The sequence below is a fragment of the Rhynchophorus ferrugineus genome, unplaced genomic scaffold (genome assembly GCF_030347505.1).
Source record: "Rhynchophorus ferrugineus isolate W39M unplaced genomic scaffold, kcgeb_rfMv2 rfM6, whole genome shotgun sequence".
Classification (NCBI taxonomy): domain Eukaryota; kingdom Metazoa; phylum Arthropoda; class Insecta; order Coleoptera; family Curculionidae; genus Rhynchophorus; species Rhynchophorus ferrugineus.
Genome location: NW_027472585.1, coordinates 28,103,444 through 28,222,704, shown reverse-complemented (window position 1 = coordinate 28,222,704; position 119,261 = coordinate 28,103,444). Strand labels below are relative to the sequence as shown.

Genomic DNA, 119,261 nt, shown 5'->3' with positions numbered 1-119,261 from the left:
TTTCACAGATTCCTAATCATAACCTATTTAATAGAAAAATAGGGCCATAAACTTAATATTTAGTTATACACATTTGAATTATTCGAAAGCAATTAGAAGTACTAAATGATGTGTCACTTTTTATCTACACAAACTCAGAGATTAATATCAAGCAGGCTGCTTCAAGTCAGCTTTCCCTGGGTATGTAAAATATCTACTATACCTTTTTGTTTTCGTCAAATATTAGATTGATATGAACTTTTTATGATAAAAAATGAAACGATTAAAAAAATGGAAGCAAAACGTTTTAAAATTGTAACTGGTATTACAAATTATGTGAAAATAATTGTATATTATCATTAGTTTTACTATATTATTTTTTTTGTTTTTTTTGGTTTGAAACATATTCATTTATATATGTTGCCATACAGCATTAAAAAACCAGCAGTTAGAAAGAAAAATAATTCAAATAAATGAAACAAACAAATTAATAACTAAACCTGAAGTTTAATTTTAGGTCTGAACAGAAAACAAAGCTATAATAATATGTATAACAAAGCATATAATATGTATTTTAATCGACAATATATATTGGTGAAAATACTAAATAAAACCAAAGCAACCCAAGTATTAATGTAAACAAGTGTTAAACAACCTAACCTAACTATTAAATTCAATGGTTTTGACATTTCTGTTATAAGTCACGTATGATTCGGAATGGGACGGAATTATTAACATCACTTATGGCCTTGGAACAAAAGAGAAACTTTATTTTGATCCCTGGTAATTTATACCCACTCGATACAAGTCACAGCGCCCTCTACTAACTTTTCTTCCTGCTTTCTATACTGGCTTTTGTATCGAGACAAGTCATATATTTAACATATATGTTGACATACAGCATTAAAAAACCAGCAATTAGAAAGAAAAATAATTCAAATAAATGAAACAAACAAATTAATAACTAAACCTGAAATTTAATTTTAGGTCTGAACAGAAAACAAAGCTACAATCAGAAGTATCCATATAATATGTATTTTAATCGACTATAAATATTGGAGAAAATACTAAATAAAACCAAATCAACCCAAGTATTAATGTAAACAACTGTTAAACAACTAACCTAACTATTAAATTCAATGGTTTTGCCATTTCTGTTACGAGTCACTTATGATTCGGAAAGGGATGGAATTATTAACAGCACTTATGGCTTTGGAACAAACAAGAAACTTTATTTACATCGCCGCTCTTTTATACATTTTTGAACAGCATCGATATAAATTACAGCGTTACTAGTTTTTTTTTTCTACATTGGCTCTTGTATCGACATAAATCATATATTTAACACCCCCTCTCAATTTAAATACAAGACACAAATTCGGTCTCACCTTATTTCTAAAATTAAAGTATATTCAGTATGTAATTATATTAACAATTATAAGACGGCGCGTCAAGAAACTGTAAGAACTAAAAAACCACCTCCCAAGAAACCTGACGTAGGTGCAGGTACCAACGCCAGGCCAATCAACTCGACGGTTATAGTTACCTTGGTTACGGCAATATAACAATACAAACGCCAAGAGTTCTTTTGTGACTGTAACAGAATTTTTCAGCTAAAATAGTGTGATGAATACTGATCATATGTTATTCTTAAATAATATTTGTTTCTACTAATCTGCAAATATGAGAACTGTGCCGAAATGGATCGACAAAATACAAGACAATGATAAAATTGGTCAAAGGTATGTGAATGGAATATTAGTATATGTTTTTTGATTCTTCTTTGTTGCTATTCGTACATGATTTAAATAAAATTCGGTGCAAAAAAATACATTTTTCTTCTGTACATTACAAGAAACCTGACATAATATATTTTTGGTACAATTAAAATGTTCCTTACAAATAATTAAGTTGATTATTTATTTTTTAGATTATGTATCGATATTATATTATAATCTTCAATGATTTGTTGCCTACTATGTTGTTTTGATATTAGAGTACATATTTGTCATTAGAATAAATAAAAAAATAAATACAAAATTAACAATATGTAATAATTTAGGAATTATGTAGTATAAAATCGATTCGACAAATGCATAACACTTGAGAATTGTTGATTAACTACTGTTTTGTAAGATTTTAACACGTTTATTTACATATATTTCTTATTTCTGTATTTATAAGAGTAATAAAAAACATGATTAATGCTGAAATGATTGCTGGGAAAAATTATATTCATCATAATTTTTCCGTCGGTATTATTTACATTTACTTTTCCAATCTTTCTGATATTAATTAATTGAATATGGAAAAATTATGTCTTTTAAGGTTATCAATAATTATAAATATTTTCAGTACTTTGAAAATATTTTATTTTAATTATACTATTGGGCACCCTGATAAGAATAAACTCATAATTCAAAACACTTTTCGATATAACAAAAACAAAATGTGACATCAAATTATACATATTTCTAAAAGATAGTTTTTAGGGATTATCATACTTACGATAAAATAATCATAAGAAGGTAGTATTTTTTAATAAGCAATGAAATATCTGTGATAACTTGACTTATCATTATTGTTAGTTAGTATATTTAAGCTATATATTAAAAAAACTCTTATAATAATTAAAACAAAATTTAAAAAATTAATGAAAAACTATTTTATATATTTCCATCGGGTTCCTCGACCTTTTCATTTCTCCCTTACTACTTACTTCTTTCATCGTATGTCGTGTTGTGTAATCTTCTCAAGAAGTTGAACTCTCGTCTTGACAGTCAGTACCCATTAAATTATCAATTCAAGTTATCATCAGCTTTGACAGTACGATACAAAATTTTCTTTCTATTGTTATATGAGCCGTAGATTACAATTAAAAAACCCTTGTATATCCTTAAGTTTTTCAAGCTGTAAGAGAACAAATTATATTCCTTTTTTGTCATTCCCCAAATGTTTTTAAGTATTTGCTATTGATATGTCAAGCTCTAGGATTTATATAAATCTTGATATATTTAATACGAATTTTTATTGAGCATATACTCTCATTCCCACGTTGTCGTCTATTTCAAGATTACCATTTCTTAAGACCCGTTTTCGGAGTGTTTATTCTGTATATTCGGTATGTAAGTAAATGTTAAAAAATCTCCAAGAAATTATTTCATAACGAATTATACATTATTACAATAATTTACTCTTCAGTCGCATAAAACCAATAACCAGCGAAGGAAATTAAATATTAGTTATTGAATTGAATTATTAAAATAAACATTAAAGACAATTTTAATATAGAATCTAAAAAAATCAATTTCGTCTTGATTGAATATTGATTATTAACTTATAAAATATTGTCCCAGTAAGGATTCATTTGCAACATTCATGTCGTTGGTCGTCTAGTTAGAATAGTTAAATATTTTGTATAGGATGGGCAGTAATAAACTTTTCTTTCACTTTTTGAAATATTATAAATATTTTAAATCCAAAGCTCCAAGGGTTTCATGAATATATAATTCAGTCGATTGCTTTGAACAGAATGAGGCTACCTACCATACATTTAACTCCAGCATGAAGATCGTACCTCCAATATCTAGGATAGAAAACCGACTTCGAAATCGAATGATGTTGTCCCCATCTGATTTCAGTTGATGAAAATATCTGAAAACTTAAGTCTGCAATACTAATCCAAATATGCTAGTCAAATTATAACAAAATATTTGACAATGGCGACAAATTCGACGATTTTCATTATAACTTACTTAGCATATGCTTATGACATTGGCTAATATTTCTCTACAATCAGTATCCCTTCCTACAAATGAAAATCTTCATCTTCATCAGTTTTAAATTATAATTATAACTAGTAAAAAATATTATATTATCATTACATTCGAAGCACATGACAGTAACAAATTTTCAGTCTGGGGTACCAAATCAGGAATCATACCACCAAATCCGGCAATTTTACCATCACTAAGCATCATCGTGTACAGATGCCTTCGGTGAAAGAATTTTTTCTACTTTAAGCCAAACGTCTTCTACTGAATTTTGGCATCGAACTGGTCAAGAAGAGTGGAGTAATATTCCCCTGTAATTGTTCTGCAACTACTTGAGAGAAAAAGTTGAAAGTTGCTATACGAACATATCACACCTGTACCCAGACAAGACACAAACATTGTTGCTGATTAGAATATCCTCTATGTATCAGTCCGGAGACGTTTCAGTATACCTTCCTTACTACCTAACCATTTTACCTTGCTTCCGGTGGTGTGGGGAACACCATAGTGCTGACTGCTTACCATGTACTAAAATTATGAATCCTAATCAAAAGATTATTAAGAATGGATGTTTTGATTTATGAAGTTACCTGTTCCATAAAACTTTGTTGATTTATAAATGTGTTGAATTAATACAATATTTCAATAATATTTTTTATTTCAGTATCTATGACCTGTGTTTTAACCCTGATGGAACACAGCTGATTGTTGCTGGTGGTAATCACGTCCTAGTATACGACACAGTTGACGGTTCCTTGATTCAACATCTCAAAGGTCACAAGGATAAAGTTCATACCGTATCGTACGCCAAGAATGGAGAAAAATTTTCTAGTGGAAGTGCGGACAAGACCGTCATCATTTGGTCGAATAAACTAGAAGGACTTCTCAAATACAGCCATAACGATTCTGTGCAATGTGTTAGTTTCAATCCTCTATCCCACCAATTGGCTTCCTGTGCTCTTACCGATTTCGCTTTTTGGAGTGCAGATCAGAAAGCTGTCCAAAAACACAAAATCAACGCAAGGATAAACTCGTGCTCGTGGACAAACGATGGACAATATCTCGCATTAGCTCTAAACAGTGGAGTCATTTCGATCAGAAACAAATTGGGGGAGGAGAAGGGAAAGATCGAACGACCCAATGGACCAGCTATATGGGCAATATGTTGGAGTACCTCCAAAGAAGACACGGATACTTTATGTGTGACCGATTGGAATAAAACGTTATCGTTTTACAGTTTGGGTGGAAAATTAGTTGGGAAGGAGAGAAATCTCGGTTTCAACGCTTTGAAGGTTCGATATTTTCCTTTGGGTGATTATATACTGATTGGAGGCCTGAACAAAGCATGTAGATTATATACGAAAGAAGGTATTATGTTGGGAACAATCGGCGAACCTCAGAACAGTTGGGTTTGGTGCTGTGACGCTGACCCTAGAGGAAATTTTGTGGTAAATATTCTTTATGCATTATATTACGTGTATAATTTATTCATGATTTATTATAGTAATCTAGTAAATTAACACTAATAAGCTATTTGTTTTTATTGTAATTTTGTATGTCAATATTTTTAATGTGAACTGAATTTTACCTATAACTTCACTAAATTAGATCGAATGGTTTTTCTTTCTTTAATCTCTTGACAATGCCATTATCCAAGAGCTGGAGAACCTCGAAATTTTTAATGTGAACTGAATTTTACCTATAACTTCACTAAATTAGATCGAATGGTTTTTCTTTCTTTAATCTCTTGACAATGCCATTATCCAAGAGCTGGAGAACCTCAATATTGATGTGCTAATGGAGCGTCGATCTTTGGGCATAGTCCTTTATAACTTTATTGACAGTTTCTACCTTCAAGTCATTCTAAAGATTGTCATTACAAATGTACCATGGAGCATAAACAGTACCTCGCAGTACCTTGTTTTGAAATCTTTGTATGGTATGTCTATTGCTTTGGCTAGTAAAACCCCGGAGTTGAACACCAGAAGCCCGTACTGGTTTCAAGACTTGTTGATAAAGGAAAAGCTTATTATAACTGATATTTTCTCTTAACACGTGACTTACATATGAGTTTAACATCTAGGGCCATTCCAAAATATTTGGCTGTATTTCCATGCGGGACTACTTGCTGATTTATATATATTGTACTTGATTCTTTTGTTAGCGAAATCTATATACACTGATTCATTTTGATTCGTTTTACTGTACCATTTTTCTATTCAGCATTGTATTTTGGCAATAGCTGTTTGTGATTTTTCGGTTTTTTCGGTTTAGTTTTCCCCAATGACTAGAATTCCAATGTCGTCTGCAAATGTAGCAACAACATTTCCATTGAATGTAGTCAAGCAATTCAATGCAAATCCCAAGTGTATAGCGGATAAGGGACTTCTACAATACACTTCCCAGTAGCACACTTGCTTTTATTTTCCTCTGATTAAAATAGGCATCTTCTTGTTTGGCTCTGAAGCATCGTCTATATATTAGCCATGATACATGATATGATATAGTATTACGTATAAAATGACAATTTATTTTACTTTCAGGCAGTAGGATGTGATGATGGCACTATAGCTGTGTACCAATTGATGTTCAATATGGTCCACGGACTCTACAAGGAGAGATATGCATATAGAGAAAATATGACCGATATAATAATACAGCATCTAATTACTGAACAAAAGGTCAGAATCAAATGTCGAGATTTGATCAAGAAAATTGCAATATACACGGATAGATTGGCGGTGAGTAATGCAATATCTACCAACGTGATCAAAATATAGCAAAGCGTAAAAATCATGATGTTACTGTGAAACTGTAAGTTTGTTGCCCACGGCAATTGCCTCAGTAGAGTACTATTTCAATCTCTACATTATTATTTTCTTCAAAAAATATGAAACGATTTATATCAAGGGTTCGACAGACTTTTCACACAGCAATGCTTATTCGCTACTATTTTTAAAAATTTCGACTCATCCACAATTCGTAAAATTGTTACACAACCACTTTAAACACAAAAACAGCCATTTTGAACAAGAAGTCTTAAATATATTGAGGAGATAAAAATATAATTGAAGGGAGCTTTCAATAGCTAGAAATGCTTGAAATATTTTGGTATAATTGCATTTCACTGAAGAATTATATTTATATGGAGGAAATTAATTTAAAATAATAATTATATTGTGCTTGCATGTATTTTGTTCAGCGATATATATTGGTGAAAATATGAAAACATTTGTTAAGCAACCCAACCTAACAGTTAAATTAGATGGCTTTGACGTTTCTCTACATAAAGTAATATTTTTATATTTAGTATCATTAAATGATCCGGCATATACACACGCTAATCATGCCCATCGTGATTACATGAACACTTCTAGAAACTCCGTCATATCCTAGTTATCGGTTTTGGTTTTCAACCATTTAAAGCTGGTGGTTTTGACGTCATTGATAAAGAATGGCACGAAGGACTAAACTGTATGAAAAAGACAGTGAATTGTAGAAATTATTGGTAGAAACCTCAGCTCAAACTCTCAAAGAACTATTAGGCCATTTAGCAGTTTTAATCAATTGTTTCCAGGCTTGTTTATATACGATAGAAAAGATCCAAAAAGATTGAAAATGGCTACCACACGACGTAAAATACCATTTCCAGGAAAGTTTTCTGTTATGTATGCCTGGCGATGAAAATTAGATCTACTAGGATAATTCCAAACATATAAAGTCGTGAGTTACTGCAGGGGAGCCATACACATCGACACTAGAGCTGATTATTCATGGTGATAAAGTCTTAATATGCATACGATGGGATGGATCAACAAGATTCAACAAGTATTACGAGCTACAAGTATCACTTTTCTACTATATGTACTATATTATTCAACATGTTAACAGAAATGCAGCCGAAAGGGAAACTAGATTTATACTGATAAATAACTGATGACATAACTTTGTATAGCTTATTCTGACTAATTTATCATCCAATTTATGAATCAGATTAATGCTTAATAGCTTAATAATTAATGAAAAGCCTAATCAAATATTCTGATTTGCTATTGCATCTTTGTTTTATGAAAATAGTATTTGCACAAAACAAAGTATGTTGCGAGATGAATCAGAACTTAAAGGAAATTTGGTGATGGTTTTTGAGTTATACAAGCAGGTGCATTATATATATGGAAAATTATACGTTTCTTCTGTGCATTTCTACACAACTTATTTTTTAAAAGTAACCAAAACATTTGGAATGTGGAACATTTGGAATGATAACAATCCAAATTTATTATTTTACAAGCAACGTCAACCAACGGTCATGTTCGGTTCACCATATATTGCCTGTGGTTATGAGTCACAGGCAATGAGTTGTTGTGTTGAGTTGTGAATCAGGATTATTCAAGTCTCACCTATATTGATTTATGATGAAATATTTTAAGTAACACGTAAAATAACATTTGCTTATGTTTGCCTTCCACTGATAGAAAATGAAAACTTTTTTTATATTTTTTTATTACTCTTTGTGAGTCTACAATCTGCCCTATTGGCAATACCTATTTCTTATGTCTATATTATATATACATGGCATGTAGAAAATCACTTCATTAAGCAATCTTCTGTATAAAATATTATCTTAATTAATTAGTCTTATTCTAAAGCTTATTCTAAAGTATATATATATATATATATATATATATATATATATATATATATATATATATATATATATATCTAGTAATCAGATCAGATGGTGTTAAACGTTTTAGTTTACGCACTTCACTATCACGTCGCATATTTAGCTGATTAGCGAGTACATTGGGATGCACTGACACTCTTTCGAAGTACTTCACACAAACACGTTGGATTACACTCGTTATAGGTTCTAGAGGAATATCGCGTTGTATCACTTTATTTCAAATATAGTACGGAGCATCAACAATAGCACGCAACACCTTATTTTGGAACCGTTGAATGATAGATCTATTAGATTTGCTAACGGTACCCCATAGTTGGATTCCATATGCCCAAATGGGCTTGAGTATAGACTTATACAACAATACCCTGTTATCTAATGATAACTTGGATTTGCGCCCGATGAGCCAATACATTTGGTATAATTTTAGTCCCAGTTGTTACGTTTAGAGAGTATATGCTTCTTCCAGGTTAGGCGTCGATCTAAGTACATACCAAGATATTTAATATGTTCTGGTTGGGGGAGTTGACGATGATTGATATTCACCGGTGGACATGTTATTCTATGCAGGGTAAACGTTATATGCGTGGATTTTGTTTCATTAGCTTTAATGCGCCATGTCTTCAACCCTAATTGTATTTGCTCCAGGTGGGTTTGTAGGTTTATTGATGCTGTGACTGGATCTTCATGGGATGCTAAGATTTCTGTATCGTTTGCATATGTTGTCACAGTAGTTATTTTTATGGTGGGCAGATCAGCCGTATACAGAAGATACAGTACTGGACCCAGTACACTACCTTGCGGAACTCCTGAATATATGGGATTTAATTCGGTATGTTCCATCGCCTTGATTTACAATAAAATGTGTATCAGTGAGATACGATTTTAGTAGCTGATAGTCCGGATGAGGGAGAAGTTTCTTTAGTTTAACCTGCAAGCCCGTATGCCATACTTTGTCAAAAACCTGAGATATGTCTAGAAAAGCAGTCGAACAATATCTTTTGGCATTTAGGTCAGTGTTTATTTTGTTTATAAGTCTATGCACTTGTTCTATAATCCCATGCTTATTGCGAAAGCCAAACTGATGTTCTGGAATAATTTTTCTTTTCTCTATTATATAGTTTAGCTTTTTTATGTATAATTTCTCAAAAACTTTCGAGATTATCGGTAATAAACTTATAAGTCTGTAGGAGGTCATATCATCTCGTATTTTTCCTGGTTTAAGAATCGTTAATATTTTAGCTACTTTCCAGATACTAGGGAAGTAATTAATTCGTAGCATAGCATTAAATATAAATGTTAATAGTTATATATCCTTTTCTGATAGTTCTTTTAAAATTTTGCCAGTAATTAAGTAATAACCAGGAGCTCTTTTAATATTAATCACTCTCATTATTGTTTGTTTAACTTTTTTGACCGTTAATTTCTCGTGCGGTAAAACCATTTGAAATGGCGAATCTAGAAGTCTAGTAATTTTATTTTGCTCATCTTTATGTAGCTGAGACTGGAAAGGTTTAAAAACATTTTTTAAGTGTTTTGAGAAAATGTCGGCCTTCTCTTTATTGCTTCTCGCCCAATTATTTTCGTTTGTTTTAATGGGTGGGTTATGCTGCTGGGATCTTCTAAGCTTTTTTGTTGCTTTCCACAACGAATAGTCTGTAGCCTCAGTTGATGTCAAGTTTTCTAGGTATTCTTGAATGCCTTGGTTTTGTTCAATTTGGATTAGTTCTTTCAGCTCTTCTATTGCCCTATTAAATTTTCTTTTATTCTCTTCAGTCCTTTGCTGTTGCCAATTTCGTCGTAACATTCTTTTTTCTGCTATTTGCTTATATTTTTCTGTATTGTACATGATACATGTGTTTTGTTCTTGGAAATGTTTCACTGTTAGGAGTCGCGGAATATGCTGCCTCCTGTATATTTTTTGTAAAATTTATTGCTGCTATTTCTATATCCAATTCAGTTTGTAACGGTAAGTTTAGAGAGATGTTTTGGTCTAAGTTTTCTCAAAACGAGGGCCAGCTAGTTCTATTATTGCATAGAGAAGGGGGTTTATCTTTGATGGTACTTTTTGAAGAAATTGTTACTGTTATTGATGAATGATCAGAAGACAGGTCGAAACATGATTCTGCGTGACATTTTTTGGATCAATATTTTTTGTAATACAGAAATCTATTGTATCTGGATTTTTATTTCTGTCTGAAGGCTAATATGTACAGTACTGTCACTAGTAGAGATATGTTGTAAGTTATCTGTCTTTATTGCTTTTAGCAGTTCTCTACCTTTTGAGCGGAGATTATTATTGAACCCCACATTAAATGTTTTGCATTATAATCTCCTCCGGCTATAAATCTATGCATAGCGTACTGAAGAATTCTTGAAATTGTTCTGCTTTGTTGTTGTGTTTGGGTGGGCAATAAATCGCAGAAATTGTTAATGGTCCATGGACTTCCTCTATGGTTATATTGGTGACTAGCCCTCTTCTTTATAACGTAGTTTTGTTTGATGAAAAATTATAATGTAGATTTTTAACAAGGACATTCACAAAAATTTACGACCTGTCATAATTCTATAATGAATAGATATATTTTATGTAAATAAACAGATAATTTAATAAAATCTGAATTTAAAAGTTGCATTTAACGTTATGGAGCTAATGTCAACTAAACCAAATTTTTTTGACAATATCTAAAATAAAGCCAAACAATTTTTTGTTGTGCAATTTTTTTGATTAATCATTCATGTATCAAAAATAAATATTTCACAGTCACATACAAATAAGTTTAATTAAAGTGGACTCTAATTTCTTAAACAAATAGTCAGGTAAACAACTTGAAGTGCTGTAATTTTCTGGAAAAAACCTTTAAGTCAAATAATTACGTATATCTTTTTAAAAAATTACACATTTCCAAAATAGTTTAAGTATGTTCTACTTTAACCAAAAGCATTGTGCAAACATCCGAGATAAGTTATTTTCGTAGAAATTGTCATTTCCTATCAGTATCGGTAAATATTGAAATATTTGTCATTTCGGATACTGCTATATTTTTATTTTATTTTTATACAGTATAGTGAATTTTTTTTAAAGAGTGCTTTCTGTTTTAGCACTGAAACATTACTTAAAATTTCGATTAACAAGTAGCTCATTTGTAGTAATTATTTAATACTAAGTGATGGTCAAAATTGATTATTTTATTGTTACTCTTTACTCTGGAGTAACACAACAGACATCATCTATCACTAAAAATAAACATATACACTATTTAGTACACTTTGTAATATTTATTTCCTTATTTTCTTCATTTATTTCTAATTCTCATTATTACTTAATCTGGATTGTTTTGATACTGTACACTTTTTCGCGCATAATATACTACTGTGACGATATTTTCGGAACAAGCCACAAGCATTTAAGCTGATGCTTTTTCCGGTCTTTGATAGAATAACTAAATTTGATTCTTGGGATAACGAGGAATCTTTGAATTAGAATTTAACGTTTAGGATTATAACCAAAAGTCTTACAAATCTAAATTAGACAAACACGGTAGTTACAAAATGATTAGGTACTTAAATGTTTAGGGTAAAATGATGTGGCTCGGTGAATGGAGGTAAAACGAAATGAAACAGTGGTGTTTACATAATGTGACCGTTATTTATTGGCAATATAAAAAAAATGTGAAAATACAAATAATAAAACGGATGGCAGCGGAGTTACCTGAAGACGAGGCTTGGGCAGTCGATGGTGGCACGTCTAAACCAAACGAGGGTTGAGCACTGAATGACCGAAATACCCTTCAATAACATCCCAGATAAACGTCTCGGGGTTGCCGCCAGCTATTCGTTGTCGGGTTCCAGTTGGCACCCCGCCCGTGTTCAACATCTGGGATTATATTTCTGGGTATTTTGTAGACCGTTATTCCACGATGTAAAATTCGACATGCCTCAAGTCGCTACAAATGTATTTTGCTCAGCGTTAAATTCGATAATTTGATATTTTTCTACAGAAATAAAGGGCATTATATTGATTGTTTTGCAGTATTGATTATTATGGACTATTAAGTTATTATTGACGTTAATAAAGAAACTCTTAAAATTTCATTTTCGGATATCATTAATTTTGTTAATTATTTAAAGAAATATGTTGCATCACTATAGCAATTGTCAGTTCTGGTTTCGACAATCTAAAAGTGATTATTGTCATGACGTGATGATTATCAATGACAAATAACGGCCTAGAGAGCCACAATGTCGAAGACAAATGAATTATAATATAATGGCAGAAAATCCAGGTCAATCTATCAAAGAACTTTCCGACAGCTTAAAAGTTGATGACTCAACTGCTACCATATACGATACGAAATTATTTCCAAAAGGATGAAGAATGGCTACTACACGAACGGGTTGAAAATGTCATTTGAACCGTTCCAACATCAGGCCTTCGTTGCCAAGGAAAATAAGACAACATTTCTGGAGTTTATTGTGACTAATAATGGAAAGTGGGTCTAGCACGACGATATCAAGTAAAAGGTCATGAGTTAGCCCAGGAGACACATCTATAGTCTATCCAAAGTTGGTGTGAACATACGTCATCTAAATGTATGACGTCAAACGTCGCAATGTTGGCGTATCATATCTGAGTTTTAATTCAGTTTGCCTTTGATATATAACAAAATTCTAATTTAAATAAAATAATGAAACAAAAATGTTATCAAATATATATAGTTTATGTTAACATTATAGTACATCCAATGCATATAATATGGAATACTTTAAACTATTAATTATACAGCCACTAGAATTGTATTATTATATTTACATTTAACTCTTTTCCACACCACCCAAGAGGTAAAGTTCCAGGTACGTTTTTTTATGCAGTAGTATCTATCTGGAAGACTAATCTACGTAATTAACAATTGCGTCGTAATCCCATATTTAGAAAATTTCCCTCAAGTAAATAATTAAGCTATTCATTTACAATCTATGAAACGTTTGTTCACGATTCCATCTTTTCTCAGTTTTTTCTCTCTTAATGATAATGATATTAAGTGCTATTCCTGTTTTCAGTATGAAGCACAATATATCTGAAATAAATTATTAATAAATATTGCGACTAATAAAACATAATTAATTGTTATCCCAACGTTTACCATTTTCTATCATCTTTAGTTATCTTAGCACTATTTTTATTGTCATTTTGCGATGAGATCGTTGGGTATATCTCGTCTAAATAAACAAATTGAAATAATAAGTTTTTTGATTTTATTATATGATTTTAAAAATTGTATTATTTTGCCTGGAAGTTCCATTAGAACTCCCCGATACTTTTCAGACTAACAGTTTCCTCTGAAATCATTATATTTAACTATATTTATATTGAGAAAAACGACCTGTTTTTATACATTTCATATATTTGATCTCTAATAGTGCTAACATCAAGCTGATCTTTATTGGTCACCCGCTTCGTGTGAGAACGGTTTCTTTTCGGTGAATTCAAGATAATATTTTTAATTTTTTGAGATATTTCACTAACCGTGTCCATACAAGTATTCAGCGCAGCTGCAACACGGTAAAACGTTTTCAATAAAAACTGCAGAATTAAAAAAATTAATATGTAACAGTAAAAATGCTTACCTCTCTCAGGAATTTTATGGCAAAAAGGGGTCTGTCTCCATTACCTCGTTCCCGTTCGAAGTAACTGATTAGAGAGGCAATCTGTTCTGTCTGGCTCCTGTATCTTCAATCAGAGTAGTAATAAGTAGCGATTTCGAATTTATGAAAACAAGCAAAGCGTTAAAACAATATATGCCAATTTATAACCTCTTATGACTATTGTTTTGAAGAATTTTGCATACGTTTGACAACCGGGCGACTTTGACAAGCTGGATCGGTTACATGATCGAACTTATCAGACAGCCTTGTGTCCATTTTTAGCTGGAAAAAATAAGAAAAAGAATATTGTTTGATTCTAAAACGAATTTACAAAATGCGGCAGGCAATACATTAAACATATTGACACGTATCTTTACATTAACTTTATATAGACTAGACATCTACACTGAAGGGAAATATTCATGGTCATATCATCATTCATGCGTATCGTTTATTCAACAAAGTGCAGTATTACAGTTTGCTAAAAATTAATAAAAGTATTACTGCAGATGTCCACCGACGACAAGTGAACAAATTAAACGATGTATTATTGCAAAAAATAATCAGCGCACGAAAAGTCAATCTCTTGCATGGCGATGTTCGACCACACGTCGTCAAAACTCGCGAAAGCTGCAGCTTGAATTTTACACTCTGCAACCAGCGCAGTACTTCAAACCAACATCGTTCTTTCGACATAATATCTCCAAGAAAGATGGGAAAAAATGAACGGTTAAAGTTTTTAAAATGAAAAAAAATCAGAATATACGCAAGTGTTCGTGCATGTGCATATCAATAAGTATTCTTCACAAGCAATTTTTTAAATACTGGCCAAAAATAAAAACAGTTTTTATTTACACTTTTTAAAATATGTAGAAAAAATATATAATTTTTTAGTAGTTTTTAGTAGTTTTTGTAGTATAATTTTAATAAATATCGATATTTTTTTCGTTGACCAACATCCTTAGCATGAAGCATCTGGTGGTAGGAGCAAGCTTGCAATTTTCCTTTTCCATCGGCACAACAACAACCAGTGGATTCACCGCTGCATTTTGATACTTCACAACATTAAAAAACAAATTCCCGAATTGTAACTGATTTGTTAATACCATAATCAATTTCCGGATCGTCGTACAATGTCGCTAGGATTCGGTATTTTGTAAACCCTGTGCGTTCGGGTACAATCGGAATTAGCATTCGGAATTGATCGTGTACTCCCACCGATTCATTATTTATCTTAGACGCTGCATCCGAGTGAGATAGATCGCTGAGAGTATATTTTTAATAATAAAAGCCATAACAATTGGTTTTAATAATTGAAGTCCAAAAGTAAGTACTCTTTCATTTTGGTATTGATTTTATTTAAATTATTTTGAATAAATTTATTGAAATAAATATTACATTTATAGAGAGAATATAGTATTTCAATTCTACCAGAAAAGATATTCGTCGATATAATCTATTATTAACAGTTAGAACTATATTTTAGTCCTTACATGTTTTAGTAATAATACAAGCAACTTTTGTTATTGTGAAAAAACGGATAAAAAGGAATTTCGCGTGTTGATAAAATGTTGCTTTTTGAAGAGAAAAAATAGAGTTGAAGCAAAAGCTTGGACACTGCCCCAGAAAAATCAACCATCAAGGATCGGTTTGCTAAGTTTAGACGTGGTGAAACGAGCACCGAAGACGGTGAACGCAGTGGACGCCCAAAAAAGGTTTTTACTGACGAAAATATTTAAAAAATCCACAAAATGATTTTCCATGACCGTAAATTGAATGAAATAGCAGACACTCTAAAGATATCAACAGAACGTGTACATCATATCATTCACGAATATTTGGTATGAGAAAGTTCTGTGCAAAGTGGGTGCCGTGCGAGCTCACTTTTGACCAAAAACACATGACAATAGATGAAATATGGCTCCACCATTTCACTCCGAAGTCCAATCGACAGTCATCCGAGTGGACTGCATACGATGAACCCGCTCCAAAGCGTGGGAAAACGCAACAGTCGACAGCGACTATTACATAGCGTTATTGGACCGTTTGAAGGACGAAATCGCCGAAAAACGGCCGCATTTCAAGAAAAAGAAAGTTCTGCTTCACCAAGACAATGCACCGTGTCACAAGTCAGTGAAAACGATGACAAAAATCCATGAATTGGGCTTCGAATTGCTTCCTCATGTACCGTATTCTCCAGATCTGACCCCCAGCGACTACTTCCTGTTCTCAGTACTTTCTTTGCTTCTTCAAACATGATTAACATTCAATCACTAATCTGATACCCACTAGTAAACACGCAACATACAATAATGAACATAGAAAAAATAATAAAACAGCAGATATCTTTTATTATTAGATATATAACATCAGCGATCTACCCCTGTCAATCCTCTCTCTACAATTTTGATACTTAATAATACTGGTTTATTAATTTTATCAATATATATTGCAAAAAATATCGATATATTTTTTCTCCAATATATCTATATTTTTTGGCCGACCATGTGGCAAAAAAATGAATCGGCGAGAAATGCACAATTATGCTCGAATGGTAATTCCGATTATACCCGAGTGCATAGGGTTTGCAGAATAACGATTGCTAATGTCGCTCGTTCCTGAGCCACTAGAGGACTGCGTCTGCTGAATAGCGCAGTTACACTCTTGTTGTTTTTGATGGCATAAACACGTTGCATTCTAAGCCTATTCACTTCATTTCCAATAATTCTTGGACTCAATTGTGACGTATCAACCCAAGTCAGGTTGTTTTCTTTTTGGCGTTGTTAATAATAAAAGTGAAGAAAATTCTCGCGCACTAAATTTGAGACTAAATAATAAATGCGAACATTTCTACTAGCAATGGCTGCAATTATAATACGACTCGAAATTACCGTTAATACATAGTTATACCATATTTAACATATACGTTATTAGTTTTTACTTGATTTTCACATTATCGAATTGGTGCACATCAACAACCTACATTTAGATGAAGTATAAATCGTGGTAGAGTATTAAACGTTCAGTACCGAGGAATTAGATTCAACGTTTAATATATTATACATTCTAATCGAATTTTAATAATATTGACAAGTAGTTTTAGTCAGTATTCAATATTTTTGAAAATGTAATCATAAATATTTGACAACCAACATAAATGTCGACCCTTAGTGACAATGAAACTATTGCTAATAGTGGCACTAACGCTTAGTTGTTTTTTGCAATTATCCCATATTTCTCACCATAGAAACTTTCTTTTCAAAATCAGAATTAGCTAAATAGGACCAGAGTTTTAGCGAGACTAGCGAACAGTAATTAATTTTAATATTCATAGATATAGTAAATAATGGCATTTTCATTTTAGGTCCAGCTTCCAGAAAGGGTCGTCATATATGAGCTTTATTCCAAAGACGCAAACGACATGCATTATAGAGCCAAGGAGAAAATCGCGCAGAAACTCGACTGCAGCCTGTTGGTCGTCTGTAGCAACCACATAGTTATCTGTCAAGAAAAAACTCTACAGAGCATGTTTTTTTCCGGCGAGAAGGAAAAGGAATGGACATTCGATAGTCCGATAAGATACATTAAAAATGTCGGAGGCCCACCGAATAGAGAAGGTCTCCTTTTAGGTCTAAAAAATGGCCAAGTATGGGAAGTCCATCTAGATAACGTACATCCTCTGTTACGGGTATCGGTAAACGATGGAGTAAGATGCTTGGATGTCAGCCAGAGGAAGGACAGATTGGCAGTAGTGGACGAGACTGGGCTATGTCAAGTCTTTAAAATGAAAAACGGGGACCTATGTTTTCAAGAGAATAACGCCAACAGTGTGGCCTTCAACAACTGTTACGAAGAAATGCTGGCATTGAGTGGAAACAACACGCTTTCCATCAAAGTTATGGATTTTCCAGCACACGTTCAAAAAATGCCTGGTTTTGTCGTTGGTCTCTCTGGTTCGAAAGTGTTCTGTTTGAACGGCCCGTCGATGACCAGCCTCGATCTACCCCTCAGTGCTCCGATGTACCAGTTTATCGAGAAGAAGATGTACCAAGACGCTTATAAAATAGCTTGTTTGGGAGTTACTGATGGCGATTGGGAGGAACTAGCCCATTCCGCTTTGGAACAGATGGAATTTGATGTAGCTCGTTTGGCGTTCGTTAAATTGCAGGATTTTAACTACTTGGAGCTAATCCAGGATATTCAAGACCAACAGCAGAAGAGCAACTACCCGAGGGAGGTCATATTGGGGGATATTTACGCTATGAAGGGTAAATTGAAGGAAGCTGCAAGGTTTTACCAAAAATCGGGACATGAGAGTAAAGCTCTAACCATGTACACTGACTTAAGGATGTTCGACGAAGCGCAGGAATATTTGGGAACGAAGGATAATGACGATCTGATTAGGCAAAAGGCCGATTGGGCGAGGAACATCAACGAACACAAAGCAGCTGCCGACATGTACGTTTCTATCGGTGATATCGACACAGCGGTGGAGATCTACGCGGAGAAACAGTGGACCGATCAACTGATAGAGCTAGGAAGGCGACTGGATAAATCGGATCGAGCATCTCTGAATAACATCGCGCAACATTTGAAAAATCTGAACCAACCCACAGCCGCGGCGGAGATATATCGTCGCCTTGGCGACTCAGCCAGCGTTCTTCAACTACATGTAGAGGCAAACGAGTGGGCTCAAGCGTTTGCTTTAGTTCAAAACCAGCCTCAATATAATGCCATCGTTTATGTTCCTTACGCTCAATGGTTGGCCGAGAACGATAAATTCGTGCAAGCTCAGAAAGCGTTCCACAAAGCCGGGAAATCCGATGAGGCTTTCAAGGTATTCCAACAGCTAACTAATAATGCTGTCAACGAGAGTCGATTTGACGACGCCTCCTTCTACTACTGGATTATCTCCAGACAGTATCTGGATCTGGCGAAGGAGCAATCAAACAAACGCGAGTGGTATTTGGAGAAGTTCGCGGAAAACGAAAAGCTCGCCCAGATTTACTATGCTTACAATACCGTGTACAAATATCTCGAAGAACCCTTCACTTCTTACATGCCGGAAGCTTTGTTCAACATATCTCGTTTCCTGTTGCTGGAAACTTTCAAAAGAAAACCTCAAGGGGTGTCGCTGTTCGCCGTTTATTTCACTCTAGCAAAGCAAGCCAGGAAACTTGGAGCCAACAAACTGGCAAAGCAGACGTTCGATAAAATAATGTCGTTTCGAGTGCCCCAAAAATTTCAAGAACAAGTTGAAATTGCCACTATCGCCTCCAGAGCTCGACCTTTTAATGATCCGGAAGAACTGTTACCTATGTGTTACAGGTGTTCTACGTACAACCCCCTGTCGTCAACATCCAATTATTGCGTTAATTGCGGACAACATTTTATTTATTCCTTCGTCAGCTTCGAACTGTTACCTTTAGTAGAGTTCCACTTGGAGGATGACATCTCCGATGAAGAAGCAATGAGGTTAATTGAAACGCCATGTGAGAATAAGGACGACACGTTCGAAGAAAACATCGACGAACACCAGCAGACTTTACAATTAAAAAATGATAACGAACTTGAAAAGAGTTCTGATCCCTTCGTGTTTAAGTTTACAAATCGCGACGACAGTGTTGAATTTCAACCAGTAATATTAAATAGAAAACATCTGTTGAATCTGGAAACAGAAAGTGTACTCGTTTGCAAATGGGGTCATCCGATGCGATATCAGTTCTTCAAAAATTTGTTGCCCGAACTGCATGTCACCGTGTGTAATTCCTGCTTCAAGGCTTTTCACGTAGATGATTTCGAATTACAGGTGCTTCAACATGGTCATTGCCCATTTTGTAGAGTTGCTCCTGATAGCATAGACCTTGATAATAATACAACTGATGATTTAGCTGTTAATTAAGTGAATGTATTGTATTGATCAATTGTATATTTTGTAAATAAATATATTTTAGTAATGCTTTTGTTATTTCAAAAATAGAATAAGCTAGATGATTGTAATAAAGAATCAAGAAAAATATTGATTTATAATAATAATACTCTATAGAAAGATTATTAAAAATACAATTATTTTAAAATTAAAAGTGTGATTACTAAGATTTTGCCAGAATTAAAAATATAAAATTTCAAAATTCGCCCTGTTAAATCTAACACTATTGAGAAGCCCTTCGAAACATTGACGTCACTTAACGTTTCCTAACCATCATTTCCGCATTCCGACTTCTATATTTTTTTAGCGTGCTTCAATTTTATTTAATTATTTATCTTATATTTTACAGTTAAAAAATCGGCTTCGTGCTACCAACGAGAGGAAAATATTTATCTTAACTTATTTATCTCTTATTAATTCAAGATGTATAACGGCAAATAACCCAAATTGGGCCAGAATCGAATCATCGATATTGACTGTAAATTAGGGGTGTTGGCCACCAAGAAAAATATCGATAATTCGATATAACTTTATCAAGTAGTAGGAGGCATCGTCAAATCGACTCTCATAGAGAGCATTAGTGGTTGGTTGTTGGAACCACAAAATATACAAACTATTTCTATGTTTTGTGGTTGAAACACTTTGAAAGCCTCATCGGATTTTCCGATTTTGTGTAACGCTTTCTGGGTTCTACCTAATTTGCCGTTCACAGCTAACCATTGGGCGTAAGGAACATAAACGATGGCATTATATTGGGGCTGGTTTTGAATTAAAGCGTTTAAGGTGTAGTTGTATAATTCGGGCTGAGTCGCCAAGGGACGATATATATCCACGGCGTCTGTGGGTTGGTTCAGATTTTTCAAATGTAGCGCGATGTTATTCAGAGATACTCGATCTGATTTATCCAAGTCGCCTCCCCAGCTCATCAGTTGATCAATTGAGTAAATCAGTTGAGCTCATCAATTTTCCTAACCAGATCATCGTCCTTCATTTCAAAATATTCCTCCGCTTCATCGAACATCCTTAAGTCAGTGTACATGGCTAGGGCTTTACTACCGTGTCCCGATGTTTGGTAAAACCTTGCAGCTTCCTTCAATTTACCCTTCATAGCGTAAAAATCCCCCAATATGACATCCCTCGGGTAGTTGCTCTTCTGCTGTTGGTCCTAAATATCCTGGAGTAGTTCTAAATAGTTAAAATCCTCCAATTTAACGAACGCCAAACGAGCTACATCACATTTCATCTGTTCCAAAACGGAATTGGCTAGTTCCTCCCAATGGCCGTCGGTAACTCCCAAACAAGCGAATTTATAAGCGTCTTGGTACATTTTCTTTTCTATAAAGAGGTAAATCGAATAATTGATAGGTAGATCGAGGCTGGTCATCGACGGGCCGTTCAAGCAGAATACCTTCGAATACCAATGGTAACCCCTATTTTGGAGTTACGGATAGCAGTGTATATGTATCACATTTGTTCCATTGCGCTTGAGTAACTATCGTAATTGAGGAGTACTCAAAGCCCATACCTCATCAGCTAGACGGCAAAATTTTAAGTTAAATTGATGGCTAAAGTCATTCATTGTTTGGCATGTTCAAATACTGGTTAGTTGGAAGATACTCTCAACTTAACCTAAAATCAAAGAGGTTGATTTATCAGACAATCATAAAGACATTTTGGACTTATGGAGTTGCACTAAGACATCAAACCAACTAGTAATCCAACGCACCCAAAACAAAATCTTACGATTAATTACCAATACTGATCGCTACATAACCAACGAAGAGCTGTTCTGTGACCTCGAAATTAAATGGGTATATGAAGTGATTCAAGCTTTCGGCTTAAGACATGAAATAAAGTTGCTAAATCACAGCAACGTGGAAACAATACTGCTACTGGACAACACATAGGAAATAAGAAGATTGAAGCGAACCAAACCACACGAACTTGTTTAGTGTATAAGCATATTTGTAACTTTAGCTTAAATAGTTTAGATTTATTTTAATTTGGGAAATACATATTGATGTATTAATTCCGTAATCGCCTTGCATGTATAGTAATACAAGTACAACAGAATAATGGTAATAAATTAATTTGTAAATTAAGATTGTACTAAGCATATCTAATGTAACAGGCAACTAACTCAAAAAAATGCATAGTCATAGTGTAAATTGAAGTTTTGGTTCAATATCGTGCGAATCCACAGCGAGCAGCCAGTAATAAGCATAAAAACATGTGAGGCTCGGATAGCCGCACAATACTTGCGATGAAAGCAAAAATACGAAAACATCAAACAGGTAATGTCATAGTGATAGTTTCAGACGTATCATTGTCAGTTCAATTTCGATCATAAAAAATTATGTCTTAACATCAAATCGCTAGTTTAGAACATGATATCAGATGATTTGTCAACCCTTTTGCTACCTATACACAAACTGTAGTCGGCCTAGCAGTAGATCCACAAGTCCTTGTTCAGGGAACAGTAGCCGCGCATCGAGTTGTTGTAGACCATCTTGCACGCCATGTGTGCCCTGTACGCCGTGCACGCCTTGTAGACCTTGTACTCCCTGCACCCCCCGGACACCAGTATGCAGCTCAAGCAGACAAAATCGACGACAGAAAATATCGGATTTTGCTGTGGGCGGTTGCGACTTGGGAAGCGATTCTAAGGACACAAGTAAATTAGATAAAAAGAAAGGGAAAAGCAAGGGCAAAGCGGAAGGAAAAGGGAAAAAAATAAAAACCAAAGATAGGGACGACGAAAATACAGAATCTAAAAAGGGTAAAAGTAGTAAAAAAGAAAAAGATAGCAAAGATAAAGAGAGTAAAGCTAAGGAAGGCAAAGAACTGGGTAAGAAAACAAAGAAGGATAAAGGAGCAAATGATGATGATAGTGCTAGTATAAAAAAGGACAAGAAAGAGAAAGGCAAGAAAGACATAGATGATAAGAAAGATAAGGATGGAATGAAAGAAATAGATGATAAGAAAAAAGATACAGACGAATTGGACGAAAAAGACTCCAAAGATGAAGAGAAAAAAACTGATGGAATACAGGCAGGAGAAGATGGTCAGGATAAAACAAAACAGGGTTTATGTACACCAAGGCTTCAAACATGTTTGAACCCACTATGTCCCTCGAATTTACGTAAACAACAGAGCTTCCAAATGTTACAACCAAGAGGAAGGATATGTTATAGCAATCAAAGGTCGGCAGTATTCAGAAGAGAAAAACCAGAACGTTGTAATAAATGCGGGAAGAAGAAGAGGCCGAAAAAACAGGTACAAGGAGTTGACAAACAACAAGATGTTTCTTTCCACAATCAAAGCATGATTAATGACAATAATTTTTCTTCGATGAGTTATCCTGTAATGGAACAGGCCCATATCCAATCTAAAATGAGCAACTCTCCATTATATTGCTGTTCTTCTCATTGCAGTCATATTATTACCATGGTTACTAAAAATAATCAGATGATACATTATCACATGTCTGATTTTAAATTATAAAATATATCAAACTGGCCAATAAATTCTAAAAATAAAACACATTTTTATAATTTTCATTCAATACAAACTTTTCTTAATTATTTCCAAAAATGTCTTATGACAACTAAACACAAAAACATAAATATTTCATAGGTCCCTAAAATTATTGAAGATTGAAAATACTTGAAAATTATGAATTTCAAATAGTTCTTAATAAAATATTTGCCAGCATTATTTAAAATAATGTTAACTATGACTTGAATAAAATGAAATATATTAGTTTTAAAACAATATATCACTTGCAAATTCAAAATGTAACATTACATACAATGCACTCGCAATGTAAAATCAAGGAACAAGTTGGGAAATAGTTAAAGGTTTTTAATTCACAAACATAAATACATCTGCAAAATATTTACTATCGAAAACTCAATTTAACATCTTTAAAAAATTATTTTAATTCTTTATTATTAAATGTTTTTTTTTTTTTCATTAAACAACTTTAAATAAGAATATATAATTAATTCACTAAGTAATGCTTCAAGCTCTAGTTGCACATTTTCAAATAGATACAAAACTACACAAATGATACCATAGATAACTTCAATTTAGTTAGCAAGGCAACTTTTACTTGTATGATATTATTATACTGACCTATTAGATTTATATTTTCACGCCATCAGGCAGCATTATTTTTAGTTTAGTTTAGCTTCTCTGAAGTAATCTCACAAGTTTCAAGCAGTATAGCAATGATAATAATAGTCATGAATTTATATTCTTAATTACCCCTCATTTTATCTTTTACTAGCAACCCTCCCCGGCTTCGCACGGGTGCAATGCTGATACTAAATTAAATACACTACAGAAAAAATATGAACGTTGTATATAAAAACATAGCGGCCCGCTCCGACTTTGCACGGGCATAAAATATATATGCCTATGTCACTCAATGAAAACATGATTAAAATCGATCCAGTATTTTTGGTTCATTCATTACTGCCCTTGGCCTGCACGCATTAAATTTGGAGTAAAACAATTCCTCTTCCCCTATACTTACTATGAAGATTTCCTGCTATCTTTGGAATATCTAAATTCATACAATTTTTATTACATTACACATTTTTAAACGCAAATTTTAAATTTGTAATATCTCCGAAAATATTTGTTTAATTTACATGCTGTAAGGAACCATAATGTTCTATATTAATTGCACACATTATTTAAGGTACTTAATTCGATAAGGATTAATGCCGTATTGCTTAAAATAGCTTCGTAAATAAGCCATTTTCTCACGTAAAAAGTAAACAATAAAAATGGTTAATGTGGGTTATCCCTAAAAGATAAACATATACCATCGCGGACTTTTTTGTAGACCTTTTTATGGTGTACAATACTGTAGTACATTAATTTGATCTAACTCGTAGGGTTAGGCAGCGTTTTTGCTAATTGCTAAATAAGCCTAAAAAATAGGTTAATTTACAACATCACGTTAGAAACCTCTAAAATTAGCAATGTTGCCTTAGTATATTATGCATGTATTATACATATAAACCTTCCTCTTGAATCACTCTATCTATTGAAAAAACCCGCATCAAAATCCGTTGCGTAGTTTTAAAGATTTAAGCGCACATAGGGATATAGGGACAGAAAAGGCGACTTTGTTTTATACTATGTAGTGATTACTATTAAACCATGATATATTAGTATATGTCCATCAATGTTAGTACGAAGAAAATATCTGTAATATAACCAGAAATCATAGAAAATACGTAGTTAGAATAACCAAAACAAGTATATTCGCAAAATATTAAGAAGTGAATAGAATTCATTCATAAACATAAAGTATTTACTCTATATAAATGAATGAATATAAACCAATAGAAAAAGTATAACCTAAATTACAACATTAGTGTAGAGATATATAGATAGTCTTTGTGGACGATATTTTTCGATATTTATTCAATAAATATTAAAGATTTTTCAATAGATATTCTTAATTTTAAATTTTAACAGTTTGGTTATATTTATTTTTAAAGATTTATTGTAAATACCAGTACTTTGCCGGATATATTAATATTGTTTTTTTTTTTCAAAAAAATATCAATTTTTCAATTGTGAAATGTAAATATATCTCTTGTATAATATCGATATTTTTCCTGTTGCACTTCCTGGTTCCTGTAAAAACGTTTTGTAAATTATTATATATTTTTTCTCTGATATAAGGGCATTTTCTAAAAATATCGAGATTGTTATTTCTTAATTTATCGATATAATATAATAAAGATATTATTCTCCACGACCGACATCTAAAATAATCGAATCGATATAATAGCGATTGTTTATATCGATATTTTCTATTTCTAAAATATATCGATTATGCCCATTACTAAAATATCAAAATTATGTTTTACGCATGCGCACACCTCAGCCAATCAAGCGACGAAGTATTTATTTAATTGCCACCGTTCTTTGAGGGTAGTTTTAAAATAGAAATTCAAAAAATTTGATATTTATTTCAAACAGTGTTTTTGAACTGCTTTACAAGTGGGTTAGTTTGATACTACACAGTTGTAAACAGGATATTTTAAGTTTATATATACAAGTTTTTAATCTTAACTTTTACATTTTAAAAGTTAATATTCCGTTTAAATTAAAAATAACCTTGTTATTTTTACTACTATAACATGTTGAAGTCAAATATAAATTTGAAGTAAGTATTTATTATATAGTATGTGTACAAGTATATTACACTAGTCAAATTTTTGTAGAGAATTAATTACCACTGGTACTACTTTTGAGGTAGATCCTTTTGGAGATGATATTCAAAGTGATGACGAAGTATCCAAGGAAGAATATAATAAAAATGTGCTAGAACATGTAAATATGAACTGTGTTGGACAATTTGAAGATGAGGACATTTATGATAGCACTGAACCTTTTACTACTATTGCTAGTAAAATGACGAACTTAATTGATAATGGAGGTGTAAAGAAGAGAATCTTAAGGGAGGGTTATGGTAATAAGCCTGAAAGCAAATCTATTGTGAGGGTGCATTACAATGCGTATGGAGAATTTAACGAAGAGCCATTTGATTGTACATATGCTCGCAAAAAACCACATCAATTTGTGTTGGGACAAGGAGAAGTTATTCTGGGATTAGATATTGCTGTTGCTTCGATGAAACTTTGTGAAAAATCTCAATTTATGATTAAACCACAGTATGCATATGGCGAAGCTGGTTGTTTAGAAAGGATACCACCTAATTCAACTGTATTATTTGAAATTGAATTGATTGAAGTCATAGATAGTCAAGCAGCCCAATTATTTGAAAATTTATCTTTAGAAGAAAAGGCACAGTTTTCAGTGGTTTACAAATATTGCTTAGCACAGTGTGCTAAAGGTAAGATTGCATTTTTGGATAACTATTGCATGGTATAATTATTTAAAGCATAAATTGTCTTAATATTTTTTAGGTAAAGACCTATTTAATCGTCATACAAAAGCAGCTATTAAGGAATATAATTTGGCAGTATCTGCTTTAGAAAATGCAGTCTTAGAACATTATGATGACCAAGTAAAACAGCAAGAATTGCTTTATAAGTTATACTCCAATTTGTTAGTTTGTTATACCAAAATTAAAGAGCCTAAAAAGGGTTGTATTAATTTTAACAAAATTAACCAAATGTGCAAAGGGACCACTTTTAACATAACAGCTAAAGCATTTTATAGCAATGCTAAATGTTTGACAATGTTAGGAGATTACAAAATGGCCAAAATGAGGTTACAGTGTGCTTATAAATTAGAACCAAGAAATCAAGATATACTAAATCAATTTAAGATTATTGATGAAGAACAAAGAAAATATAAAGAGAAGGAAAAAAAGCTAGCTGGTGCTTTATTTGGAAAAAAGTGAAAGAATTTTTATTTTGTTAAGAAATATATTTTTTTTAATTAAGAACTTGTTAAGAATATTTTTTTATTTAATATAGTATCGTTATAAAGTTATAAGAATATATTTTATTTGTTTCTACATTGAGTTGCATCAATCCAAATGTAAAAGGATGTTTGGAATTACAAATGTTCAAATGCGAATAATTGATATGTGGAAAATCTAAATATATAAAGTATATTAATAGTGATTTTCGAAATATCAGTGGATTCTTTTATATGGAAATTAGGTAGAGTCTTCGGCGATTAATTCGACCTTCAGAGGTATTTGAGGATATATAAATTTTCAGTGGTTTTTCTTTAATATTTCAGACGTTTCTTTTAACAATCTACGCCATAATTTCTAGAAAATCATTTCACGTTAAAGTTTAACACAATGACTATATAGATAAATGGGTACTGCACCAATTACCTTGAGGAAACAACGCATCTTACAATTACATAAAACATTTTTTTAAAAAGGATTTATAATATTTATTAAAATGTGTGATATTTGACTTGTGTATTGATATTTAATTGTGTGATATTGATTTGATTTAACATATTGATTGTTGCAACAATTGTTTTATACATCTCTCTATATTATTATAATTTGATAAAGCGTATAATAATCCGTTCTTTACTTATAACGGTTATAGTTTTATTACCATAAAACTCAATTGCTATTAGAATTCTGGAAGTAAGCTATTATTTTCTAGAACAACCGTTACTTTTAAGACTTACCATTTTTTGTCTATAAAGATTAACAATATGGATTATTTGTTTACCTATATACGAAATTTATTTATCCCATTCATAGGGTATTTGCAGGTTGTTGGATTATAAAACTTATTTTTACAAGGATCTCTATTTCGTGGAAAACTAAATTTTTATTCACAAATATTGTATTATAATATTGTCAGGTAAAAATTACTAATACATCTTAGAATTTGCACTTAATAGAAATATTGCAAATTTAATATAATCAATTAAAAATGTTGCTTACATATAAATTCCAATTTATTTCTCAATAAAGTAATATTTTTTATGTAGAAAGGTCTATTTTTCAATAAACCTTATTAGAGTGTTTGTGTCTGAAAAAGGTCATGTACCATAATGTCAATTATATAAAATCAGTGGTAGGCTGAAATCTTAATATTTTGATTTATTTTTCATATCGCAAACCGAACCAAGACATATTCCCTCATCAGGTGCATCGTATGAAAAACACGTATGAACAGTGTGTTCTGCAAATATTTCAGAGTAACTGGTGAATATTAATGATATTTTAAGAATAAAACTAATAAAACTTTATATGTATATATTAATATTAAAGCATATATATGAGGTATAAATCTTTCAAACTTAACAAATAATGTTAGTAAAGATCTGTATATCAGAAGCATATTATTAAATATATATGTAAATATTAACAAATTAACAACAATAATATCAAATAATTTAATAAGTCTTAATATATAAAAATTGTACACATGTTCCTAAATCGTGGAAAAGGTAAGTCTTCTTGTGGTGGAAGTATGCATATTATGTATATAGGGTATATTCCAACCATTCTTGGAGAGAAAATGTGGCACTGTTAGATCCTGATTTATCGTTTTTATTGAATATATCTAAAACAAGGACAAAAAATCAGTAATAATGAAAACGTATATATATCATCTATTAACCTACCTATCATGGTTTTTAACTTAATAGCGCACATAAGGAAATCGTCAAAAGTTATTTCCCCATCTTTTCCATAGCGATGCATCAACGCATTCAAAAGTTTGTTATTTACATGATATCCGGCAGCTTCAATAGCCTCTCCAAATTCAAAACCGCAAAATGTGCCAGATTTATCTTTGTCGAACAACATCCAAGCGTTCTAATCAAGATATAATATAATGGAACAATTTAATTGAACGGGAGTTAGCTTTACCTTCCAATTGCGAAGAGAGCACCACAGTTGTTTAAACTCTGGATAGCATAATTTTCCTGATCTATCTGTATCAAGCATGGCGATCATGCTACGGCAAATATCTTTAGAAAATCCAGATTTGGTAAATTCTGTAGAATAATAATGGAATTAATATGGAAAAGTATATAGAAAAATATATATATATAGTACTTTTCTGGAATCCAATAATTCAAAGCAAAATATACTTAGAATAAAAACTTGACATATTAGGTCCAAAAATTAATTATTTGCCAGTGCCATTTACTGTCAGTAATTATAATGTTATAGGGCTTAACAATATTTTGACATTTGTATGTCATAAGTGTTATCACCATGTCTGTAACTTAATCACCATTATTGTTTTTCAATTTTTGGTTGTACTCGATTAAAATTACACTTCTATTTTGATTAATTCAACTTTTGAGTTTGACGGATTTTGATCCTAATCCACTTGTTTATAATGATCATCAAATACTTGTTGAAAATTATAGCGTTAAAATAAAAATATAGAAGTGACATTTCTGCTGATATACTGGTAATATTTCTTTATTTTTCTACTTATCAGATAAAAAAGAAGTTAAAAAAATGTGATAAGAAAGTCCGAAGCAAAATTAAAGGATTACGAGTCATGTAGATATCTTCTACATTTGGTGAAAACAATAATCAACACGACCTACCACAAAGTTACGAAAGCTACATTATTGTAATTTGATTAGATTTGGTGCTCTTTGAATCTCATTTGTTCAAATCAATAGGACCATAGTTCAATCAATCAAATGTAATGTGTTACCAGCACGCTACCTATATTTCGATAAATGAGCAAAAATTTGTATCAATTTTTCTAGATAATCTTCAAACAAAAAACAGAATTAATTGATGGGCCTAATATTTAATTGAACAAAATAAAATAAAATCGAAACATTAATCTAAACAAGAGTACATGCGGGTTATATATAATACAGTTTTCATGCAATTATCACAACTATCCATGCATTATATTTAAATACCAGAAAATGTTGTCATAACGGGGGTTTGTTGTGTTGGTTTTGGCACAATTTCGGCCAATGGAGAATTTTTACAGAAATGTCCACAAAGCAGGCCCAATAACTGTGTAACAAAATTGTCTTCGCTTTGGGTCTGCCCTGTTTGAGGAGCGGCTTCGATCTTTTCGGCACCTTTTTTATAGTAGACATGGCCGTTTTGGGTTAATGCTGCCAATTTTATAAAATTACACGGTAAAATTTTAATAGAAAATTAATTACTGACTTTATTGTCCCTAAATTTTTTATATTAATTACTTACCGCTTCCTACTGATTCATCCAAGATACTTTGTAATTCTCGCCAATCAATTTCTCCGTCTTCACCAGCTATTTTAACGAAAGCTTCATACAATTTATCTTTTTCTTCTTTTTCATCAGCGGATGGTTCTGCTTTGGCTACCTAGATTAGTTTTTTATTATAGATATTTTTTAACATATAGACATTCCTTGTTATTTTGATCAAGAGGATATGGGGATTACTTTCAATAAGGTACAGACAATAAACAAATAAAAATATGGCGAATGAAAAACATTAGAAAAAAAAACAAAACGGAAAATCGATAAACTTACTTTCTCATCCATTTCTCCATAGCCAATCGGTTTGTCATTTTCCCTATAAGTAAAATGAATGTTAATAATAAAAAGATATGGATATGAAAAAGGAAAGTTAAAAGGCCTGACTTTCAGGTTAAAATAATACTGCAATGAGTATCAAGTTGTTTTATTTTATAATAAATATATATTCAGAAAAAAATACGAACATTCTTTAGGTTTGTCATCCATCTAACTTATGTTAAAGAATGAAAATTAAAAATAATGTTAAAAAAACATGCTAAATGATAATTACTCTAATTATTTAGGTGGCAATAAAAATAACAAACACAATAAATATTTAGCTAAATAAAATACACACATTATTTTACCACAAAAAGCTAAGTGGACAAATGCAAAATTAACATATTAACAAGAAAACAAAAAAAATCAAAATCACAAAGTTTTTTAAATTCACTATAAGTGAGATACAAAAAAAAACAATTTTCATAATTTAAAAAAGCACTTAAATTCGTGATATATTACAATTAAGTACAGTAATAATTTTAAACCACCACCAATCTTAAATTAGTAACCCAAAAATAAAAGCTAATTAAAATGTGTCAACGCTTAGAGAAGTATGAGATTGTAGGATGCCTATAATGTTTTTTGCAACCCAATTGAGTTTAATTGTTTTATTTAATACTTTAATGTCATGTATTTAGTTTATAAGCTGAGCTCTCTATCTAACACTGGAACAATATTGACGGATTGTACTTTATTGATGAAAAGTGATAGACTATTTAAATAATTTTGAAAAAAAATTGATTATAGGGTCTCCTTTATCTCTTCTTCGTTGCGAATCAGGTTGAGGTTGTGCTGGGTACGCCGGATATCCTGGATATTGCGGATGAGAATAACCTGGTTGTGGATAACCGCCTGGATATCCTCCAGGTTGTGGATAACCACCTGGTTGGGGATAACCACCAGGCTGAGGATAACCACTCGGTTGTGGATATTGAAATCCACCGGGCTGCGGATAACCAGGATATCCTGGTTGAGGATAAGGATATCCTGGACTGCCGGGATAACTGGGAGTACTCGGCCCGCTAGGATATCCGGGAGTGGGAGCTGATGGTGTATTATCGCTTTCCGGCGGAGGAGGTGGACGATAACCTGGAGCTTCGTCTTCGTTATCCTCATCATCGACCTCCTCTGCGTGTCGCGAAGAAATTGAATCTGAAGCAAAACCATCATACTCCATGATATTCTGGTGCTCCGAAAACACACGTAGCAAGAATTCTCCTTCCTCGTTAGGATCAAACGTAGAGGGAACGATGCAATAAGTTCCTGGAGGAAGCTTAAACCGACAGGACACCTCGCGCAGATTAATGAACGATGGCGATCTGGCAACTGAGGCGTTGTATTTGAAGAATTGAAGGTCCAATGGTTTTGGGACTCTGTCGGGGTATGGGAGCTACAAAAACAAATTTAATATAAAATTATCGAACTTCAGGTTGTAACTTACGTGGTAAATTGCGAAACCAACGGTTAACAAATCCGCGCCAGTGTTACGTATCTGCCTGCGATTTTTTTGCATCAACGCAACTATTAAAGTGCAATTACCATCTTCGTCATCATCATCCACCTCCGTCAGAGTTATTCTATACTGAGGATTGCGCCAGAATGATTCTATGATTATAAAACTCAATATTAAGATATAGTTTAAATATGAAATAAAATTATTTTACCTAAGAAATTTCTACAACCTCCAGCTGTAGTACCTCTTACCCATTCACCTTCAAAAACAGACATTTCCCATTTCTTTTTATTCCCTTCTAGAAGTTCCTCTTCAGACAATGAGTCAGGATTTAAGTTGCAGATCTCTAGACGACTGAAATATTTGGCAAAGTCCTTGTAAGACATCCAAAATTCACCGTCAATATCAAAAGTTAATCCAAGTTCCTCTTTTTCAGAATCTGAGATGAATTTCCACTCAGGGGCTCTGAAAATTAAATTAACCGTAATCAACGTATTTATATAACTGTATGGTGAATAATACCCATCACTCCAAGCGCCATTCCATTCGGATTCGTTACCCCAAGGATTCCTGAGTCTTAACAGTGGTATTTTACCAGACACATTTGGCGTTTGAATATCGACATATTGTACTCTGGTGATGCTGTAGGCGTGACCCCTTACTAACCCTTGAGGTGTTTGGGCCTCCAACACATTAGGATCAGGCTGCGATATTTCACTTATAAGATAAGGATTCCTATTAATGAATTATCTTATGTTTACCTCAATGGAACATCCCATTAGTGAAGCCCTTTCGTAGGCTTTTGCCATGATTTGGAAAAGATTTGGTGGACTTGCTTCCATTTCGTACATTTCGGTAACACCGCCGGTAAAATCTTCCATCGCTTCACATGTAGAACCTCCTTTAAGAGCCTCATATGAACCATGTAATCTGGATATCATTAAATGTGGCAAATTATTATAATCCTCCGTAGATTTTAATTGAATAATACACTGCTGGGCAAAAATATTACAAATTTGACATAGGTTGATAAATGCTGAGCATATACGAAGTGTTTTTTAATGAACCAACTACTTATCTACTTATCATTACTGTTTACAACTCTGATATCTCATAGTGTGTTTTGGAAATCAACAGCTTTTTTTGACAAACTGAAAGAAATCCTTTGTAAGGTCTTATGTGAGCAGGAAAGGGTGTGTTCATTGTATCACAGACTAGAGGATTGTAGACCCAGGTGTGGAGAGTATTGCTTAATAAAAATGCAATTCCTAACTGCTATTTAAATACTAAGCCTTTAATTATGGTCTCAACAAAACATGACATCAAACCCCATATCGAAACAAACAAGAAATTTTTTCTACACTAAAATATTCAAATAGAATTACGTAAGTAAGAATATAACATTTTTGAAACGTGAAGTAAATTGTGAGTTTTTATATATCATAGATTATTTGGTAATACATGAATCTGCATCTTCAACTTGGGACAGACAAGGAGCATGTGATAAACCACCAAAGTGGTCAAGAGGTTAGTTCATTTTTAATCAAGAAATTGAGGTTTTAATTGAAATTAAATATTTATTGTTATTTGTGTCATCAGCAAATGGTGACATTTTTTGAATACAATCTATTTCAACAAATATATAGGAAAGAGAATAGTATCTACCATATTATAGTATATTATAGTATTGTATATTGTAGGTTTAACACGTCAATTGAAAAGTCCTCGGCCTGACACATAGATGGCGCTACTAGAATTAAATCCATATGTTTTTTAGTTAGTCCTAACCCTCAAAAGATGCGTGTATAAATCTGAAAACTGTCGGGTCACTAGTTTGTGAATTATAGAATTTTGAGTGAAGCAACATTTGTATTTTTGGATGCGCATGGAATAATTTTCATTGACTACCTTGAAAAAGGAAGGACTATCAACAGCGACTATTAAATAGCGTTATTGATCCGCTTGAAGGGCGAAATTGCCGAAAACGGCCGCATTTCAAGAAAAAGAAAGTGTTGTTTCAACAAGACAATGCACCGTGTCACAAGTTAGTGAAAAGGGTGGCAAAAATCCACCCATCCACCGTATTCTCCAGATCTGGCCTCCAGCGACTATTTCCTGTTCTCAGATCTCAAAAGAATGCTCGCTGGGAAGAAATTTTCGTCGAATGAAGAGGTGATCGAAAAGTTGGAGGGTCGCTATAATCACAGTATCACTCTTGAAGGGAATTATGTTGAATTAAAAAAAAATTGCCAAAAAAATGTGTTTTATTATGGTAGGCCGGGGACTTTTCAATTGATCTGTTATGCTAATAGACATTGTGGCGAAATGAGCAATCAAATCAGTATAAAAAATCACTAATGCGACATTTTTCTAACTATTTTGAAAGCTAGATCTTGATAGAATAAGAACTATGTGATATTCCTAATGTTTACTTAACACTTATAATAACTCCAGCAGTGTACCATAATTTTACTATACTTACTTAGCATAAGCTTTCTCCAATAAGGCACTCCAAAATTCATTTTCTTCAGCAGAATGTAAAAATATTAACTGTCCTCTATAAGTAGGTAATCTATCATCTATTACAACGTCTACCCATTTGCCATACTGCCAAAATCTGAGAAATTATGTTAGAATTATTGTATATATTATTTATAACAGGTTTGGTGGTTCTTCTGTCATTTTTAAATGTCTTGCGAATATGATAAGCCAGTAAAAATTTGAGCTAAATGAGGAACATTTGCAGCAAATATTGCTTTTCATGTTAAATTAAAAGAAAAAACGCCATCGTATATCTGTTACGTTCATTTCAATGAACAAATAGTTGGTTGGAGCCATGATATTTGAACTATGGACAAGTGTTTGGAATTTGGTTCTTTTTGCCTATCATTTGTTTTCCTAGAGTTTTTAATTAAACTACTTAACACAATTACTAATATTTAAAAAAATAGATCGAGGACTTGATCTTTTTGATGATGGCAAATATATATAGCTAACATTTTTTTTTCAGAAAAAAAAAGAGTTTTATTGCCACACTAGTTATTGTTATTATATATAATTAAATGCAAATTAATTCAAAATTATTTTAACTCAAATTATCTGAACTTTACCTAAAATGAAAAATGCCGGCGTAATTTTCTTCAAAGTCTTGATCATCTGGTACGATTTGTAGGAACAGTCTTTGATAGAGGGTTAAATTGGCAGCAGCAGCTAGCAGCCAACAGTCGCCTAATTCACCTTGTTGGACGTCGAAACGGGAATATCCCTCAACGAAGAATTGGGGGTTATCACAAATTTCCTATAAAACATATTTTTAGAATTATTTCTATTGCATAAAATATTAAACACCAAATATTTTCATGTGATTCTTAAATTAAGTAATTCTATTATAAACTAAATTTCTATTTAAGTTCCATCAATTAGTACAATCTCGATTTATAAATTAATTTATTAGGACTTTTCTATTATATCAATTCATAAGCAACATAAGCGCGTATGGCTTTCTTCTACTATTCAGTACAATTTTGAATCTGATTTCTAATTTATTCTATCATCGAAATGGTGCCGACATATTCGGTATTTATAGAATATGCTAGAAAACTAACCTGGAAGAAAAATTGTCATTTGCAATAGTGTAATTTTTTAATGTGAGCACTGTAGGATTTTTAAGGGTATGGGTTTTATTTATACATTATTTTAACAATTTTATGTTGTAATAAGACATTATAATGTCTGAGGGTCGCTATTGTAATTGTACATTGGTAAAAACAATTTTCAAATTTTTGTTCCAAGGTAGAAAAATGTAGTTAAATCTTACAAGGCGCGAACCAGCCGGCATTCCTTAAAATTACTCTCAGTACTTTCACAATCTGCCCAGAGGGCAATAAGAATTTGTTATGGTTATATTATATATACCGTGGCATGTAGAAAATCACGTCATTATTTTCTATATATGTCCAATAATCAGATCAGACGGTGTTAGACGTTTCAGTTTACGCACTTCACTCTCACTTCACATATTTAGCTGATTATCGAGTACATTGAGATGTACTGACACTCTCTCGAAGTACTTCACACAAACACGTTGAATTACACTTGTCATTGGTTCTAGAGGAATATTGTGTTGTACCACTTCATTTGAAACATATTACGGTACATATTACATACATTTGTTGTATGAAGAATATATTAAACTTGTTAACGGTTCCCCATAGTTGGATTTCATATGAGCAAATAGAATTGAGTATAGATTTATACAATAATATCTTGTTATCTAATGATAACTTGGATTTGCGCCCGATAAGCAAATACATTTGATAGAGTTTAAGTCCAAGTTGTTTCTGTTTGGCGAGTATGTGCTTCTTCCAAGTTAGGCGTCGGTCTAGATGCATACCAAGATATTTAGCATCCTCTGCTTGAGGGAGTTGACAATTATTGATATAGACCGGTTGACTTGTTCTTCTACGCAGCGTAAAAGTTATATGACTGGATTTTGATTATAACAAATTTATTAGAATTACAACATAGCTTGGCATTATGTGGATTTAACAATCCTGTAACCTTGTTGGTAAATTTTTTTAGAACATAAATTTAAAAGCTTGCTTTACAAGATTGCCGTATTTGTTCAGCTGCTGTCAACAGTGAATCTTTTTTATAAATTAAATGATAAAAATATGTTATAAATACGTTACAAAATTAAGGAGGTGGTACTAATATAGAGTAACACATACTACTGCGTATGTGTGTAAATATAAATATATTCTTATATTAGAATATCAATATTAATTTACAGTACTTATACTTACAGCGTTATTTTAAAATCATATACCGTAGTATATTAAGAGAAAAATATATTAAACCGGCTTAATCAGTTCAAAGCTACAATAGTTTAAAGATAAATAAGATATACGAGAGAAAACAGCTATGATTAAACTCCAAATAATGATCGAAATTCTAAAACTGAAATTTGCGTAGGTTGTAGGATAAATAGGATAAATAACTAATGATGACATCGGAAATTGATTAATTATTAATAGTTTATAGTAATGCAGGTGATTTTGAGGAGTATAAAACATCTCAGAAGGCACACCGTTCGTCTGGATTGTTTCTAATTCATCAGCAATGAACTGTAATTTAGCAGATATTAATTGTCACTGTAGCTATCAGGTATCAGCTTAATAGGGAGATATATTGTTTGATCGTCTGAATAGAATGTATTTTTTAATTAGTATTGGGAATTATGGACTGAAAACAGTCGAAACAGTCGATAGTCGCATAACAGTCGATAGTCAAAAAACTAACGACTGAAAATAGTAATTACTATTTTCAGTCAAATGCACGGTTCGACACTTTTTATCTATCAATTCGTGATGTCAGACGAAGATGTACGAACCCTCTCCTGTAGAAATTGTGAGAGAGGAAAGGACGGAGATAATTGATGGAGCAGTTAATTTTATATGTGTTAATATTTTCCAATGGTAGTATAAAAGGGACGGAGATGTACATATTGCTTCACGTCCTAACTTTAAAATAGAAAAAAAGTAGTTACTGAATACTACTAAGTGGCAATTAATAATTTCATTTAAAACGAAGTAGAATTACTTTTATATTTGAATGTTCTGTGGATCTGTAAAAAGGAATGGAATTTTTCTATCTAAATTCTATCTAACTAATTTCTTTCTAAATGGAATAATACCCTACAAATGTTTTATCATATTTTAATACATTAATTGCTATTTTTAAATAATATACTATAATAAATATAGATCATAAAATAGAACTAAACAAAACCTAAAAACTAAAGATGTACAATAACCATAAATACTAAATAAAAATTAAACATATACCTAATTATAGAAAAAAAAAACTAATTCATGACATAATTAAAAATGATCGCACAATAACTACTAGAGTTTTTTAAAATAAAGTAAATGCTTTATTTATTATCGAACGGAAATATTTTTTAACAAAAATCGAGAGAGTAATCGAAATATTACCTATTACTGCCATAAAAGCAGTCAAAAGTATTTTACTATTTATCATTCACAATTTTAATCTTTTTACCCTATTTTACCCTACAATCTTGAAAAATATCGTCCCAAAATGCTGCTCTGTTAATATACAATATATTGTTACTTACAAGCAAACTACCAAAAAAATCATACTATATATGAACTACTATATATATCATACTGAACTATATATATTATATATAAATCTATGTAAGCATACAATGGATACATTTTCGTCAAGGTCGAGGCTAGAACGACGGAGCCAGAACGTTCTGTCGTTCAATGTCAGTCATCAGTCGAATGAAACTAGTAGAACCAAAAATAGTAACTAAAAGTACACGACTAAAACAGTTGATAGTAAAATAGCGACATAAAACAGTCACTGGTAAAAAGTAGTAAAATCAATCGAACCAAAAATAGCGACTGAAACAGGCGATAGTAAAAAGTAGTCAATTACTAAACAGTTGATAGTTCCCAACACTATTTTTAATAATTTCATCATACGCGGGTTGCATATATATTTTGAGTATAATAATGAAGACAGTAATTTATTACAAAAATGGCTTTATCGTTTTTTGTATATTTTAAAGCAAATGTTGGATGTTGACAAGGATGATCTAATCTTAATGTATATTAGTGAGTTTGGTGTATTTGATATTTGTGCTGATAAATATAAACTGATAATTATAAACTGATAAACAGTATTCTAAAGAGATCTAGACCGCAAATTTATATCTAGAAAAATTATCACTTTATTTTGAAAATTTAAATATTACGGTACATTTACAATATAAGGAAAAGACAGCATAGCGAAATGATATAGCTTTACGAAACTGGATAGCATCAAGAGAATCAAAATTTGTCTAGTTCCATCTCTGATTCATCTCGTGCTTCCCTATGGCACGGACATTTGGACGATTTCCAAAACCGATCTCGCTATGCTGCCGTAGTTTACTAATGACTGTTGAATGAATGAACTTCGAATTCCAAAGGGACCAGACGTTAAAAATATCCTTCGATTAATTGGTAAATCCAAAAACCAGTTCCAAGGAAAACACAGATGAAGCAAGTCAAAAAATGTATGAAAAAATGATTCATCCACCTGAGTGTTTATTAGAAAGAAGCTATTGGGGCTCGCGAGTATAAATTTAGAATTCAATTAAATTTATGTACTAACAAGTTTAGACGAATTTTCGAGGATTTCGCACTCTTTACGCATGCTTGAATATTTCCAAATTCTGATCTGTATTCTAAGTGACGTGTGAAATTTCAATACCACTTTTGTAGAACGAATTATCTTCTGCTTCAAAATAAGCCTTAGTTTCAACGATAACCTTTTCATTTTAGTGAAATTTCTTACTGGTGAGCATTTTTTGAGGTTTGCGAACAACCAGTAGTCTAGGGGCTGAGAGCCAAATCTGGGGAATACGGTCGATGTGGGGTCAATTCAAAGTTTAATTCATGTAGTTTTGCTATTGTTTTGATTGACTTTTTGTTTGATGTTCTGTTTTTTTTCTTTGCCATATGCAGTCGTTTCTTTGCAATTTCGGCTTTCAATAACTCTATATACGCTCCAATAACTCTATATAACATTCACTGTTGATGGTATTTTCCTTCTCAAGATAGTCGATGAATGTTAAACCACGCACATCCCAAAATACCGAGGCCATAACTTTTCCAGACGTATTATTATTAATTTAATCATCTTAATTAAATTAGAATTAAATTTTAGTTTATGAAAAATTAAAACTTTGGTATAGCACAAAGTACACACCTTTTTTATTCTTAGTGAATTAAATAAATCACAGTTTAATGTATATTTAATTGAAGAAGTGCACTCAAACATTTATTGATGTTTCGATAAACCCTCTTGAAAGTGAATATGTAAAAAACATGTAAGAGTTGACTATTACTTCATCATTAACAGCTTATTTACGAGCAAAACTAAAAGTTCTGGAAGTGTTTTATAGGCATTGTTTAAAGCTCATTTTTCTCTGCCTTCATCGGACCAAAGTAATGAATATTATCGCCTAGATAAAGTGTCTTTTTGTGCGAATGTGCTATTTCAGTCAAACCAATTACCAAATGCTCTTATATTAGTGGCATCTCATAGAGGACACAAGAATGGATACTTTCCAAGATATATTTGAGAGTATGGTTATCTCTTGCAGGGATACGCGAATTGACCACTACTCTTTTATTGTGAGGTACATATATTAGTACATAAGCCGCAATAGGCATGATGATTAATGTTGAAAAACCATTTTATGACTGTTCTAGTGATGAGCTGAGGATTCCTTAATGTAATTAGTTGTCGGTAAAAAGGCTAAACAAGTTGTAGCCTTGTTCTTTATTTCCGTTGCTAACTAATATGGATAACTTTATTTAAAATAATGTGATGGGTTTAGTAGTACAAGTGTTCATGGAGTCAATATATGTTCCTACAAGATTTGAATGCCAACCACAAGGAAAAAAATGGGCTTCTAACTTAACTCACTCAATATTCACTGCTGTGTACTACACTACTGAACAACCATATATTCTTAAAATACAAAGACAAATATTAATTAAATTCAAGCTTTCAACAAGTGTCCATAAAGTCCCATCATGATTAGATTCCAAAAAAGTTTGATGAGCTATACCTAACCAGATTAATGGTAACTAACACATACATCCTAGTATATGTGTCTTCATAAACCCTAATTAAATTTTTTTCGTTTATCTTTTCTTCCCATTGGTAACATAACACAAAAACAATTTTTAACTGTGAAATATAAGAAAAATCATCCAAATAAAATCGACACGCGTTAAAAAGTTCAAACGATGGTTTACGGAAATGATGGTTATGGAAACGTTAAGTGACGTCAATATTTCGTAATGCTTCTGATTTGGTGTTTGCCTTAACATGGCCAATTTTTTAATTTTCTGATTTTATTAAAATCTTAGTAATCAAACTTTTCAGTTAAAATAAATCTTTTGTTATATTTTATTTTAGAATAGGTTTATCATATACCAGCGACCCGCCCCGGCTTCGCACGGGTGCAATGCTCATACTAAATTAAATACACTACAGAAAAAATATGAACGTTGTATATAAAAACATAGCGGCCCGCTCAGACTTTGCACGGGCATAAAATATATATGCCTATGTCAATCAATGAAAACATGATTAAAATCGATCCAGTATTTTTGGTTCATTCATTACTGCCCTTGGCCTGCACGCATTAAATTTGGAGTAAAACAATTCCTCTTCCCCTATACTTACTATGAAGATTTCCTGCTATCTTTGGAATATCTAAATTAATACAATTTTTATTACATTACACATTTTTAAACGCAAATTTTAAATTTGTAATATCTCCGAAAATATTTGTTTAATTTACATGCTGTAAGGAACCATATTGATCTATATTAATTGCACACTGTATTTAAGGTACTTAATTCGATAAGGATTAATGCCGTATTGCTTAAAATAGCTTCGTAAATAAGCCATTTTCTCACGTAAAAAGTAAACAATAAAAATGGTTAATGTGGGTTATCCCTAAAAGATAAACATATACCATCGCGGACTTTTTTGTAGACCTTTTTATGGTGTACAATACTGTAGTACATTAATTTGATCTAACTCGTAGGGTTAGGCAGCGTTTTTGCTAATTGCTAAATAAGCCTAAAAATAGATTAATTTACGACATCACGTTAGAAACCTCTAAAATTAGCAATGTTGCCTTAGTATATTATGCATGTATTATACATATAAACCTTCCTCTTGAATCACTCTATCTATTGAAAAAAACCGCATCAAAATCCGTTGCGTAGTTTTAAAGATTTAAGCGCACATAGGGATATAGGGACAGAAAAGGCGACTTTGTTTTATACTATGTAGTGATTATATATAGAATATTTTTGCTGGCCAATCGATATCAACATAACCAAGGTCGGCGCTCAAATTCAGCGAGATATATGTAACACAATCATTGAAAATTTGATTGATAATCCAAATCTATATCAGTACGCAAATGTCATACCAAATAAAATGAGCCTCTTAAATAAAAATTAACATCTCATACATTGAATATTTCATTCCATTTCATTCAACATCAATCCCATCTTATTGAAAAACCTTAGAATCTAAATAAATAACTCAATTTACGTAAAACAGAATAAGGCATTACGAATGGGTCTATCAAGTTAATTTATGAAAAAACGCCACAAAATGAAGACAAGATAGATTATGCCGATTAGATTATGTTGATTAAATGGTGAAATAAAAAGGAGAATGAATCACAATAATCATTTTGTAGCTTAGTCAAACTAGTGATTCAATTATCTCTGGGAAAATATATAATTAATCAGTATTCAAATCATATACGTCCTTATAGGCATCTAGCAAATAAGGTAATTTCTGCTTTTAGCAATATCATTAATTTTATCAGAAATATATTAATTTAAATAGAACTAATGACTGACTAATAATTTAAAATAAATTAAATGAATTTGAATTGCTCCTGGTTGCTTATATTCACAGTATTTATTTTAAAGGATTAAAGGATTGAATAGTACTTAAGTATGCCACTTAGTCGAAGCGTAAAAGAAAAAAATGTGAATGCGTTGAAAATGTCAGATCTTGTACTGAGTATATAGCGTTTGTCGAAAGTCACTTTATACTTTATTTAGAAAAAAAAAGACGGCTAAATGTCATCAAATACTGCATGAAGTTTATGGCAACGATGCTCCATCGATTTCTATATGTGATTATTGGGTTGGACGTTTTAAAAGTGGTGATGTTGAGACTGAAGGCGAGGATTTGAAGGCATTACTCGACGAAGCCATCAATGGGGATCGCTATCGACTACATATAACAATGTCGTTCTTCAACATGGCCTTCAGACAGAAATAAAAAACCAGATACAATAGATTTCTGTATTACAAAAAATAATGATCCAAAAAAAGTGTCAGGCAGAATCATGTTTCGACCTGTCTTCTGATCATTCACCAATAATAGTAACAATTTCTTCAAAAATTACCATCAAAGATAAACCCCCTTCTCTGTGCAATAATAGAACTAACTGGCCCTCATTTAGAGAAAACTTAGACCAAAATATCTCCCTAAACTTACCGTTACAAACTGAAATGGATATAGAAATAGCAACAATAAATCTTACAAAAAATATACAGGAGGCAGCATATTCCGCGACTCCCAACAGTGAAACACTTCCAAGAAAAAATACACATATATCATGTACAATACAGAAAAAGATAGCAGGAAAAAGAAAGTTACGACGAAATTGGCAACAGCAAAGGACTGAAGAGAATAAAAGAAAATTTAATAGGGCCATAAAAGAGCTGAGAGATCTAATCCAAATTGAACAAAACCAAGGCATTCAAGAATACCTAGAAAACTTGACATCAACTGAGGCTACAGACTATTCGTTGTGGAAAGCAACAAAAAAGCTTAGGAGATCCCAGCAGCATAACCCACCTATTAAAACAAACGAAAATAATTGGGCGAGAAGCAATAAAGAGAAGGCCGACATTTTCTCAAAACACTTAAAAAATGTTTTTAAACCTTTCCAGTCTCAGCTACATAAAGATGACGAAAATAAAATTACTAGCTTTCTAGATTCGCCATTTCAAATGGATTTACCGCACGAGAAATTAACGGTCAAAAAAGTCAAACATACAATAATGAGAGAGATTAATATTAAAAAAGCTCCTGGTTATGACTTAATTACTGGCAAAATTTTAAAAGAACTATCAGAAAATGCTATAAAACTATTAACATATATATTTAATGCTATGCTACGAATTAATTACTTCCCTAGTATCTGGAAAGTAGCTAAAATATTAATGATACTTAAACCAGGAAAAATACCAGAAGATGTGACCTCCTACCGACCTATAAGTTTATTACCAATAATCCCGAAAGTTTTCGAGAAATTATACATAAAAAAACTAAACTATATAATAGAAAAAAGAAAAATTATTCCAGAACATCAGTTTGGCTTTCGCAATAAGCATGGGACTATAGAACAAGTGCATAGACTTGTAAACCAAATAAACGCTGACCTAAATGCCAAAAGATATTGTTCGGCTGCTTTCCTAGACATATCTCAGGCTTTTGACAAAGTATGGCATACGGGCTTGCAGGTTAAACTAAAGAAACTTTTCCCTCATCCGGACTATCAGCTACTAAAATCGTATCTCACTGACAGACATTTTATTGTAAATCAAGGCGATGAACATACCGAATTAAATCCCATATATTCAGGAGTTCCGCAAGGTAGTGTACTGGGTCCAGTACTGTATCTTCTGTATACGGCTGATCTGCCCACCACAAAAATAACTACTGTGGCAACATATGCAGACGATATAGCAATCTTAGCATCCCATGAAGATCCAGTCATAGCATCAATAAACCTACAAACCCACCTGGAGCAAATACAATTATGGTTGAAGACATGGCGCATTAAAGCCAATGAATCAAAATCCACGCATATAACGTTTACCCTGCGTAGAAGAACATGCCCACCAGTAAATATCAATCATCGTCAACTCCCCCAAGCAGAGCATGTTAAATATCTTGGTATGCATTTAGATCGACGCCTAACCTGGAAGAAGCACATACTCTCTAAACGGAAACAACTAGGACTAAAATTATATCAAATGTATTGGCTCATTGGGCGCAAATCCAAGTTATCATTAGATAACAAGGTATTGCTGTATGAGTCTATACTCAAGCCCATTTGGACATATGGAATTCAACTATGGGGTACCGCTAGCAAATCTAATATATCCATCATTCAACGGTTCCAAAATAAGGTGTTGCGTGCCATTGTTGATGCTCCGTACTATATTTCAAATAAAGTGATACAACGCGATATTCCTCTAGAACCTATAACGAGTGTAATCCAACGTGTCTGTGTGAAGTACTTCGAAAGAGTGTCAGTGCATCCCAATGTACTCGCTAACCAGCTAAATATGCGACGTGATAGTGAAGTGCGTAGACTAAAACGTTTAACACCACCTGATCTGATTACTGGACATATGTAGAGTTTAGAATAAGCATTAGAATAAGACTAATTAATTAAGATAATATTTTATACAGAAGATTGCTTAATGAAGTGATTTTCTACATGCCATGTATATATAATATAAACAGAAGAAATACTTTTTGCCAATAGGGCAGATTGTGGACTCACGAAGAGTAATAAAAAAAAATTCTTCAACATGACAACGCTTGACCACATGTTGCAAAACCGATGAAAATATACTTGGAAACACTAAAATGAGTTAAAAAGTGCTAGACTACCCGCCGTATTCTGCAGACCTTGCTCCTTCTGATTAATACTAGTTTCTAGTTCCGATATATGAATTGCGACCTGTCTGAGCAGCGCTTCACTTGTTATGAAGTTACCAAAAAATGTATCGATTCGTAGAAAGCCTTAAAAGATCGTTCTTTCGAGATGGAATCCGAAAATTGCCTAAAAGATGAAAAAAAAAGCAGTGTCTATACTATATATATATATATATATATATATATATATATATATATATATATATATAGTGTATATATATATATATACACTGTACCGTTTTTTTCACAATATAGCTTTAAATTAAGAAAACCCTTTTAATGTATAGGCTTAAGGCCTTATAATTTGATTATTTCATTTTGAATTTTATCTCCAAGATAAGGTGACATGCTTTTTTGAGATGCTATTAATATGCTTAATTCGAAAGGTATAGGTATCATTAGAATGTCTTCACCGGTCTGACCAGTCAGTATTGGTATTGATAAATAATCTTTGATTTTATGTAAATTTGTTGTAATAAGGTCCTTGCTCATATGGCTCCTGCTTCTTGTAAGCTCTCGTTTTTATTAGAATATAAAAAATCAGTTTTTAACTCGGTTGATTCAACAGTCATTAATTATTTGTCTTAAAATAAAAAATAAAATCTTCTATATATATATAAACTAATAAAACTAATACTAACTAATAAAACTTCTTTTATAAGGAGACTCGTAGTTCCGCATATAACTCATCATCATGATAAAGTCTAAATATAAAAATTGAGGCATCAAAATACACATTCTAAAATAGTATCTCAATTCGTAAAATGCGAAACAATGTAATTAAGCATGTTTGACATTAAACGAAAATATATCGACTATTAATGAGAGTGACTGATATGAATAACAAATCGATTGATTTTAATTTTATTGTAGGTTATTATTGTTTATTATTATAGTGTTAATATATGTGCAAATTTTTTCTTCAAGCTTAGTTTTCTAAATAAATCAATATATTAAAACGCTAAGACAAAACTTCGCTCCCTTTTTTAAGGATGTTGCGTACGTGAGGAAGTGTGGAAGTGCTACAAATATATAAAATTGAATAAAATAATAAGCATACACAGACAGGTAACATCCTGAAATAGGTTAACAGAATTCGAAAATAAGAAGAATCATCTGCCTTGTCTGTATTTTGTACAGGTTTCCAAGAATTCCCTAAGCATTTTCTTAAATTCTTCTTAGGTTTCCTACGCAAATATATCACTAAGCAAATGTTGAAGGCAAGAAATATATTTATGTGATTTTGTACATTAAGAGAGGACGTACGAATTTTTTTTTGTCAAAAATGTTGATATGTTATTTTTTTTGTATTTTAGATGGAAAATATGGACTAAAAGATGGACATTTCTTAGGTTACGTGAATAAAATAATGGTGAAAAATTCAAGAACTTAATCATATAATTTGAATTGATGGAAGAACGAGGAAGAAAATAAATAATTTGATAATTATTTTATATTGATGGTTTAAGGTGTTTATCAATTAATGCAACAACATATAGATTTATTCAATCATGGAGATTTATTTATCAATCAATTATAAAGCCAATTTTAACCAAATTAAGCCAATTTTGCCAATTAAAGCAAATATGGGGTTGCACTAAATAATCAAACCAACTAGTAATATAATGCTGCCAAAACAAAGTTCTACGATAAATTACGAATGCTTATCGCTACGTAACTAACGAAGAAATACACAACGCCCTCAAAATCAAATGGATTTACGAAGTTATTCAAGATTTCGTCTTAAAATATGAAATAACATTACTGAATCACATTAATACAAACAATACAGCTACTGGACAACTGCAGGAAATCAGATTGAAGCGAAGCAAACCACATGAACTTGTATAGTGTTTAAGTGTTTAATCTTTAGCTTTAGCATTTTAACTTTATGCTACACTTGTCCTGCTTCTATATAGATGTAAGTACAACACAACAATAGTAATAAATGAAGTTAAAAATTAAATTGTACTAAGCACAATCGAATCTGAGCAAAGAACCATTTGTCAATGCGATATATTTTAGTGGAACAAATAGTGGGTACAATATAAAAGAAATGATGAAGAATATTTGTCATACGACGAATATATTACCTAGTATAATGTTATTAATTAAATTGGACTTACATGAGGTCTTTTCCATTCGTAGTTTCTGTCAGGGCGATGGCTGAAGAATAAGGACGAATCCGTGGCAGGAAATTCGGGATCCTCGAAGAGGCTCCCGCTTTGTACATGTTCATCTCTTAATTTGTAGAAATCTTGAGGTTCACCCCTAGTTCGGTAGCCTGATCCTTTTTCCCCATACTGAAAATTATCAATTATTTAGTCCATTTTATAACTAATATTTACTAATAATAAGATAAAATGAGATAAAATCAATGATCTTAAAATGTTTTACTCAAACTGAAAGGGAGTTTTAATTTAATTTCACTATAAAAATTTTAAATGATTTGTTACCTCCCCAGTATTGGTTAGTCGTTATTATTATTTATATTCATTATTGACTCATTAAACATTTGGATCACACTTATGATAAAGCAGCATCGTCATATTCCAAATTGTCGGTTTTGGTTCCTACACTTTTAAAGCAGTAATTTTGATTTAAATGATAAAGTACGCCTTGGAAAACCAAAAATGTTTAAAAACCATGTATGAATCGAGTGCTAAAATAAGAATTCACTGCAAATATTATTTGGAACTGTTTTGATATCTTGTTTGCCTAACTAAAGATTTTTAGTGGCGTATTGTGATTGAGGCTGCAAAGTGTATCAACTACTATAACTGCATAATTCCAAACAGTAGTTCGGCAGTCACTCACATCGACATCGAAGTGGAATGAATATTCATGGCCATAAAACCTTGATGTCAAAACAACTTTTTTGATACGGTATTGTTGTTATTAGAAACAAGAGAAAAATTCGTAGAAAATGATCAATATATATTGTACCATTTTTTCTCAAATAACTTTTTGAAGTTTAAAAATGATTGATGAGAATACATACTATGTTTAAAACCATTATTTAAGATAAGTAGCAGCTAAAATATTTCATTTGGAAATAATCAATATGGGATATTAAGTGCATGCGATGACATATTTTCAAGAAGGAGTTTCGCGCTTATCGCCTCCAAATCGATAAAGTCCCTATCCCTTGGCTCCAGAAAGTCTCATACCTCGGTCTCCAGTTCGACCGCAGATTTCAATGGTCTGCCCAAATCCAGCACGCCATTTGCAAAGGAAATGGCGTGTACAGCCTATTATTTCCTCTACTCTACAGAAAAAGCAAACTCCCAATCCCACAGAAAGCGACTCTATATAAAATGCTAGTCCGTCTAATCTGCCTCAATGGAGCACACGTGTGGTACAGGCATGTCTCGGAGAGACAACTTGAACTGCTCCAAGTGTTCCAATCCAAAAAAGTCCGTGCGTTACTCAGAGCCCCATGGTTTATGAGGAACGTCAACACACACCTCGAATCAGGCATCCCGTTTGTGAAAAATTTCATAAACATGCTCAGTGTGAGGTTCTCCATAGGAATCTTAGCACACGATAACACCTTAATAAAATCCGTACCTGTCCACAGCGCTACCGTACTTCCTTTACCTAACCTAATATCCTGTCAATTCTCCCGTCGACCACATGTATCATTCAATGTTAAAATAAACAAGTTTTATTCAACCAGTGTTTTTAGTTCTCGTGCAAATTCCTTCCAAAAATAGTAGTGAGTGTTCGGACAAATAATCGCATCGACAGCCACACATTTCGACCACCCGACTGACCTGACGAACATTCCTACAAATGCATAGAAACGGTTAGAAGGATGAGTGGCTTGTAGTATACGAAAACATTGGTTTTGAAACCGACGACTATGTAACATCCATGGTTTTATATAAATACGTTTAATTTAAATGTAAATATTGGTATGTTTTATCAGTATTTCATTCATCCTAGTTTATCACCCAATTCTGTCAATGTTATATCTGGGAAAATAACAGGATTGGCGAGCAATAATAAGAAAAAAGGAAAATGTTTATCCTATCCTATAGAAATTAAAAAATAACAATAAAATATTGTAATTATATTAATAATATTTCAACTTTTAAACTAACAATTTTTTACCCTTTCCCGTTTATATTTTTAAATAATTAGGCTTTGTTCTTGGACTTCGGCTACCCAAATTCAATATGCGATGGAAAAAAATAATAAGCTTTGTGTGATCTTCTTAGGCCTAACAAAAGCTTTCGATAAAGTTTGGCTTTTTCGTTAGTGCCGTTCAGTAGTTACTACTCAGAGAAAATTACGGATTCAACTAAATGCCACGGTCAAGTGGTTAAAATTCATGAGGTAGCAAATCGACCTCCAGAAAACCCAAGCCGTCATCTTTCATCATCATAGAGATATTCACGCTGACCACTTGAGTGCGGAAAGTCTCAATAGTATAGATACAAAAATGCACTTATATAGGTCTCAATTTCGACCGTAGATTCACGACTCACCCAGATAAAAAAGGCAATTAACAAAGGATACGGAGACGCCTCCATCCTATACCCTTTCATTTGCAGAAATTGCCAATTATCCCCAATTATCAAGGTTTTGCTCTATAGGCTGTTTATCAGATCGGTATTATTATAAGAATCAAATACCTGGTTCGAATTCATCAATGCGTAACAGATGGAGAAAACCAGGTAAAAAAAAAACTAATCGGTAAAATTACGACTGAACGACGATTTTTACCATCACAACACCATCACCAGACGATTGCGGTCCAACCACCAACATGGTAAAGAGACCATCACGGCCAGACTCAGTTCGTGATGGAACAACACAAGTATGTAGTGAAACAAACAAGTTCTTGGTGGGAGAAACCAATTTCGCACTGAAATAAACCTGTTGACAGTGATTCCATCAGTCTTCCTTCAGAGAGGACCTTCCTCCTATCAGTTAGTAAGCCGTTGAAACTAAGAGTCAGGCACACAAAAACCTAGTCAAACCAAGCCGATTACAAACCAGTATTCGGTGATCAAGCGAAGCCTACCAGTACCCTATAAAGAAATAATTTAGTCACAAATCCTGCATGAAGTCGGTTTGTATTAAAAAGAAACTTACAGCGTACAGTTTGCAACAACATACTCTCTTGGAACAATAGTTTCTCATCTAAAATTACAGGTCATATGCTGGTCTATCCAAGAAGTCATTCACCAATTCTACACCAACTTATGTACATATTTATATCTCATCAATAATTATAATCAATATATTCGTTTATAGTTTAGGTTAAGTTTATCTGTAATTTAATTTAGATTATTAGAATTAATACTTTTTAACTAAAAGAAGAAAGAAATTTACCTGTATTATTTCGATGCAATGTGTGTTTATCTATTATAGTCTATTCAAAATAACAGTGAACTCACGTCATCAAGATTTCTAATATATTGCCTGCCGCAATTTCTAAGTTCGTTTTAGAATCAGACAATATTTTCACATTTTATTCTAGTTAACAAGAGACACAATGCTGTCTGATAAGTTTGAACATGTAACCGAACAAACCTGCAAAAGTCGTCCGGTTGTCAAACGTCTTCAAAACATTAATTATAACAACATGTTATTAGTTATAAACCGGCTATAAGTTCTTTTGATAAATTGTCTCTAATCAGTTACTTTGAACAGAAACACGTTAATGGAAACCCCCTCTTATTAGTAAAATTCGTTAGAGAGGTAAGCGCCTTTACTGTTAAATATTAATTTGCTGGTTTTATCGCAAACATTTTTAGCGTTTTGCAGTGGCACTGAATATTAGTATAGAAACGGTGCCTGAAATATCTCAAAAAATGAAAAATATAATCTTGGATTCACAATCAAGATCACCTTAATGTTAGCTCTATTAGATATCTAAAATATGAAATATATGAAAATAGTGAGTAGTTCAATATAATTCAATAAAAATATTTCAGAGGAAACTGTTAGTCTGAAAATTATCGAAGAAGTCTAATGGAACTTCCAGACATTGCTTTTAAAAGAACACAATTTTTAAAAGCATATAATAAAATCAAGGAAGACTTATTATTTTAATTTGTGTATTTAGATGAGACATGGATATCTCATAATGGAACCAATAGACCCAATGGTCACTCATGGCAAGATGATAATAAAATAGTGTTATGATCACAAAATTGATGGAGAAGGGTAAACGTTGGAATAACAATTGATTAGGTTTTATTAGTAATAATATTTATTAATAATTCATTGCAGATATATTGTTCTTCATGCTGGAAATAGGAATGGTTAATAACAATCAGACATATTGAAGAAGAAATTGACAAATGATGGAATCGTGAACAAATGTTAGATAGAATGAAAATTAACAGCTTAGTTATTCACTTGAATGAAACTTTCTGAATGTTGAATTATGATTTAATGCTGATAATTTCCAAGACCGGGTGATGAAAGTAGAAACAACTAAAGATAAGTATATAATTTATATACGATAACTGCAGGATGCAATATGCTCTCTAATGAAAGTAAAACATATTTTTTGGATACGCAATTGTTAATTAGGTGGAGAAGACCCCCAGGGATACTACTACACAAAAAACGTGCGTAGAGCTCTAACTCTTGGTGGTATGGAAAAGTTCAACGTAAATATAATAAAACACAACCCTAACCTATAAATTATTACAACTATATAATTAAATGTAGTTTTAAGTCCTTTGATAATATATGCAATAGGTGTATTAAATTAAATTATATTTGATAATACTATTTTTGTTTAATTATTTAATTTAGATAATAATTTTATTGTTTGTTAAAGCCAAAATGAACTAAAACTCAAAGTTGATGTGGAAACATTGCAACGTTTTGACGTCATGAATTCAGATGACGTGAGTTCACTATTTTATTAAACGGACTATATGTATTTATGTTGAAACATAGATGTCAGCAATATAAATGCAACAGAACAATAGTAACATATTCAGATGTATACTAAGATTGTGCCAAGCAGATCTAATATAAGATGTAATAATAAAAAATGAATGTACAGTTCTAATCGATAACCTTTTGCAATTTTTTTGGTAAAACCATAATTTTGTCACCGCAGGATTTGTGATATTTCTGGGCGAAAAAAGCTAACTGCATTATATTCACAAGCCTCTTTTGAAGCCAGATATACACTATTAGGGAAATTTTGTAGATAATAAACTGCGAGCGCAAACGGAGCAAAGTATGTGATGTACGGCGGATACGTCAAAACTTCCCAACCAATCTGCCTCAATTTTTGTCGAGGTTTGTTGTGAATTAATGTGCGATTTTTTGGTTGTAGTATTTGTAAACAAACTAAATTTTTAGTCATATTAATTGTTCTTTTTTTTGGGAAAAAGGTTGCTAGGTACTGTTGACATTCTTTCTTTTATAAATAATGGAAAGAAGATGCCAAATATTGCTTTCAGAGAATCTGCTATGGGTAGTTTGCAACACAAACAAGAGTTTGCGAGTCGTATAAGAGTGTTCAAAATGACCGTGATGACAAGGGTACGGGTTTGGGCAAAGAATTGGCTATGGAAGACCATAGAATCCCAATTCTAATACTCATCGATGATGGAATATCAATTAATTACTTTTGCACTGCGATAATATTTACATGTTTTCCATATTCGGTAGATATTGCAAGTGTTTCGGTGATCAAAAGGGGTGCCGCTTCACTAAAATAGCTATATTTCCGAAAATATTTTTTTTTGAAAAATCCTCTTAAGTGACTGGACTAGAACACGAGAATAATGTAGATGAATAAGTGAAATTCCCTTAATAACAAGTATTCACACCAGTGCAGTCCGTAAGGTCAGTATGGAAAATTGAATAAACCTTATTCAAAGAGGTGGGTTTAAAGTACTAAGAATAGTCGTATAATTAACACTAATTCGTCACTTCTTTCTTTTAAAATAAAGGTATCCGAAGCCAGAATAGTGCCGAGATACGGTGATATTTCAAGTCGTGCGACAGCAGCATATTGGTTAATGTTGACCCAATTATTGCCTAATTTGATAATTGACTTATCGCGTCCAATGTTAGTACTAACGTTCAAAAGAAAATCTAGTAAAATTTTATTATCTACTCATAATTTTGCGAGTTATTGTGCTAAGAGTGACAATAGTTTTGTTATTTTCAAAATAATGGATAAACAACTATTTCTAGTTTTAATTTTACACTGCTTCTTGATGGGAAAAAATAAGCAGAGCAATGACTTGAAAAGTGTTGTAAGGACTCCGCTCTATCAGAAACAACAATAAAATGTTGGTTTGCTGACTTCATATGTGATCGTAGAGATACCGATGATGCAGAACTCATTGGACGTCCAAATGAAGTGGTAACACCAGAAAACATGAAAAAAAACTCACAAAATCGTTTTGAATAATCGAAACGTAAAGTTGCGTGATTTAGCATCGTAAAGATATCAAAAGAACGTGTTGGTTTTATGTTGCATGAGCATTTAATTATGAGAAAGTTCTGTTCAAAGTGGGTGCCGCGTTTGCTCACTGTTGATTAAAAACAACGTGTTTAAACGTAACACACCGAAACATTTGTTCCGATATGGGACAATGGATGAAACATGGATCCATAATTTTACTCCGGATTCAAAACGATCATCATCTGAGTGAACAGCAACTGGTTGAGGCAATAGATAAATCATTTTACAAAAGTGGTATTGAAATATTAGAGCGGCGCTGGAATACTTGTAGGCTCTTGATGGAGATTACGTTGATGAATAAAACCAATTTTGAACAAAAAAATCCGTTTTCTTTGTTACGCCCGTGGCTTTTCAGTTCGTGTGTTAATTTTCTTATAAGACCGATGGGGTCCTGTTTTTTCTTTCAAATTGCGGCGGAGACTTATTTGTATACTATTTATATGTGTTTATTTTGCTGTTTAAATTCAAATAGTAAAAATGCATATTCATCATTTAACTGAAAAAACCTTAATAAAACCATAAAGACCGATGTTTAAGTTTTTTACTTTGAACTTGTCACTATACACTATAGTCTAAAAATAGTTCATATGTTCCTCAGTTATGTTTTTAATTTGATTAAACGCGATGCTATCTCGATATGTTAATACATATGATGGAAATATGTATAATAATACATGCCCTATTAAATAAGTCGCACGCGACAAATTATTAATAACCATCAGTAGACAAGCATAAATAATGGAATAAAAAATCCAAATTTAACTTCAGTTATTTCAGTTGCTGCCATACACATTGATCAGCGATATCTATTGGTGATTCTTCATTCACTGTTGGACACCACCTGAACAAGACACTAATTCAAAAGGATCAAACCGCTTAATGTTGTGTAGCGCAGTGAAGTTTATTTAATAGAAAAAAACAGCGGCAGTGTTAATTAATATATGAACATTACTATTGTCGAGACCAAGTAAGGAACGACATGTAGCTAGTTTTAAATTCTTGTAAAAAATTGTGGGTTAGTCAGCAACGATTAGTAACAATGTATTAATAATTAATAATAAATTTAATGATATATTGAATGGTACAAATAAATTCTTAATAAATACAGGACAGTGATTTAAAAGTTATACAAGGGGTGGACAAAATCATCTGAATACCTGATATAAACATAATATTTATTTATGGGGTTGAGCCATCATTTGCTTTTAAAACAGCTGCAATTCTTCGCTGAATAGATTCGTAAAACATCTCAATAATTTCCAATGAAATACTGTCCCATTCTAGTACCAAAACCGCCAATTTCTCCAATGATATTGGAGATAGATATCTACTCTTTGCTCTAAAATTCCCCATAACGGTTGAATTATATTAAAATCTGAAACTTGTCAAACCAAGACTGTGTCTACTGTGCGACTGTGTGTATGGGTGAATTATCATCCTGAAATAAAGCAGTATTGCGATCAATGACCAGCTGAATACCACGATATTACCGGCGAAACTATAACGGAACCTCTCCAATGTTTGACAGGCTTCCACTTTTAAGGTTCTCCATACATAAAATCGGCCATTTGTAGTAAACTATGTAAACGACGATTCATAAGACATTTCATTCATATAAGACATTATTTCAATCACAACGTGTCTAGATTTTATAATCGTTGTATCACTTTTTGGCAGCTTAGCCCGTTGGTTTCCGTCATAAAGGGCTTCGCAATGGCCACCATCCATGAATCTTACCATCCGCCGTAGTGTTTGTAACAGTATTAATTAAGTGACTGCTGAGTTCTGATTGCACTTTTGCGCGGTAGTTTTATTTTGTCTGATAACAATTCTGGACGAATGTTCATCGCGACGGTTGGTCGGAATGTGTGGCAGTCGATGCGAATGTTCGTCCGAACACTTACTACTATTTTTGTGGAAGGAATTCGCACGGGAACAGAAAACACCGGCTGAATAAACACTTGTTTATTTATCTGATCTCAAATACTACATGCGGTCGACGCGATGATGGACAGGATATTAGGTTAGGTTAAGGAAGAAAGGAAGCGCTATGGAAGTGCCATTATTACGTAGAAAAAAAGAGAGAGAGAGAGAGTCGTTTTTTTCTTATTCCATGATGACCAGCTACAACCATGCTCTTTTGCTGATGTCGCTTCGGGTTCGGGATAGTGAGATTTTTGCGGGATACAGAGATCCTGGATTACGACTGGGATTGTAGTAGTTGGTTTACCACCGATGTTTGTGGATGGGTAGGGATTTAATCAAGATGTTGTCGTGTTCTAAGGCGCCTATGGAGAATCTTGAGGAACACTGAGCATGTTTGTGAAATTCATCACAAACGGGATGCCTGATTTGAGGTGAGTGTTGACATTCCTCATAAACCATGGGGCATTGAATAACGCGCGGACTTTTTTGGATTGGAACACTTGACGTAGTTCAAGTTGTCTCTCAGAAACATACCTGTACCACACCTGTGCACCCTAGGGGCAGACTGGACGGACTAGCATTTTGTACAGAGTCGCTTTCTGGGGGATTGGGACTTTACTTTTTCTGCAGACGAGTGGAAATAGTCCCTGGAGCCAAGGGATAGGGACTTCATCAATTTGGAGGCGCGGAACTCCTTGTTGCGGTGGAACAGAATAACCTGAGTTTTGCTCGGGTTTATCTGAAGCTGCCGGAGTTTATACCACGCAATCGCCTGGTTCAGCTGGACTTGAAGTCTGTCGCGAATAGCGTCGTTACTATAACCGGTTGTAAAAAAAACGATATCATCTGCATATAATGCTGTGTGGGAGTGTTTGTGGAATGGAAAATCAGTCGTATAGAGGTTGAATAGGGCTGGGGCTGGTGGAGCACCTTGCGGGACTCCTGTGGAAATATGTTTACGAGAGGAGACTGCATCACCGGTCCTCACTTGAAAGTTCAACTATGAATCTATCAGGGAGATTAGGTCATTCGATAGACCAAGCTGTTTCGCTTTGAATATTAGACCGTGGTGCCATACTTGATCGAAAGCTTTGGAAACATCTAAAAAGATGACTCCAGTTCTTCGATATTTTCTTAGTGCCTAGTGGATTATTGCTGCGACGCGGGTAGCTTGATGAAGGCTTGAATGTTTGGCGTGGAAACCGAATTGTTCGTTTAGGATGATGTGGTGTGCGTCTGTGAAGTTGTTTAAAGCGTGTAATATCGCTTTTTCGGTAAGTTTGGAGAGAGAGAGAGAGAGAGACGTCGTCGTGGTGGTCTTTTACAGCCGGAAATCGCACAGTACCAATCCACCAGCGTTGCCAACCTTTGAATTTAATGTAGATACAATAGTAATGGCCTAAAGGGTTGTAGCGGTCGCTACAATTATTTTTAACGTTCGTCGGTCCTTGTCAGTTAACTTTGGGTTTTGACCACAATTCCATTTTGCCGATGATGCTTTATTATATTTTGTGGATGTTGTCATTACCGTGGATATTGTCGCACGTTTTCATCACAGGTGCCGAGCACTAACGATTTGCTCTCTTTCAAAGTCTGAATCGCGAATCAAAGCGTATATTACAGTGAAATGTAACCTACAAGATTTGACATGTAAACTGAGCAGTATATACGTGTTGCATTATGTACACGAAAACAATATTTCCAACAGGCAATGAGATGTACTATACTGCATGGTGTTCATATTATTTTGTCTATATTATATATATACATTATATTGTATAAATTTGGATCTATGAATAAATTGCGTGGACATCGGTTAAATTTTCGTCTACAAAAGAAGTCGTTGATATACTGACACAAGGATACGTTTATCATAAAAGAGTATATTATGAAAGACATTAAACTAATTTTCGATGAAACATTATTATTGGAATAATTATTTATGACAAAACCCTTGTCATTAGGCTTTAGTTATTATTATTCGTCATTTCGTGCAAACATATTGTAAATTTTTATTACACTATAAACTTTGCAAAACATTAAAAGATAAGAAACGATGTATCATTGAATGTTGATAGTATAATTGTTACTAAATATAGAACAGGGAATTACTTAAAAAGCAAGGAAATTGGGTTCCATGTGGCTTAAAGCTGACAGATCCTTAACTAACATTGAAAGAAAATCGCAATCAGTCGTAACATAAGCATACAAAAGAGTGTTGTATTCCATGATGTGGAGATTAAAAAAAAGGGTACGCATTATTTTCCAAAGTATTCTGCTCTACCCCAAAATTGGTTTTTAATAGTAAATTATGATAAACTTAAGGGAATCTCTTATGAGTTACTACATAAGTACAGGAAGGTTTGCTCTTTGCACTAGCTAATTATTTCAGACTAGCTAATTACACTATGGGACACAATTTTTCTAACATAAATAAGATTACGTGCTTTGAATTCCTTATTCCTTTATTAAAATCATTGTCTATTGATATGGTTATCTAACACGTCACGATCTTTAGTAATAGTGTGAATACTATTTATGCTCAAAAGCTGTATTACTTCATAATAGCAGCTTGTTGCTATATTGCTTGGACTACAGGGAGGTTTTACGTAATGTTGTTGTTTTCTCTGTTTGTGAAACAATAGAGTCACCAGAAAAAATCACTATGAAGTTAGTTGTGGCTATATGACTTTATTTGTGGTAAATCAAATGTTAATATGATTCTCATATTCCACAAGAAAATGTGATTCTTCCACCCTTACATATATAACTTGGTTTAATGAAACATTTTGTCAAAGCCATGGATAAAAATGGGATTAATTATAAAATTATTAATAAAGGATTTTTATATTTGAAAACTGTTTTCTCTAAATTAAGTGATGCTAAATTAAAAGACATTTTTGTCAACCCACAAACAGTTATTAGCTTGATTATTTCTAAAGAAAGTAATTTTAGGATTTTTAGGCAATCTTAAAGCTGAAAATTCCGAATTTTTAGTGAATGACTTGTTACAAAAACTTAAACGATGGGGTGCAGAATGTTTTGAAAAATACATTTCTTGTATTCCCATTTCGATCCCCCCCCCAATCTTGGAATGGTGAGTGATGAACAAGGTGAACGCTTTCACCAGGATATACAATAGATAGAAAAGCGTTATCAAGGAATTTGGAATGTTAAAATGTTACCAGATTACTACTGTTTTTTTGTAATGAAAGAGGATTCTGTTGTTCACAAGAGGAAAAGTTAATATCTCATAATTTTCCTTTAGAATAATTTTTTCGTTTAGAAAGTTTAAAAATGTTGAAAAACCCGACCTATTTTGATTCATTGCCTATTTGTATTATTATGTAATTAAATTTAAATAAATAAATATCATTTTTATTATTTAAAAAATTAATAATAAATAAATATTATTTAAGATTTTTCATACTGTCTTTTTTTATTTATAGCGCTTTAATTTATCACAACTTTAAAATGGTACGTATTACAAAAAATCTGTTTTATTTAATGTTATAGAACAAAAACAAGATATCACTGATATCATCAGTTTTATAGATCCAAACGTTAATCACTCCAAATTTTCATTGATTAACCATAATACTATTTCGTAATTAGACCTTAAATCATGATGAATTATTTAAATGAATTAGTTGTTCAGTCAAAATTAGAACCTAATAGAGTCAAAAAGAATTAGAAGTGAAAATATTTTCAAACGAAACAAAATGTGAGATGTTTAAATTGCAAATTATAGCATGTGTCACTCTCTCAACACATTCCTTTAAAACAGACGAATCTGTGCATTCAACTTTAGGCAGATAGGAACCAGACAGTGTAATACCAAAAATATCAAGAAAAAAGTGTAGATGGGGCAATAATAATTAAGTGTTGTTTGTTTCAATGGACGAGAAAAGTCACTAGAATTTCAGTCACTAGTTTCAAGGGTTAATTTCACATGTATTTTCAAATTAAATGTTTGATTTACAAATGTTCATGTACATTAGATTATATTTGGAACAATGTTAGTAGTCAGTTAATAGTTAGAAAACCGCTGGTTGTAATTGTAATAAACAAATTATAAGAAACTAAATACACAATGATAAGTTTACCGTGTTAAACTAGTAGGTGTATTTAAAGAAAAATACGGAGGATCTTAAACTCGTATTTATTACAAACCTTAGTTTACCATAAAATTTTTATTTAGGATACTTGGCTTACCTTGAATATTTTATTTTTGCTTGAATTTGAATTAGAAACTTTTGAATCTACTAAACTGTCTTGAAATCTATTTAGTGTCTTTTTAGTCGGAGTAACAGCATCAATAAAATGTATAACACCGTCCTGTCTATTTAAATTTAAGTAAGCCGCCACATCAGAGCAATTGTCTTCCCGACTTTTCTGACTATGGAACGTTATTCTTTTCGCGATGTGTTGGCGATGCACTTTTTCGACAGGCGACACAGATGATTTTAAATGCGTTGGCAGCAAATAAAACGAATTATCCCGTTTGGCGACAACTTTTTTCGTGAAATGTTCCTCGACGACTTCCATGATGGGACGTCGAACTGATATAAAACGCGACGGAACTTCAACTGAGGTTTATCACCACCGACACACTCTGATTATGTCGGTCGATTATGTGAAACGAAATTAATTTATTAGACTAGCTGTTGGGCGTGAATGTTTTTGGCGAGACTTTGACTTTATCGGGTATTGCTCAATTTTATTACGTACAAAAATGTTTCATTAATTTTTGTATATATAAAATGTGTAAAACATAAATACTTAATAAAGATTACCAAGTTTCCGCACAAGAAATAATCTTATTATTGATTGTAATAAGCTTGAAAATATCTTCGAAAGGCAAAATCAGTGTAAAGAGAAGCAATAACTCCAGCTCAATTAGAACTGCGAAACTGCTTAAGAACCTAACGGACGATCGAGACTCAAAATATGAAAATTCGCCGATACGGAAAGATAATGGAGAATGGGTAAAGCATAGATAGATGGCAAGATGGAAATTATTTGCTGGTGCTGATTTGCTGTTGACGGATGTGGTACCTTACCTAATCTGAATAAAAATGAAAATATAGTTCTAAACCCAATAACTTCCAAAGGAAATCGCCAACAAAATTCAGAAAAATTTTTAAATCAAAAACGCTCGAGCATATGATTTAATGCCCAAGTACTTAAACAACTGTCAAGAAAGGGTATAATAAAACTAGTATATATTTTCACCGCTAAATCAGGTCAATTGTCTTATGGTAAAATATCATAACAAGTCAAATGAAAAGTCCCCTGCCTACTATAGTAAAACACATTTTTTTGGCAATATTACTTTCTTTTATTCAACATAATTCCCTTCAAGGATGATACACTGATTATAGCGACCCTCCAACTTTTCGATACCATTTTGGTAGTACGATTTGTCAAATTTATACACGCATCTTTTGAGATTTAGGGCTAACTAAAAAACATATATGTGCCAGGCCGGAGACTTTTCAATTGACCTGTTATATAGTCTATCCAAAGTAGTAGTGAACAAACGTCATTAAGATATTTATTGTATTGCCTGCCGCATTTTGTAAATTCCTTTTAGAATGAGACACTATTTTCCTTCTCATTTTATTCCAGTTAAAAATAGTATAGTGCTGTCTGATAAGTTCGAACAAGTAAACGAATGAGCTTGCAAAAGTGGTTCGAGTGTCAATTCTTCAAGATATTAGTTATAACAACTACATGTTATAAACCGAAAAACGTTGTTTTAACGCTTTGCTTGTTTTGATAAATTTCAAAACGCTGCTGATTATTATTCTGATTGAAAATGGCGAAGCCAGAGAGAACATCAGCTTCTAATCAGTTACTTCGGACGGGAACGAGATAATGGAGGCCCCCTCTTGCCACTAAAATTTGTTAGAGAGGTAAACTTTTTACTCTTAAATATTAAGTTGTAACGGTTTTATTGAAAGCATTTTTTAGCGTTTTGCAGCTTTACTGAATATTAGTATGGACACGGTCACTAAAAATCTCAAATAACATCTCAAAAAATGAAAAACATCTTGGATTCACCCAATAAAAAACCGTCCTCGTACAAAGCGGGTGACGAATCAAGATCAGTTTGATGTTAGCACTATCAGAGATTAAATATGTGAAATGTATAAAAACAGTGAGTAGTTTTTTCAATATTAACATAATTTAGTACAATTATATCAGAGGACACTGTCTGAAAAGTATCCATACATAGTTTAGAGCTATGCGATATGGTGTTTGAAGCATGTAGAACATCCCTTCATACACTGTTAGGTAATATAGATAATATAGAATTTAAATGGTGTAAAGATAATCTACGAAGAGGTCTAATGGAACTTCCAGACATTCCTTTTAAAATAATATAATGTTTAAAAGCATATAATAAAATCAAGGAAGACTTAAACTCAGGATATTTCAGAATGGGATATCATGGAAACATGATAATAAAAAGTGTTAAAACAATAAAAGTTGATGAAAAAAGGTAAAAGATGGAATAACAACTGATTAGGTATTATTAGTCATAACATTTATTACTAATTAATTGCAGAAATATTGTTACTGTTCTTCTTAGAGTAGTATTCGTAGTTATTCACCTGAACATTCTGAATGCGGAATTATGATTTCATGCTGATTATTTCCAAGTGATGAGAGTGAAAACGACTAAAGGTGAGTATTATAATTAATATACGATAACTGTAGGAAGTTGTATAGTAAAGTGTGAACGATTTATGTGCATAGATATGTGTGTAATTGTTCAGAATTATACATGAGCACTAGGTTGTATGAATGTTGTATTGAATGTACGAGGAGAGGATGAAAACTAACTGTTTTGTAGATATGGTAAATGTATTAGGGAGAATTTAAAATTTAATTTTATCAAAAATGGTGTACACAGGTGGTAACGAATATAGAAGAAACAAAAAAATACAGTGATATCAAAATGACTTGACCAGGAAACACATCATCAAAGGAAACAAGAACTAAATGTACAAATGTAAATATGCTCTTTAATAAGAGTAAAATATATTACTTGGATATACAATTGTTAATTAGGTGGAGTAAGCCTCCAGAGAATACCACTACATAAAAAAACGCACCTAGAAATTTACCTCTTGGGTGGTGTGGAAAAGAGTTCAATGCAAATATAATAAAACAACCTTAGGCTATAAAATATCGTGGCTGTATAATTAATTGTAGTTAAAATTATTTGATAATATACGCATTAGATATATCTATAATATTAAAATAAATGCTATTTGCTATTTGATAACATGTTTGTTTCATTATTTTATTTAGACTAAAATTGCGAGTTGATGCGGCAACATTGCGACGTTTTGATGTCATAAATTAAGATGACGTAGGATCACTGCTACTTTGTATTGACTATGATCAATATCACTGATACTAATCATGTCTAAATTCATCGAGCAACTATTCCACGTCAAAAACGTCAATCAAACGTCTCAAAATAGTTACTGAAGAAAAGCAACTCATTTCGGTTCACTAGATTAGATTTAGAGACAAACTTTCGACAATCGATCAGGTATTATATTTTGCAAAGTGAAATTTGTTCAGTCATATTTCTAGAGGTGACCCAAGCTCAGGGCAGATGAGAAAGATCCTCAAACACTATATTTTCAATCGTTATTTCAGAATAAGATACAGTAACTAATATTTAGATTTGAAACTCATCTATGCGGGTTTACTACAAGGTAGCGTCCTTGGGACAATATTGTATTTACTGTATACTAGTCATATAAATGTGAAGGAGTAACAGTCCCCACATTTGCTGATAACACTGAACTACTCTGATATAAGTAAAATTATTCAGAAAACTAAATACAGTACAACCAGTTGTCAATAAGATCACAGAATGGATTAAGAAATGGCGAATAAAATTGAATGCTATAAAGTCTACACATATGGATTTCACATAAAAAAAAATATTGTCAGTGATAATTGATTCTAGAATTCCGTATACGAGCAAAACAAAATACCTGGGCATGAAATGTGGTGGTTGCTTGGACGTTGCGTTTGGACGACAATCCAAATTAACACTACACAATAAACTGTTATTATACAAGTAAATCTTGAGGCCAATGTGGATATACGTGTGCAAAGAAATCTTAACATGATCCAAACTTACCAAAATAAAGTTCTTCGCAGCACTGTTAACGCTCCATGGTACATTAAAAAAATGATATCCCCAAAGATCTAAGGGTACCAACGGTCAGCAAAGAGGCGATAAACGGTTTTCGAAAAGACCCCAAAAGATATTGCGTGAAAACATGACCCGGAGATTGAAGAGCCAAAAAACCTTTGAATCAATATAGTTAAATTATGTGTAAAAACTGTGCCGTATTGTGGAATGCATCAGTGGCAGTACACCCATCAAATATTATACATCCGAAATATTTGATATTGATCTATAGAAAATATAAACGAAGTTATATGAAGCATTCAATGGACATCTGATTTCTTAATAGTTGTCGGATGTAGATCTTGATGTGATGTTGGAACGATATGGAAATAACTTAAGTTATAATAACTAGTTAATAACTAACTAATAATAACTAGTTAACGATACCAGAATAAACTAAATAGAAATAACTAGAAAGAACAACAAATTAATGTGACCGCTTTATTAGAAGGAACTATGAAAGAAAAACACGACATATGCGAAAATTCTATCTTAATATAGATATTATAATTTTTTTTACAAGGTATATTTTCAGATTCATAATATTAAGTGAATTTGAACTTGAATAATTATAATTAATTTGACGTCTGGTAAACACAGAATAGTTAAGAAAAAATGTTCTTGTGTAACACCTCATAGTAACTGATATTGTTCTGGAAATATAGCATATCATTGCAGCAGAGGTAATTGTAAAAGTTATTAGTGTTTTTCTGTAAATTTCAGGTTTAATTAGAAAATGCTTTTCATAACATTAATAGGTATATTAATTTGAGATTTTGTTTCAAATATTAAACAAAATTTAAAATGCAATAAATAAAATATTCGTCATTTGTCGGAGAGTTGTTAATTCCCATGTCCCATATGATAAAATAAAATGCACTAGATAAACGAAAGCCATAGAAGACAAATTAAATATGATCTACCTGCAGGGATGAGATTTCAGAATATTACATAAAATATTATTTTATGTCATATTACAAATATATTTACAGTCAGGAAAAATACAATGATAAAATATGACTGCTACTGTTGAAGGCTTACGTAAAGAAAATATTCTATTATTAATAAGGACTAAAGACAAATATTATATAAATACATGAATGGAGTAATGAAACTACAGAGAAAAAATGAGATTAATACATAATTTGCTTAGAATAAATTATGAACTATTCACAGTAACTTGAAAACTATTTTAAATGTACATTTTAAGGTGTTTAATGATTCATCCAATAAAATAAGTATCTATATGACATTTTTTCTCTGAAGCCTTTACCAATACTATTATATATGATGGTCTGATTCGCATAATTTTAGTAAATATATTAACTAAAATAACGAAATATGCAACTATTTTGTATATGTCATTTTACTCTTAATGTTTTATAAATTATTCATCAATCAATCCATGTCAATAGATCATTTAGTATTCTTTCTACTTTCTAAAGTGGGAAAAAAGTGCCTATTTTCATTTTAAGATATGTTTACTTTAATTAATATTATATATCATAATATATTTCTGAGCTTATACTGAAAAAATATTTTCAATAGTCAAAACAAGTTTAAGTAACATATAATTTTAAAATTATTCTCTTTATTTTGAGTACTCAATAGAGAATTTATAGTACAAATATTTAAACACTACCAACATATGTAGAAAACTAAACATAATGTCTACAACTAAGAGATATGCCAAGGAAAATCTGTATATATATATATATATATATATATATATATATATATATATATATATATATATATATATATATATATATATATATATATATATATATATATACTCGGCTAAACAAGGGATATTGCAGGTTGACCCCCGAGTTGACTATATGCAGGAGATATATTCAACAAAGACGAATACGAGATTGGGGTACTCGACAATTTAAAGGACTGTCTAGAAACGAGAAAACAGGATGGTTTGATATCTTTCCTGAGGGACGACGCTCTTTATAAAATTATATAAACACAAATCTAGGATATATTAATCACAATAAATAAACTTTATATTAGGCTTAAGACATGCGATTAAGGTAAACGTTCCAAATTTCATACACATACATTAATTCACTCCATTTGCTATATACGTTTAAGTTTGTATTTACACCATTCTGTTTTATATTCACCAAATTTATTATAAACTACTCTACACCACTGATGTTTAAATTTTACTGTAAATACTAATCTTTTATCAACCTGTATTTACCGTACATTATTATTGTAAGTAGTGTATACTTGTTTATTAAGAGACAATATAATTTAAACCAGGAGGTCCATAATTACCAACAATAAATAAAAACTTTTATCATGATTAACTTAATAAACTGTGATAGCATTTAGATCATTGGATGATCACTAGTTTAGTTTATTTGTTTACGTAGGAATAATTGTTTTTAGATGATAAGCTAACAAGAAACTGATGAAGGAAACTCTCTGGATTTTGAACTGAAACCCACGAGCATTGAGAGGCATATCACCTAAAACATTTTCTCATGTGCTTGCGTGTTTTAGACCCTCAACATACTCGACGAAACTTTAAACTTTTTTTCCTTACCTTAAATAATCTATGTTCAATCGAATTTAAATCAGTAATTTCAATTTCACTCGAGATGAGTTGGAATTCCCTTCGTATCTCTGCCGTGAAGACAATATCAACATCCGATTCCTCTTCGCCTTTCTGACATTGTTTTTGATGATCGAACGGGTGAGGCTCATGCAGATCTTCTACCGATAACAATATTAATCTTTTCGGATAAACATAAAACGAATTCTCCCGTTCGGCTACAATTTTTTTCACAAACTCTTCCTCAACAACCTCCATAGTAGACTAATGAACCGATAAGAAATACGTCGAATTTATAACTTAGTGTTATCAGTACAAATAACGTCTTACAGCGTCGTTACCTTGTGTACAACTATTACGATAAATGAAAGTTCCGTTTGGTGACAGTTATGGCAGTACTGGATTCATTTTAGAAGAAGTATGGGTGATGTTATTCTGTAATCCTTTTGCAACAGTTGGTATCAAATATATAATACGGCTCAGTTAAATATGGGTCCAAGTAGTGGAAGATTACATTGATATGCCTTTTTTGACAACATTCGATCTATCGCGTATTCATTTAAAATACGAAATACAAAATATTTTAAAGTCATGTATCTGAAATATAAAATACAAAATACAAGTGTTAGGTTATATAAATATGTAGTACGATTTGTCCTTCAGTTTCGGCGTTCATTCGACGACATTTTTTTTCCCATCGAGCATTCTTTTAAGATCTGAGAACAGGAAATAGTCACTAGGGGTCATATCTGGAGAATACGGTGAATGAGGAAGCAATTTGAAGCCCAACTCATGGATTTTCGGATATGTTTTGGTGAAGCAGCACTTTCTTTTTCTTCAGATATGGCCGTTTTTCGGCGATGTCGTCCTTCAAATGGCCCAATAACGCTATGTAATAGTCGATGTTGATGGTCCTTCCTTTTTCAAGGTAGTCAATGAAAATTATTTCACGCACATCCCAAAATACAGATACCATAATCTTGCCAGTCGACTGTTGCGTTTTCCCACGCTTTGGAGCGGGTTCATCGTGTGCAGTTCACTCGGATGACTGTCGGTTGGACTTCGGAGTTAAATGATGGAGCCATGTCTCATACATTGTCACATAATGATGCAAAAAATCGGGTTTATTACGCTTAATCATCTTCAAACACTGCTCCGAATCATCAACTCGTCGTTGTTTTTGGTCAAAAGGGAGCTAGCACAAAGCTTTCTCATACACAAATATTCGTGAATAATATGACGCAAACGTTGAGTTGATACCTTTAGAGTGTTTATTCCAATTTACGCTCATTCAAAATCATTTTGTGGACTTTTAAAATTTTTTCGTCGGTAACAACTTCTTTTGGGTGTCCACTGCGTTCACCGTCTTCGGTGCTCATTTCACCACGTCTAAATTTAGCATACCAATCCTTGATGGTTTCTGGGGCAGTGTCCGGATATTCGGCATCAAACCAAGTTTTTGCTTTAACTGTATTTTTTGCCTTCAAAAAGCAATATTTTATGAACAAGCGAAATTCTTTTTTATCCATTTTTTTCACAATAACAAATATTGCTTCACTCAGAATGCTATAATTCACAAACTAATGACCCAACAGCTGACCCAACAGCTGTTGTCTTTTGAGGCTTAGGGCTAACTAAAAAACATATAATAAATATATGTCAGGCTGGGGACTTTTCAATTGACCTGTTACGGCTATTTCGAATGGCAATAGATTAAATACGTTTCCTAGGTGTTATTCAAGATACATTTGATCTGTTTTTTCTTTATTCATAATATATTTCTTAAGTAAATATCGATTTTAATTAGTATTAGACTTACTTTCTCAGGTAAATATAAGTATTTTACTTGGGGATACAAAGCGATCATATGTGTATTTTCGAGTGTTAGTTTAACAATATTACTTTCAATTAATTCCAACTTTTTAATCATGCAACAACGGTTTTAAAAACCTAATAATTCTTAAATTATATGTATTAAGTTAACACTCAGTTATGTACTACTCTATGATATATATTCGAGGAAAACAGAAAGAAAAACATCGCTTGCAACGAATGGGTTTTTATGGAACATAAAAAGGAACCTTGTGGAATCACTACTTTGTGTCTGTTTGGTTAAAAGATTATTAAATAGGTTTGTACTATTAAGATATATCAATATGAAGGTGAACAAGGGTTGTCGGTGTTGTTTTTGTGGCATTATGATGCAAAGGTCTAAAAAATATTAACTAACTATGGTAGATGTTACTGTAACTATGGTGATGTTAACACATTTAAACGCATTCAAATAAATTGCAATATTTAGGTCGTTAAATGATTCCCAGAAACCCGGCCTATTACTATCAACATTACTATCTGTCAGTAAATAAAGTATTGTCAATATGAAGGGTTGCGATTGTGACTAGGAAGATCGTCTAGACGGACACTTAGTTGATTTACATGGGAATCTGTTATGTTTATGTAATTAATATCCGCGTAACGTAACGCGTCAAAAATCTTCTGCGCCTTCGTGCGAAATACTGATTAAGCGCCTTTATTAAACCAAAAGTATGATTACGTTAAATTGTAGCGTGTGTTATGTTTTCTTTTCTCGTTAGCTCTTTGATGATGGTTAAAATGTTATGCAATCTAGAGATGCGGAAAAAATATCGATATTTTTGTTAGTCGATATTTTTTGAAGAAAATTAAATATATTTCTCAATTATTATAAAAACCATTTAATTATTTTTAATAAACCTCATAAATTGATACTCAATTTTAAATTCTCCATTGATTTCAACATGCGAATACGATGTTCTCAAGGAGGTGATTTTAACACCGAAGATAAAAAGCTTTCTGGACAGCCAAAAATATTTAAAAATGAGGACTTATAAGCAGTATTCGATGATGATTCATGTGCAACGTAAGAAAAATTTACAGAATTGTTGGAAATAACGCAAGAAACCATTTCAAAATGCTCGAAGAACATGGGTATGATCCAAAGGCTTGAATATTTTGTGCCCTATGAATTATGAATTAAGCCAAGAGACATTGAAAGGCGCTTTGTCACATGTGAAATGCTGCTTCGTTGGCAAAATCTGAAACGTTTTTTGCATCGTGTTACTGGTGATGAAAAGTGCGCTAATCCCAAGCGAAAAAATCACCATGGAAAAAACTACTTAGTCAATATGCATAAACCGCAAAGCCGAATATCCATGGCTTCAAGCTAATGTTCTATATTTCCTGGGCTCAGCTTGATGTGGTATACTATGAGTTGCTAAAACCTAATGAAACTATCAATAGGGATTGCTACAGACTAGAATTGATGCGTTTCAGCCAATCACTACGCGAAGAACCGGTCAGAATACAAGCAAAATACGATACAAGTACACGGTTTCGGTGAAAAAATGGTGTAATTGGTATGGCAAAATGTAGAAATATTTTAATCAATATATAATTAACCAACTTTCTTCAATATATGTCCTTTCAAAGTGAAAAAATGATCGGAATTCATATAAATACGTAATATAGTGTACGTTAAAAGAAATAAAGTTTTTTCTGAATACATAGAATCTTCCCCTTACCTTAAATAGTTTTTCATCGATGGAATTTAACTTTGTAATTTTAACAGTCTTCGAGCTCTGTTGCAATTCCTTTCGTGTCTCTTTCGTTAAAACATTAGCATCGGCATCAATAAATTTAATAACACTATCCTGCCGATCTAACTTCAAATAACTGGCCACATCCGTGTCGTCCTCGCGTTCTTGACCTTTTTGGTCCTGAAAGGTGATCCGCCTCGGGACGGTTTGATGATGAACCTTCGCTACCGGCGATACGGACGACTTCAAGATCTTCGGAAGAAAATAAAACGAACTCTCCCTCTTGGCCACGACCTTTCTCGTGGCCTGCGACTCTTCAGCAACCTTCATCATAGAGCGGCGAACTGATAGGAAACGCGACAGAGCCCTAACTGGGCGTTATCAGCAACAGACACCGGCCGATAATGTCGCTAGATCGTGTGAAATGAAATTAATTTATTAGACTAATTGTTGGGCGTGCAATATTCCTGGCGGAACTGTTTGACTTTATCGGCTACGCTCTTTTTTCCGGACCTTCAGACCTTTGATAATGCCGTGACGATCCCGCGAATTAGGTCGACGGTCTGCAACAGGCGGCAGGCTGGGTTATATAATTGATACGGCCTTCGAATATCTAATGATGCTATTAATTTTTCTTTCGCCATTTGTCTAAAAATAAGCTTTTACGCTATTGGGTTTTTCGTTTCTGATTTACACGGCTGGATATGACTTCCTCCATCCTTATTAGTTGACAATAATCTCCTTCTATATTCAACTTCTATAAATTCAATTGACCTGAAAAGTCCCCGGCCTACCATAGTAAAACACATTTTTTTGGCAAAATTAGTTTTCTTTTATTCAACATAATTCCCTTCAAGGGTGATACACTGATTTTAGTGACCCTCCAACTTTTCGATACTACTTTTGTAGTACGATTTGTCCTTTGCTTTAAAATACGCCTCAGTTTCGGCGATCACTTCTTCATTCGACGAAAATTTCTTCCCAGCGAGCATTCTTTTGAAATCTGAAAACAGGAAATAGTCGCTGAGGGCTAGATCTGGAGAATACGGAGGATGAGGAAGCAATTGGAAACCGAATTCATGGTTTCTGACACGGTGCATAGTCTTGGTGATGAAGCACTTTCATTTTCTTCAAATGCGGCCATTTTTCGACGATTTTGTCCTCCAAACGGCCCAATAACGCTATGTAATAGTTGCTGTTGAATGACTTCGGAGTGAAGTAATGGAGCCATGTTTCATCCATTGTCACATATTGACGCAAAAACTCAGGTTTATTACGCTTGATAATCTTGAAACACTACGAATCATCATCTAGTCGTTGTTTTTGATCAAAAGTGAGCTCGCACGGCACCCACTTTGCTCTGCTATTTCATTCAATTTCAATTTACAACCTCTTTTGGGCGTCCACTACGTTCATCGTCTTCGGTGCTCATTTCACCACGTCTAAGCTACATACCAATCCTTGATGGTTGATTTTCCTGAGGCTATGTCCGAAAACTCGGCATCAAGCCAAGTTTATGCTTCAACTGTATTATTCCCCTCAAAAAGCAATAATTTATCAACACACGAAATTCCTTTTTATCAATTTTTTAACTATTGTTAAAAGTATAAAGAACTATTCACATTAGAGATGAAAAAATTTGGATTGGCAATTTAATTTGAAAATTTTTTTGTGTATCTCCGAAGACGACCAAAAGATGAATCAGCATCAAAAAAAAGTATCCAAATGAAGGGCCAGGAATTAACTGTTCAGTAAAGTGTTAGGATGTTAGGCGGTCAAAACATTCTCACATGGATATTCTACATCATTCAAACCAAAAACACAATGAGCAAAGACCTAAAAAATTATAACATTTGCTTGTCACAAAACTTACATTTCCATCAGAACACTACAAACCTAAGATCCATAATTACAACCAAAATTGACTACATCTATTTTTATAACTCTGTCAGCTCGTCCTATCTACGGCCGCTAGAAACAATTTAAAATAGTACTTACAACTCTTAGGCTCTGTGAGCTTGTAAAATCAGCTCCATTGTTGGCCTGCAAAGTCTTTCTTCTATTCAGCCTCTGAACTGCAGGTGAGTCCACTACATTTTGCCCACCAAAATTTGAAAAGACATTGTGGAAGGCACAAATTATGCTTTCAACATCTCTCAACAGCTTATCCTTCACAACTTTTGCAATGTTTTGCATGTTGTTATGCAGGATACATACATAATGCATTTATTACTGCTACTGCTGGTCTTTTTTTTGCAATGAAACATACGAAGCTTATAATAGACTATACCTTGGTGATACCAACACATGTACAATAAGACTGAATGATCATGGAATCGCTTCTGCGTCGATTTGAATGGATCTTATAGGCTAGTCCATGACTTTTTGCGCTAGGAATTATCGTGGTATAATACACTTTCCATCGCCAGCTGCAATACGCTGCAGAAAACTCTTCTTTTTTGTCTATCAGTGGTAGCCTGTCTTTATTTTCCCAAGATTGAAGTTTTTCAATCGTAAATAATTTACTTGTCTTCGAACTCTTTTGGTCCTCCAGGACATTCAAAACATTAAATCATTGAAACCAAAATCGAATATTGGGGTATGGCAGGGCAGCATCACCATAAGTTTTTAAAGGCTTCAGTTTAACTAAAGATTTACAGCTAAAGGCTTTAGTTTTATAGGTTTCAATAGCAGATATTTCCAAGTTCAAGTAAGAAAGGCCGAAAATGCAATTTTGAACGTTCACGTTTGACACTAAATAATTCAATAATACATGAATAAAAGTATTCAATCTTGTTTTAAGTAACTAATACTATTTTTTAAGCAATGCGGCTTTTTGAGCGGAGAACCTTCTTTGTTTGGTAGAAGTTTGGTGGTTTAATGTTACATTCTTTAAAAAAATCAAATCACTTACCAAAAATAATTCAACCTTTTTCGTATCTTTTAGGCTCTTTTCATTTGCGGACTTTTCTAACAAACTTTCTCCTTTCTTAGGAACGATCCTTTTCCTTAATATAAGCACGGGTAATTTTTTGGCTGTCTTCGTCTTTTGTTCCACTTTATCTTCTTTGTCTTTCTGATTACTGTTTATAATTTTTTCACTTTTATTCACTGGTTTTGCTTTTTTGTTCTTTGCTATTTGGTTGATGTTCACTGGACATTTTACTGGTAGATTCTTATAAAGTTCTGGGCCCGATTGTTCTTTTTTCTTATCCGCGTTATGGGGTACTTTCGCTTTTTGTGTCTTTTGATTAGAAAAACATTCGCATCCACTGCTTTTCCCTGGTTTCTCTTTTAAAGAGTCACCTTTGGTAGATGTATCTATTTTCAGATAGATTGGGCAAAAATTCTTGTCATTTTTGGTGGTCACCACTAATGGGGTTTTGTTTTTGTTACTAGGGCATCCTTTTCTTGGTTTTCCGTTTTTGCTTTGCATGGCATAGTGATCCAAATAACTCAGTACGTTTTTGTGTATATAGCTCTGATACTCTACAGAAGCTATATCCAGTTTACGACGGCCGAAATGTTGTTGTCTAACACCAACACCAGTACACGACTCAGATGTACGATTCAGAAACGCATCCCACATAGTTCATAATACAAAAAAAAAAAACAAAAATATGTTTAAATTTCGAATAAAAAAACTTTTTATGTCATACTAGACAAACAGTTTTTTTTTACAATGACAAATATTGATCTGACATGAAATTAGATATGATTAGGTTACAAAATTTAGATATATAGAATGGGAACATAATGGTACACCGGTAACCATATTTTGCTGCCCGAATCACTAGAGAGCTGGAGGTAAAAAGATTACAGATTTCTTTTTTTTTTTCGTTCTATTTGAAATTTTGTGATATCTTTGTGACAGGTTATAATTGGTTATTTTTTTAATGTCTAAGGGAAATATTATTGGTCTAAATGCAAAATCATAATATGAATGCTATTTTCCAGGATGTGAAGGTCCCAATAAAATTAATTACTTTCCAAAGGATTCGGCTCTAACGCAGAAAAGGTTTTAAAAATAAATAACGATAAGCTTTAAAAAAATCTTTTACATGAAGTTTTCGAACAGGACGGTTTATTCTTTGCATTTAAGACCCACCAGATGACTATGGATCCAAATTTGGGATATCCAGGGTATACTTTACATAAAAACGCCCATGGAACTCTACATAGTAGGTGGCGCGAAAGATTGCAATATATATTAAAACAACTACACACCAAAAAACCTATTTTGGCTGTCAAATTTGAAGCGGCAACAGTGTATTGGCTGTTTTATTGGATGTGCTATATTTTCTAATAATGTAGTCTAATAACTACATGTGGTAGTCCACCGACAGTACTCCGAATAACTTTGTTTCAATATATTTGGATTATGTTGCTATTAGATTTCTTTATACAACCTCATAGATGTCCATGGTAGGTCTACATTGGCTTCAATTTTTTAGACAATAAAAGTGTTAATATATAGCTTGGATTGTCGTCCAACCACTACGTTTTTTGAGCCTCATTAAAAGTACTGCTCTTTTCTTCCTATCCTGCTCATTCCACTTGAGCTTAGCATGCAGTAACATGCTCAAATATGTTGGCACGCTTTCCATATAAAATTACTCTAGAATAGTGAAATTCGCATGTGTAGACTCATCCATCAGTCTGATTACTTCGCTCTCCAAACTTGCTGAAAAAGCGATATTACATGTTCTCAACAGCAGCGCATCACATAATTCCCAATGAACAATTCGGTTTCCATGTCAAACACTCAAGCCCTCATCAAGCTGCTCGTGTCGCAGCCACCGTTAATCAGGCACTTCGAAAAGGTCGTAAGACTGAAGCCATCTTTCTAAAAGTATCCAAAGCTTTCGACCAAGTGTGGCACAATGGTCTAATCTTCAAAGCCAAAAGATTAGGTCTAGCGGTTGACCTATTTTCCCTAATTCACTCATACTTCGAAGATAGGTCCTTTCAACTAAAGATCGGCGGTGCACTCTCCTCTCGAAAGAATCGAGGGGGTAATGGAGAGCCTTGCGAATCTCCGCAGATTTTATGCAGATGACACAGCTTTCTTTACTACCGGATACAGTTTCGACGCCATCCGTAACAGACTTCAAGCTCAACTCAACCAGTCGAGTATGTGGTACAAGTTCATTAGATTAACCTGAGTAAAACTCGGGCTATTCTGTTCCATCGTCGGAAGGAGTTCCGTGCATACTGCCTCCAAATCGAAAAAGTTCCTATCCCTGTCTCCAGTAGGTATCATACCTTGATCTCCAATTCGACCGCAGGTTCCAATGGTCAGTCCAAATCCAATACGCTATTTGCAAAGGCAATGGCGGGTATAACAACCCTTGACCACTTCTTTTTGAAAAAACAAACTTCCAATCCCCCAGAAAGAGACTCTTCACAAAATGTTTGTCCGTTCAGTCTGCATTTCGGAACACAGGTATGGTACAAGTACGTCTTCGAGAAAAAAGTTCGCGCATTACTCAATGCCCCATGCTTTGTGAAAAACACGAACACCCATCTCGAGTCAGGCATCCCGTTCAGTAAAAGCTTCACGAACATGCTCAGTGTGAGGTTCCATCTTGGTACCTTACAACACGGAAATTAATTAATTAAATCCCTACCCATCCATCAATCTCGGTAGTTAAACCATATGCGACGATACCAGTGGTAACCTAAGGTCTTTGTCGCTCGCAAAATCAATTATCCTGAATCTGAAGCGATACTAGTAAAATACCATTTGGATCTAGCTGGTCACCTTTAATGTGTCAAACTATGTGTAGACTTTGTAGTTTGTTTTCAGAATTTCGTAGACTTGTATCGAGAAATGTCAGTATCTCTAAGGAAAGGCATCCTTACTCCTTTACATTTATTATACATTATATTACATTTATCATCGAAAAACAGGATCTTGTCGTGCAACCGCATAAATGGATTTCAATGGAGTATACGTATCGAATAGAAAGAGCTAATAATAAATCAATTTAAAGAAAAGCTTTGTCAAAATAACTTTGCTATAAATGCAAAATTGAATTGACTTTTAGTATATTACTTAATATTAAAAAAATAATTATACATTATATAACAAAACATTATATCTAATTCAATGGAATAATAAAAATAACATGGAAATTATTTGATACTCGGTTTTCTACGAATGCATTATACTGATGACTAAGACGATTTGTTGTTTTCTTATAATCGTTATAACGTATCTCTACTATTATGTTTATTTCGCGTCATTACTGTACGAATAGTTGTTGACGCAATAATTCATTCTTTAGCATTGTTCTATCTAGAGGTCATAAAACAAAATCTACACTGACAAAAACAATATTCGATTGTATGACAAATTTATAATTTAAAAGATCCCAAAGATAACACAGTGTTAATAAGAAAGTTATGACTAGAAAAATCTATGTTAAATACCTATATTACCATTTACGTTTAAAAGGCTAATGCTCTTTTAACAGCTTATTCATAGTACTGCCCACTTTTCGACTAAAAAGGTAACTAATATACTATTAAGTTGTACAAATGACTTGCTTTATTTTACTAAGCTATTTGAATTTAATACCACATCCTATTAAAAATTACTATAAATTAAGAAAATTTAAATACCGAGACTTTTTTACAAAATAATTGTGTATTACTTATCTAATTCTATTATTGCATTTTAAAAAAAAATATCACTATGCATTTAAGTGGCTTCTTGAAGCGATATTATTTCTTATTTTATTAAAAGAAAATTATTTTCCCAACAGACAAGACTATACTATATGGATGCAAATATTACATGGCTCAATTATATTTCTTATTGTAAAACGATATGCGGAAACAAAGGAATGTAGACAATGACCTAGGCAAAGACGTTAACCGTTGGTGACGTTATTTACATCATTACAGTCATTACGATTTCTCACATTTCCGCGATTCATATTTAAAAATGTTCCTTTTATGTTTGCTGAATCATTCGTACTCCAAAAACACTGGCTTCTGTAACAGTATGTAGTCTATTCAAAGTTTTTTGTACATACGTCATCAAGATGTTTAATATATTGCCTAGCGCAATTTGAAAATTCATTTTAGTATCAGACAATACTTTCTTTCTCATTTTATTCTAGTTAAAAAGAGACACAATGCTATCTGATAAGTTCGAACGTGGTTACTAGCCTGTCAAAGTCGTTCGGTTGTCAAACGTATGCAAAATTCTTCAAAACAATAGTGATAAGAGTTTGTAAACTGGTAGTTATTTTAATGCTTTGCTCGTTTTGATAAATTTCAAATCACTGTTTATTATTACTCTGATTGAAAATTCCGAAGCCAGACAGAACAGATTGCGCTCTAATCAGACTTTCAACAGGAACGAGATAATGGAGGACCCCCCTTGCCAGTAAAATTCGTTAGAATGGAAAGCATTTTTACTATTAAATATAACTTTGCTGCGATTTCTAAGTCAGTAGTTTTTCAATACAAACATAATATAACTATTTCCATTGAAATAATTGTATTTCAATGGCAATAGTTAGTCTTAAAAGTATCGAAGAGGTTTTAGGGTTTCGGTGAATAGAGGTAAAACGAAATGGAACAGTGGTGTTTACATTATGTGACCGTTATTTATTGAAGTGATATAAAAATGTGGAAAATACAAAATAGATAAAACGGATGGCAGCGGTGTTACCTGGAGACAAGGCTTGGGCAGTCGATGGTGGAACGTCTAAACCAAACAATGGTAGGTTACTGAATGATAGAAATACTCTTTAATAACATCCTAGATAAACGTCTCGGCGTTGCCAGCTATTCGTTATCGTGTTCTAGTTGTCGCTGCTGGCACCCCGCCCGTGTTCAACATCTGGGATTATATTTCTGGGTACTTTGTTGACCGTTATTCCACGATGTAAAATTCGACATGCCTCAAGGTCGCTACAAGATCAAATGGAACATACGGATTAAGGAATACAATTTTTAAAAGCATATAATAAAATGAAAGAAGGCTTATTATTTCAATTTATCTGGGTCACTCATGGCAAGATGATAATAGAAATAGTGTTATGACATGTTATGAAAAGTGGATGGAAAAAGGTAAATGTTGGAGTAACAATTGACTAGGTATTAATAGTCATAACATTTATTAATAATCCATTGCATATATATTGTAGTACTTCATGCTGGAAGCAGGAGTGATTAATAACAGCTTCGGTTTGGATGAACTCGATAAGAAGACATTGAAGAAGAAATTGACAAATGATGGAATTATGAACAAGTTTTAGATAGATTGGAAATTAACAGGTTACTTATTCACTTGAATGAAACTTTGTGAATATGATATGATTCAATGTTGCCAATTTCTAAGGCAGGGTGATGATAAAGGAAAAAAATAAAGGTGATTATATAATTAATATATGATAACAGTAGAAAATCTTATTGTAGAGTGTAAAATATTTAGGTGCACAGATATGTGTGTAATTGTTCAGAATATACATGAGTATTTGGTTAAAATGTGTCAGGAGAGAAAGAATAGTAACTACTTTGCAAATATGGCAAATGCATTAAGGAAGATGTATACAGGTATTAACAGAACAAACGACGGAAAATACAGTAATATCAAAATGTCTTTACAAGGAAACACTGTACCGAAGAAAACAGGAATTAAGCGAAAAAAATAAACATGCTCTCTAAAGAAAGTAAAATATATTACTTGGATATACAATTGTTAATTAGGTGGATTAGGCCTCCAGGGTATACAACTACAAACGCGCTTAGAACTCATAGGTGGTATGGGGAAGAGTTCAATGTAAATATAATCAAACGCAAGCCTAACCTACAAACTATTATAACTCTGTGCTTAATTTAGTTTTAAGTCCTTTGATAATATATGCATTAGATTTACTGTAATTATGAAATAAATTATATTCTATAACAGTTATTAGAAATGTGTTGTATGTCAAAGCCAAAATGAACTAAAACTAGCTGATACGGCAACATTGCGACGTTTTTGACGTCACAAATTTACATAACGTATGTACAAAATAACTTTGGATAGACTGTAGTTATAATTTACTTGAAATATCTCAATATATTTACATAAAATATTATAGTCTTATTAGGTGCTTGCATACCTATCGATCTATCGATGAAAATGCGAAGTAAAAATTGTTAAATAAATCAACCTAATTTAAATCCTGTGGTTTCGATATTTTACCACACAAAATAATAGTTTTCCATTTAGTATCGTCAAGTTTGCGTATACAGACGATTAAAATGTATATAAAATAATATACTTCAAACTAAAACATTTTGTAATATAAATTTTAGAAACACTACCGATGAGTTTGTTTTAAAAAATGTATATTTGTCGAGGGGTAACCTAAGAAATGTTTAACAAATAAGTTTCCACGCTGCAACAAAGGAAGGCGCCGCCAATAAAATATTTTAAAATTGTCTGATGTAAAACGCCATATCGTAAGACCTATAAATAACATAACCTTGAAATATTAGTAATTCTGTATGGGTAAATATTTTGTATTTTTAAAAAATATTTTGGAGTCTTCAGTGGAATAAGCATCATATGCAATTAAAATTAACTTTGTAAAAAAGTAACTGTATAAAAGTACCATATACAACAAGGCAAACTTAACTGGTGGAATTTATTCTGAGTGGTTTTAACAAATTAATTAAAGATCATTTATTAGAATATTTATAGAATCTTTAAAGCAACTGGTTAGATGAAAAGTATATAGGCGAAAAATGGGATTTCTCTCCTTAGAAATGTCAACAGGTCAGACAGCCGGAAAAGGTGTTTTTGGTTTAATATTCTCTACCATCTCGAAGAACCCGAAGAAGATGTATTGATCAAATCTGTATTCTCGACCCAGCGGGTGGCAATGCGGACTAAGAGTTTAGCTAGCCGACAATAACGTACTAGGATTGAATCTATTGTCTACTGAATTTAATTATTTAATATTATTTAATCTATTGAATTGGGGCTAAAGATGGATTAAAAAAGTTTATAATATAAAATAAAGGATGTGACGACCGACGTAAAGAACGACGAATTTTACGACCCTAAAAAATCGAAGAGACTGACGGATCTTCAATTAATCATAAAAATATAACAAATATCACTATTCTAACAGTGTATACACAATCAAGGGTCTAGGCGTTTCAAGTCCAGAGTCTTCTTATAAGGTCTGCACCACAAACAAGCAATTGTAACAAATCAGAAATCGTACGAATCTACCAATCTTATCGTCAGTTTAGTAATCAGCATCAAGCTCAAAGAAGTAGATTCTCACTTGACACCATATGTAAATTCACTGTCATCTAAATTCGCAAGTTGAACTATTTGTAATGTTAATCTTCAACATTTCTATTCAATATGTAATGCTATTTTATAAATAAATCATTAAACCTAATTAAATTTTTGCAGATTAATTTGCACAAGAACACAGAAATACACATGTATTTGTAATATGCGTTTGCTTTACTATATTTCAAAGTGTAGAAAAAATATTTGAAAATCGGGTTAAAAGCTCCAACAGTGCATAATCTACGTTATTCAATTCAGCTTTAAATCCAGTTTGAGTTCACCTATTGCTAACAACAATTGTTCAAGAGTGATGTTACTGTTTACTAAGAAATCCATTTGTTTAGTGCTAGTAAAAATACCCGGTATTTAAAACTTAAAAATTATAATTATAGAATTTCTCTTATTGGGAAATTTAGAAACTGCATATTTTCCGAATATTATGCAATCAAACTTTTCCATTATTCAGAAACATTTGCTTTCTTCACACATATTCTGCGATTTTTTTTATTGGTAACTCCATGGATATATTTGAGTTCTAGTATGATCTCCAACAGACATATACAAAAAGCAATAATACTGTTATTTTATGCAAAATGTTCGCATTTCCTAGGTTTTATCTAAAAATAATAAAAATAAGTTATAAGGAACTATAATTTATTTTAACCACAAACTTACATAATTTGTGGTAAATTAAATATGATCTGGTTTTTCATTTAATATTTTAAATCTACTTCTGTAACTAATAAATCAGTGTTTGTGAGGACTATATTACATCAATCGAAAAACCATCAATCAAAATGTGACATATTTATAATGCGAACAGCTAAAATTTACTTTATACCCGCCAATATGGAGGCTATAATCCATAATTATATTGTTAAGCTTTTAATGTAATATGACTTGGCTTATTGTTAACAACTATTGTTTAAAGATGAGGGAAACTGTTAAATAACCGAATTTAATACCACTTTTAACTTATTTGAAAAAAACAACAACATATATTAAATAAAGCTTTAACGAGTGTATTCTAATTAATATCGTTTCAAATACCCTTTGAAAATCCTTTGTAAATAGCCTTAAAAAATTAAAATAGTTTTCAAATATTGCATGTAACATTACTTAACAATTCTTCAATATACTAAGTATAAGAAAATAAAAGTAAGATTTTAAGTAAAGTATATAGTAAAGTATTATTTAAATTTGTATGAGTATATCGTCAATATTTTCGTTCTTATTACCAATATTATGCAACAGATAACACAACAGAAAATTTGTATTTTCATTAACGTTCAAAAGAATGAAAAAAGCCATAACACAACACTTTTTATAAAAGGAAATGCTAATAGTGATAGTAAAATTAAGTAAAGGTGTTCATAGAGGTTTTCACATTAATGTTTAAAAGAAATAGAAATAAAAGTCGTAAAGAATTATTATTACTATTAACAACTAGTTTTTGAACCATTGGGGTTTTTCAGACTTCAATAAAAAATTGAAAAACATTCCCATTTCCGAAATATTGAGAAATTATTTATTTTAGTTAAATCTAGTTAAAAATGATAAGAATCATGATATTGGGAACATTGTATAAAAACTAAACATATCTTGAAAAGTAACCAATTTATTGAACGCTCATCGTAAAACAGCTGCATTAGAATCAATCCTTCTCGTTAATCAGTTTACAAAATAAAATCATTCACCTCGTAATTTAAATTATCTGTAACTTTCTATTTATTTAAAATTGTTTTTAAAACCTTAAAACTTAATCATCTTTAAAATAAATAGTAATAGAGTAAGAAAAAAAGACAACCCCGAAAATTAATGATAATTATTATAAACATGAAACCGTAAAACTCAAATGAACTTTTTCGACCCAATGGGTTAATATAAAACCGAAATTATTTTCATGCCGGCCTAATACAATAGGGTGTAATATATTAATAAAATTCTCTAGATAATGAAAACGTTAATTCCGATGTGTATAATCATCTTCATCATCATCAGCACAAACGAATGTCCGTAATTAAACACACGTATTGTGTTTAGTCACGGCATTTTTTGATCGATATTGCCAACATACTTATTTGGTCATACCCTTGAAACTTATTCGACCTCATTTGATAATATCCAGTTTCCCATTTAATTCCATTTTAAGAAAGGTCAGCGCGAAATTTTTATTATATCAAGCTGCTGTTCTTTATTACAAGAGGATAGTACTCACTAATCCCCTTGTCCTGAATAACAGCGAATATTAACAACAAAAAACAGCTGGCTCTTCCGTTCGATTTTGGGAAGTAAACTGATATGGGATTCGTTACCTTGTATAATAAAATTTGTAATTTTTTACTTATATCTATATTAAATTTGATTAATGAACCAAGGCCAGTTGAAATAGAAATGAGTGTGTTAAATTTCCTCGTATACTCTATTATACTAACAGGTAAAATGAAAAGTCCCCGGCCTACCATAGTAAAACTCATTTTTTTGACAAAATTAGACTTTTTTATTCAACATAATTCCATTCAAGGGTGACACTGATTATAACGACCCTCCAACTTTTCGATACAATTTTTGTAGTACGATTTGTCCTTTGCTTCAAAATCGCCTCAGTTTCGGCGATCCCTCTCCATTTGACGAAAATTTCTCCCTAGCAAGCATTCTTTTGAGATCTGAGAACAGGAAATAGTCGCTGGAGGCCAGATTTTGTCCTTCAAACGGCCCAATAACGCTATGTAATAGTCGCTGTTGATGGTCCTTCCATTTTCAAGGTAGTCAATGAAAATTATTCCATGCGCATCCCGACTGCTGCTTTTTCCCACGCTTTGGAGCGAGATGGAACCATTTTTGATCCACTGTCACATATCGACGCAAAAACTCGGGTTTATTACGCTTGATTATCTTCAAACACAGGTCGGAATCATCAACTTCACTTTGCTCAGAGCTTTCTCATACCCAAATATTCATGAATGATATAATGTACACGTTCAGTTGATATCTTTAGAGTGTCTTCTATTTCATTCAGTTTTAATTTACGGTTATTTAAAATCAGTTTGTGGATTTTTTAAATGTTTTCGTTGGTAACAATTTCTTTTGGGCGTCCACTGCGTTCACCGTCTTCGGTGCTCATTTCACCACATCTAAACGTAGCATACCAATCCTTGATGGTTGATTTTCCTGGGGCAGTGACCGGAAACTCGGCATCAAGCCAAGTTTTTGCGTCAACTGTATTTTTTCCTTCAAAAAGCAATATTTTATCAAGACGCGAAGTTCCTTTTTATCAATTTTTTTCGCAATAATAAAAGTTGCTTCACTCAAAATGCTATAATTCACAAACTAATTATCCGACAGCTGTCAAATTTACACACGCATCTTTTGAGCGTTAGGACTAATTAAAAAACATATAAATTTAGTTCTAGTAGCGCCATCTATGTGCCACTGCTGCACTTTTGAAATCTATTGAAACATACAAAAATTGTGTAATTAGCTTCCTTGCTACTTGAAAGATAGAACCGATATTATGAAATTCATTTTGTTTTGTCGGCAGATATAAAATAACTGCTTAGATATTAGATAACATTAAGTGCGTACTTAGACATTTTATTATATATGCATTTATCGTATAAAGTATTATTAAACGTATCTCGTATTATTAATATATCGTAAAATATTTTTATCTCGATGCTTATTTAATACTCAAGTCAATTAAACTAACAATGTGAGCCAATTAAAATTTCATCCATCGAAAAATGATCAACCAATATAATGTTTTGATTCAAAATTATCGAACCTTACTTACTTACTTTTTTTGTCGGCAGATATAAAATAACTGCTTAGATATTAGATAACATTAAGTGGGTACTTAGACATTTTATTATATATGCATTTATCGTATAAAGTATTATTAATCGTATCTCGTATTATTAATATATCGTAAAATATTTTTATCTCGATGCTTATTTAATACTCAAGTCAATTAAACTAACAATGTGAGCCAATTAAAATTTCATCCATCGAAAAATGATCAACCAATATAATGTTTTGATTCAAAATTACCAAACCTTACTTACTTACTTTTTTTGACGGCAGATATAAAATAACTGCTTAGATACTAGATAACATTAAGTGGGTACTTAGGATGTTACATTTTATTATATACGGATTTATCGTGTAACAAATTCTAATAAAGTACAAATTAATGCATTCTACGCAATTCCTCAGACATCTACCACTGATGAGAAAAATAAGTGGTTACGTTATACGTACATGATTGAAAATCAGCGACTATACTAGGTTAGTTTCTGGATAAACACACTGGACATGGTTATTAACTTGCTTGTAGATACTTACCACGACCACTTTAGTAATAATTATTAGTCAGTTGTAGGGATCCAAAAATAAATACTAAACTGTTAAACTTATTAAATTAATATATAATTAAAGTTTATGCCTAAATCTTTTTAAGTTCATGATACAATTATTTTCTATGATAAAAATAATAAACAAAATACCTTTATTATATTTATTAGTTAAGGAAGTTGTAAATATTTAGTTGAGTATATTCTTGAGTCTCTTAAAACTAGATTTAGTTTTATTTTTTTATAACCAAAAAAGATAAAGCGGCGTAATGCTTTGTTTTTTTGGAATTAAGAAATCCGGAATGTTAGAAAAGTGCCTATTATAGCAATAACAACGTTGTTATTAGCAAATAACAACGTGTTTCGTAGTCACTCTTTTTAATATAATAATGTTGTATTGCAATGCTAATCTTTGAGAATATTTAAAGCTTGCGGGTGTCAGGCTTTTACTTAGTATTTCGGTTTTAATATTTTTAATAATTTTGTTTTTTTATAATATGACCGATAATTTTTATACGATAATAATGCGGCAAAAGCCCAGAGAAGCTTCACAAGAGGTTAAACAGCTCATTTTGATGGAAAAAAGGAGATGATGAAGTGGTGAAAGGTTAAATGATGGAATTGGAAATGTTTCAGACCTCGCTAAACCATTATTTCGACTCTCTACTATCAGTTGTTGTGAACATTTGTTTCGGCTTCTGAAAAACAATCTCTATTAATGGTGAAAATCACTGGGTTCAGTTTTCCGCCCATTAAACGCAACCAACTCCGCAACCAGGAAAGTGACAAAAAATCAATAGATTTGTCAATCATTTGGTTCAGTTTTTCTTTCAGACCTCGAAAAGGTATCGGAAAGTTCTTCACGGGCCAAATTATAATTTTATCATAAAAGTGGCAATAGATCATCAACCAACATCATGGTCATCCATCAAATGGCACATATACCATTTATTAGCGTTTAAATTCTATATATAAGAAAATCTATACTGAAATTGCTTTAATAAGTATTCATTCATAATAGCATTATCACTTTCTTTTCCAAAACTAAAGTGCAGTTTCTGTAAAAAAAGTCAAAAGAGGCTTCACATGGTTCAATTTTTTGTCCAACACATATATCATTGATTAGTGTTATAGCGACCTTCAGGCATGTCGAATTTTACATCGTGGAATACGGTCTACAAAATACCCAGAAATACAATCCCAGATGTCGAACACGGGCGGGGTGCCAGCAGCGCCAACTAGAACCCGAGAACGAATAGCTGGCAGCAACCCCGAGACGTTTATCTGGGATGTTATTGAAGGGTATTTCTATTCATTCAGTACTCGACTAGCGTTTGGTTTAGACGTGCCACCATCGACTGCCCAAGCGTCGTCAACAGGTAACTCCACTGCCATCCGTTTTATCATTTATTTTTCACATTTTTTTATATAGCCAATAAATAACGGTTACATAATGTAAACACCACTGTTTCATTTCGTTTTACCTCCATTCACCGAGCCACATCACCTACCCTAAAGTGTTTTAAATTTATACAGGAAAAAAAACTGAAATTACTTCTAAAAATCTCAACTATCAACTCACTAATGTTCATCTTCTTGCCCTTCCAAAAAGAAATTACAATTTGTGTAAATTATACAATCGATTTTAACCACTCATTTACAATTTGTGATAAGCTATATATAAATATATGATGACTGTGCTAACATAAATATTTTTATCTCGATGTTTATTTAATACTCAAGTCAATTAAACTAACAATGTGAGCCAATTAGAATTTCATCCATCGAAAAATGATCAACCAATATAATACTTACTACTAATTAATAATTACACCATATGTAGTAAGACAAATATGATACTTTTGTTATATTGAATATTGAATTCTGGAAGTTCATTTAATGTTTTGATTCAAAATTACCGAACCTTACTTACTTACTTACTTACGAAAATTACTTACCGAAACAACTGGATCCGAAAATATCTGTTGCATTAATTATTACAGAAAAGGTTAATTATTACATTAAAATAGTTAATAATCACTAAAACATCATATTACTAAGAGATGTTCTTCTAGTTTCGATCAGAATATCAGAGTAATCAATAATTTTAATTATTATAAGGTTTTAAAGTTTTATAAATTATCTCAGATAATAAATTATTTAGATATTTAAATAAGAAGTAAATATAAACATGAATAAAAATTTATTTGATGATTTAAAGAACCATTATTCCAAAGTCGAAAGGGATAGCTGTTTTAATAAAATTATGTGTCAATGCAATTAGAAAACAGGACTTTTCCAAAAGGATACGTTGTAATAGTGCCTAAAACATACGCGCTTTGGATATAATTCTCGAGAAGTAAATTTCGACCGATATACTGAAAATAATTTGTTAATAATGATTGAATTGAATAAAATCACTTATCCAAAACAATAAGTTCAGAAAAAACCCTGTTAGCTTATTTTAATAGAATTCACAGAAGTAACAAAATAATAAGTCATTATAAAAAAACTAATTCTATATTAGTATTGTGATAATGACTACAGATAGTCTATTCAAAGTTGTTTTGTATATACGTCATCAATATGTTTAATATATTGCCTGCCGCAATTCGTTTTAGAATCAGAAAATATTTTCCTTCTCATTCTATTCTAGCTAAAAAAAAAAGACACAGTGCTGTCTGATTAGTTCAAACACGCAAACGAATGAGTCTGTCAAAGTCGTCCGGTTGTCAGATGTATGCAAAATTCTTGAAAGCAATAGTAATAAGAGGTTATAACTCCAACCTATAAACTATTGTGGCTGTATAATTTTCTGTTTTTTTCTTTGATAACATCTTCATTAAATATGCTTAGTACAATCTTAATTATAAATTAATTTATTCCTACATTTCATTTGTACTTGGATTAATTCACAATCAAGACGAGTGCGAGATAAATACATCAATAAGTATTCCTCAATTATAAAATTATTTAAGCCATAGTTTGCACTAAAGCTATACACTATATATAGGTTCATATGCTTTGGTTCGCTTCAATCTTCTGATATCCTGCGCGTTGTCCAATAGTTGTATTGCTTCCGCGTTAGTATGATTTAGTAATCTTCTTTCGTGTTTTAAGGCGAAATCTTGGCTAACTTCACAAATCCATTTGATTTCCAGGTCATCGCGCAGTTCTTCGTTGGTTACGTAGCGATAGACATTGGTAATTAATCGGAGAATTTTGTTTTGACAGCGTTGGATAGTTGATTTAAATTTTTACTGCAACCCCATATTTGCACCCATAGGTCCAAATTGTTTTATGATTGTCTGATAAATCAATCTCTTTGATTTTAGAGCAAGTTGCGAATACCTTCCTACTAACCAGTATAGTTGTTTTATTTTGGTTCTAATGTGTTTTGCTTTTTGTCTAATATGATGTTTCCAATTTAATCTACCGTCAAGATGGATACCGAGGTATTTAGCCGATTCTGCTTAAGGAATCGGGCATCCATTGAGTGATATAATTGTTTTTATTATTTCGCCGCAATGCAGAATTAACATGAACAGATTTGGAGCTGTTAAGTTAAATTTTCAAATCTTTCGTCCATTTGTAGATTTTGTTGACTGACACTTGTACTTTTTCTACTGCACTAGTCAGGCTGTATAATTAACTGTGGTTTTTAGATGTACTATAATGTTAAATTTAATTATATTTGGTAAAATTTTTGTTCAATTATTTTATTGAGATTAGAATTTTGTTATATGTTAAAGCCAAACTGAACGTTGATGCGGCTACATTGCGACGTTTTGATGTCACAAATTTAGATGACGTATGTACAAAATAACTTTGAACAGACTATATATATATACGTTATATTAATAATGTCAACTAATCTTACCCAAGCATTCTGCTTTTGAACTTTTTCAACTTGGATTACGGGTTCTTCTACTACTTCATCTTCGATGGTTGGATATATAGGGGCAGTGTGCCAGGCTTTTGGATCCAGCTGCCACCCATAACCATTCCCGTGCCAACCATATCCATTAGCTGCACTAGGTGGCTGTTGGTAGTGTATAGTTGGGTAAGCATTGCGGTATTGCTGGTAAACCATAGGCATAGGCATACCCATCGGTTGCTGAGGATACATGTTGGGCGAGTGTAGAATTAATATTTATTCTGAAAAAAAAAAACAAAAATGTATCTTTACTATAAAAATTATTATTATTCCTGTAAAATTAAGTATTTTAACAACATTGCATATAAAATATAATGGTTAATTAGTTCCATAGTTAGTTAAGTAAAAAATCGCAAATTATTAAATATAATATGTATTTACACCACAAAAAGTTCCTTAGCGAGAGCTTCTGTAACATTAATTGCGGTTCAAACAATACCTATTCATTTGCTTTACGCATTTATGCATATATTCGAAACATTTTTTTTTTTGATTGAGATATACTAAAATCATGGGTTTTAACGCATTATTTGCAATTTTTTAAGTAAAGGAAAAACATGTTCTTTACACATCAGCACATAACAAAACTCTCTGACTACATTATATGTTTCTTTCTCAATTGTCATTTCCTGTATATTTAATCTCCACCTTAACCTATATTCCTGTCCAAACTTCCGTTGGCCATGTGTAACTTTGTATCAGTAAATAAGTGGCTCCAATAAAATAAATCGTAATCAAAAGGATATTAAATGAAATTAATGATGAATATAAGACTATAATAAGGAGTTAAAATAATAAAGATAAATAGATCAAAATTAACAACAATAAAGAAGTATAATACCGAGCAGAGATAATGAGAGGGCTAATGAACAGCTCTAACATTCATACGATATGAACATCATATGTCATGTGTACATAAGACAACCGAATTCATTAAAGTAATGGTTTCGGTATCCCTAAACATTCGCGAAAAAACTAAACAAGGATATAATAGAAAAAAATTAATACAAAAATATTAAAAAATGATTAGAAACAAAGTAAATTATAAAGTTTAATAAGACAGAAGACATCAAAATATCAGACAAGGAGTACAATATATCGATAATAAGAAAATTAAAGTATAAACATTAAGGAATCAAAAAAATCCACAATATAAAAGATGACAAGTATAAGAAAACGAACACAAACACTTTCACAAAAGACAAGTATATTCCAGCTAGATGTGCAAATTGTTTAAGGGAGACAGTCCGCAGCTATAGGGAATGTGCAATGTGTAGCAAAAGAGCGAAAAAACAAAACGACTGGCAATGTAGATAATTCAACAAAAACAACTAAAGGTAAAGAACTAAGACAGGCAATACAAGTGATTACCATTCAATAGGTATCCTACTTATTGGTCTATTACATGTCATCACTGATTTACTAGATTTCTTATCACAACAAAAAAAACAATAACCAGATCTTGACCTTTGATTTTCACATCTTAAGTGAATACATAATAATAAAGAACAGTTAGGTTAGTTATAAACAGTGCAAAATACGAGTGCCTTGAAATAGTGCTCTATACTAAGAATCATAATAGAGTGAAAAAAATCCGAAATGTCACTACACAATAAGACTTTGATTTAATTATAAAATATGAAAAAATACGATAAAAGATCATTAATGATAAAAAACTAGTAATTTATTGAATATTTCAAAAAACATCTTTAAATTTATTAATGAAAAAATATTCAGGAGTTAACATAATCAAACAAGCGATAAAATAAATTCAATAATTCAATGACTATGATATTAATTAGTTACAACTAATTAAATATAATTTTTGATAGACATTTGCTTTAAGTTTTTCGGTAAACATCTATTATTTGTACGGGATTTTTGAATAGGAGATGTTTTTGTTGTTTATTTGAAGGTAATGCATGTAAACAACCGGAGACAACATTTATAAAATTCGAATTTTATATAGCATGAAATAAATAAAAATAGGAGCATGTTCAAACACGATGCTAAAAAAACATATTATTTCGTTAAGTGAAAGAATGAACATAAAAATAATAACGAACTGAAATACATATCTTCCATTGCAATTCCAATTGAACCTACCACGCCAATATCTACAAACTGAATTAAACTGGCTAAAAGAAAATGTTGCATTGTTAGAGATTTAAATTAAACAGTATGAAAATAGTAAAATTAAGAAATTATTTATAACTGATCATTCCGAAAGGGTTTTTCAGTATCGGCATTATTTAAGTGAACTTAAATACTTAAATACATTTATCACAGATCCGATTTAGATCAAATATGTATAGTTTTGTACGCTAACTTGTTGCCATTTTAATCCATGATGCCCCTCTCATAAAAACCCTTATCCCTTGATAAAAACTGGAACAGTGTCTTTCTCCGATTTTTTTCACCGGCAAAATAGTAATCTATGGATAATAACAGGTAGCAATCTCTTGGTGGCGAATCCGGAATATAAAATGAATGCATAACAACCTTCAAACAAAGCTCCCGGAGCTTCTGGAGGGTCGCTATCGATGTGCCTAGCCTGGCGCTACCTTGATGAAACCTAATTCCTGTATTAGTGGCCAAAGTTGCCCGCTTCTGAGCATTATATTCCTTCAGATGGTCAAATTATTGCCAGTACAGATTCAAATAAAGAGTTTGGCCGTATGGGAGCAGCTCATAGTGTATGATTCACATTTTCGACGACGCAAACCAAAACTGGGCTTGCTTGACTTCTACAATATGACAAGCATGCACACTATTCATATTTTCAATTGCATGGCTTACATTTTCGCTTTTAACAAAGAAAACAGTAAACTATAGTGCATGCTCTTTTTGCTGGTGTCCATCACTTACACGTATTTAAACAGAAACGAAGGGACTTAAAAATGAATTAATTTTTATTAAAAATAAATAAGAAGTAAAATATCAGATCAATTAAAATCATACACTTATCGCCAAGTTTAGTTCCGTTTGACTTTTAATTATTCTCACATCTTAGAACAATTATGACACATAATTTTCAATAAATTATAGCAATCGCGAAGATACTTGATACAGGATTGAAATTTAAACCTTAGAAAATTACCGCAACTAGTATATTAATATATTACTTAGTTGTTTTCTTGTTCAACTACTTATTGAGGAATCTCATAGCAGGAAGTAAAAATACAAAATATGACAAAAATTACTATCTACTTCCATTCATTTGCGATAAACTCCGTGTTCAACTACTTATTGAGAAATTTCATAGCAGGAAGTAAAAATATAAAATATGACAAAAATTACTATCTACTTCCATTCATTTGCGATAAGCTCCGTGTTCAACTACTTATTGAGAAATCTCATAGCAGGAAGTAAAAATACAAAATATGACAAAAATTACTATCTACTTCCATTCATTTGCGATAAACTCCGTGTTCAACTACTTATTGAGAAATTTCATAGCAGGAAGTAAAAATACAAAATATGACAAAAATTACTATCTAGACTCCCATTCATTTGCGATAAACTCCTTGTTCAACTACTTATTGAGGAATCTCATAGCAGGAAGTAAAAATACAAAATATGACAAAAATTACTATCTAGACTCCCATTCATTTGCGATAAACTCCTTGTTCAACTACTTATTGAGGAATCTCATAGCACGAAGTAAAAATACAAAATATGACAAAAACTACTATCTAGACTCCTATTCATTTGCGATAAACTCCTTGTTCAACTACTTATTGAGAAATCTCATAGCAGGAAGTAAAAATACAAAACATGACAAAAATTACTATCTAGACTCCCATTCATTTGCGATAAACTCCTTGTTCAACTACTTATTGAGAAATCTCATAGCAGGAAGTAAAAATACAAAATATGACAAAAATTACTATCTACATCCATTCATTTGCGATAAACTCCTTGTTCAACTACTTATTGAGGAATCTCATAGCAGGAAGTAAAAATACAAAATATGACAAAAATTACTATCTAGACTCCCATTCATTTGCGATAAACTCCTTGTTCAACTACTTATTGAGGAATCTCATAGCACGAAGTAAAAATACAAAATATGACAAAAACTACTATCTAGACTCCCATTCATTTGCGATAAACTCCTTGTTCAACTACTTATTGAGAAATCTCATAGCAGGAAGTAAAAATACAAAATATGACAAAAATTACTATCTAGACTCCCATTCATTTGCGATAAACTCCTTGTTCAACTACTTATTGAGAAATCTCATAGCAGGAAGTAAAAATACAAAATATGACAAAAATTACTATCTAGACTCCCATTCATTTGCGATAAACTCCTTGTTCAACTACTTATTGAGAAATCTCATAGCAGGAAGTAAAAATACAAAATATGACAAAAATTACTATCTAGACTCCCATTCATTTGCGATAAACTCCTTGTTCAACTACTTATTGAGGAATCTCATAGCACGAAGTAAAAATACAAAATATGACAAAAACTACTATCTAGACTCCCATTCATTTGCGACAAACTCCTTGTTCAACTACTTATTGAGAAATCTCATAGCAGGAAGTAAAAATACAAAATATGACAAAAATTACTATCTAGACTCCCATTCATTTGCCATAAACTCCTTGTTCAACTACTTATTGAGGAATCTCATAGCACGAAGTAAAAATACAAAATATGACAAAAACTACTATCTAGACTCCTATTCATTTGCGATAAACTCCTTGTTCAACTACTTATTGAGAAATCTCATAGCAGGAAGTAAAAATACAAAATATGACAAAAATTATTATCTACTTCCATTCATTTGCGATAAACTCCGTGTTCAACTACTTATTGAGAAATCTCATGGCAGGAAGTAAAAATACAAAATATGACAAAAATTACTTTCTAGACTCCCATTCATTTGCGATAAACTCCTTGTTCAACTACTTATTGAGGAATCTCATAGCAGGAAGTAAAAATACAAAATATGACAAAAATTACTATCTAGACTCCCATTCATTTGCGATAAACTCCTTGTTCAACTACTTATTGAAGAATCTCATAGCACGAACTAAAAATACAAAATATGACAAAAACTACTATCTAGACTCCTATTCATTTGCGATAAACTCCTTGTTCAACTACTTATTGAGAAATCTCATAGCAGGAAGTAAAAATACAAAATATGACAAAAATTACTATCTAGACTCCCATTCATTTGCGATAAACTCCTTGTTCAACTACTTATTGAGAAATCTCATAGCAGGAAGTAAAAATACAAAATATGACAAAAATTACTATCTACTTCCATTCATTTGCGATAAACTCCTTGTTCAACTACTTATTGAGAAATCTGATAGCAGGAAGTAAAAATACAAAATATGACAAAAATTACTATCTACTTCCATTCATTTGCGATAAACTCCGTGTTCAACTACTTATTGAGAAATCTCATAGCAGGAAGTAAAAATACAAAATATGACAAAAATTACTATCTAGACTCCCATTCATTTGCGATAAACTCCTTGTTCAACTACTCATTGAGAAATCTCATAGCAGGAAGTAAAAATACAAAATATGACAAAAATTACTATCTACTTCCATTCATTTGCGATAAACTCCGTGTTCAACTACTTATTGAGAAATCTCATAGCAAGAAGCAAAAATACAAAATATGACAAAAATTACTACCTAGACACCCATTCATTTGCGATAAACTTTGACTGTGTAACCGAATCTAAGATCTAAAATGTTCTGTGATCTGTTACTTTTTAAATGCATTACAATACAACTTCATTAAATAAGCATTATTAGATATATGAGATTTAATGCCATTTATTAGTAACACCACAAAAACTACAACTGTGGCAAAATCGGCAGACGATAGGGCAGTTTAATATCACACGACGATGATCCAAGGATGGCAACTGTGGCTGAAAATATAGCGAATGAAACAAAACGTACCCATGTAATTTTTATTCTGCATATAACATGCTCACCATTGAATATCAATAATTGTCTGTCATCCCAGGCAGAGATGCTAAATGTCTTGGTATGTATCTAGACCGACGTCCAACTTGGAAGCCTATATGTTACTTGCAAAACGAGAGCAACTAGGACTTAAACTATATCAAATGTATCGGCTTATCAGGCGAAAATCGAAATTAGCATACGAATCAATGCTTAGTCCATTTGGTCATATGTTATCCAACTATTGGGCACTGCTAGCAAGTTTAATGTAGCAATCATTCAACGATTTAAACAATGTCCTTGATAATTAGGGCTAAAATAAAATGCGCGACATGATACTGAGATGAGTAGACTAAAATGTTTATGTCATCCGATCTGATTAATGGATAGGCTTTAGAGTATAGTTATACACTGAAAATCACTTAATGAAATGCAATTAGTATATAGTTCTACATGTCCTGTATATGTTAGTTATCATAAAAGATGCCTATTTCTCACTGGACAGATTATTGAACCACTAAGGAACCACTGTTGAACCACTCACTTTTCCCCAAACTTATTTACTGAAATATACACTTTCTTGGAAACTCAATATATGTAATATACGAATATAGACAATATTGTGCTATAAAATATACATTATAAATAAAACTAAACTTGATTATGTCATTATAGAAATATCTCTTAGAAGATATTTATTACAAAATGGTACCAACAGTGGTTTTGTGGGATTGCTATTACTAACATTGCTGATTGTTATTACTAATATAAATGTATCTAAAACAAAAAAATATCAATAAGCACACTGATTATACAGTATATGATGCACAGATGTTGTGGTTTTATCTGGCAAAACCTTTAATAGTCATATTGTTCAATTTGGTCCAAAATAAATCGGTTAATCATCTTTCTGTAACGTTCGCCATTTAACATGACGAAACCCTACGGGTCAGTGACGCCGTGGACCGAAAATCCGCACCAAACAGTAACTTTTTCTGGATTCATTGCTAGGGGGAACCTCGTGTGGATTGGCGCTGTGCCATATACCTAAGTTGTGTTTATTAACACAGAGGTGATGTTTTAGGGTCCAAACAAACACTTATTTTCATAATAAGGTAGAACATGGTATTCATGTAAGTGGTAATTTGGTGATTTGTCATCAGCAGGATAATAAAAAACAGGTTAAACACAATCTACTAAAACAAAATGAAATTTAATCATCCTTACTGAAAAGACTAGTCTTATGTTAGATTTTGAACAGATTTCGAAGACGCTGAACGATAGACTCTCGAACCCTTGTTCCAGGTCAACAGGATACCCTATCAGTGATAATTACTTTTTACTAATATTTATTGTCTACATCTGTATATCACCAAGTCATCAAAGACGACGTTAGCATTATAATACATCATACATAAATCATGTTGGATTAATCACGACTTGGCGCTAACATTTTCAATATTAACTTCGTCATAATTTCTTAATTTCGTCTTTTATAGCATGTATATAAAAATTATTAATAGTTTTTGAAATAAGTGCTTAGATCCTGCGAATGCTTGTCAGTACTCGGTTAATTTTGATACTCTCTAGTATCATTGGCTTCTTTATATACGATAAAAAGCTATTATTTATTAATCTACTTCAAAAATTGAGGAGGTTCTATGTTCGACTGTATATTTTTTTTATGTATATTCACCGATTTCTTCGTCAATTGTGGACGGATTTTCAAAATTCTTTTTTTATTCGAAAGAGTGCACTTCCGAGGCGATCCCATTGAACCCAAATCAGGATCTTATAGGGAAATCGGGAATCGGATATCGAAATCCTCAAATATCAAAGGCACGTACAATGTTTTCACATATTTTTATGTATAATAATCGAATATTTGGGTATAATGTTATTACTGAGCTGATGTGACGGAAAATCGGAAGTCGTTCAATGCAAAAGCCATTCAGTTTGCTTTTTAGTCACTAACCATATGATATGAGAAGTCGTAGAAAAATTGTAGGCAACTACTTCTTCGGTAATGCTTAGAGCGTTCAGGTCACACGCAAAGGTCGCGGGTTCGATTCCCGGCGGAGACAACAACTTTTTATTGTAACGGACCAGGAGGCCTGAAGCGTTCCTAATTTTCAATGATTGTTTCGTTATTCCTATTTTTACTTATACGGGCTGTACCTTTACTGGGCCTACCCAATGCTTAACACAATAACTGCATAATTTATTGAGTAAATATCTAACACTAAAAAGAGAAAAATAAAATATTTTTAACAAAAAAGTCAACGTGAAAAATAGTGAAAAAACAAAGTTATATACACAAAAAACGTTTTAAAATAAAATATGTACATAATAATCATTGTAATAACTAAATAAAAATAAACAAAAACTTTATATAACGTATTTACTACACTTATTTTATATTCTAATATATACACACAATTTAGCTTAATGCTAGTGTTGGGAACAATCGACTGAAATCGACAATCGACTGTTCCGTAATTGACTACTTTTTACTATCGACTATTTCAGTCGCTATTTTTGGTTCGACTGTTTTTACTACTAACTGTCTTCGAGTTAGTAATAAATACATTTTCTGATAGGAAAACTCTACTTTAATATTCAACAATTTATTTTGTTGGCTATAAAAAAGAGCACCATAGTTTTTATTTGTTAACGAATGGACTACCTTAACAGAATGTGTTTGAAAGCCCATTGAAATAATGACCACCGAGTTATCTGGTGAAACATATCCCAACGATGTCTTTAATTATACGGTTAATAAGAGGACTGCAACATTCCATCAAATCCAGGATTTTAACAAGTGAATGGGGAAAAATGACAAAATTGTCTATTAGATGTCATCAATAAAAGACTGGCAATTTTAGAAATGAATACGATATGCGGGAAATCCACATTTTAGATCCTAGATTTAAAAAAGCAGGATTTGGTATTGCAAATAATGCTGAGGCGATACAAAAAGTTATCACAAAAGAGGTATCTTCCATTCTAACTTCAAAAAATACAAATATAGATCCACAACTCGAAATTCAAGACAAAACTACTGACCAAAAATGTATTGACATCTGGAGATATTTTGATAAAAAAAATGGCTAGAATGAAAGAAGTAATTACTCCAAATACTGCTGCAACTTTACAGATTTAGCAGTATTTGGAAATTCCATTTATTGGACGTTTAGAAAACCAATTGGATTTTTGGCAAACCTATAAAATAAAACTACCTGAATTATATCAGTTACACGTAAAATATTCCTCTATACTCAAAATCTTATCCCCTATTTTTCAAAATCTGGGCAAATATTTAACGATCGAAGAAACCGCCTCACGGGAGAAAAGTTGAACATGATAATATAAATAGTAATAGTAATTTAAAAATATTTCCGTTCAAAAATAAATAAAACTTTTATTTAAAAAGGGTCTGGTAGTTATTGTACGATCATTTTTAGGTTCATCATGGATTAGATTTGTCAATGATTAGGTATATGTTTACATTTTATTTAGTAGTTCTGGTTATTGAAGATCTTTAGTTTTTAGCTTTTATTTAAGTTGTATTGTACTATTTATATTTATTATGCTATGTTATTTAAAAATAGCAATAATAAATTAATATATTAAAACAGGATTAAATATTTGTGGTGTTATTATTCTATTCCTTTTTACACATCCACAGAACATTCAGTATAAAAGTAATCCTACTTCCTTTAAAATCATATTATTTACGACATGATAATAGAAATTAGTATTTTTTTCCTTTTCTCTTTTAAAGTTATCAGGTGAATGAATATATATACATCTCTGTATCGCTTATACTACCATTGGATATTATACGCATTTATCTCCGTCCTTTCCTATCTCACATTTCATACAGACAAGAATTCGTACATCTTCGTCTGACACCACGAATGAAAAAAAAACAGTCGAACCGTGTATTTGACTGAAAATAGTAATTACTATTTTCAGTCGCTATTTTTTTTCGACTATCGACTGTTTCGACTGTTTTCAGTCGATAGTTCCCAACGCTACTTAATACCTACCTAAACGTATTTATCTATTTACAATATTAATGTAACTGTTACTAACTGACCATTTTGAAGTCGGTGTCCAAATAATACAAAAATAATAATATCATTTTGTGACATATACACAAAATTAAATTACGAACAAAACAAATATAATTTGTTGCTCGTACCGACTTCAAAGTATCAGTTGGTAGTAGTTAAAATAATATTGTAAATAAATAAACAAATTAGTTATTACAACGATTATTATGTACATATTTTATTTTAAAACCTTTTTTTTGTATTAAAAATCTAAGTTTGATAATTTTTTTACTTTTTAATGAATTTTTAAAGGTCGATTCAATTTTTTTGTTAAAAATATTTTATTTCTGGATAAGATATTGCATTAATTGTATATTATTATTTATTGTTCTCTATATTAGTTTAAGTATTTTATAGTATTACCTGTTTTCTTCTAATATTGTAATTTGTTTCTGTATAGTTCGGATTTTAGTTTGAAATAGTAAACAATAACGAATAAGTCATTTAATAGTGAATGTTGCAAAAGCGCCTACTCTAGATTATATCTCTCTCTCTATTTTAAGATTATATTCGATCAATTAGATTCACTTAGGTAAGGTATTTCCACTAAAATCATATATATATATATATATATATATATATATATATATATATATATATATATATATATATATATATATATATATATAATGTTTATATATTGATAAATAAATAGCTTTTTATATTTCAGAGTCTCCTTTTTATCAACTAGAGACTTACTTAGAATAACTTTGAATCTCAAAAGACGTCCGACCTTACTCAGTCTGTTAACTGGCATGAGTGGGATGATTTTCCTTATCGGATCTTACACTGTTGTGTAGAGACATTTGCAGTTATAATCACAAATATACATTTACAGCCATACTTTAGCAGGATTCGAACCCGCGACTATCGCAGATTGTAGACAATAGGAGAATCGTCCAATAGCCTTGAACACTGTGCCAAACAAGTCGGAAATTAAATTCTTTAACATACAACTTGTTTTGTTTCTCTTTGTTTCCCTTTATAAAAAATATTTTTCTTGCATTTTTAATCTTTCTAATATTTAATGATTGGTATTAGAACTATACTAGATGTGACATTTCTATAAATAGCCGTAACAAAATTCTTATTTAAAATAAATTTATAATATAAATGTTAATTTTTCTGCGCTTAAGAGTTTTTTCTCCATTTTTAAGGGGGTAATATAGTCTGAAAATTTAAAAATATATCCTTTTTATATATTACAAAACTTCCTCTGCGTGAGGAAGTATTGAAAATTATAAAACCGAGTTGCGAAAGATTATTGTTTGAGATATTTATCTCGATGTTTAGGTTGAATTGAATTGAAATTTTGAACTGAAAGATTTCTAGCAGTTTGAATTTTTAATAAAGGCTTCATTCTCATTTTAAACGTCTTATACGATGATCCTTATGGAGTAACAATTCCGAAACCTATGGGTTCGCCGTTAAACAATACATGTTTATTAAAACTAATTATTAAAAATTTACCATTACATTATATTTACCATTATAAATTATAAAAAATATTGATAAAAAATAAATAACAAATTATAAAATTTACCATTAGTCATTTTATTTAGTAAAATTTAATAAAACAATTGGATAGTAAAAATATGTTCTTTAAAATCTCTTGAACAAATAACTAAAATTTATACTTCTAAAACCAGACATTACATTTTTCTAAAAACTAAAAAGACTTCTTTGTCTTACAATTGTATTTCAGAGAAATCTTAGGTTAATTTGGAAATCCAAGAAATTACATTGTGCGGATTATTATACATATAATTTACAAGAACAAGTTGGCAAATATCCAATTTTTTAATACACATGACAAGAATCAAACTTGCAAAATATTAGTTATTTATGTCACACTAACTATTCTACAATAATATAATTATAACGACTATAATTATTCTACATGCTTGATTTGGATTTGATGTAAGTGTTGGAATACAATTTATCAAGTGTTATTAAAATATATAACATGCAAAAAGATATATTTTTAGATAATTAACTCATAATATCTTTCAAGCATATTAATTATTCCGTTCAAAACGTTTTCTAAGACACAGTATTCTGCCAAAAAATTTTATAGATAATCCTAAAAACTCGATGGTGAAATCTAAAAATAATGTTTCGTTTCTGCTTATGACTGTGCCGTTGATTAGAATGTTTTGTTTTGATTTAAGTTAATAACAGTTGGTATACGTTATATATAGGATTAGCAATAACAAACTGTGATATAATATATGTATTAGATATTCGCTTGAGATAACACAAAGAGCAACGCTATAAACCCATCAATAAACAAGACAATTAAATTGTAAACGTGCAATTAGTGAATGCCAAATAAGAAAAACCCAAGAAAAAAATTCTTACAAGAATATATATATAAGCTTTAAATGTGTTTAGTTTTAAACAATGTTACCTCTATATTTGCTGTTAACTGCTCGAACACTATCTTATTAGTGCCAACATTTCAAATTTGTCGACTTAGCCACTATTAATCAATGTCGTTTTTGAGAATATACCTAATAAAAATACGCCGTATTGCTGTTCATCAAGGATTTACTTAGTTATATGTTTAGCTTTGGAGTTTCGAAATAAAAATTAGCAACTTAAGAACATTTTAATGACGGTCACTTTAAGTTTATAGTAAACACAACAGTAACGATAGTTTAATAAATCCTTATTTATATATTAATAGGCTAGTAGAAAACTAGTCTTTTTAAGAGTATCGCACCCAGGAAGATGTGAGATTTCGGATAGATAAAGTATATGAAGCAGAAGGCTATAGTAGAGGTGTTGGCCACCGAAAAAAATATCGATATTTCGATATATCTATGACAAATATATTTCTGATATCGTGTTGAAAATGGTGTCAAAACAAGTTTCAGTAACCTACCATTTTTTAAATTATTCTCTTTACTCTATTTTGTGAGACACATGAACATAATCTCAATAAACCGTGGTCGATTCGACTTGGCGATCACTAGTCCTTTTTAATTTTCGTCAGTTTCTGTCAGTTCACTTTGAATTTTGCCCGCTATTCCTCTTCGCCGATGATGTTTTACCATATTTTGTGTATGTATTATTGAATATATTGTCGCTCGTGTACGATTAAAGAATTCATCTGCTTTCGTCACCAACTTTCGTCTCGCTAATGGAGGACCAACGAACTGCCCTATTTCGAAATCTAGGAGATCACAGATTTCACCCATAGTTTATTTTAACCAGCAAGTTGTATGATACACTGAAATATACCCTTAAATGGGCAATAAATTAAGAAATATACTAAAATACATTTAAAATGCATTTAGATTTTCACAAAGATATCATTCAGATTCAAAATGTAAATATTAAGAAGTGTCATTTGATATTTGAAGATTTTTGGTAAGTTTGAAAATTAGAAGACAGAACAGAGGAATACGACAAAAAATTGTCCTTCCTTAACAAATGATACAATTCGAGAGTGTTTTAGAGACACCATGTATTGTATTAGAAGCAATTGTAAATACTATTAAGGTTTCCTAAATATAATAAATACACAAGTAAATATGTTTATGTTATTGTGTACATCTAGAGCAGTGTTTCCTATTTGACTGGTCGCGACCCGGTACCGGGCCATCAAAACAAAATACGGGGTCGCAACAACAGTTGAGTGATAGTGAATTAGTACAGCCAGGTGCAAGTTCTAATATTGATTTCAACAAATGGGCGCACAATGAACAGGCAAATGAATCTTCAAAAAAGAAAAAAGGGTCATGGATACGAAAATATCTTAAAGATTACATTCAATTCTGCTTTATGGAGGGCAGAGCTATTAACAAATCATTATATATAATTTACAAAGTCGAACTATTAAACGAATTAATGAAACCTTTAAAGTTGCAGAGGCATTTGGAACTAAAACATCCTAACGACATAAAAAAAAGCTAAAAGAGTTCTTTGCAAATGAGAATAAAGAGTTAAATAACAGGAAAAAAATATGGATTGTATTTCTTTCACAGGGAACTCAAGTTCATAATCTTGTCCTGGCTTCTTATAAAATTTCACAATTAATTGCCAAGCTCGGCTATCCACATGTTATTGGTGAGAAGATAATACTTCCGCCACTAAAAATTTCAGCATGTCGATTGTTCGAAAAAAAAAACAGCAAATCCAAATAAGTCAGTCAGCGTTATCGAATAACACAATAAAGTGAGTATACATTAAAAATCATCGTGGTCCGGATGTATTTTATTTTAGAATAATAATATATTTAAAAAGACTTTCTGACTAAATGACTTACATTTTGCAGTGAAATTAAATTGATATGTCAAGTCATATTACATATTAATATGACATACTTAGTACTAAGAGAATGAAAGATTTGACCATGAGCTTGCCGCACAACTAAAGCCGATAACAAGAAGGATCATCTGCCTTCTCTCTGTCTCCAATTTAATGATTTTAGTATCCATACAAAATTACTGAATTTCGGCAGCATCTTTGTCGGATCCATAATATAGATGTTGATCTAATCTATATTTTAACAGGAAGTAGGGCTTTGAAAGTTAGAAGCAACAGGACGATAAAGAAAGATATATTGCTTAAAGAATTTCTCAGAAACAAGAAGTCAAGAAGCTTATATACCACTGTATAACGAGTTATCATCAAGGTAATATATTCCATAAAACCACCAATATTATTATTATCTTACGAATGAATTTTAGGTAGGATAAGATAAGTCAAGAAGGGTTAGAGACAAAAAATTAATTTGGGTCTGTCTATATAAGTTTTTTTTATTAAGAATGTTATAAGACTCAATATTGAAGCAAATACAAGTAGCCAATATGAATCTCAGAATAATATTCAACAATTGAATTTTGACAAGGTAATAGGGAATTATATATTTAAATAATTTCAATTAATAGTCCAGTTTATAATCAGTGCAGGAAAATATTGCATACCATTAATACTCAAAAGGTTAAATAGCTACCTCCACCTGCTCTAGAAAAGGATCATATTTGCTACAGCTGTATGATTTGTTGATAAGGAAAAGTAATCTGTCAAAATATCAAAGGAGAGAAAAGCAGAAATAAAAGAAAATAGTTATATACTAAAATAAAACACAAAATATTAACAAAATTGAGTTTTTAGGTACTTGAGTCCTTGATGTCATTAATTATGGTGGTGTTTTTTAGACGGTAAGCCCTTTTTCCATGAAATATATCAACCTTGCCTTTATTTGGAAACATTTTCTATTGCAAGTTTTATTGTATTATTATTAATTAGTAATTAGTGTGAGAAGTATAAAGGACTGTATCTACAAGAAAGTTGTTAAAAAATTGAATTTATATATAATACATTTGTAGTATTGTATATTCAAATATGTTGTAATTTAGTAAATAGATTATGGTATAGTTAAGCTTCATTGTTTTATATCCTCTAATTTATAATTTAAAATTAATATTAAATTTTAAAATATATAAATGAATATAATATAAAAATTTAGTATTATACTGTATTTTTCTTTTTACCTCTAAAATGTTTCGTAAATTAATGTCATGTTGTTATTGTTTTACTTAAGGGTCATATTTACTATATATAAATATGTATGGTAAAACTTATGAACATTACCCTTTATTTTAATAACTAATACAAGACTATATTATACGCCTCGAAGACTAACACTATGCCGATATCAGAAGTTTGGTTATAGATAAGATACAGCCCTACTCGTGACGTCTCAAGCAATACTGGGAGTATTCAAACACTGGGGACGTGCGGGATGGCGCAGTGTAGTCAATCTACCGGACCACGATGATTTTTTAATGAATCCTGGTAAAGTACAGGACTGTGTATATTGTTTTGGATATAGCTGACGGCATTGAAAAAAAAACAGTCGTAAGCTAATAATGCCAATCTAATATAATGTTTTGTAAGATATGATTTTGAAAATACTATTTATGAAGAGTTTTTGTTTTGTCAATATTTGCCAACAGCAACGACAGCAGAAGAAATATATAACTTGACTAATAATAATTATATAATCATATCAACAAAAATAACATTGAATGGAAGAAGTGTGTAAGATTGAGTAGTGATGGCACACGAACAATGTCAGGCATCAGTACTGGGTATCCAAAAGTAAAAGTTGTAGCGCCGGAATGTGTATGGACGCACTGCAGTATTCATAGGGAGGCATTGGTTGTCAATAAAATGTCTTTGCCTTTGGTAGCAACGATGCAAGTGTGTGTCAAGTTTATAAAATCTCATCTACTGAACTTAAGATTATTCTCTGTTTTGTGCAAAGAAAAGAGAAGTTATCACGAACATCTTTTACACTGTGAGATGCCATGGCTCTCAAGAGGCAGTGCCTTAAAAAGGCTTAGTGAATTAAAAGAAATAAACGTTTTTTTAGAACAACATCCCCCAGTAGCCAGAGATGTAATATTTGAATTCAAGAACGTACTTCGTGATGTTAACTGGTTTACAAAACTGGCTTACATATCTGATATTTTTAAATGTTTTGCACGAACATGGCTCTGCAAGGTAACAATGTAATAATATAAAGTGCAAGACAAGGTGGAAGTTGCAAGAACAAAACTTAATGTGTGCGCACACAAATACAAAAAGAGTACAACAATGATTGCATTGCCACAAGCCATATTAATTCAAATTAAAGAACATTTATTAAGACTGCAGAGGAATCTTCTAGAATATTCTGCTGCCAATCGACAGAAACAAAGCTCGAATAAGAAACCCATTTACATTCAAGTAAGTTTCCGAAACTGATTGGTCAGATTCAGGTGTCGACTGGTTAAATGAGATTTTTGGTTACCTTGTCAATAATACACAAAATTAGCTCAAGCTAGCAATGCCTTTTGCCACAACTGAAATATATATAAATGTGAATTTGGGTTTTCAACACTAGTTGGCCTTAGAAATAAATATAGAACTCGACTTGAAATGGAACCAAACCTTACGATAAAACTTTGCTCATTTTCCACGAACTTCGATTATTTAATAAAAAATAAGCACCACCTCAGTTTTAAAAACTTTAACGCACTAAAATTTAGTGACTAAATAGGTGATACCAAAATATGTAGTAATAATAAAAATATTTTACTATTAATAAATGTGTATTATTTTACTGGAATCAACTTGGGTTAAAAGTATAAAGTGGGCCACTAATGGGCAGTATGAAAATTACCGGGCCATTGCAGAACAATGCTTGGGAAACACTTATCTAAAGTAAAAACCAATGTTGCAAAAACTATTTTTAATAATAAAAAAATGTAGAGAGCGAAACCGTCATACATAACTTAAACTTAAATTATACTCGATACTTTAGACGTGGACGAATGGAATAAATAGGAAAAGGAATTAATTTTCACTTAAAAATTAATTTCATTAATTGTGCTACCTAGTTGTGTTTCATATTTTACAATATCTAAATGCCTAAACCAACAAATCAAGCAAATAAGGCAATCAACAAATGAAACATATTGAAATCGATAAAGTTTATATATTTTAAGTCTTAGCACACAATTGCTACCTTATTTTGCATTGTATCAATATTTGATATCGCGATAAGAAACTTAATGTATTTTCAGTGTTATTTAAACTAACCAATTCCGATCTATATGTTGAAATATATCAACTTGAACCTAAACGTCATTTCCGCTATGTTTTATTAGTATAATAAAACTTTAGGCTTCACTCAGATATACTTAAATGTAATTGATAGATAAAAATCCTTCTATAATAATGTATACAAAAAATTTAATATGGAACAGGGAATGAACAAAATAATATAAACACCTGACTAAAAACAACATTGAGAAATAAGGTATTGGTTAGTATCTACTAAGGAACTAACAATACTGTCGATCGGTTGTTTTCGGGTGAAAGAGGAATCGGGCATGACTAAATTATCAGTGATGTACTTGTCGCCCGACGTAGCATATTTAATAATTGATAGATAAAAACACTGCTATAATAATGTATACAAAAAATTGAATATGGAACAGGGAATGAACAAAATAATATAAACACCTGACTAAAAACAACATTGAGAAATTAATAAGGTATTGAGCAGCCTTTACAAGTCCATATAGTGTTTAAATAGTTCCCAAGGAAATTTTGGCCCTCATACCAAAATATCCGTCAATTGCTTCAATGGTGTTGAGCATGGAATCTCTCGACACTCTGCTCTAAAACTTAGATATATAGAGAAAAACATGACATTCTGATGGTCCTCATGCCAAGACTGAAACTTTCGACCGTTTGTATGAGTGCATTATTATCTTGGAATATGGCAGCAGCAATATATGCTAGTCATAGTAAAAACTTCATTATTGAGGAAGTAGATATTCATTGACAGCATCCGATCGGTGATGTGAATCAGGGGACCAACCGAACAGGCAGTTATAGGGGACTTGGCAGATCGTAGCCTTCTTTTCGGGTTGTCTTTACATAAACCCGACCGTTACGAAACAATATAAACATTTCGATTCATCAGATAATGCCACATTTTTCCTGTATGATCATCAAGTATCCGGGTTTATCGTTGCCGCAGTAGTTTTATGTTGTTGGGCCACGAGCCTTTTTAATGTTTGTGAGTCTCTGTTAGTTAATTTTGGGTTTCGCCGACTATTCCCCTTCGTCGATGATATTTTACCACGTTTTTTGGATACTGCCGCTCGCGGACCATTAAATAATACAGTTATGCTCCTCGCAGACGCTTCCACTAACCGGGCACTTCGTCCTCTTTCAGAGTCTGAGAGATTACAACTTTCACCGATTTATTATAATGGTTACAGAACAAAGCGTGCATTGAAATACTACAAGATTTCCTAGGTAAACTAATTATTTTTATGGAAGCAGTGTTGTTGGGGCTTTTGACCCGCGATTTCGGGTCCCCAAATATTTTATTACATAGAAATAAACACGTGCATCAACTCGAAGGACCAATTTGCTTTTAGTATGCTTATTTTGCTTTTGCTTTATTTTGCTCTATAATTGTTTATTCACTTAACTTTAATTGTACATATCATGCTAGATGACTTTTTATTCTATATATTATATACACTACTTGTTGCTTTTAACCACATTTCTTTTCCACTATATTCTTATACATATATCAAACAAATTAAGTCGAGGTCATCCGAACTACTTTGAACTATAGAAGAAAATAATTGCCCATCAACGTATAAATCATAACTAATAAAAGCCTCTTTACATATAAAGACATAACAAATGGTACCAGCATGCTACAAGATCGGCTACGACTACTACGACTATATTGCGTGGTATTCATATTATTTTGTCTATCCCCTGTATATAAATACATATATGTTACACCGTATGACTGTTGGCTACGAACGATACTGCAGCTTGCGGTTCTGGGTGAACTTGAATGCAATATTAAAATTAAGGATGCTAAAAAAATATTGTCTGATTGTACATTCCATATAAGCAACAACAAACATTCAAGACCAGAGTGCAATCAGACTCCGCAATGTCTTGCTAGTGATGCAAGCACTCCTGCTACTCTACCCACTACACCACCATGCCGGTAAATATTTATTCAAAAAATATTTATGAGTATATTTTTAAAAATGCCGTTTAGCAATTAGTTAATACGGTGCAACTAGTTTTAAGTGCAAACTAAAAAACAATGTTAAATAAATGGGCAACATAAATTCAACTACACTCGAAAAAATATGATCGATATATCTCCCACAAATGTTTGAACAAGAAGCCGTTAATGTCAATGAGTTCCAATTGAAAACTAAAGTAACAAACTTAAACTTTGAGAGCCACTTCAAATATGCCGTTATTCAAGATAAGTGAAAATAAGAATAGTGAAACATATTAATCATGAAAATCAACTATACTTATACTTGACTTTATATAATAGTCTTACCTATTTTTTAATATTATCTCTGATAATACGATAAAAATTAACATTTACTATATTTTAAACCAAATATACTAACTGATACTATTTTGAATGTTAATTATATTAAATTATTTCAGTAAATAAAAACATCCATAAAAATTCGTACGAATCCAATTAACAACTAAACACTTTTAGCACCAAAACGACAGATAAGACTAATTACCAAATTAAATATGTAAAAATATGTATTGTGAATATAAAAATCAGTGGCTGTTGTATTTTTATTCCAAGGGTAAGATCAATAATGTCACCACCATAAAGTCGATACTAACTCTTCCTTTTTTTCATTCATTTCAATTAATTTTTTACATTTTACTGACAGAGGCATAAGTACTGATATAAAGGATGGATATAAACTATTTCTTAGGTTAAACTTGAAGTCCAGTCACATCTTAACATGACGAAACAATAGCTTATATTGAATTCATTTTATCTTACACTCTTAAACTAGAACTATTGGCGTAGTAGCTGAGTGTCGTAACACGTAACGTCATACACTGTTCATGTTCACACAACCTTCAGCACTGAGTCGAAATGGGAATGTCGAAATTCAACATAACATAACATAAATAAACCACATTGATATTGTGAATTAATACCACTTTATCGAGCGGTACTACACCGGAAATAAGTATAAAAATTATGCCCAACATTATCAGTTAATAAGATAAGACGTGGTCCTTAACACATTAATAAGATTCATAATGGTTAGTAACGTTATGGTGAATAAAAGTGAAAGTGCTTGTTATAATTTATATTTTGGGATCATTCTGAATAACTTTGTCCAGATTTCATCTCGCGACATAGCCTTGGAACTATAGACCGACACCAAAATAGTGTTTAGCCATTTACATAAAACCGGCTAAGAAAAGAATCTCAATACTGGGGTTCCACATGAACTAATAAAATATTTTTAACAAAAAAAATTGAACAGACTTTAAAAAATAAATAAGGAAGTCCCTTAAAATTAAAATATAGTTAAACTTAGATTTGTAACACAAAAAGAAACGTTTTAAAATAAAATATATACATAATAATCGTTGTAATAACTAAATAAAAATAATCAAACAACTTCTTTAACATATCTACTACACGTATTTTATATTCTACTATATACACACAACCCGCTTAATACCTACCTAAACATGTTTATCTACTTACAATATTATTTTAACTACTACTTCCCCCCACCATATCCTGAGTTGGTTCCAATGAGACTAATTCCGAAGTTCACTCTTTCGAATAAATAAATAATCCTTAAATCGGCCCTTAATTGAAGGAGAAATCGGCGAACATACATTAAAAAAATATACAGCCGAACATAAAACCTTCTACTTTTTTGAAGTCGGTTAAAAATTAAGCGGATTGAATTTTCAGTGGTAAATCGCTCCTGAGAAGACTGAAATCGAGCCATTTTATTAACACACGATTTCCACATCTAATATGTAGTTTATTATTAATGTTTTATTTAAATATTAAAATGTATAATTAATAAGAAGAATTGACTAAAGTACTACGGAAATTTAGTTTCTATTGTTATTAATTATAATACGGATTGCTAAATTGTTGGCTGTATTACGAATACTGAAAGCATTTAAATGCAGACCTTCGAAATGGTGTAAATTCGAATGAAGATAAATTAGAAGCGTAAATCTAATGAAAAATGAGATATTGAAAGTGATGTATTTAAACAGGACATTGGTAAATTCTTAAAATTACTTCATTATTGTAACACTTATTCCTCATCATTGTTCTATCTTTGTGAAGGAAAAGAAGAGTGTCTCAACTATATACCCCAGTTCTCAATTTATACCTAGTACATTATAGCCATAGAGAAATAGAGATTTAACCATATAGGAAATTTTGGCGAAATATTTCGGGACGTCCAACATATAAATGTCGTCACTTTTCACTTATTACTTGTTTTAATAGCTATGTTATGAGCCGCGATGGGATCTGATTGGTTCACTTCGTCTCTGCAAGGAGGAGTGCATTTAGGTTTTTATAACGTTTAGAGATTATATTAGTATTTATAAGACGGTAGTATAATAAGTGAAGTGAATTCTCTATCTAGAAAGTGTTGTGTCATGGATGCACATATAGTAAAGAAATGCAGAGTGCTTTACTTCGAAGTATTTAGCTGTGAAAAAAATGGTTGATAATGTAACAAATCCTAAACTAACTGGATTAACCATCAAAGATATCTATAATCGTTACAGCGTGTTTTGTTGTAAGTTGAGGTACGTTTATTCATATTAATAATGTATCACAATTAATCAATCGCAGATGGTTATTTGGTCAGTGGATAAAAATAGTGCAATAAATCTCTCAAAAGTTTACGGTTGTGAAACATGTTATCCAAACAAGTCCATCTAGCAATAATTTATCTAACGAAATTACTTCACATAAAAATAACATTTGTCAGGTGACATATCTCAATTTATCAGTCTTAATTACAGTTTATTCAAGTATTAAAGAGAATATCTAAAATGCATTACGATAAATAACTATTTCAATTTCGTTGTTTATAAAATAGTAACGTTAGACTGGTTTTCCTTCTCAGGATGTAAACAAATTAGTTCACCAAGTTCATTTCATAAACACGCAAATTCCGTGGAAATAACAGTATTTATTACCATTACAAAGTAGTCTGAAAACTTGGGGTTTTTCACCATGAATATTTGAATGTTTAAGGCGTTAATAACGACTTTATTTACTACCAGTTTGCTAAAAGATATAAGTCGATTAACCAAAAACCTTTAGTATGCTTATAAAAAAGTTGGAATGATCGTACGAAAGATACTGCCGATCACATCTTAGAACTGAACACATGAGATTTCTCCCCCTCCCCCCATCAAGTGAATTTTGCTGGGAAAAGTAGGACTGGAGCGAAAAAACATTCATACACGTATTGTAACAGTTGTTTTAAGATTTTTCCACCTCGAATATCAAGTGAATTATGGATAATTTGGTATCGACATTTTTTGTTCGTCGATATATCGATATTTTTTAATATCCATATCGAAATATCGATATTTCTCTCCGTGGTCGACATCACTGAGTCTGCCTACAAACACTGCTATGAATATCAATAAGGCGTATATATCCGTTTCATTGACTGAGATGGTCTTTGATCCGGTGAAACACAATACATTAGTTGAACACCTACTGGAAAATCGAGCTTGATATCATAGATATCAATTCAAAGATTCCTGATATATTAATATGAATTAAGTAAGAATATAATAAAAAATATATTTCCGTAATTTGTATTATCATGAACCATAAAAAACCTATTTTGTATATTTTCAAATATATCGAATGTCAAAATCTAACTATTATGCCCAATACTAATTCATAATAATTGTAATTGAATTTGTAATTCAAGTAATAGGTATTATTAAAAACCATATACCACAAAAATGAAAGAAGCAAAAACTATTTATGAGAAAAATATCCTATTTTAACGGTAATTAAGGACAATTGACATTGTCTGCGAAAATTCGAACAGATTAGCTAAAATTATATCTAGTTTAGAACAAATACATCCAGTCTTACCCAGCCATTACTAGAGTGACTGGGATGTTCATTGCATAGCTGATTTTACATTATTGCCTATAGATATTTACAATACAATCACATAACATAAAGTACAACCATGCTTTGCGGGATTCGAATCTATGACCATCGGTAATAGAAGGAATGTTCCGTCATCTTAACCAGTATGCTGCCAAGTTGGCAAATATGGTAATTAAAAGCAACTTAAAATGTTTTTAGACAAATAATTTATTATAGTTCAGTTGTATACATTGGAAAAAGATATAATCGGAATGGGCAATGTCTGGTGAATACGGCGAGTGACGATGTGAGATTTTACAACATGTGGCCAGGCGTCGCAATGTTGTAATATCGCTTTGTCGCGGCTTTTGCTTATTATGTAGGTTTTCACGGATCACGGTTAAGTCGTAATTTTTAATTCAGATAGTTTAGATTTTTTTTAGTAAGACTTACAATTAAAAACGATCGTGTATAATTTTGCAATTAATTCGCGGTTTTCCTTTTTGAGCGTTCTAACAAATGACATAATTAAACAAATTAAATGTTAACTATGATATAAGAACATCGATATAAAAAAACATAAGCTCTATTCGCGAAAAAAAATTTTTAAGAAAAATAGTATTTGTAGTATTATTAATAAATTAATAATTAATAAAAATTAATAATAACTAATTATCACTACATAGTATAAAACAAAGTCGCCTTTTCTGTCCCTATATCCCTATGTGCGCTGAAATCTTTAAAACTACGCAACGGATTTTGATGCGGTTTTTTTTCAATAGATAGAGTGATTCAAGAGGAAGGTTTATATGTATAATACATGCATAATATACTAAGGCAACATTGCTAATTTTAGAGGTTTCTAACGTGATGTCGTAAATTAACCTATTTTTTTAGGCTTATTTAGCAATTAGCAAAAACGCTGCCTAACCCTACGAGTTAGATCAAATTAATGTACTACAGTATTGTACACCATAAAAAGGTCTACAAAAAGTCCGCGATGGTATATGTTTATCTTTTAGGGATAACCCACATTAACCATTTTATTGTTTACTTTTTACGTGAGAAAATGGCTTATTTACGAAGCTATTTTAAGCAATACGGCATTAATCCTTATCGAATTAAGTACCTTAAATACGGTGTGCAAATAATATAGATCAATATGGTTCCTTACAGCATGTAAATTAAACAAATATTTTCGGAGATATTACAAATTTAAAATTTGCGTTTAAAAATGTGTAATGTAATAAAAATTGTATGAATTTAGATATTCCAAAGATAGCAGGAAATCTTCATAGTAAGTATAGGGGAAGAGGAATTGTTTTACTCCAAATTTAATGCGTGCAGGCCAAGGGCAGTAATGAATGAACCAAAAATACTGGATCGATTTTAATCATGTTTTCATTGAGTGACATAGGCATATATATTTTATGCCCGTGCAAAGTCGGAGCGGGCCGCTATGTTTTTATATACAACGTTCATATTTTTTCTGTAGTGTATTTAATTTAGTATCAGCATTGCACCCGTGCGAAGCCGGGGCGGGTCGCTAGTAAAAATATAAAATATTGTTAATTTTTACGCCATATAATAATTTTAGCACATCATTTGTCAATGTTATAATTGGTCGCAGACAACCATTATAAAAAATGGACTTGAACTTCATGAAGATAACATTGATGGTGAATGCTACTGGGGTAAACTATTTCGCCTTAAAAACGCTGCGGGAGAGTACTTATTCCCGAACAAGTAAAAATTTTTTAAAAAATTGATGAAAATTTAGTGAACTACATAGAGGATCGACTAAATTCAGATACTTTAGTATCCTTAATGGCTTGTTGTTGGGAAAGGATTCAGAAATTGGGCGGCAGTGTACGTTTAACACATCAAGCAAAATGCGTGAAAGAAAAATATGGAAATTTATAACGGTACACTTTATTCCATTGTAATATGGAACAAAGTTCAAGATAAAAATAAAGATTATTTAAAAGGTTGGAACTTGTTTAAATTCTTAAATTGACTTTGAAGGGACTTATGCTGTAGAAAATCAGTATAATTTTATACCCAATTTGACATGGAAAATTTGTTGGGGATTTGATAAATCGGTGTTGGTACACAGAAATATGCCAGAGGTTCCAAATGTTAAAATTTATCTTGAAACGTTAACATGGAACTTCCTAGGACACCAGTCGTATTCTTCAGATGTTGCTCCTTCGAATTATTATCTATTCCAACCAACAGTTACTGCCTAAGCAACATTTTCGTTATTTTAAAGATATACAAAATTGGGTCTATTTCTGGACCCCCCCCCGTAGAAAACCAATTTGAATGTCGCGGAACCTGCACGTTTTCTGAAAAATGGGCCAAGGTTGTGGATAGTGATAAACAATATTTTCTTGAATTAAAATTTTTGTTAGCCGATATTTCTCGATAGCTTTTCAAAAAAAATTAAATATATTACTTAAACATCATAAAAAACCTTTTAATTTTAATACACTTTTAAAATAGGTAATTAATTTTAAATGTTTAGTCTATTTTAGTATTTCATTTTAAAACTTTGTTAAAAAATCAGTACTTTTTAAAATATTTAAAGAATATCGATATTTTTTGGACCTATATATCAATGTTTATATTTTATCTTAAATATATCGATATATGAAGTATCTAAAATAAATAATAAAAATTTAAAAAAAAATTATCATAGTTCTCACCTTAATGTACTCAATTTTTATCGAATTGTCTGCATATTTTAGCAATATCTGTAGAGAATACTTTAAGATTGTTATATAATTACGACTGTAAAATACGTGTATAAGCATGGTTCAAATAAGTAATATAACTTTGAACTTTTAGCAAAAAATTTAAATTGATATTAATTTATTCGAATATTCCAAAAAAAGTAAAACATAAATTAAAAAGGTCGAATATTTCCACAGAAAAATAGTGACCAAACGTAGTACAACCCTTAAATATGTTAGAAAGGGGTACTTACTCTTTTCTTTCGTTTCCTAACCTAACAAAATACAGCTACCTGACAATAAAAATTTGTGATGTATAAATATATATATAAATATAGCTGATTTCAAAACTTAAAAATAATTGTTTTGTTTAATTAGATCTTCCAATTTTCTTAATAGTGGCATTATTTTTTTCATAATAGTCCATTAACCCTACAAAAAACTAAATACTAAATTAAGAATTTCTAATTATTATTCGCCTTAAATAAATAAATATCATATAGGAATGTTTACTGCAAGTCAATAAATGTGAAAAATTCTGATATGCCTATGTAATCATACATTACCATTCAAGTATGCAGTTTTTTTTGGAAGTTTTAAATCTATAATAATCATTTTTAATAGTCGCTTTCCAACGAATTTGTGACAGCACAATTAAAAATATAAATTATAACTGTGCCTATTTTGTTAAATTTCCTTTATGCTATATTAAATAAAATAAAGCTGCGAAAAATGCAGCACAAGGTCAGAGCCTTCAAATGAGAACAAAATCAACATTTGAAACGAATGCGTTCTTTTTTTATAGCAAGTCTAATTTTTAATATTAAATGCGGTATAATCATGAATAAGGTGGGGCTGGTCTGGTATCGTCAAAAATTGAAACAGTCTATTGATAGAAAACTTAACGGTGAAAAAATACTAGATGACTGACTATATCTATTTTTAAACGCCTACTCAAAATAGCTATCGACTGTTTATAACAAAAAGCAGCGGCTTTCCTATATGAGATCATACTTCATTCAAACACATTTTAACACTAATCTTGTTAATTAGTATATATTTGACGTTTTAGCGCTGTTACCAAAATAATTAGTCATTTAAAATCTGAATGAAAATAGATGCCTCTTTTTTTCCCAAAATTACAAAGGAATTACACTAAACGGACTGCTAACTCTAAAATCGATGACAACAAGCAATATTTCGTGTGCTTGTTTATCATTTAATTGTAATTGAATTCATACCTCTCTGGAGATTACTTTTCATACAAAACATGAACCGATCCTATGACAAACCAGATGACGCATAAACAAATGATACACACCTAACCTATAATTCCACTATTTTAGGCCACAAAATATCATAAGGCAACACTGTTTTCATAAGAACTCCATTCAGTCTCGAAGCAAAACAAATAACACGCACAAAATTGATTGTAAAAAGAAGTCTTGTTTCGACAAGAAAGCACAACGACCAAAGCAACACAATTAACTGCGAACTACTGGGACGTGAATTAATTTTCGACTAGAAAGAAATAGTTGCTCAAGGCCACGTACAGATCTTAATGTTTCAGAAGAAGCGCAGTATAATACTGCTTTTATTTATCGTTTTAACTGTAATGAATTGAGCTAAATTGTTTATTTTAAAAACAATATTTTAAAATGTAATTACTATTGATATTAAAATTAAATACGAAATATATATAATGTGTCTAACATATGCATGAAACAATAAAATTGTAAATTAATGTAACTCTGTTCAAGATAAACAAATAAATCAGAAAAAACAAACTGTATAAACTCTGTTGTATCTTAGGTTGCATAGGTATATATTTTAATATGATAGTTATATTAATATTTAAGCGCCTTATGCAAATAAAAATATTATTTTAATGTAACAAATAATATTTTACTAAAATTATGAAATTATGATTATAAATGCATAAGGAATTATACCATAACTTACCTTAAATATTATATATTGTTCTAAAAAATAATATGCCTTAGAAACAAATTTTTAAAATAATGTTTGATTCAATCGTATAAAATGAGTTCTGAGTTCTGAATGAATTAAATTATATAACCAGTGGACAAAAATCAGGATAATATTGATTTTAAAGGACTGGACTAAATACTGAAAATGCCAACTAGGTATTGAAAAGTGTTTTTAATACTAGTTGCCTATATTTAATAAGTAATATAATATTCAATAAATATGATTAGAATATCAGTATATAGTATAGGCAACCAAATATATGTTCTATGTATTATTATTAGGATTTATTTGTTTCTTTGGATTGTTTTATATTAAAAGCAATCACTTCCTTATTAGTAATTTTTGATGTAATAATAAGAATCACCTACTAACGGAGGATGTTGAGTGAATTTTATTTGCAGCTGTTGGACTAATTTGAGTTTCAGCGTTAGGTTTATTTCGAGTTATTCTAACAACGATCTATACAGTCTATTAATAAAATGCCTTTTTCAGTTTTTTTGTTCAATTGAAACATTACTGATTCCTGAATAATTTTCAAAAAATTAACTCACAACCAATAATTTAGACTATTCAATTTAATAACTCAATATCACTTGAATTAAAATGTGTTTAATATGAAAATATCTGAAGAATCTTATAATTATTTTCTACCTAATTTAATAGATTGTCGACTAAATTTTGTATTCATTGAGAGAGTTCATTGAATTTTATTGTTCGATATATTATTGGATTGATCATATAACAGGACAATTGAAAAGTCCCCGCTCTACCACAGTAAAACAATTTTTTTTGGCAAATTTTTTGTTTATTCAACATAATTCCCTTCAAGGGTGATACACTGATTATAGCGACTCTCCAACTTTTTAGGCCTCAGTTTCATCGATCACCTCTTCATTCGACGAAAATTTCTTCCCAGCGGGCATTCTTTTGAGAACTGACGAACAGGAAATAGTCATTCGGGGCCAGATCTGGAGAATAAGGTGGACGAGGACACACTTCGAAGCCCAATTCATGGATTTTTGACACGGTGCATGGTCTTGGTGAAGCAGCACTTTCTTTTTCTTCAAATGCGGCTGTTACTACGGTCAATTCTAAATGAGATAATTTTACATTTTATCTAATGAAGGCTTATTTTGTAGAAGTTAAGAAATTTATTCCTGTGAACAGAGATGCAAAATGGATAGAATGCGTAGTATTAACGATAATAATTATTAAAAATCTGAAACTAAAAGCGAAATTTCGAGGTTTTGGTTATGAAAGTCTGTTTCATTATTCTTTTTGAGCTTGTATATTACTCATTTTTTTAAACTATTTTAAAATTGGTCGAATGCACACCCTATTACTTAAATTAATTTTGAACGACAGCCCCATTTTGACCCGACAGCTCTTTTTGTAATCTTTAAAGGGTGGCTAATTTTTAATTTTGCTTAGGCGCCATATTGATAGGAAATATCAAATTTTTTGCAATATATTTTTTTGTCAGCTGCAAAATAAGCTACCCCAACAACAAGAGAGAAATAAGATTATGAATTAAATTACCCCTTCGAAATTAGGGATATAATGAATGAAAGAAGAAGAAAGGTAAAAAAAGGAAATTTGGAACTAACAAATAAGATGAGCAAATTGTCACCGTGTATATATTGGAAATTGTTGGAGAAAATGTAAAGGTATCTGCTCTACATATCCCAATAACAAAAGAAACAGTACTTGGAACATTTGCTGACGAAACACTCATTATGGGAAAAGAAAACTAGGTATCTTTT

At 31.8% G+C, this 119,261-nt stretch overlaps 4 protein-coding genes across 8 annotated transcripts; 3 read left to right on the top strand and 1 right to left on the bottom strand.

Moving 5' to 3' along the window:
- Positions 1-1,513: 1,513 nt before the first annotated feature.
- Oseg1 (intraflagellar transport protein Oseg1) lies at positions 1,514-20,041 on the top strand. Its single transcript, XM_076406657.1, has 4 exons — positions 1,514-1,721; positions 4,417-5,200; positions 6,296-6,493; positions 17,447-20,041. The coding sequence occupies exons 1-4, from the start codon at positions 1,663-1,665 to the stop codon at positions 19,982-19,984; spliced, it is 3,579 nt and encodes a 1,192-aa protein (XP_076262772.1). The 5' UTR covers positions 1,514-1,662; the 3' UTR covers positions 19,985-20,041.
- Positions 20,042-22,328: 2,287 nt separating this feature from the next.
- LOC143199115 (uncharacterized) lies at positions 22,329-23,550 on the top strand. Its single transcript, XM_076408863.1, has one exon. It carries the CDS (start codon positions 22,409-22,411, stop codon positions 23,513-23,515), a length of 1,107 nt encoding a protein of 368 aa, XP_076264978.1. The 5' UTR covers positions 22,329-22,408; the 3' UTR covers positions 23,516-23,550.
- Positions 23,551-26,042: 2,492 nt separating this feature from the next.
- Positions 26,043-27,505, top strand: LOC143199200 (inactive peptidyl-prolyl cis-trans isomerase FKBP6). The gene is made up of 3 exons (XM_076409025.1): positions 26,043-26,204; positions 26,263-26,894; positions 26,968-27,505. Exons 1-3 carry the CDS (start codon positions 26,179-26,181, stop codon positions 27,405-27,407), a joined length of 1,098 nt encoding a protein of 365 aa, XP_076265140.1. The 5' UTR covers positions 26,043-26,178; the 3' UTR covers positions 27,408-27,505.
- A 1,222-nt stretch (positions 27,506-28,727) lies between these two features.
- On the bottom strand, positions 28,728-117,123 carry LOC143197881 (calpain-B). 5 transcript variants are annotated; one of them, XM_076406659.1, is made up of 16 exons: positions 116,828-117,057; positions 89,161-89,438; positions 47,982-48,158; positions 35,601-35,788; positions 34,973-35,107; positions 33,252-33,420; positions 33,013-33,194; positions 32,702-32,955; positions 32,479-32,642; positions 32,210-32,427; positions 30,990-31,032; positions 30,681-30,819; positions 30,386-30,589; positions 29,361-29,488; positions 29,114-29,306; positions 28,728-29,052 (listed from the first exon to the last, which is right to left on the bottom strand). In XM_076406659.1, the coding sequence occupies exons 2-16, from the start codon at positions 89,407-89,409 to the stop codon at positions 28,967-28,969; spliced, it is 2,529 nt and encodes an 842-aa protein (XP_076262774.1). In that variant the 5' UTR covers positions 89,410-89,438; positions 116,828-117,057; the 3' UTR covers positions 28,728-28,966. The 5 variants fall into 5 exon arrangements, with proteins under 5 accessions (XP_076262774.1, XP_076262775.1, XP_076262773.1 ...); XM_076406660.1 differs by having other exon boundaries at positions 116,748-117,006; XM_076406658.1 differs by lacking the exons at positions 89,161-89,438; positions 116,828-117,057 and adding an exon at positions 60,455-60,824.
- Between the last annotated feature and the right edge of the window lie 2,138 nt (positions 117,124-119,261).

Coding starts and splice junctions, on each gene's coding strand:
- Oseg1 (XM_076406657.1), top strand. CDS start 1,663: ATGAGAACTGTGCCGAAATGGATCGACAAAATACAAGACAATGATAAA. Junction 5,201..6,295: donor ACCCTAGAGGAAATTTTGTG/GTAAATATTCTT, acceptor TTTTACTTTCAG/GCAGTAGGATGTGATGATGG. Junction 6,494..17,446: donor TATACACGGATAGATTGGCG/GTGAGTAATGCA, acceptor TTTTCATTTTAG/GTCCAGCTTCCAGAAAGGGT.
- LOC143199115 (XM_076408863.1), top strand. CDS start 22,409: ATGATTTGTCAACCCTTTTGCTACCTATACACAAACTGTAGTCGGCCT.
- LOC143199200 (XM_076409025.1), top strand. CDS start 26,179: ATGTTGAAGTCAAATATAAATTTGAA. Junction 26,205..26,262: donor AAGTCAAATATAAATTTGAA/GTAAGTATTTAT, acceptor AAATTTTTGTAG/AGAATTAATTACCACTGGTA. Junction 26,895..26,967: donor CTTAGCACAGTGTGCTAAAG/GTAAGATTGCAT, acceptor AATATTTTTTAG/GTAAAGACCTATTTAATCGT.
- LOC143197881 (XM_076406658.1), bottom strand. CDS start 60,787: ATGGAAGTCGTCGAGGAACATTTCACGAAAAAAGTTGTCGCCAAACGG. Junction 32,428..32,478: donor TTGGTTTCGCAATTTACCAC/GTAAGTTACAAC, acceptor TTGTTTTTGTAG/CTCCCATACCCCGACAGAGT. Junction 29,307..29,360: donor GCTCTCTTCGCAATTGGAAG/GTAAAGCTAACT, acceptor TATCTTGATTAG/AACGCTTGGATGTTGTTCGA.